The following is a 144,179-nucleotide window of genomic DNA, read 5'->3' as shown; positions in this document are numbered from 1 at the left end:
GGCCTTCTTTAGTTGAATTTTATATGGATCTGTATTCACACATTGTTGTGGCATCCTCATAATAGAGCATAGCCTGTAAACATACACGATATATGAATGCTGCGACAAGACTGGCAGCCGAAAAATATACATGCACTTCATAGAATCATTGAACGTTAAGAGTTGGAGGGACCTCCAGGGTCATTGTGTCCAAACCCCTGCTCAATGCTGGATTCACTAAACCATCTCAGACTGATATCTATCCAGTCTCTGTTAGAAGACTTCCATTGAAGGAACTCACCACCTCCCATGGCAGACTGTTACACTCATTGATCACCCTCACTGTCAAAAAGTTTTTTCTAATATCTAATCTGTATTTTCTCCCTTTCAGTTTAATTCCATTGCTTCTCGTGTTTCCATGTGTAAATGAGAATAAGGATGAACACTTCAAGCTGTGACATCCCTTCAGATATTTGTTGACAGCTATTAAGTCTCCTCTTAGCCTTTTTTTTCATTAGCTAAACATTCCTAGATCCTTTAACCGTTCCTCATAGGACATACTTTGCAGTCCACTCACCATCCTGGTTGCTCTTCTCTGAACTTGCTCCAGTTTTTCAATGTCTTTTTAAAATGTGGTGTCCGGAACTGGACACAGTATTCCAGATGCAGCCTGACCATGGAGGAATAGAGGGGGATAATAATAATAATCTTTATTTTTAAATAGTGCTAACATATTACACAGCGCTTTACAGTTTGCACACATTATCATCGCTGTCCCTGATGGAGCTCACAATCTAAATAATTACTTCATGTGATCTAGACTTTATGCTTCTCTTAATACATCCCAGAACTGTGGTTGTCATTTTGCTGCATCACACTGTTGACTCTTGTGCAGTCTGTGATCTATTAGTAAACCCATTTCTTTTTCACACGTGCTGTTGCTCAGTTCTTTTCCTCCCATTTTGTAGATTAAATTTTAGTTTTTCTTGCCCTGATGTAGAATCTTGCATTTATCTCTGTTAAATACCATTCTATTAGTCGCTGCCCATTGTTACATAGTTACATAGTTATGTGAGCTGAAAAAAAGACCTAGGTCCATCAAGTTCAACCTTTCTCCACCAAATGTATATTTTGCCACTAATTTAGCTATAACCCGCAATGTTATGTGCATCAAGGAAACCGACCAGCCCTTTTTTAAAAGCTTTTATAGGGTCTACCATTACTACTATCTTCTAAGCTAGATATGTTTTTATTTTCTGGTTTTTCATAGTTAAAAAAAAATAAAAAATCTTAGTCTTTAGCTTATATAGGTTTCTTTCATTTATGATCCATTCCTGGCTATGGCTTCAAAAACGGCATAAAAAACCCTGAATTTAGAAACCTACCATAAAGGGTTACTTGGCTCCTTTGGCCTCCACCTTGCCTTTGTCCTACATAGGTAATACGTTAGGTGGCATCAGGTGCTTGCAAACTGGAAATAAAATCCCCTGTTGATTTATAAATCTCTACATTTATAATGCGATTTTTAATATATGTTGGCAATTTTCCATGTTTAAAGTCCGTTCAGGGCACAGCAGGTTACACATCAGGCTGAGAGAGGGTAGAAATAAAGGTTAGTATTTCTTCTTTTAACACCCGAGCACCAGCATAATTTTTAGTCAACCAAATAAAGCAGCAGATGGGAAACGCTTGGGTCACTAATGATTTACAAGGTACAAACTGTCTGAAACATTTCTGTTTTTATTACATCTTATGCTTACAGCTTATTTAACACAATCTTCTGCAGGGTTATTTGGCAAGTAGAAAAGAAAAGCCGTTCCTGTACCTTATAATCTGAAAAAGTTGGCAACCACCTTAGCAGTTTTTGGACTATGGTCCTAGGGGGTATTTATGAAGTTGCAGGCACCAACATTTCTAACACTCCCGAAGAGTTTTGCAAAAATAGTAAAGTTATAAAACTTTCTTTTTATGCCACCTCCTGTCAAGGCGATACAATGGTTATATATCAAGAGGTTGGAAATTGATGGTTTTGGGAAAATGGAAAATTTACATTAGATGGAGGAACTTATAACCCTGATTGTAGAAGCTTCTATAAACACACGACAAGCCTGAATCTCATATCTGTCCTCTCATATTTTGGCTTTGTCTTGAGCTAGAAAAAAAATATAACTCATGAGTCTTCTTTATCTCCTTCATAGTTGTCCATGGTGTCAAGATGGATTGTATGAAAGCAGATCCCCTGCAGACCGTGCCTGCTGACTTATCTCACCTTAAAGGAGTTGTCTGGTCTAAAGCTACAAGTCTGCAGTTACTCTATGTGACTGCAGACTTGTGAATCCTCACATAACACGCATCACGAGGATTCTCCGGTGCCGGGTGCATGCATACTTCCGGACACATTTCAACTAGACTCTATTCACCTTGCCCAATACACTTGCATTGAGTTACGTCGCTCCCATCTAGTTGGCACCTGGTCACATGTATGCAAATCACATAATTACGGTCACGCGCTCGCTGCTCCCGAAACTGGAGAATCCTCCGCGATGTGGGAATTCACCTTTCTACAGTAACAGCTTAAGACCGGACAACCCTTTTAAACTTGTAAGATTTTGGTCTTTTTTCCCTATTCACAAAAGTATGTTCCTCTCTATGTTTTTATTTCTATAGAGTTTCAGAAAAAAACATACCGTAATTTGAAAAGCCGGCCAGTGACTATAGGGATAGGCCTCACTAGTCCCCTTACTCTTCTGGCCCATGTTCTCCATGCACCACTCCAAGTGATTGACAGTTTTTCACATGTTCATACATAGGAGAGACCTGTCAGTCACCTGGAGAAGCCAATTAGGGATGTCATCGGACCGGTCAGGTCTCTCCCTATAGCATCTGGCCTACTTTTTAAACAATGTTAGAGCATTTCAAAGATGAACAATATCAGGTTCACATTTATGGCACAAACAACATGAATCTAACGATAGGTTCCCTTAAATTCTAACTTTTTATTTTATTTTTTTTAAGAAAATGTAATAAAACTTTGTAGAGAAAAATTGGTCCTAGTTTAACAATTGGCGCCATCCTGATTATAGAAGCTTTCGGAACTGCTGTAAGAGGAACCACACATCTATAGCCAGTTTGCAAATTAAAGCTGAACTGGTTCTTTCTAATGAATTGTGTTTAAAACTTAGCTAAAAATTATTTTATGCCCCTTTAAACTGTGTTTAGTCAGACACGGGAACCTCTGAGTCATCCCAAGGCTTGGATAGTAAATTTGTGGGCCCATACAGTCAACATGGGGGCTGGAATGGGCGCAGCTTAGTGGAAGCCCCCCATGACTGCATTGCCATGGGGAGGGTTTTTCCTAACTAAATTTTAAAAGAGGCTGTGGATCCGATTGGCTAGAAAGGGGATGGGGGAGGGGTTTGGGAATCAGGGACGGGTGATAAAAGGGCTGGAAAAGTGCGGGAAAGTCACTCGCACAGGAATTTTACGTGGAAAGTCCACCCACCCTCCCTCTTTTTTGGTTCTGGGATGTTTGGTAGTTGTTTTAGTGGTTTTTACCATTCATAGGGGAAGGGTGATATTGATTTGTTCAGATTTTTATGCTATTTTCATTGTCACAGTGGCGAGTGTGGCGGGGGGCAGGGTTCTTGGAGTTGGTGACGTTTTATTGGAGGAAGGTCAATTTGATGGGGGGTTGATCTGGCTTGTGGTTACGGGCTCTGGACGGGGATTGTCCTCGGGAGCTTTGGAGGTTTTTGGTCTGCCCAAAAAAGGGTTACATGGTGCCCTCGAGCTGGTGGTTACGGCTGAGGGTAAAAAAGGTGTGGTTTTGAAATTTTGGGGGCAATTTTTGGCCTATATACATGATGCCAGATTTTTAGCTCCAAGAACCCTCCCCTCAGGTTCCTCAGATGGTTTTGTGATAATTATAATTATTATGTTTTGTTTGTTAATAAACTGGCCGCTGTGGCCAAAATAATCCAAAGAAGTTTACGTGTTATGTTTTTATTGCATAATTAGCGTTAAGTGGGGGAATTTTGGTTGGTCACAAGTGGCGGGTTTGTGGGGTGGTGTCAGGAAAGGATCCCAAATGGGCTATACGCGGTCATGTTGTAAGGACCACACGGGTCACCTCCAAATCATTAACATTTAGATTCTTTACAGAGTGCTGTAAAGTTTATTAATACTTTATATATCTTGTCGATAAATGGTGAAGGTTAGATTGTTGTATTACTGATGGTGATGTATCCACCTGGCCGTGAGAAAGTTTCATACAAGGATATTGATATCGCAGAGAGAAATTAGATCTCAGCAAGAAAAGGAAAACGGCGACAATGTAATATTTCTAATCACTTCGTAAAAAGGTTGTCAAAACGCCACATTTGTTGAATTAGTTGGTCTCCCAAGGCCCCTCTGTAGCCTAATAAGAGCACATGTTATATGGAAGTCGCATTGGGGCTCTGGAACCTCAAGTTAACAGGGTTGTCTGGTCCAAAACTACAAGTCTGCAGTCACTAGATATGACTGCAGACTTGTGTATCCTCACATCGAGCGCATTGGGTGTTGTGAAGATTCTCAGGTGTCATCATGTGGTATGGAATGTGTATACTTCCGGCCACAATCTGACCGGCCTCCCGCAATTCACTTGCATTGAGAGAGGCCGCACCCGTCTAGTCGGCAGTGGCCAGGAGCATACATATCGCATACTTGTGGTCATGTGACCTCCGTTCTTTAGAATCCTCACAGTGTTTTGGACATGGAATATGAGGATCGACAAGTCTGCAGTTGGTAGACTGACTGCAGACTTGTAGTTTAAGACTGGACAAAACCTTTAAAGATGACCTGTCACCATAAGGCCTCATTCACACGTCAGTATTTTTGCATCAGTGTTTGTATGTCAAATCCACGGGTGGAACTTACAGAGAAGAACTATAATTGAAAGATTGTATCCTGTTTTATGTTTTGAGAGAGAGAAGATATCCAAGAAGTATCGTTTCTCCTTGCGGAGATTGACATGCTAAGCATGCCGAGATGAGGAGACTTAAAGCCGCAATGCTCCTCTGGGAAATATGCTAATTATGCAAATTGTCTCTTCAGAGAGGAAGAGGACTAGAACTCTAGTGCCACCTATTGGAAGTAGAAATCCTATCAGTCAATATCGACCCTTCAACGAGCCTTGTCACATGACTTAGGATAATAAGAGAAAGGGGTATTCAAAACATGGTGATCATCAAAAAGGTTTTGTATTTATATGCAAAAAAAATTTTATTGCAACATAATGGACAACATATGGGAAAACAAACAGATTAAAAACATTTAAAAAGGAGAGGAGCCAAATATGGCCTAACAAACCAGACACAGGAACAACCTATGATATGGTTGTTAGTGAACCCAGAGATGGATTGTGGGGCATATATTTATATAAGGGACAGAGCATATTATTATTATTATTATTATTTATTTATATAGCACCATTAATTCCATGTGAGAAAGGGGTTACATACAGGGTTATAGATATCGATTACAGTAAGCAGGTTTACAGTGACAGACTGGTACAGAGGGGAGAGGACCCTGTCCTTGCGTGCGGACTTACATTCTATAGGATATAAACAGAGAAGATCAGAAAAAATAAAACTGTAGATAAAAATGGGACAAGTTTAAGTTTGACTTAAAAAAAAAAAAGCATTTGAACCACATAGAATAAAACAATAGTGCCACCTTCCGTTCAATGTGAAGAATTATCCAAGTTCTTCTCAGTGTTTTTCTGTATCTGTTCTACAATTCACAGGGAATGATACTTTGGAAGAAACATAAGGCAAAGCTGTTAGGCTACTTTCACACTTCCGTCTTTTAGAATTAGTCACAATCCGTCAAAGTGTTGAAAAGACGGATCCTGTGCAGACTGTAAAAAATGGATGCACTGGATCCTGTTTTTTGACGGATCCGTCGATGCAGCAGCTGCAGGAAAAATGGGTTAAATTAAAGGAATAGAAATCCTTCCAGGCATGCTCAGTGTAAAAAAACGGAATCTGTTGCTGGATTCCGTCATTTGACGGACAGCAACGGATCCTGCGTCCATAGGCTTCCATTCTAGCCAACGACGGACGCCGCAGGATCCGTCGCTGTCCGTTTTTTCGACGCAGACAAAAAATGTTACATTGAACGTTTTATCCAGACGACGCTCCGCCAAAACACGACGTGTGGCCATTCGTCGTGATCCGTCGCTAATACAAGACTATTGGAAAAAAACGGATACTGCGGGCACATTTGCAGGATCCGTTTTTTTTCCCAAAACGACGCATTGCAACGGATCTGAAAAGACGGAAGTGTGAAAGTAGCCTTACACAAGTGAATATCATTTTATATTTGCCTCTTAATTTTCAAATGTAAGTTTGTGCCTCTCTTTTCTTTCTAAATTGGCCTGAATCTCCAAGCCAGGGTGTGCTGAGCCCTGATTGATCCTTAAAGGGAACCTATAAAACCTACAATTAGGCTGTTGAAAACCGGCATCACCTTGTTTTTTTCCTCTTGCCCATCTGCAGCCCAGCATACGATATAAATCATGTTAATGAGCAGTGAGTGGTCTGATCCGGCCTCTCTTTGATTTTTGTGGATGACGTCCTCGACATCATATATGCAGCCTTATGTACGGTACACACGGCTGTAGAAGGTAGTCAGGGTCGAGGGTCGAGTACCAGTCTATATGTGCTGTGTGTGTTCGGCTGCAGACCTCTGCTGTCTCCATACTTCCCAATTCAGAAACAGCCGCACATAATTTGGGGGACACTTGGTTCAGATTATCCAATACAATTTTACTTAACAATCCATGCTCAGTAGATGATATCATGCAGTATTGGGCACAATATGTGGCATAGTACCTTTCCATGTTCTCTGCTGTTTCAGCCTGAACTATCCCATAGCTTCCGAGGATTTTCCCTCCAGCTCAGCAGTACCCATGAAATCCGTCTTGGTTCCCTATCGTGATTCTCCATCAGTATTCCCCTGTCTGAAAGGTTTGTTAGTGCTTTCCATAGCAGCCAACTCGAGCCTGAGGCTATGTGCACACGTAGAATGGTCCACTGCGGATTTTTACACAGCGGATTTGATAAATCTGCAGGGCAAAAACACATTGTTTTTCCTGCGGATTTATAGCGGATTTACCGGGGTTTTTGTGCAGTTTCCACTGCGGTTTTACACCTGCGGCTTTCTTTTATGGAGCAGGTGTAAAACCGCTGCGGATTCCGCACAAAGAATTGACATGCTGCAGAATGTAAACCGCTGCGTTTCCGCGCTTTTTTTCCGCAGCATGTGCACTGCAGATTGCGTTTCCCATAGGTTCACATTGTACTGTAAACGCATGGGAAACTGCTACGGACCCGCAGCTGCGGAAACGCTGTGGATCCGCAGAAAAATCCGCAGCGTGTGAACATAGCCTGAGGCTCTGGACATTCCATGAATGTCCACAGGGAGTTCCACAGGATCTCATACAGCCAGATCAATCAGTACTTCTTGTGCCTTAACACACCACACTTGAACTTCACTTTTCCTCTCACTTTCTCTACCACTGAATACTATCTAAAAACACCAGGAAATGCTTCCCCTTTTTGTCTGACAACCCTTCCCATGCTGGGCTGGTCACAAACATTAAAAGTATCTGTTCCTGCAGTCTGTGGCTGGGCCGATTTAACCTTACACCTATATTACAGCACACAGCTAGCATTACTTTCCTATATTGACACTATACCTACAATATTTACACCATGCATATCACTTATACACTAAAAGGCCCACCACTGCCTATTTGCCCTAATATTCATATCACTACCTATGTACTAAATTATGTTCTATACTGTCCCTACCCCTGAGCTGAATGTACCAGGTTACCTTAGGCTAGGGTCACATTGCGTTATGTGACTGCGTTTAACGGAGTACGTTACACCGCGGCATAGTGCGGTGTAACGTAGTCCGTTAACGCCACCATAGCCTGTAATGGGCTGCGTGCGCTAGCAATGTGCCGTCATTTGAGTGCAAGCAGCGTTCGCGGTCCGTTCCTCGCTAGCGCAGATCTGGGATCTGCGCTAGCGGGATCGGCTAACGCGATCCCTTTTGGGGCATTGCGTTAGCACAGTCCGTAGCGCTATGCGCTAGACGGACTGCCCTAACGCAATGTGACCCTAGCCTTAGGCATTATAAATACAGTACCCACACAGCAGCGTCAGTACCTATAACACTCTGCATTTTACATTTTTACATCATACCATAAAATGCACTAAAAGTCAATATTCACACTACAATTCTTGTCTTCAGGGGCAGGTATATGACAGTCCCTGTCACACCCTAACACTTACAAATCTGGTGCTTTCACCACTGATCAGAAGACCAGAACAATGGTTATTCTGCCACCAATGCACATTTATGAGATGCGTGAAGACATAAAACGAGCACAGCGAGGTCAAAAATACTCTGTTGTAAAGAAGTCACAGTAAATGAACAAGTGCTAGTCAAAAAGTAAAAAAAATACAGGGTATTTAGTTAATACTTTTTTTGCAAAAAAATGTATATTAAGCTGCTCCACCAATCGCCAAGGTATACCCATAATAGAGCAGTCCTATCTAATGTATATAATCCCTATCTGATGTATTTAAAAACCTGATCATCTGTATAGTACCTGTATAAGCAGGGTTCAGAGAAGGAATATCCATGTGGACGTGGAGGATGGAACAGCTTTAATGCAAATGGCCCACAGAGGAGTGGTGGACTCCCCAGTCTTATAGAAATAAGAGAACAATTATAGAACCAAAAAACACATGGGCTACTTGCACAGTGAACAAGTCTGTAGGAACCTGTTCACACCAGAGGCCTGATGGGACATGAGGATAAAAAGTCGCTTTCAAGCTTGGCCATGAAAAGATTTGCATACGGTGGGGCCATTTTACTTCCCATTGCTGTGACAGTCTCCTGTAGATAGATCTTCTTGTCAAATTCAAAGTAATTGTGGGTGAGGATGAATTTCATAAGTTTCACCACAGAATTTGCATCAGTCCCTGTGTTTTCCAGGAAGAATTTTCAGGCATTTATTCCATCCTGGTGTGGGATATTGGAGTACAAAGATTCCACATCCATGGTGGCCAGGATGGTTCCTTCTGGTAGAGGACCTATTGCCGATAGTTTATTCAATAGGTCAGTTGTGTCCCGAATGAAGCTAGGTGTATCCTTTACCTGGAGGTGCTAAGGGGAGCTGCACGGAAATTACAACCTTTACTGCAAAAAAGATGCCCACTTACAATCCATTTTTCCAGACCCCCCACGACTGTGTTTTAGGCAGCCCCCAAATCTAAGAAGCATCATTGTCAAGAGCCCCCTGTCCTCTCCAACAGCTGCAGATACCTTTCCTTGCAACCAGAAAAAAATGTAAAACCTGTCCATTTATAATGACCACGGACAAAAATAAGATTCCCAATTCACATCAGGAATACAAGATACCAGGTACTTTCAGCTGCGTCACTTCTAATGTGGTGTACCTAATTATTTGTACTAAATGTCCAACTGGGGGTCTGTATGTTGGGGAGACAGGGCAGAAACTGAGAACAAGGATGAACTCTTACCGCCATACAATAAGAGAAAAAAGAATGGATCTAAGTGTGAGACATTTCTGTCTCCCCGATCATAACATTATGGACATGAAATTACTTGTGTTAAAAGGTAACTTCAAATCTCAGAGAGACAGAAGAGTCTGGGAATATAAACTGATGATGACCTTTGACACTCTAGCTGCAGGAATGAATGTGTCACACGGATTTATGTCTATTTACATCAACTAAGGAACTTGCCCCTCAGACTATGAGGGGTCATCACAACAGAACCAGACCCCAATAAAACAATCCTTATCTAAGAACTGGCCCAATATTTATGGACATAACTGTTTATCACTCATGGTAATTCTGCTTCATGTCACCTGTCTTATCCATGGTTTTTCCCTTTTTTTTTACATACTATGTTGTGCATAAATATGTGATTCTTCAGAATTTGTTTTAGTCTTTGCCTGATGAAGAGACCTGCGTAGTCTCGAAAGCTTGCAATTTGTTACCATCTTTTCAGTTAGCCATTAAAAGGTATCAACCACTGAGGACTCTCAATTCTAAATAGTGTACTCTGGTTGGAATTCAACATTCAACTAACCCTAGAATGGAATGGCTGTCAGACATGTAAAGAAGCTGATGTTTATAAAACTGTGCAGTGGTCTCTTAATTTTTGCCAGAGCTGTATATAATAGCCAGTAGATGGCAGCAAAGCACAACAAGCACAGTAACCATAATATCTATATATGATAGAAAATGAAGACATTACAGAGGGCAAATGTTCCTGTGATGACTGAAAGCCCTTTCAGATGATTAGCTGGACAGCACAATGGTCTCTGGCTTGTGCAGAGTAATCAATGTTCACCTGCACATGAGCTGGTGCTCAGATTAACTGTGCCTATTAAAAAGCAAACGTATAAAAACAGAAAGGTGACAGTATTGAATTGAGCAACCTGATCACTGGTTTCATTTAAAGGGAACCTGACAGCAGGATTTTGTTAGTGAACTACAAACACTTTAAGGTTGGCGCCGTTATACTGATTAGAACGATACCTTGGGTGATCAAATTCGTCTTGTGGTTGTTGTTTTAATCTTTATTTGCAGTTTTCAATTAATGAGATTCTCGTGCTTTGGAGAGACCTGTGGGTGGGCCTGTGGGAGGGGCTGTTGGTGGGCCTGTGGGCGGGGCTTTATGTGGTACTCTGCTTACATATTTATATGTATGGCTCATGACGGGTCACTGATCCCTCAGTGACCTGCCCCCTACTTTAGATACTGCATATCATATCATGTGGTTTAAAAAAAAAAAACATTCATCAAAATGGCGCCGACGGCGCCTTATGCCACAAATCTTACTCCAGTTGCTGACGAGGTGGGCGAACACCACTTCATGCCTCGCTTGATACATTAAGAGGCTTGCACATTGTAATAAATCAAGCGCCTCACACTCCTCCGTGGGAAACCAATTCCCAGGTGATGGTGCCACTGCCCCTACGCACGTTTCGGCGTCGTGTCTTTTTTAATATCTTTATATTTTTACGCGTTATCAATAAAGTTTTTTCTACTTTTGTTCAAAATTTGCTTTTGTCTATATGTTTACATTTGGTGTCATGGCCTGTCACGACTCTGTTGTCGGGTGACCTGGGACCAGGGGCTCCTTCCCTGTCCCTAACGCTAGGGAATCTCTGTGAGCCCCCTTACCCTCGAGGCCCAATCGTGGTTGGGACCACAATCGTTACACCATTGAATACGACTCTCAGCCCTCCAGGTAATCAACTGATTGAAGGAGTCCCTGCACTTTAGCCATCGGCATGTAACCTTTATTATATACCAATTATTTCACTAATTACTGTACCTAGATTGAGGCTCAGTCCCATTCATTAGAATATTCAATGCAACCCTAGGCACAGCCACAACAAAAAGTAGAGCTGTGTGACTGGTACACAATGAAACGGAGGATGTTATCCCTCTTGATGGAGTGCTGTCACTCTTTCATTTTTTTTTTAAATCAGATAACTTTTTATTAACATTTTCCAAAATAATCATGTTACAGAAATGAAAATTCAGAACAAAACAGTTCCATTTACAGGCTCAGCATAGTTTGTAGCAAATAATTCATTAGTAACTCCTGGATTTTAGATGACTGGGTAAAAAATATTTAACCAATATGGGTGGAATCTCCAGGGTGGGGTACTGTCACGTCTTTGTGAGCCCATCTGGAGTGTTAGTTTTAGTCATTCTTTCATTTAGTTTATTAGTTGGAGTCCCGAGAGTCCAACTCCCAGTGATCTGGCATTGATGACCTATCATAAGGACAGGACATCTCTTTCGTGTACTGCGAGAACCTTTTTCCAATTGAAAACCATAAAACAGATACACGGGTCACTAATAATGAAGTTCTGGACAAGATAAATGAGTTAAGTCTACAAGGAACGTTCACATATTTTTGAAGATTTACGATGTGATTATTATATCATTTGTCACGTTTGTGTTCCCCGGCAGCAATGCACCGGTGAAAACCTCATAACTAATCTTCCATCATTGATCCCATATGAGGTACATTTCCTTGAAATAGATTTAACCCTATCAGCTATTCTTCTTAACTGTTCATGTGCTGCAATCTTCAACTGAAAAGTTTACCGAAGGCAGTCTAACGTATCTCGTGTGTTTAATCCGAGACTTTACTTATGAGGTGTGGGAGCAATAAAATAGTTATACATTATTCATGTATGTAATTCTAGATGCTGCAGCTCCTGCTTGGAAGATACCTGGGATCATATATCAAATGATTAATACAATACAATATTATTCTATTATGTATTATATGATCTGCAATATTCTAATGTAGTATTTTTAAATTCCCAAAGAAACGTTGCATGGCCTATAAGTCTCCTTACAACAAATGGGAGCTCTACACAAGCAGAAACATTCCTCCTTAGACATATTGTCAGAGGCCTCTCGCTCAGTTACCTAGTTCTCCTTTTTTGTATCTATGAGGGTTACCACTCCAAAACACGTCTACAAAAGGAGTGTCAATTTTTTTCTTTATCACAAATAATGTGAAAGGCTCATTAAAGGGTTAATATTGACGTATATAATTGCTACCCAATAGGTGGCACTAGATTTCCTGTCCTCTTCTCTGAAGAGGCTATTTGCATATTTAAATTCCCAGAGGAGCATTGAATGGCCTATAAGTCTCCGTACTCTGTCTTGGCACGCCTCACAAGGAAAAACTTTACCCCTTAAACGTTCAAAAAAAGGGCAACATGTCTATTTATATAATATGATGACTGCAGTATATTTAGGCTATGTGCACACTAGGGTTGAGCGACTTTTACTTTTATAGGATCGGGTCGGGTTTCACGAAACCCGACTTTCTCAAAAGTCGGGTCGAGTGAAATCGGCCGATCCTATAGAAAAGCCGGGGTCGGGGTCGGCCGAAACTGGAAACCCAATGCAGTGCAATGGGATACTATGGTTCCCAGGGTCTGAAGGAGCAGAAACTCTCCTTCAGGCCCTGGGATCCATATTTAAGTGTAAAATAAATAATTAAAATAAAAAATATTGCTATACTTACCCTCTGACGCGCCCTGGTACTAACCGGCAGCCTTCCTTCCTTAGAATCAGTGCGTGAAGGACCTTAGATGACGTCGCGGCTTGTGATTGGTCGCGCGACCGCCCATGTGACCGCTCACGCGACCAATCACAAGCCGCGACGTCACCGAAGGTCCTTCAAGCGCTGATTCTTAGGAAGGAAGGCTGCCGGAAAGAAGCAGGGCCTGTCCGAGGGTGAGTATATTCCTATTGCGACCATTCACAAGCCGCGATGTCATCTAAGGTTCTTCACGTGCTGATTCTAAGGAAGGAAAGCTGCCGGTTAGTACCAGGGCGCGTCAGAGGGTAAGTATAGCAATATTTTTTATTTTAATTCTTTATTTTACACTTAAATATGGATTCCGATACCGATTTCTGATATTGCAAACATATCGGAACTCGGTATCGGAATTCCGATACCAGATTCAGAAGATCGCTGACCTCATGGCTGACCCCACACAGGGGTCGGGTCGGGTTTCATGAAACCCGACTTTGCCAAAAGTCGGCGACTTCTGAAAATGGCCGACCCGTTTCGCTCAACCCTAGTGCACACGATGCGAATTTAATGTGGATCTGCAGCATTTTTTTCCACGCAGAAACGCTGCAGATCCGCAAAGTGATTTACAGTACAATGTAAATCAATAGCAAAAAAAAAAATGCTGTGCTAATGGTGTGGAAAATTCTTCACAGAATACGCTGCGGATCAAAAGAAGTAGCATGTCACTTCTTTTGTGCGGATCTGCAGCGTTTCTGCACCCTTCCATTATAGAAATCCGCAGCGGTAAAAAATGCATGAAATCCGCACAAAATCCGCATTAAATCCGCACTTGCGTTTTCTGCCAGGAGATGCAGATTTTGTGCAGAAAATTCTGCACCCCAATCTGCAACGTGTGCACATAGCCTAATAGGATAAACACTTTGATGAGAGTGCTCTTTAACAATCCATACCTAATATACACGCTTGCCTGCTTGTTGATGAACAATGTCTGATATGAATAGTTTGTGTCACAACTCGGTTGTCGGGTGACCCAGGAGCAGGGGCTCCTTCCCTGTCCCTAACGCTAGGGGGCACCCTAGCTTGCCCTATTCCATGGGTTACTTCTGAGGGAGAAGATGCCAGGGCCACGATTCTTGCCTTATCTTCTGTAACCGCCCTTTGTCTGTTCCCTTCCCCCATCCAGGGAAGACAGGAGCTGCCATGCACCACATTACACCAACCAGGCGAACAAGGCAACATGAACAAAGGTAAGGCTTCTTTCACACTTGCGTCATCTGGCGGCCGTCACAATGCGTCGGCGCAACGTACCGACGGACGTTGTGAAAATTCGGCACAACGTGGGCAGCAGATGCAGTTTTTCAACGCATCCGCTGCCCATTCTAAAGTCCCGAGGAGGAAGGGGCGGAGTTCCGGCTGCGCTTGCGTGGTAGAAAATGCAGGACACGACGTACGAAAAAACGTTCCCTTGAATGTTTTTTCATGATGGCGGTCCGCTAAAACACGACGCATCCAATGATACGTCGGCAATACAAGTCTATGGGAAAAAACACATCCTACGGACACATTTGCAGGATGTGTTTTTTTCCCAAAACGACGCATTGCAACGGAGGCCAAGCGACGTAAATGTGAAAGTAGCCTAACTGAAAATACCATACATACAAATATTCACTCACATAAAACAGGAATGCACCGGGGAGTGGAGGATGAGGAAAAACCAAAGTATGAGATAGGAAGGGAATTATCACACTTACAAAACCCAGGCAACAGTCACTGAAAAAGCCACAAAACTCCTTCTAACATAACTACCTCTGCTCCCAGCCATGCAGCATTAGCTAGCTCTGACAATGTGTTTCAGTTAGGACCCAGATTGTATAGGGGATAGGAGTGGCTAACTGAGCTCAGCTGAGGGCTTGGACTCCCAGAGCTCCAAACATGGCCGATTAACCCATGTACTACCAAAAGAAATTAACACCATTTAAAAACGAAGGTGAAGTGCTTCTTTTCAGCGCAGGAGTAGGAGCAATCAGACGCTGCTGTCTTCTGGCTCCTCTCTGTCGTGGTGACCCCGTGACAGTTTGTTTTTTTAAATTTTAGTAAAAGCCATTGAAACTCAAATGACTAAAACCCAAATGAACTCATTTAAGATACTGGAGTTAGGAAGAGAATTAATATGTGATGCTAGCATCCGTAAAAGCGATGAATCCAGTGTCAGATATAACCACCATTAAAGGGGTTGTCCAGTCTTTAGTTATAAGTCTGCAGTCATTCTGTGTGACTGCAGACTTTGGAATCCCTGAGTGTTCGGCAAGCATTTGCCAGTTTCTCAGCCGAGAATGGCGGTGATGTATGTGATATGCATACTCCCAGACAGAAGCCGTCTAGTGGGCATGTGTCTGGTGAGTGTGGCCATCCAGTGGACGCGACCATCTAGTGAGCGTGGCCTCTCTCAATACACTTGTATGGAGCAAGGTCGCGCCTACTAGATGGCTTCTGCATAGGAGAACGCATATAACATACATCACCGCCAGTCTCAGCTCAGAAACTGGCGAATCCTCACACAGTGCGTGTGGAGCGCCCCCAGACACAGGGCCACGGGGTACTCGATCCGGGGTTGTCACGGTGGCTAGACCCGGTCCGTGACCCTGCTAAGGGGCGTCCAATGAAAGGTGATGGTGCGTGGTGCAAGGTGCGAGAAATAACGAGGACACAGGGTTGTAGTCTCTTTACCTTTACTGAAGGCTTCGGGGTCCGCAATCCAGAGCACTGCTAACTGGGCTGGCTGAGTCCGGCCGGTCCGAAGGCACATCCAGAGTTCCCTTTGCAGGTGGGAATCAGTGTCTACCTTCTAGTGCCTGTGTGTTGTAGTCCTTCCCTGCTGAGCACCACGGGATCGTCCTCACAACTGTCGTATCTGTTCCTTCTCTCTCTCTCGCTACGTCCCCCAGATTATATGGCTAGGACGCACCTTTATGACAGGTAGGCCTGGAGTTATTCTGATGACACCCCTCTCCCACGATTGCCTCCTATGTCCGTTTAGGTGATTTAAGTCAGACAGCCAACCTGTAATCAATTGTCCTGCTGCTGTTTGAAGTAATGCGTGGAGTCTGTTACTTCCTCGGTGCTCCGGCCACCGGCTACGTGCCTCAGAAGGATGTTGCCAATCTCGGGGCACGACTCCTTCTGGTTCTATCTCCTTCGTACTTTGATCCCACTTCTCACTTCTCCACAATATCCTTCTCTTCGTGTCCTTCCTTGAGATACCGCCGCAAGGTAGTGCAGGTGCGGTCCCGTAACAATCTGTCCTTTCTGCTAGGCACCTGCCAGATTCCCGGTTCTGACAGGTCCTCCTTGGAGCTCTCCCAGGCTGCATTCTGTCCTACCTTCCTATCCAACCCCCAGTTTTACCAGTGTGAGGAGTGGCCTAGTACATAGTGCCTTTTGCTCCCCCTGGTGGCCGGAGTGTGAAGTGTAATGTGTGACTGTGATACCTGGTCAGGTGAACTCCTTTAGTGCAATCAGACATAACATCACTCCCCTTAGTGGCAGAGCGACATTACTGCAGGACTCTGGGGCACTGCACGTGCACTAGGGGGATTCTTAAGTCTGCAGTCAGACAGAGTAACACACAGAGTGACTGCAGACTTATCATTTTAGACTGGACAACCCCTTCAAAGATCTTGTTTGTTCAGTTTCCGGACTCTTTACACACCTCTGTGGAATCACAGAAGGACTATGAGAGGCGGTTATTTGGTTATTGTTATGTGTAGTTCTCTCATTTCCTTTCTCATTAATCCACATTTCAGCTATGGATTATTACATCCATCTATAACGAACCTATTTCTAAATATTGCTTCTGACAGTTATTTGAAATGACCATCATGTCAATATCATTAATCATCTCTGATACGTGTACTGGGGATTACACAATTTACCTGCGGATTAAGAATCTCTGCTTTGGTTTTCTGCAGCAGTCATTAATTATACTTTACGCTGTTTTTTAAAAAAAATGTTTTATTGAAACAGACATATTTACGGAAGTAATTAGCAGATAAAAGAGGACTGTGGCCGGTATGGCAGCTCCTTGCGATGCCCATGGGGTATATATATACCAGCTAATTCTGTATTTTAGTTGGGTAAGTATTTTCTATCTTACATCCAGACAAAACAACAAGCAGGTTTGTGAATTTGATATAACAATTACAAATGTCTGCATAATTTTACAGCGTGTAATTGGGTTTGTGGAACTAATGTGTATAGTATAGAGGTTCTTTGCTTAGTAATGCTGCCTTAATGGATATGGACGGCGAGGTGGGCATTTGTTTGCATGTATTTTGAACTAAAAAAATCATTTTTTTGGTTGGGTTTTGTTAAAAATTTTGCATTATTTACTTACTATAGCCTTTGTGTTACACCCTTTATCGCTGATGCATGTTCCCAAGCCCCAAGCATTATTAAACTGCACATACAGGGTTAATCTGCTGGCTAATAGCGTTATCATTCTGTCTGAGAGCACAGCTTTCAGTCATACGGTTGTCTTTCAGTCATACACGGAGCGGCTACAGTCATCACTGACAGCATTGTGCGTGGCGGCTGTAAACTCACTGGGCACAGATGTGCAGCAGAGGGGGCTGTCAATCAAAGTCCCGGGGGCGTGCTAACGGCCGCCAGTCATTGTGCATTGAGCGGTGACTGAAGACCCTCCGATTTGTCTCCGTTAGGGCAGGTGCAGACGAGCGTATTTGATGTCAGAGATCGATCTGACAAAACATCAGATTAGGCTACTTTCACACTAGCGTCGTACTCGGCCCGTCGCAGTGCGTCGGGCCGACGTACCGACGCTAGCAGTGAATGCGCCGCACAACGGGGGCAGCGGATGCATTTTTCCAGCGCATCCGCTGCCCCATTGTGAGGTGCGGGGAGGTGGGGGCGGACCGTCGGCAGCAAAAAATGTAACGTTTTTTGCTGCCGGCGGTCCGCCACAACATGGCGCAACCGTCGCATGACGGTTGCGACGTGTGTCAATGCATCACAGTGCGTCGCTAATATTAGTCTATGGGGGAAAAAAATTAGGCATTGCGACGTATAGAAAACGACGCTAGTGTGAAAGTAGCCTTACACTCGGACCAATGTTAATCTATGGGGCCGTGCACATGTCTGATTTTTTTCCTTGGACAAAGACTTACGAGGGAAAAAAAATCGCTGCATGATCCTATTTGGATCGCACTTATCCATGATTGCGTGGGAAACATCAGACTGCACTCGGATGACATCTGAGCGCAGTCCAATTTTTGCAACCACACAAAATGGAGAGGCTGGAGAAATGTTTTTCTCCATCTTTTCCTCATCTGAGAAAATTGGATCACACTATGCTGATGCTCTGATCAGAGAGTGATTACCATAACATCCCAATTCTCTCGAATGGTCGTCTGGACCTGCCCTTATTGAAAGCCGGCGACTCCTGGGAAGAATAAAGTTAATTTCTTCCTGGTAGCCGCACTTTAAGTTAGGCAGTCAGACAACATTGTGACACCATTAACCTGCAGATTAACCCCATATCTGCAGATTAATAGCGTTTGGGGACATTAGAGATTCCCCTGCACTACGAATCCATCAGTGCATCCAATCTGATAGAGAGTTTGCTAAATTATTTTAGCTTCTCTCAGATGATTTTTGATCACATGGACGTTCAGGTCCCTTTGATGTTTCATGGTCAAAATTAGCAGAGCAGCATAACAAAAAGACACATACGCCTGTATTCACACTATGCGGTCACCCTGTGTTTATTTTTGTTGTGATTGTGGCAAAAATGCAAATTGCGTAAATTTTCAAAATAATGAGAAAAAATATAATGTAATTTTACCATGATCATGTAAAAAATGTGAATTTAAAAAAAAAAAAAACTCATGGCAAAATTGCATAGTTTGAGAAAAAATAACTGCACTGCGACCACAACATGTGAATGGAGCCTAAAATGGTAACAAGCCCCATGGCAGAGCAAGCTCACTGATGTTTTCACAGATTGCAGCCATTGTGCATTGTGGATTTTTTGAAACAATCGTAGCAAATTTTTATTCGCTAAATATTCTACATGTTGACGATGTAAAAATAAGGAAATTTAAACATATCTATATTACAGATTTGTTAATGTTCCAGTGTCTGCAGGCTTATGACATCTATAATAATAATAATAATAATTTTTATTTATATAGCGCCAACATATTCCGCAGCGCTTTACAAATTATAGAGGGGACTTGTACAGACAATAGACATTACAGCATAACAGAAATGCAGTTCAAAACAGATATCAGGAGGAGTGAGGGCCCTGCTCGCAAGCTTACAAACTATGGGGAAAAGGGGAGACACGAGAGGGGGATGGTAACAATTGCTTTAGTTATTCGGACCAGCCATAGTGTAAGGCTCGGGTGTTCATGTAAAGCTGCATGAACCAGTTGCTTTACAGTACAGCTTCAGCCGCTTCTCACTTGTGGTCCTGCCAGGCAAGACCAGTATTCCTTGACTACAAAATTACTAAATAGTTTCATATATTATCCAAATAGTGCAAGGATGCTTTTCCACTCTCTTAGGACTCATGCAGATTTCCGTGGATCTCTGTTCAATCACAGACTGCAATGCATGGACTGGCCGCGGGTCTCCTAACCCAAGCATGACAGCTTCATAAATGTCTATGAGTTTACCACTCTTGGGTTGGGAGATCCACGGCCAGTCTGTGCATCACAGTACGTTATCTCTTGGGTTGGGAGACCCACGGCCAATCGGTGCATCGCGGTCCATGATCTCTTGGGTTGGGAGATGCTCAGCCAGTCCGTGCATCACGGTCCATGATCTCTTGGGTTGGGAGACCCAAAGCCAGTCTGTGCATCACGGTCCATGATCTCTTGGGTTGAGAGATTCTCGGTCAGTCCGTGCATTGCGGTCCTTGATCTCTTGTGTTGGGAGACTCGCAGCCAATCCGTGCATCACGGTACATGATCTCTTGGGTTGGGGAGACCTGCGGCCAGGGCATGCATCACTGTACATGATCTTTTGGGTTGAGAGACTCGCGGCCAGTCCGTGCATTGCGGTCCGTGATCTCTCGGGTTGGGAGACCTGCTGCCAGTTGGTGCATCACGGTACGTGATCTCTTGGGTTGGGAGACCCATGGCCAGTACGTACATCATGGTCCATGATCTCTTGGGTTGGGAGATGCTCGGCTAGTCAGTGCATTACGGTACATGGTCTCTTGGGTTGGGAGACCCACGGCCAGTCTGTGCATCACGGTCCATGATCTCTTGGGTTGAGAGATACTCGGCCAGTCCGTGCATTGCGGTCCTTGATCGCTTGGGTTGGGAGAACCACAGCCAATCTGTGCATCACGGTACATGATCTCTTGGGTTGGGAGACCTGCGGCCAGTCCATGCGTCACTGCACATGATCTCTTGGGTTGAGAGACTCGCAGCCAGTCCATGCATTGCAGTCCGTGATCTCTCAGATTGGGAGACCTGCTGCCAGTTGGTGCATCACGGTACGTGATCTCTTGGGTTGGGAGACCCATGGCCAATACGTGCATTGTGGTCCATGATCTTTTGGGTTGGGGGACCTACAGCCAGTCCTTGTATGACAGTACGTGATCTCTTGATTTGGGAGACCCGAGACCAGTCCGTGCATTGTGGTCCGTGATGTCTTGGGTTGGGAGACCCATGGCCAGTCTGTGCATTGTGGTCCGTGATCTCTTGGGTTGGGAGACCAGCTGCCAGTTGGTGCATCACGGTACGTGATCTCTTGGGTTGGGAGACCCATGGCCAGTACGTGCATCATGGTCCATGATCTCTTGGGTTGGGGGACCTGCGGTCAGTCCGTGCATGACGGTACGTGATCTCTTGATTTGGGAAACCCACGACCGGTCCATGCATTGTGGTCCGTGATGTCTTGGGTTGGGAGACCCGCGGCTAGTCCGTGCCTTTGTGTCCGTGATCTCTCGGGTTGGGAGACCTGCTGCCAGTCGGTGAATCACGGTATGTGATCTCTTGGGTTGGGAGACCTATGGCCAGTACGTGCATCACGGTCCATGATCTCTTGGGTTGGGGGACCTGCGGCCAGTCCGTGCATGACGGTATGTGATCTCTTGATTTGGGAAACACGCGACCAGTCCGTGCATTGTGGTCCGTGATGTCTTGGGTTGGGAGACCCATGGCCAGTCCGTGCATTGCGGTCCGTGACCGAACTGGAATCCACAGACATTTTCTTGAGCCTGTACACTTACAGGAGCAGAAGTGTAAGATGAAGCTCCATGGCCCCAATGCAAAATCCCCAAACATTGGTCTGCGCTCTGTGCCCATTATAATACTGGTTTCCTTTTATGTAGTGCAAATGTCATTGGACATTCTAAGCACTTGGGATTGGCTGTGTCTGCTTCTTCTGCATCCTCTTTAGCTTTACCCCTGTGTATGAGGATAAGTTCTACTGGAGGCACAGTAATTACATATATCTCCTGTACAACACTTTACAGATTAAATTGTAAAATAAGAAAAACAATAACAAGAAATGCAATGAAATGATGTTAAGTGTTGTATACATGACTGTTAATTAGTTGTTCGGCATCGCAGCCCTGCTCCACTAAAGTGAATAAGACTAAGCTTCCGTACCACAGCAGCCATATTTTAATTTTATTTTAATTCTCTACAGCCCCTTTAATCTTCACTTTCCACATACACACTAAATGGATATTTTACAGGCAGTGAGAAGATGCCACATTTACTATTCTCCTTGGTGGTGATGACAATCTTCTTTGAGTTCTCGTCTCCTTTTCCAGATGGGTAAGAAGTTCTCTGAATTCCAATTATACATATACGCATGCATCTTCTCAGGGTGATGAGTGTGCGGGACTGTTGTCCTATATTATCATTTATTGCCAAAAAAGTCCTCTGTGCAGGAAAATGTCCACTCCCGTAATTCATTGTTCATCGCCATGGTGCTCCTGAATTGATAGTGATATTGATCGGAGTCACAACAGGAAGAACTATTTTTGTGGGGTGCCCAAGATGAATTATTAGTGTTTGGGGGCAGTAGTAACTTTGCAGGGGACACAAAGGGTCTATTATTACTGTGTGGACACACAAAAGAGGGAAATATTTCTTTTGGGCTCAAAGGAGGATTGTGGGGACAATATTACTTTGTGGGACACAATAAGGGGGCAGTACTAATGTGTGGGGCGCTGAGAGGGGAACGATTAGTGTGTAGAGGGTCCTGAGGCACTGGATTTATCGGAATTCCCTTTTTCATCCCAATGAAGAGGGTGTGAAATTAGTTATGGGTGGGAGAAACAAACCCAAACAACTGTGCCTTAGGTGGCAAAGCCCCACACCATGATGGAGGCTTTGTTTAATCTTTGCTATGGTGCCCCATTTCTTCAATGTATATTATTGGAAGGTTCCCCTATACTTAATGAAATTGCCTTAATATAAAGGTAGTAGATATTTTCCACTACAGGATATAATGATATTCTATAACATATGGCTTGGTCCTGTTACAGGAGAGTCAGGAGACACGCAGACGGCCTTTTTACAAGCGAACTTAGCAAGATGAAGAATGATATAGCCATGAGGAGTTACCTGAAATCACTACTGGCTTCAAAGCCGAGGTATTTAAGAAGGTATATAAGTTATGAAGTGCAATTACTATGACTGACATCATATGGCTGTGTGTGAGATTGAGGTCATAACATCCGGGAAGAATTTTTCTATAGACGCAATCTGTCCTTCGCTAAAGCTGCATAGTCACCCAAACAATATGACCCAACAAAAGGCCTTGACTATGCTAATACCATGCATGCTCTGTTCAGCTCAGTCACGTCTGTGGGGTCCAATACTAGTCACTTAGGTCCGACACTGGTGCCAGAGACCGCCATCTTTTCCACCAGATTGGAGCTGTGCCCTACTCTGCCATTGTAGGTCTCCGAGAGATGACCCTCTAGCCTGCCCTGCCTTACACAGTATGCGGGTGTGCCATACTTCCCTAGATTGGGCCTTTATCAGACAAGGGTACCATTTCTTTAAAGCACCACTCCAGCGTTCTATTCTTATTGCAGCGCAGGAGTGGCGCTATTAATGTAAGGTCCTCGCAGTTATTCTTATACGACCTGTCGCCATCTTCATCTTTTATCTGCACAGCTCCTATCGGTCTCCAGAAATTTTTGACCTTCTGGATCACTCCTTAGGTCACTTTTCATTGCAAGTCTATGTGAATTTCATCCTGGCTCTCGTAGACTTGCACTGAAAGCTTGTGACCATTGCCTCTGACCTCCGGTAGGTCAGAAGTTGCGGTCACAAGATGGCATGGGGGTGGCGGTAAGAGATGAAGAAGGCGGTTGTTCAGTATAATACTATCTGCAGGGACCTTAAATTAGTGGCACCGCCCAAGTGCTGCCATAAAAAAATGCTGGAGTATATTTTTATGTTTAGCAACCAAAAAAAAGAATTCCGTGTGAAGCTGTACAAATCGTTTAAGGTTATGTTCACACCATTTTTTTTAAGTTTAAGGTATATAATAAAAAAAGTTTTATATGCATGCAAACAGTCCATCTGTTATTATAGGAATCAATTTAAAAAAAGAAAAGTGTGTACATTTAACGTATACATTTTTTACTGGATATACAGTAGCTGTTTCGAAAATGCAGTCAACAGCGCCATTTCAACAGCTATATCCTATTTTACACTTTTTACAATGGATTCTTATAGTTGGCGGACACCACTTGTATATGTAAAATAGCATTCTAGTAAAGTATTAATATTAATACAGATCAGAGCTGTATTTGTAATTACATATATAGTAAAAGTATTTAGAGAACCAAAAAAGTGTAAAGAATGACAATCATCGTTACATAGGTATCAAGGCAGTATGTGCACAATTGCAGTAAAAAGTGAAAATAGTATGCACGCATTGAGATTTTTGTATATTAAAGACACAGTGGTCATAGAGGCAGACATACAAACAGCAAATTACAGGTGTATGGCAAAAAAACCTCTTACCTATGATAATAGTGCAAACTGCAAAGTTACCAATGCGTGTTTCGCATATTTAGTGTTTTACTTCTTCAGGGGGTTTGGTATACTGAGGTAACCCACAAGCCCTTAAATATCTTTGATCACGTGATTGGTGTCCGAGGCAAACCAATGAGATCAGACCAAAGTGGCGCATGCAGACTTCGCCGTGCGTGCCAAACAACCAGCCCAGGGCCATCAAAGCAAGACTGTACATGACAGGGATCAGAGACGCATCACCATGGCTCCTGGACATGCTCGGACACCATAAAGATGCTGTGAAACAAGTGTAGGCACAGACCGGTGTAGCGTGCATGCGTACATCAAATCTCACTGTAAAAAAAACCAACACTATGGATGACCATAAAATACCAGACAAGGTAATACTGATCAAAAATGCATTTATTAATACATATAACAGTAAGAATAATAAATTAAAAAGTGCACACAACATAGAACATATTAAATATATACCAAAAATAAAATAAAACGAACAAATAGACCAATAGAAATTACAATATATGATTAGACCAAAATGGCCCACTGGACCCTTATAAGGTGCCTCCTACCAGACCAACAATTTGATTGTGGTTCTTCCATAATATGTATGAAAAATATATACATAAAAATATAAAAATAATGAAGGAACAGAAAAATTCCTATAATTGTGCTGAGATAAAGTGCAAGAAGTGTCATATTAGGAAAGAAAAAAACAAATAGTGGTCTCCATATAGGAGCAAAGTGCAATGTGACAAAAAACAGGTGAAAATACAAATTAGGCGTCTATACCTTGAAGGTCCGCTTGGTCTCTATGGTGTGCGCACCCCGACGCGCGTTTCAGAAATAATTTCCCTTTTCAGGTATATTGTTGGTCTGGTAGGAGGCACCTTATAAGGGTCCAGTGGGTCATTATGGTCTAATTATATATTGTAATTTCTATTGGTCTATTTGCTCGTTTTAGTTTATTTTTGGTATATATTTAATATGGTCTCTGTTGTGTGCACACTTTAATTTATTATCCCTACTGTTATATGTGTTAATAAAGGCATTTTTTTATCAGTATTACCTTGTCTGGCATTTTATGGTCATCCATAGTGTTGTTTTTTTTACATTTTATGATTATTTACTCGTTTTTTAGTACACCGAGGGTTTTATATTTTACTATTATCACATTTCCTTTTTACTGTTTAATATTTGTTGTTATCCCGTAGGTGTTACTATTGTGGTTCTAATCAAATCTCACTGGTATAAATGAAGTACAGTATATATATATCTATAAAAGGAAATTTGGAAACAAAGGCTGCAAGACAAATAAAGTGTCAATCTACAGTACATGCAAATAAAGTGGATAAGTGCCTCATATTGAAAAAATATTTGCATCGCAAAGGAATTTCATGAAAAATCAATAATAAATATAGATAAAATATACAGATATTGCACGTAATGAAGGCAATAAAAACCAAATAAATAATTAGATTAAATAATTAATTAATTATAATTATATAATAATTGTGAAACAATATAATTAAATAATACATTTAATTATTATTGAACAATAAATAATTGTATTAATTAGGAATTGCTACATGTGTAAAGGTCACTTTTCCCTTTTAATGTGCAGGTTTCCCTCTTCTTTTGTACAGATGATATCCTGCAAATGAAGATGAGAGCAATTTGATTCCGCAATAGTTAATTTCCCCCTTAATAATATTTATTTATCTGATAAATGAAGTTATACTAATATTCGAAGAACAGTATTTAACAGGAATCAATAAATCAATAAGGAATAGAATTCCTTAAAAGGGTAGTTAGAAACCAAAGTTAATTTAGTCCTAAATTTCTATCTATTTAATGTAATAATTAATAATTCCCTACCACTCCCTCTCTGCTCCATCTTCATTGCTTTTTTAAATGTTTTTGATGACATTTCATTTGAGAATCCCGTCCATGTTGGGATACTCAAACAGGACTTCATGATGGGGAAGGGATTGTGGTCGTGGCCACAGCCTCTGCCCCCTCCTTGAAGCGAAACGTCATCAGTGATGCCAGTTTCTGGGGCTGAGCTCTTCTCTCCCCCTCTGTTTGCCGTGTTCTCTCCTTTCAATCCACACTGACAGTGCACTCTCTTACCGATGCGTCACTTCTCATTAGAGGCGACGAGAGAGTGCTGTCGCTACACATTCAAAGGAAATATAGCACTGTTAGCATGCGGTTCACACTGATCATGCGTTGGAATTGACCCATGCTCAGTAGAGCATGGGCTAGACCTGTCCCTCAAACAAGCATCACTGAAGATGCTTCGATCAGGGTGGGGAGAGCAGCTGGTAGGCAGAGATGTCATGGCTAATATCACTTGGAGGCACAGAGGCTGTCCAGCCAGGGATCCTTGTGTGGCTGGAACCTGTGATACCATCCAGTTAGATAGGATGGGTATGTGCTGTCCAGGTCCCATCAATTCCTTGCTTTGGCACATGGGGCATTACCACACCCTATTTAAACTCCCAGCATAATGCTAGCAGTTACCAGTTATCACGCTTGGATTAATTCCTGTTCACTGGCACTTTTCCCAATTGTGTTTATCCTGATTTGTACCTGGCTTGTCCTTGACTGTGTCCTTGTCTGTAAACCCTCCTGACTTTGACCCCGGTTCATCCAACTTCGCCGTTTTCAGATATTTGATCCCAGCAATTCCTCAGACTACGATTTTGCTTTCTGTATCGGTCCCTTATTTTGTCTCTCCTGTATTGGCTAGCTTAGTTCTGACTTTCTTTGCCTCCGTTTCGCTCCTCTGGCCAGTAGCTACTCTGTGCATGCAACCCAGGAGGCCCTATTATAAGTCCAGATCCCTGTATTGGAGATAAAGGGTGAAGGCTGAGGGATCTGCCTGATGGAGTGGATAGCACAAAGTCTGTTGAGGTAGCTGAGCTTCTGACATCTGAGAGGCTTTCCAATTTCAGAAAAAACACAGTTTAACAAATCGTCTAGAATGGTGAGAAGATTCAAGGCGCTTCCTTAAGCTTTTACCAAAGCTTGGCTTGATTGATAGGTCTGTCCTTTGAGTATCTCTGATTTTCTGTCTTTGGGTTCTAGTGATCAAGCAGTGAATTTTCTAGATGACTCTGAAGACAATGAGACTAGACCTGAGAAAGCCTGCATCAACTGGATGTACCAGAACTTTCCAAGGGAAAGGTAACCATGACATTAATCAGGATTTGCATAATTGCAGGTGAAAATAAATGAAATAATTATAGTGAGCTTTATTTGCAAATATCATAGAAGGACACAAGCATGTAATGTATAAAAAAGTAAATTATAGCAGAAAAGGAGAAACAGAGGTGAAAATAGATGTAGCTAGAACAAATAAGCAATTGCTGGAAATGTAAGAAGTTATTCAGAAACCAAAGGTAAGTATGACCGAGTAATTAAAGGCGTGACCTGAAAAAAGAGTGACAGTTCCCCTCCATAGTTTCAACCTTGACATTGTCTCCAAGGCCAAGTTTATCCTTGACATTGTCTCCAAGGCCAAGTTTATCCTTGACATTGTCTCCAAGGCCAAGTTTATCCTTGACATTGTCTCCAAGGCCAAGTTTATCCTTGACATTGTCTCCAAGGTCAAGTTTATATTTTTGGGCGATGTTACTTATAGAACGCTGAAGTAAACACTGAAGCAGCAAACTTTGTCTCAAAACTTTTGGACACAACTGTATAGTCAGTGTCAATTTATCTGACTACTTCTAAGCTGATGTCCGGCACAAGTAGGTGGTCATTACACACGAGAAAACTGCAAAAAGCTTGCTCAGAAGATGTCTATTCCTCCTGACTCCACCATAAACATGCATGCTCAGTCTAATTGAGTTTATGCATTTTCCATTGGGATGGGAATAAACCGCTACCCGACCCTTCTAGCAGCAATTTTTCTCTGTTGGCACCAAAATCACTTGATTGATGTTTTTACACTTGTGGCACGCTTTCTTTTATGTCACTGCACACCATTTTTAAATAACACTGCACCTTTTTCTTCGTTTCAGTTATTTTGACAACGACTCCGAAGAAGCTGCTGAGGAAAGCTGCAAACTGATTTGCCAAACCAATCTCCGATTAATTGGTCAACACTATGTTGATCAGAGTCTTAAAGAATATATTTTGCAGGGAAAGCCATGAGCCTGGGGAAAAGTTATGACTGCGCAACGCTGCTTAATTTATTCATTAATGTACATTGCAGGATAATAATTTGCTTTTACAAGCTTTATAGAAGATCTAGAAGAATTAATGCAAACTTTTTCATTCCTACTTGTTATCAGTAGAATATTATTTATATTATCAGATAATAATAAATGTCATTAATTGGAACTGGTTCAAAGAACAAATTCATTATTTTACTTGTTAAACATCATATTGTGTACAGCGAAGAAACACAGTATCAATGCCATTAGCATTCTTTAGTATGCTTGATCATGTGTGTAGTAGACATGTTTTCTAGATATATCTTCTGCCATGTACTTATTTCCCAACATTATTAGGAAGTACTCCTCCTCCCATCAAAGTTTTTATCCTCTTAATATATATTGCCGTCATCATATTATATAGCACTGTGTACTTGCAATTGCTCATTTCGCCTTTCTCCCCAGCTAATTGTCCTCTTTTCCATTAGATCTATGACATTATGTGATTAAAAACTGACTAGGTGAATCCTTTTAAGCCCTATGTAGAAACAGGAGGTCACTTTTCCCTGCATGAGTCATCACTGCAGATGTCCCTGGTGTGGTGGTGGAAGTGGGGGGAGAGAGGGAGCAACTGGGTCAGGAGTTGACGAGGGGAATGACTCATGCAGGGAATAGAGACTTCCTCTTTCTACAGCAGAGAAAAGAGAATAATTAGCTGGGTAGAAATGCAAAACGAGCAATTGTAAGTACACAGTATTGTATAATATGATGACTGCGATATATATTAAGAGGATAAAAACTTGGATGGGAGGAGGAGTGCTTCTTTAAAGGAGATGTCTCATCTCAATAATATCTTTTCGTTGGCCCTATTAGAGCACATAGACTGCATAGGATTGGGGGGTTGATGTTCAGGAACTCCCTTTAGGTGGCAGAGTATGTAACTATTGGCTCTTATTGTGGTTGTTCCAGTCCATGTGGCCATTCATTTTCCTGAATCTTCTTTAAGGCAATAACATTTCATAAAATCTAGCAAAAACATCAATATTCCATTTCGTGATGAGACGATGGCTTTGGCTTTACTAAAGAACTGGTATATCTAAGCACAGGTAGTTAAATAGTATGGTTGAAAAAGTGAACGAGTCCATCCAGTGGTTAATCTCAAAACTTATGGGCCCCAATGCAAAAGATCCAACGAGGTCCACAATTATTTAGTAGTATTGGTCTTTTCATATAGGCTAGAGGGACTTTTCGGACCCCCTATTCTCCAGGGCCTGGGTGTAATTTGAACTCCTGCACCTATTGTAGCTACGTTCCTGAGACCATGGCATATGGATATGGACGAAAGGGGGTCGGATATTAGTTTCCACTTATTGTTTTGAAGATCACCAGATAACTACATTCGCCCGCATGAAAAAGCTACTTATATGTTATAATTTCCAGCAAAATATAAATGCTAAGTAAGTGAAATATAAATAAAAAATAAAAAAAATACAATTTAAACCAGACATTAATTTTTAAATGATCTTAACATTACATTGAAGACATCATATCCTATCCATGTAATGATGTTCTCCTGAAGCAATTGCAAGTCTACCTGGGACTTTACTCTGCTAATTTATACTATGCTGATTAAATTAATTTCTAATAAAATTTTCCAATGGTTAAAAATTATGCTTATCTTTTCATGAATATCCCTAATTAGAAAAACAGTCCTTTAAACCTTTGTATGAATATGGAAAATACATTCAAATCATAACCTCTCCTCGCCGCGACCAGCTTCTTAGGACTTACGCGTTTTGAACTTTGCTTTAGCTTTTGCCTTGACCAAAAATTCTTTGGATAAGGCTCTGGCAAAATATTATTTGCAAAATATGTCTACAGGGGCACAAACAGGATTTTTGTTGTAGTAATGCATTTATTTATTATTTCATTTTACAATCATGCAATACATTGTTTTTCCTGATTGTACTTGCATCAAATTGAAACACATCTGTAAATTACAGTTCATGTCTGATAATGTTTTAGTAATTCTTTCAGGTTTATGTACATACCATGTTTCTCCAAAAATAACACAGCGTCTAATATTATTTTTTGCTCTGAAAGCTGGAATAGGGCTTATTTTCGGGGGATGCGTTATTGTTTTTTTTCCATGAACAACAAACCACATTTATTCTTTAACAAAAAATCAACATCTATTCAAATGTAATTATGTCATTACACACACATTGCACATACACCTGTATATACAAATCCACACAGCACATTCATACACATGTACACACACACACACACACTGTGTTAGGGTTGGCGGATTGCGCTAAATAAATTTAATAGAGAAGTGCAATCGCAACCCAGGGTCCACCGTGCAGAGATGTTAAACTGCAGCTAGAGTGAACAATGATGGAACACGCAGCGATCGATTGCTTGCTCATACTGAGTTAAACGCCACTCAGTGAACAGCACATGAAATGAACACACAAACAAAACAGATGCTCTGCTACTGAGCTGTGTCACTCGCACACAGTAATGGAATAGATGCTCTGCAATAGAGCTGTGTCATTCGCATACAGTAACGGAAAAGGTATGATGCTAAATACGATCCCTGTTAACCTCACAGGGGAACAAAGCCCGCTCACAGGGTTAAAAGCAAACAGTGGTCACACAGTCAGCAAAAGCACTCAACCAACTCCTCTCTGGCTAAACACCAGCCCTGAATTCATTTCGACAAACTCTTCTCTGGAGAACCGAAATTCTAACGGCTTACTGCCGACCCTGAGCACATGCTGATAAAGACCACAATGATGCACTATCCCAAACACACATGTAATGAGATTTATACTAGCACACCTGCGTGCGCCTCTGAGAGCCTTTTATACACTAGACTCATATCTAGACGGACAGGACCTTGTCAGCGGACCAATCCGAAGCTGTGACATCACCAGAGCAGCTGACATCCGTCCACTAATGAGAAGACGCCACCTCACGTGCATGCTCAGTAAGGTGATTTCTGACTTAGACTCTAGAGCATCAGGTCGCCTCTGTTTATGGCTGACTGCTATAGACTTGGCTGGAGAGTCAGTAGGAACCAAGAAAACACCAAGCAAGATGCTGGGACTGACATCTATACTCAGCAGTGGCTGAACCCGAATGGGAGACCAAAGAGGTAGATAAGGCTTGGGATTTATCCTGTGCAGCGGGAGAATTCTGATGCCTAACACAAAGCACATACATATGTAACATCCCAGGGGACCAGTTGTTACAATGATGTTCGTTCCCTTCGGGGAGGGTGATATCACGCTTGGAGGCAAGGAGGATTCTCTTTACCAGGTAAGTACACACATGCACCACATTCTGAATCCAGGCCAGAAGGGGGAGCTCTGAACCCGGATTCAGGGGAGCATCCCCCAGCTATATGTTATCTGGCCTGGAGGAGGAGTTAGGCAGTTGTTGAGAGACCCTGAACAGAGAAGGAAGTCTGAGAGAGCAGACAGCGGAGCCGTGCAGCCAGGATTGAGCTGCGGCTCCAGAGAAGAGGAGAACCTGAAAGGTTGTTGCATGCAGTGGAGCACTGAGGAAAGGAGCGCAGGAGTGGAACAGGGCTCAGAGGGGAACTGTGACCAGGCACCCTCAGAGCCAGAGCACAGAAACCAGGTACTGGGAGCCTGAGGCTTTTGTGGGACTCTAAGACACAAAACAGAACTGGAAGGCACTAGACTACATGTTAACCTCCCGCACCGAGCCTGAGGTACAGCAGTACGCTAAAAGCCCGGTGATGGTAGAGACCCAAAAAAGGCTCAAACTGCCTACCGTGCAGGCAACTGTCCCAGGACAGGGGAGAGAAGATACCTTGCCAGCAAGCTACAAGCAGCAGGGACCTCACCATTTTAGCGCAAGTAGAAAAGGCTTACAAACCTCACCTGGGAGAGGGATCATCTTTGCCTCCAAGCTGGCCGGACCACATCACCACCTGTGCCTGGTACCCAGGACTGTGGCCTGCTAATGACAGTAAACCAGGTAAAGACTTTACAACTTGTGTCCTCCACTTATTCGTCGGCATACACCATCTTTGTCACACACCTTGGGAGCCCTGGGACCCCACTTCACCTGTGGGAAGCGTCACCATCATTGCTGCAACAACATCTGTGTCGCACCATGGGCTAGGGGTACTCGGTACCGGGTCCTGCGGTTCACAGGGGGATGTCACAGTGGCTGCGACCGGGTCCGTGGCCCAGGGCGCCCATGTAAAAGGGAAAAGGTCTTTAAAGAGATAGAGTTTGTGTTCGTGATGCCACCTGTGGTATTCGGTCAGTGGGGACTGATGCTGCTTTAAGGTGCCCACTGGAGTGATGTTATGGCAGCTAGATGGTATAACTTCCCACAGGTGAAGTATATCCCCAGGGCTCCCGGTGTGTAGATGGTGGTATGGTGAGAGGTGCAGATAAGAACGAGGACACAAGGTTGTAGTCTCTTTATGTGAACAAAGGTCAAGCTGTGAAAAAGATCATATTAGATCGAAACGCGTTGCTTGTTTTTCTGTATCCACTGTAACTACATCCACTTTGCACAAGGACTTTGCAGTTTTAATGGAAAATAAAGAATTGGAAATTTTAAAAGGAGCTGGAACTACTAACTTTGTTCACATATTGGATTGAAGACACGTTGGGTCAGGACGGGTTCCGTACACCTGTGAAGCGAATCGGTGAGCTGGCTGAGGCTTCGCCTCATATCTATTTATTCACTTTATATTGTAGTCTCTTTACCTTGGTTTACTGAAGGCTTCAGCATCCACAGTCCAGAGCACCAGATTACAGGGCAGTCAGAAAATTCCGGGCAGTGCAGAGACAAGCAAGTTCCCCTGGGTAAGTCAGGTGGGAGCCTACCACTCTGCGCTTTCTGTCTCTATGTCCCTGCTGCCACTAACTGTCTCAACAAGGTCTTTAATCGTTCTGCTGTTCTAGGACAGGTACATGTATGGCAGGCAGCTCGGGCCGTGTGAACTGGGGTCTGTTCTCGGTGACTCCAGGCTCCTAGGTGCTGCTGTGCCACAGGTAATTATGGGCAAAGTCCTTGTAGAACAATACCCTCCGGTTCTGCTCTATGTTTTATAATCCACAAAAGCCTCGGTCTCCCGATGCCCGGATTCCTGCGCTGATACTCTTCAGAGGCCTGCTCATGGCCTCCTGGAGCTCTCTCTTTCCTCTGTGCTCCACTTCTGTCTGTCCTCGCACACAGACTCCTTCTACAAACTGAGCTCTCTCTGCCTCCAAACCAGGATCTTTATTGAGGGAAGCTGCCCTAAAACAGGGCTTGGAGCTCCCCCTCCTGGCCTGGAAGTGGAAGGTGTTGTGTGAGTGTAAACCTACCAAAGGAAACCTCACTTGTCTCCAGACATAGCACTATCCTACCAGTGAGGAAGACAGCACTACAGTGGTACCCGAACTCCTGGGGTGCCACACATCCCCCAGAGGACCCATTTAAAGCAGCATTGGTCCCTACTGACCGAGAACCACAGGTGGCGTCTCGAACAATAGACTTTATACCATATTCCCTCTAAAGACCTTTCCCCTTTAATTGGGCACCCAGGGCCACGGACCGGGTCACAGCCACTGTGACATCCCCTTTAAGACCGGACCAGGTACCAAGTACCCCACGGCCCAGGCGGGGTGTTCCACATACACATGTATTCATACACGTACTATATATACACACACACTGCAATTACATACACATGTACAGTGGGGCAAAAAAGTATTTAGTCAGTCAGCAATAGTGCAAGTTCCACCACTTAAAAAGATGAGAGGCGTCTGTAATTTACATCATAGGTAGATCTCAACTATGGGAGACAAACTGAGAAAAAAAAATCCAGAAAATCACATTGTCTGTTTTTTTAACATTTTATTTGCATATTATGGTGGAAAATAAGTATTTGGTCAGAAACAAAATTTCATCTCAATACTTTGTAATATATCCTTTGTTGGCAATGACAGAGGTCAAACGTTTTCTGTAAGTCTTCACAAGGTTGCCACACACTGTTGTTGGTATGTTGGCCCATTCCTCCATGCAGATCTCCTCTAGAGCAGTGATGTTTTTGGCTTTTCGCTTGGCAACACGGACTTTCAACTCCCTCCAAAGGTTTTCTATAGGGTTGAGATCTGGAGACTGGCTAGGCCACTCCAGGACCTTGAAATGCTTCTTACGAAGCCACTCCTTCGTTGCCCTGGCGGTGTGCTTTGGATCATTGTCATGTTGAAAGACCCAGCCACATTTCATCTTCAATGCCCTTGCTGATGGAAGGAGGTTTGCACTCAAAATCTCACGATACATGGCCCCATTCATTCTTTCATGTACCCGGATCAGTCGTCCTGGCCCCTTTGCAGAGAAACAGCCCCAAAGCATGATGTTTCCACCACCATGCTTTACAGTAGGTATGGTGTTTGATGGATGCAACTCAGTATTCTTTTTCCTCCAAACACGACAAGTTGTGTTTCTACCAAACAGTTCCAGTTTGGTTTCATCAGACCATAGGACATTCTCCCAAAACTCCTCTGGATCATCCAAATGCTCTCTAGCAAACTTCAGACGGGCCCGGACATGTACTGGCTTAAGCAGTGGGACACGTCTGGCACTGCAGGATCTGAGTCCATGGTGGCGTAGTGTGTTACTTATGGTAGGCCTTGTTACATTGGTCCCAGCTCTCTGCAGTTCATTCACTAGGTCCCCCCGCGTGGTTCTGGGATTTTTGCTCACCGTTCTTGTGATCATTCTGACCCCACGGGGAGGGATTTTGCGTGGAGCCCCAGATCGAGGGAGATTATCAGTGGTCTTGTATGTCTTCCATTTTCTAATTATTGCTCCCACTGTTGATTTCTTCACTCCAAGCTGGTTGGCTATTGCAGATTTAGTCTTCCCAGCCTGGTGCAGGGCTACAATTTTGTTTCTGGTGTCCTTTGACAGCTCTTTGGTCTTCACCATAGTGGAGTTTGGAGTCAGACTGTTTGAGGGTGTGCACAGGTGTCTTTTTATACTGATAACAAGTTTAAACAGGTGCCATTACTACAGGTAATGAGTGGAGGAAAGAGGAGACTCTTAAAGAAGAATTTACAGGTCTGTGACATCCAGAAATCTTGATTGTTTGTTTCTGACCAAATACTTATTTTCCACCATAATATGCAAAAAAATTATAAAAAAACAGACAATGTGATTTTCTGGATTTTTTTTCTCAGTTTGTCTCCCATAGTTGAGGTCTACCTATGATGTAAATTACAGACGCCTCTCATCTTTTTAAGTGGTGGAACTTGCACTATTGCTGACTGACTAAATACTTTTTTGCCCCACTGTATATACACCTACACACACACACTACACATATATCTACACACAGTGCACATACCAGCCTGTCTCCTCTTCATTTCCTCTAGACTCCCACAGGTAAATGACCTTTTTTGACATAATGGTCATATGACTGTGATGGCACCAAAGGTCCTTAAGCAGTCTTAACCTCGGAATAGAAATGCTGGGGGCCCTCAAAGAGAGTTGGGGGTCCTGTGCGAAATGACGCCACAAGGAAGATGCAAAAATTCCAAATTATTCTATTTGCAACTTGCTTGTCATAATCAAGTCACCTTGTGGTTTGCAATGCAGCAATGGCGTAGAATGATCATTGCTTGTGTGTCTCAGCCAAAATCACTGTGTAGCCTTGGTCTAATGTCACGTGTGAATGCTGTACATGCACAGTACAATGATGGGGCAGGATGAGGGTCTGTGCCCCCAACAGTGGGCTCCGCTATCACATGCTGCTCTCAGCCTTTTAACCACTTAGAAAGTAGTATCAGTTGCTGCTGCGCCTAAGTGGCTAGAAAGAGAACGGGAGCCATCTTTGTCACGACAGGACAGCAGACTGTTGGGGGCTTCCATGGCAGCTTGGGGCCTAGCAGTTCTACAACCTTATCATACAATAATTTTTTAAATGCTACACGCCGCATTGATGCAGTAATTAATGCAAAAAGGAGCTCCGACAAGTATTGAGTGCATTTACTGAACATACATTTCAGTAGGCCAACCTTTCGGATTTTAAAATCATTTTTCAACCTGGTGTTATAAAGTATTCTAATTTATTGAGATAATGACTTTTGGGTTTTCATTGGCTGTAAGCCATGATCATCAACATTAACAGAAACAAACACTTGAAATAGATCACTCTGTTTGTAATGACTCTATATAATATGAGTTTCACTTTTTGTATTGAATAACTGAAATAAATTAACTTTTTGATGATATTCTAATTTTGTGAGAAGCACCTGTATGTCTGATGTGGACATGCTGCAGATTTACAACACCTTTTATCTTCAGCATTGCAAAGGGTGATATCCACTATTGAATTTGTAGCAAGAAAAAATGCTGTAAATTGCAGATGCATAGTGTAACACCCCAGGTTCCTGGTTGTTACCATGGCATTGCTTTTCTCACGGGGAGAGTGATGTCACGCTTGGAAGCGAGGAAGGATCTCTCTTATCAGGTAATCACAAGCATACAACATGTTCCTACTCCAGGCCAGAAGGGGGAGCTGTGATCCAGCTTATGGGTGGCTCCCCTATATTTATTCTGGTCTGGAGGGAAAGTGAGGTCAGTCAGTCTGTCAGAGGGACAGAGAAGAGAGCAGTCAGACAGTGAAAGTCAGAAAGACTGAAGGGGCCGTGCAGCCACAAGAAGTGCTGCAGCTCCTGGCAAGAGACAGAAGAGAAGGAAAGAACAGATTGTACTGAATGTGTAGGGGAAGTGGAGCACAGGAAAGTGAAGAACCGGGGAATTAGCTGCGACTGGGCTACCTCCCTACTGAGCGCAGACATCGGACATCGGTAGCTGGAAGACCGAGGTTGTGAGGGACTCCACGTCTCACAGCAGAAACCGGCAGGACAGCTGGATTACAAGTCACCTGTCTGCCTTTACACCTGAGGACACAGTAGCGCATAGAACCTGTAAAAAGCGTCAAGCTACCTGTCTTACGGATTGTGTCCTACCAACCTGGAGGACAGAGAATACGTGAGTACCTTGTGAGAGGCATAAGGCATCAAGGGACTACACCACAGCACTAGAGGGAAGGCTTCTAACCTCACCTGGTAAGGGGGTCTCCCAACTCGCTTCCACGCCGGCCAGACCATTGACACCTGTGGTCCGGTACCCTGGACTGTGGCTGCCTGAATTCAGCAGTAAACAAGGTAAAGAGACTGCAAACCTGTGTCCTCCGTTTCTTGCTACACCACCCATCATCTTCATCTATACACCGGGAGCCCTGGGGATCCAGCTTCACCTGTGGGAAGCCATACCATCTTAGCTGCCATGACATCACCCCAGTGGACCCCTTTAAGCAGCGTCGGTCATCCCTGACCGAGAACCACAGGTGGCGTCATGAACAAACTTTATTCACAAAACCTCTTTACGGACATTCCCTTTTGCTTGGGTGCCCAGGGCCACGGACCGGGTCGCCGCCACCGTAACCTCCACTTTAACAACTACTGGACCCGGTACTGAGTACCCCACGGCCATGGCGGGCGTTCCAATAGTACTGGTCAATTTTCTGCTGCGGATTTTCTTCAGTAAATCTCATCTACGATGCTGCCAATTGTGCATTTTCTCTCTGGAAAATTTGGATGAAAAATACACTGCCAATCTGACACAAATGCACATTCCCTGTTGTGAATTCTGCTTTTGGGCTCCCTCCGGTGGTTGTAGGTGGTAATGCAGTTGTCCCTGGGCTGCAGTCCTGGTCAGGTGTATCTGCTGATTGCAATTCTGACTGGGGTATTTAGGTTTGCAGGATTCATTAGTCCTTGCCAGTTGTCAATGGTTATTGGGAGGTGTTGGACCTCTGGATTTTTGATTGTATTTCTGCTCTGTGTGTAGGATTCTCTGGAGCTGCAGATATACGTTCCACGTCTTTAGTTAGATGGAGGAATTTTTTGTATGCTGTGGATATTTTTGGAAGGGTTTTATACTGACCGCACAGTATTCTGTCCTATCCTTTCCTATTTTAGCTAGAGTGGCCTCTTTTGCTAAATCTTGTTTTCTGCCTGTGTGTATCTTTCCTCTCCTACTCACAGTCAATATTCGTGGGGGGCTGCCTATCCTTTGGGGTTCTGCTCTGAGGCAAGATAATATTCCTATTTCCATCTATAGGGGTATTTAGTCCTCCGGCTGTGACAAGGTGTCTAGGGTTTGTTAGGCACACCCCACGGCTACTTCTAGTTGCGCTGTTAGATCAGGATTTGCGGTCAGTACAGTTACCACCTACTCCAGTGAAAGTTATTCATGCGGCTCCAAGGTCACCGGATCATAACAATTCCCCCCAAAATTTCAATTTTTCTGAAGGCAAAACAACAGCAAAGTTACTGCAGTTTGGGTGTTAGTCCTGCATAATATTTTCTAGGTGCTTCCTTGAATACTTTTATTTCTGTGCAATAAATTCATATAATTTTATAGCAGGTTACTGTTAATTATCTAACCAAAACAACTGGAACCCCAGCGCAAAGTACAGCAGATCACAGTAGAACTTTAACCTCCATTACTGTTGACTTTTTTTTTACATTCATTTTTTAGAGAGTTTTTATATCCACTGTAGGTAGAAAGAATGCCTCCAATCGTGGACGTCCGGGTACATCTGTGCAGTATAATGACAGCCCACCCTTAATTTCCCATGTAGTGTTCCTCAGGTGAATTGAAGCTAAAGGGAATCTGTCACCAAGTGCCTGCTGTCCCATTTGTGAGCAGCGTGATGGAGGTACAGCGTATCATTTACTGGGCTGTTTGCGGCAGTTTTTATAAAATAACTTTTATCCGCTGCAGATCCAGCAGTTCTCTGAATACTGAGCTCTGTATAACCCCGCCCACACCACTGATTGGCAGATTTCTGTGTGCACTGTGCATAGGCAGAAAGTGGTGGCTCGTGAATATGGAGGACTACATGGCAGCAGGTTTACTAGCCCTCTAGCGATAATCTGCTGATAAAACAATGATTTTATCAGACCTACAACAATCAGCCCAGTAAGTGATACATCGCTGGAATCAGGGTCTATGCCCCTAAAGGATGCTTCTCTCAGATTAGGTAGCAAAAATCTGTTCTCTTTTTAATTTAGACGGTAAATGAATGCCAGAAAGATAAGCAGCTGTCCCTTAATCTGAATGGTGCCTGCAGAAATCCATGTGCTTCCCTAATTTTAACTAATTTTCATGAGCAGAAATTTATACAACAAATCATGTGTGAAGGAAAAACTTCAGATACGTTTTAAACAGCTGGCATGTGCCCCTAACAGTCGCGAGTGGAATCGCGATCCACCCGCGGCCGTTAACCTGTTAAATACCGCTGTCAATCTCTGACATTTAATCTGCCAGCATTTAATGTGGGTGCATCACTAATCCTGCCCATTGGCACTCGTGTCACATGACCGCGAGTCGCCGATGGGTTGGCATGACAACCTGGGGTCTGCAGAAGACCCCTGTGGTTGTCAGTGCCAGATTGCTATGAGCCCCTCCCCATTCAAAATAAAAATTAATAAAAAATACACATATCTGTCATCACCACGTCCAGAATCGTCCGATCTATCAATATATAAAAACAATTAATCCGATCAGTAAATGGCTTAGCGAGAAAAAAGTCAAAACTCCAGAATAACCTTTTTTTCTGTTGCTGCAACATTGCATTAAAATGCAATAACGAGCGATTAAAAGATAGTATCCGCACCAAAATGGTATCAATAAAAACGTCAGCTTGGTGCACAAAAAACTAGCCCTCACCCAACCCGAGATCACGAAAAATGGAGACGCTACAGAAAATGATGCAATTATTTTTTTTTTAACAAACTTTGGATTATTTTTCACCACTTAAATAAAAAAGAACCTAGACATGTTTGGTGTCTACAAATTCTTAATGACCCGGGGAATCATAATGGCAGGTCAGTTTTAGCATTTGGTCAACATGATAAAAAAAAAGTTGTGGAATTGGACTTTTTCTGCAATATCACCGCACTTGGAATTTTTTTTCCTGTTTTCCATTACACGAAATGTTAAAACCAATGGTGTCGTTCAAAAGTACAACTTGTCACGCAAAAAAAAACAAGCCCTCACATGGCCGTATTGATGGAAAAATAAAAAAGTTATGGCTCTGGGAGAAGAGGAGCGAAAAACAGAAACGCAAAAACGAAAATGGGCTGCGGCGTGAAGGGGTTGATTTTTCCATGTGTGATAAAAACAATGGATTACACTGCCAAATAAATAATATGTATAACTTTGTATAAATTAATTGCAACATTCCGTAGTTTTTTCCTTCTGTGACAGTAGCAGAGGACACTGTGCTAATAGAAGGAAAGGTAGAGAAAACTGAACATCCAAATTCTTTGTATAAAAACATATAAAAGCACGTCGAATTATTGCGTAAATTCCATAGAAAACATCCGACGCGTTTCTTCCGCCCTTAGTATTACATGTGTCATTTTTTACATCCGTAGTCATAACTACAACTAGCTTCTTTTGATGGATCTCCCCTCTAAGCCTCCTGATGAACCAATACCAATAATGAGGTTGCGATGTATTGGTGGATATGGGGTCCTCGCTGTTCTTTTTAGTGATATACCTTTGTTTTTGTTCCGTCATTTCTAAAGCTTGCTGGGTTAATTTTTGACTATTGTGTATTCTGGTGTAACACAGTAATTTACGAGCAACGATAGCACTTTATACCTGTCTTGTTTGTTACATTGATATCACTTTATTGTATAGTGTTGGATCTGCCACATTGAGGGATAATCACTTTGTTGTCCATATTGTATGGATGTTGTTTCTGTCTTCCTTATATTAGGGGAGTCTATACATATAAGGATTAGTCTTTAAAAGGGTTTCCTAAGGTGAGACCACTGTGAGCAGGGGCGCCTATCTTGCGTGCTTATCTAGAGTGCCAGGTAGGGTCATCCCTAGGGTCTATCCTTTATGGAGAGTGAATAGAGAGTAATTTTCTTCCACCCCCTGTCCCTTCATCCCTACCCTTTGTAATATTACCCTATTATTTTGGGGGTATGTCCATTGTGACCACTTTGTCCAATAAGTTCTATATCATTTTGGGAATTTTACAGTTTTTATTTATTTGTTTTAATCATGATTAATAAAGTATATGTTTAATATATGGGTAATGGTATCTATTTGTTAGTTCGTTTTTCAATCCTCCGGGTTTTTTTTTTTTTTTTACTTAGTTTGAAAATTGTCATACATTAAAGGATCTGCAACATGCAGATATAAAATAAGTTTTAAAGCACTAAAAAGAGGAGATGTGCTGGTTCAAGTACCATTTCCTCTACATAACATCAGTCCAGTCGGAAAATTACTCAGAGGTTCAGAACTTTTAAGGAAAATGAGAAAGAGAAAAGGTAGTTTGTCTTTTTCATAGAATCCTAGAATGTTAGAGTTGGAGGGACCTCCATGGTCATCATGTCCAACCCCCCCTGCTCAATGCAGGATTCACTAAACCATCTCAGGCAGATGTCTGTCCAGCCTCTGTTTAAAGACTTCCATTGAAGGAGAACTCACCACCTCTCGTGGCAGCCTGTTCCCCTCATTGATCTCCCTCACTGTCAAAAAGTTTTTTCTAGCATCTAATCTGTATCTTCTCCCTTTCGGATTCATTCCATTTCTTCTCGTGTTTTCACGTGGAAATAAGAATACATTTTGACTATTTTTGTGTTTCTCTTTTTGTTAGAGAAGGGTGTTAAGAATAGTTGAGTGGATCGCAGGTTTAGGAGTTTAGGAGGAAATCTAGAGATTTTTTTCAGTTTGAAGAAGAGCTTCTACTACTTTGGCATAGGTGAACCCATTTCTGGTTGATAGACCAGGACACTTTAAGGCAAGAGTTGAAATTGAGCCATTATGTGGAGCATTTCCAACCGTATGACCAATTTGAAAGGAAGATTAGTGTAAGTAATAATATTTCCAAAAGTAAAAATGGTAATAAAATGGGCATTTTAGATAATAGGGAGCAGAGGGCTACACACGAAATTGTCTGTGTTGGAAATGTTGGCAATGTTGAAGATGATGATAAAGGTTTGGACAGGACCTGTAGTTTAGAGGCTCTGTTGAAGAGGAGGTCCATTGTAAATTAGTGTGAAAAAAAGATGTCTAGTATGAAGAATCGTAGCTCTTTCCTTCTTCACCTCCTTCTCCACTGTCATGGAAAGATTACGTTCATTTATGAATTCCAGATCTTAGGGATACTTCACTGTCATCGTTGCTTCTTATTAGTGTTGATGCTGGTTTGATGACTGCTAATTTTGGGCTTTATTAATTAGTAGTGCTGGTGTTGGCCACTAAATAGGTGCAAAGGTATTATAAGTCCTGATGGCTTTCATTACATTTTTTTCCAAGTTGGTGGAGGTGGTTCAGCCAAGGTAGGTGATTTTGTAATAAGACCGTGCCTACTGTCTAAAGTCACACTGCAAGTAACACAGGGAAATCTCAAATTTTTTTTTTAATGCCGAGATATGGGACTGATGATTCCTGAAGTGATAGTTGTTTAGATTTTCACTATTTACTGGTCTAAACTAATAGCTGGTGGGGATGCAACTTATCGAAAGGGCCAAGAAACTTAGCTAGTGACATGGCCAGGCATGATTGAATAGGCTCGTTTTGTCACATATTGTTTTCATGTTATATCATGTTCTCATGCAGTGGAATGTCACGATTCACATATTGGACAGACAACATGGGCAAAGCTGTCAATGATTACTTTCTAGAGCACAGCAACAATGTAGGAAGTGTCTCCAGCTCACTGACTGGTATCACACAAGAAATACCTGCCAATGTCTCAGGCCTTTGGAAAAGTCCAACACTCTGGCCCCGATTCATCACTGATCTTGATTAGGGGACAAGGTGGAATGTGTGGCCTAAGCCTTTTAATGAGTTAGACGAGATGCAAAAAGCAGTTCGCCTCTGTGTGCACCTCGCAAAGGACTGGAGTAAGATTTGTGTTGTAAAGACTTGTAATGAATTTCATAAGCAGAAGTCACCATGCCCTATCCTAGCTCCACCCAGTTTGTTGAAGCTGAGTGAAAATTGCGTGAAAGTGCCAAAAGTCACAGTTTTGTGAATCTTGGCATTGAATAAAAATGTTGCACTTTTCAAAGCTTTTTACACCAGATTTCTGGTGGTCATGAATTTTGACCTATGTGTTGGGTCTAGTACTGGACCTTGGATCTTGATCCCTGAACTTAAGTCTTAAGTCTTGATTCCTGCAATTCTCTACTTGGTGTTCTTTAACTCTATGTGTTACGTGCCAACCCTCTGAGATAGGCATAACGTATTGGTGGTAGTGTTCCTGTCACAGAGATTCTGCGACAAAGTAGGGCCAGGAGATGGTGGCAGCTGGTTATATGTACATCTGCACTGGTTAAAACTGCTTCACTTTCCCATTGGCAGTTCAAGTTCTCCTTGCTATACTCTTGCAAGGGTTAAACAGTTCTGTTTGTCTCCTGAAGCTCCCGTTCCTGAGTTCTCTCAGCTGATCCGAGTTTATCACTTCCCTTTTGTTTAAATACTCTCCTCTAAACTTTAGTTGTTGCCAGTAATAGCTTGAAAGTACCTGGTTTGGAGCTGGAGGAGTGAGCTGACAAAGGAGCAGGCATTTGAAGTTACTTCAGGTGATATCTGGTGTAGTTGGTTTGTGTGTGTTGTCTCACAGTCTCTATTCCGATTTGATTTGCATCACCCTCTCCTTCCCTATTTTCCACTCGATTGTTTGATTGTTTTTGTAAGATTGCAGTTTTCTTTTATCCCTGTCTGTTTCTCCTCTGCAACTTTACAGTAGAGCATGACTAGCGGTTCTACAATCCAACACACTAATCAAGGTGGTACTTGGGGTAAGACAGGGATAGGATCACCGCACAAGGTGAAAGAACCCATATAGGGACACTAGGGGCCTCAGTGTGGCGCAGGGCAAGTATCAGGGGTGCCCCATTGTATCCTTCCCTAGTGGCAGAGCTTCCTGGGTAGAAGCATGACAGCTCCTTTAGAAACGTTCCTGGAAGTGGCTAGATACCCTCACAGATTAGTTGCTACTGCCAGGAATATATAAAAACATGATAGCCTGTCTGCCCATCCAAGAAAATAATGATTTCAAGGATATGGTTATTATTATTATTACAATTGTAATACTACATTATATGCTAAGTATTTATCATTTTAGGTGATAAAGGAGTGCCGAGTCGCCAACCCTTTGGGATGGGGGTATGGCTATCACTTTTGGCACCTTTATGGAGGCACACAATGGTTGGCATTGTAGACATCTGCCAATAAGAAGAGTCACCACAGTGTCCTAATTACTGTCAACTTGCTTGGAAAGAACAATTATGCTTAGCAGAACTAAGCTAAAGAAGTATATAGAAACTAACTTTAATTGCCAGCTGTTGTGTAGGAAATTGTAGAATTAATGTGTTATTTCACATAGGTAGAGATGCAGTTAAGTGAGATTGGGCGAATAGGCAATGAAACATATCCTTATCGCCAAAGCCATAAATAAGTGAACGAATAACAGGGAAGGAACCAAAGGTTAATGATAGAGAATATATTCAGTGTTCAGTTCATCTACAGTCTTTTTCATGAGAGGAACTATCTAATTACCTACAGACCCCGGAATAGGCACGTATTTTTGGAAGATCTGGACTGCCTCGTGGAAAATGGGGCCCCTTTTGGCCCTATTTATTCTCTTTGTCTTTCCAATGGGCTGTTACTCCCAAGGTAAGGGCACATCTGATGTGCAAAATGTTTTATCTTTACAATATATATATGTTGGCACTTATAAAGTATATGTAAGTAAAGCACTGATGCCATGAAGTAAGGGCATGGAAGCGTCTTATGAAAAGACAATATACACTTACAAAAGATGACAACGTTTCTGAAGTTGCCATTGACATGATTTGCTGCGATATCCTGTGAATTTGTAGACTCAGATCAAATTTATAGACTAATCTACTGTATGTTTTACATAACTTCTTCTAAAGTATTATATCCTTAATACAAAGGCAGAAGTTATTGAAAATGTTTGATGGGTGTACTGGTTACACTGGGTATACTGGCTGTGCCGGGGAAACCCTGGTGAGGCATAATGATAGCCTTGTCACCTCTACTTACGCACTTGGTACGGTATTGGCCATCAGTCCTCATATCACTAGCAAAGACGTGAGATATGGCATCCATTATGGTTATATTTATTAATATCCCAGTATACTAGAAGACGGGCAGAGGACTAGCAGATGACAGATGTTTATCACCACCATTTCTTTTTGTATGTGTGTTCTTCCTTCTCTTATAATTCCACCCTTTAGAATATAGTATTCTATGTGTCAGTGGTTTGTCAGATATTTATTAATCTGGATGAATGATCTATTTTAGGGTTTTCTTTCCATTGGCATTGTTCACCTATGAATCACATTCCCTTTTTTTTACCTTTTTTTGGGGGGGAGTTTGTACTATAGCACAATTCTCGTAGTTAAACTATAAGGCTGCGGGTTATAAAATGATGTACTAGCACTAGCGTCTGTGAAAGAGGGAATCTACATCACCTGTATCAAGGCTTGGACTGGGCCACAGGAGAACAGGAGAATCCTCCGTTGGGCCACCACCCTCTTATATGATCAGCACTTGGCACAATATACTTGAATCGCTATGTTCAGACAAAGGCGGCATCTGATTAATTTTACAAATCAGTTCATTGTTATATAAATCGGTGATTGAGGATAATGTCACATTTGCAGGTAGCTGAGAAGTGGGACCCTAGAGTTGGTTACTGGTGGGCCCTTGGCAGCCCAGTCTGACACTACCTGTATAGGTGCTGTATTAAAGGTGTGTGAGTTGTGAGGTCACACAGAATGCAGAAATGGCTCCATACTGAGAGAAACACCGTAGAGAACTCTGTACTTTACAGAGACGGGACTGACCCGTAGAAGCGCCCATCAGGCGCGAAACGGCCGTCGTCAGGCTTGCCGCTCTCATTGTACAGCACCCCCGGCCGTGAAGATTTTAACCATGTGTGAATAAATTTACCTGTCTCGGATGATCGGTGAGTGCTGCCTTTTTCTTCTTTGCAAATGTACAAGTCTACGTGGATGTCTGGCACAGCACCCGAGATCTGCAGATCTGACTTCCAGTGCAGGTGAGCAGTTTCCACTAAGATTAGTAGGCGGTGGTGCGGTCTATTTGTTCTTTCACACTACTGGATATATAAAAGTGTATTTCAAAACATCCCTTCAGGAATATTGGGATAGAGGGTAGATCTATTCGGCTGTTTTGCCAAGTAGAGATTTTTTCACCAGTGGAAACCTACAGTTGCCAGCGGTTTCCAATTCTCTAGAAATAATAAAAATAATTAAACCAGTATAAGCTTATTACCAAAGCTATAAAATCATTAAGCCAGTGTGAGCTCGTTATCATATCACTCCCATTACCATATCACTTGACGCGTTTCCCCTTATTGCCAAGCTTCATCAGGAGTAATAGATAATGGTAGTTTAGTGTATGCATCATGTGACTTTACAATGACAACTGTTAGCTAAGTAGCTAAGTATCATTTTTCAATACTAATTAAGCATTAATATATATAAATAAGTAATGGTTCTTTGAAAAAGGCAAAACATTAAAATGCAAAAATTTAAGTGAGTTGTGTCCTTAAAAGGTTTGTCCCCCTGCTAGGGCAACCCCTTTTGAATCTGAGTGTTTGACCCATTAAAAATAAAAACACTTTTACTAAACATCCGCATTCCAAGAGTGTTGGCACTCGCATTCCCGGGGCTCACATGAGGTTGTTATGATATGTGAGCCCTGCGCCCAATCAGAGCTGGGCTCTGCACAGGGGTCTTTTCCATATATGTGTACTAGAAAAAGGATCGGTCTTCGCGTGTCAGGAATTGGTATTTTCTGTGCTTGCTATGAAGGGATTGGTATGGATATTGGACAGGTTTTTGGTTTATATGTATGAGATATTGAATAAGGATGGTAAATAAGAACGATATCTGAGATCAATAAACTGTTGCTGCTTTGAGAGCGATCACGTTGAGTCTTGCTGGTTGAGCTGAAAAGATTTTGTTTACAAATGAGCGGTCATTGGGCAGAGTTTTGGACCCATGCAAAAAAACTCAGTGTGAACCTTAGGGCATGTGGGACTATGTTTTTTCTCATTTGTCATTCACCTGCATCCTGTATTCAATTTGGTTTTCTTACAGCAGTACAGCGCTATAGCCGGCATCCCTGCATGGTGTCCCCTTCTCCCCATGCAGGGACGCCAGCTTACTCATCACCCAGGGACTGCGGCATCGTTCCCTGGCAAGCTCCTGTCTCTTGTTGGTGGGCGCGCCGCTGTTCCCGGCGGTGCACATTCCCCTGCTCCTAAAGCGGCAGCGTGCGCATATAGTAAAGACCCCCAGCTTGTAGCCGAGAGGCACTAAGTATAACGTGTTCACCTGCAAGATGGCTACCAAGCAATTGATTGGAGTCATCCTGTATAAAAACTCCCTCTCCTTTCGTGACTTGCCAAGCAACGAGTTCAGTCATTAGGTAGTTGGTGTTCTATCAGTGCAGTTGTGAGGTTCCCTGGTACCGGTTCAGCCAGAGTCCTAAACCCATATTCCTGGTCCCAGTGTGGCCAGTGCCTGAATGTTGTCCCCTGGTCATGGAGTCCAAGTCCTTATTTCGAAGTCCCTGGTCCCGATGCAGATAGTGTCCTGTTCCCAAAGTCCCCTGGTTCCAGTGTGGCTAGGGACTGAACATTTTCCCTCAGGCCGTGTGTGGCTATGGTCCTGAACCTCATCCCCTGGTCCATGTGTGGCTGATGCCTGAATCATTAGTTGAGACCTGTGTGTCTGATCCCCGTCCCCTGGTCTGTGAGTGGCCAGTGCCTGAACCTCGTACCCCAGTCAGTGTGCCACCAGTCCCTGATCCAGTATCCTAGACCGGTGTGTCTGAACATAGCCCTAGTCCGTGCCAGTGAACCTGACCCCTGCTTCAGCTGCTGAAGTAGGAGTGGTACCTGGTGGCTACCTTCAGCCCAGTCTGTTCTCACCATCAGGGGCATCAGGTAGCCACTTAGCTTCTCCCCTTCCTAGGCAGACCCGGTCCTGTGGCATAGTGGATCCGCAAATTCACATGTGCCACCATTGGGCATAACAAGCAGCATCTATTAAAAGGAATCTGTCAGCAGGTTTTTGCTATATAATCTGAAAGCGGCATAATATCAGGCAAGAAAGCCTGATTCCAGGGATGTGTCACTTACTAGGCTGCTTGATGTAGTTTTCATAGAATTCCCGTTTTGTGTTATGTTGATGCAGCAAAGCTAAGCTTTCTGAGCTGTATATAAGCCCCACCCACACCACTGATTGGCAGAATCCTGAGTAAACTGCCAATCAGTGGACAGGGCAGCGTTACACAGGTTAGCTGGACTGCTGTGCCCGTGAGATGTAGTCCGGCAGTATTAATTTCCTGATGATAAAACACTGTTTGTATTGAAGCTACAACACACTGCCTAATAAGTGATACAACCCTGGAATCAGAGTCTCAGGTCCTATATTATTCTACTCTTGAATTAAATAACAAAAACCTGCTGACAGATTCCCTTTAACCATTTACAGTTTTCTGTGTTATAGCAGGTGCCACCCATCCAGGCTTCAAACAGAAAAATGCATCCATCGTTATATATGAGATTAGTTGTAGTAAACATTAATTTTGCTCATATTCAATATATGTGTGTTTATTTTTTCAGACGCTATTTTGCTCAGTTTAGGCTATAGATTCACAGCATAGCATGGTGCAAAAAGAAAAAGTCCTAAAAATGCGGTAAAAATGCTTAAGAAAACTGCTGTCAGTCAAAAACTCCAATACAAACTTGTTAGGTTTGTCAGCCTGAAATAAAAAATAAAATTTGCGTGAATATACTCTTACAGGAAACACATCAATAAAACCGTGATTTCGGCAGCATGAATCCGAGACTGGATGTTTTCTCTGAAATGCTCCAGTGTTTCAGAGAAAGCATAGTTTAAAGAGCCAGCAAAGGCGAAGCATTTCAGAGCAATCATGCAGCCAAGCTCTGATTCAGCCTGTCCATGGTTCGGGCCCCTGTAACACCCCAGGTTCCTGGATGTCACAGTGGCATTGCTTTCCCCACTGGGCGAGTGATGTCATGCTTGGAAGCAAGGAAGGATCTCTCTCATCAGGTAATCACAAGCATGCAACATGTTCGCGCTCCAGGCCAGAAGGGGGAGCTCTGATCCAGCTTGTTGATGGCTCCCCTATATAAATATTCTGATCTGGAGGGAAAGTCAGTCAGTGAGAGGAGTCAGTGAGTGTCAGACAGCAGACTAGAGCAGTCTGAGGCCGAAAGTCTGAGAAGGGCCGTGCAGCCACGAGGGTGCTGCAGCTCCTGAAAGGAAAGAGATAACGCAGAAAGCCGGAAAAGCTGTACAGAGCATGGAGGGGAAGTGAAGCGCAGGAGAGTGAAGAAATAGAGGATTAGCTGTGACTGAGCTACCACCCTAAGGAGCGCAGATACCGGTAGCCGGAAGACCAAGGTTGTGACATACTCCAAGTGGCACAGCAGAACCCGGCAGGACAGCTGGATTATATGTCACCTGTCCACCATTGAAACCTGAGGACACAGAAGCGCATGACGATAGAGACCCTGTAAAAAGGCTCGAGCTACCTGTCATACGGGTAGTGTCCCATCAACCTGGAGGACAGAGAGAACATGTGAGGACCTTGGGAGAGGCCTAAGGCAGCAAGGGACTACAACACCACAGCGCTAGATGGAAGGCTTCTAACCCCACCCCGACTGTGGCTGCATGAAACTTTCAGTAAACCAGGTAAAGAGACTGCAAACCTGTGTCCTCCGTTTCTTGCTACACCACCCACCATCTCTATCTATACACCGAGAACTCTAGGGACCCAGCTTCACCTATGGGAAGCCATACCATCACTGCTGCCATAACATCACCCCAAAGGACCCCTTTAATCAGCGTTGGTCACCCTGACCGAAAACCACCTGTGGCATCACAAACACAAACTTTATTCACAAAACCCTCTTAAAGACTATCCATTTAACATGGGCGCCCAGGGCCACTGACCGGGTCGCTGCCGCCGTGACACATCCCTTTAATTACCACACCTGGTACCGAGTACCCTACGGCCCTGGGGGGTGTTCCCCAGCGTTAATTGAGTGAGAGGTTCCCTTTAATGACCAAACCCCATTTTTCAATTCTGATAAGTGTCACTTTGGCCTCGCTCACATCTCTGTATAAAAAATCGTTCTGATGTTCATCGTGAAAAGTTGGACGAGTCTCTACGTATGCCACTCCGTATGTCAATAGAGTGCAATGTGAGTGTGCCATCTTTTTCTCACATAACATATGTATGACATGTGTATGCTATCTGTTTTTAACATCTTTTACATACTGTAATACTCTATGTAACTTAAAGCTAGTTTACAAATCTAATGCAATCCTATATAAAGATATACTGTATATAGATTATAGAAAGATATTAGATAATAGATATTAGATAGAAAAGATGATAATAATAATAATCTTTATTTATATAGCACCAGCATATCCTGTTGATGTACAATTTTACAAACCACCTACATATAATAAACTTGCACCATAAAGTGCCTTTCACTAAAGTGCCTTTCACTAAAGGATGCTTAGACTTGTATAACCTAATAAATACATTTATAAACTACATTTGGTCCTTCTATTTTTGATAACCAGCAAAGGTAAAGTAGACAGCTGGGGGCTTTTATTATCAGACTGGGAAAGGTCCGTGGTTGGGGTTGGGGTTGATGTCAACTGTGATTTGTTAAAAATAACAGCTCGCATCAAGCCCATCAAGCTGTAGTCCTGGGAATCCACAGTAGTCCACTAAATCAAATAGAAACCTGAAAAACATAAAAAGTGAGAAATAAAGACAAGACACTGTCCATCCTTCACCAATTTATTAGAAAACAAAAAGTTCCAATGCAGGTCCGACGTAGTTCTTGGCGGTCCCACGACAAACCCGAATCTGACATCCAAATGCTATGGAGTCTCGTTTAGAGAACCAAGCACCATAGGCTGTAGCAGGAGCAACTTCGGACTACGCTGTGCTTCGCGAGACCTGGCGGCTCCAAACAGCGGTGACGTCAGTAACATTACCGCTCATCAGTCACCGGGTCACGCTGCCCTCTTTGCTCTATGCGACTCTGATTAGCAATATAGTTACTGACATCTCAGCGCTGTCACCGAGTCTTGCGGAGCACCGTGGGACTTGTGAAATTGGATATCTATCTATTGTTTATATCTATCTATTCTATATACAGTATTCATCTATTCTATCTATTCTGATGGGTCACTCTGTGAATTTACTGTACTTGGCTAATGAAATGTCAGGTTTCCTTTGTGATTGCTGTGGAAAAAGCGGACATCACACGCTTGGTTCATGTGCCGCCAGATTTTTTATCTCGCACCCATTGACTTACATTGGCGAGTCTCATCCATTTTTCTTATCCTGAATACAGCTGAAGAAAAACTCGCAGATGAGCACTGACTCATTGAATAACATCGGTGCGAGTGCAATGTGATGTTTTCTCGCATTGCACTCACCGATTTTATACACCAGCGGGAGCGAGCCCTTTATGTGATAATAACCTTTAAATTCTTCCACATATCTTAGTGATAATGAGTTTTTTTCTATCGTGACACATTGTACTTCATATCCGTGAAAAATTCAGGTCAATGTTTTTTTGTTTTTTCAAAAATATTGGAGATACATTGAAAATTTTGAAAAAAAAGCAATTTTCAAACTTTGAATTTTTATACCATTAAACTGGACAGTCATACCACACAAATATCAGATTTCTAATATTCTTTCATTATGTTAAGATGCTAAAAGGGTTAAAAATTTAGCAGCAATTTTTCATTTTTTTACGGAAATTTCTATTTAGTTTTAAAGTGACTTAGAGGGGCCTATATATTGGAACTCCCTCTCCGCCAAAAGTGAAACCATTTTAAAAACTGCACTCCTCAAAGTATTCAGAACTACTGTCTGGAAGATTGCTTCACATGAATTACGGTAACAAGGAGTGGAATGAAAAATGTGAAAAGTTAATTTTTTTCCACTAAAATATTGCTATACTTGGTCACAGGTTGTCCTGACAACCATCAGCAATCGCAAGGTGCCGATGTGGTTAAATAAGGAGCACCCTTCCTCTGTTAACCCTCTAGATGCTGCTGTCACTATTGACAGCAGCATCTAGGAGGTTAAACACCTATGATTGATGCTAATACCACTGCATTTTCACTCATCGGAGGTCACTATATACTTATATACTTCTTTCCAAGCGCCTCATAAAGGCGTATATGCGGTCATTAAGGAATTGCTAATTTTTATACATTTTCAACAAGTTTTAGGTATTTTCATAAACAAAAGCAAAACATATTGACCTAAATTTAGCACTAACATAAAGTGCAATTTGTCATGAAAAAAAAACCTTCTTCTGGAGCACGGAGATTGGTAAAGGTCTTCCAAAGTTATTAGCGAATAGCGCAACACATGTCAAATTTGAAAATTGAGCTCTGTTTGAAGTCTCCAGAGGAAACCTGCACAAACACGGGGAGAACATACAAACTCCCTGCAGATGTTGTCCTGGGTGGGATCTCAACTCAGGACCCCAGTGCTGCAAAGGAAAAGTGCTAACCACTGAGCATCATGGTTCCCCTAATGTGCAGCTGCGGGGACATATTATTCGAGCACACCGAAGACACTTTGTTAGCACCCGAGCATGCTCAGATAACAACTTATTCAAGTATGTTTGCTAATCACTGCTTGCAACCTTACGGTAACGGTTATGCACTCCATAGGGTTAAACATAGCGGATGGTAGTAGATCCGCTTTCTCCCATAACAATATTATTGTATTTTCTACAGCTTGTAGATCTGCCAATCCAGTTCCAAGTATTCGTGAAGACGCAAAGCCAGGTACAGTGGTGACAGCGTTAATTACTGAACCTGAGCATACGACAGAGGTTGAAGAAAAACAATTTCGAGTAAACGCATCAAATCTGGTTTTATTTGAAGAATTGGACTATGAGGTATGTCAATAACAGAGGGGCAGGGCTGCAGGTTTAGCTCCCCTTGGTGGATCCCTAACAAGACACTAAACATCATAGTTCGAAAATGACAGTTTGAAATTTAGTTACAATGTTTTCCAATATGGGGGTGTAATAATCAGAATGTTACAATAGAATAAAAAATCACTGTGAACCAGTCCCATGCCACCGGATAGATCTGGTATTACAATTACTTTATTATATGGCGTTTGGACGATGTATCAGTAAAATGTTGGAAGGGATTTAGGATTGCTGATCATAACGCACCTCTTGCTATGATGCTGTACAATAAAAGCATGGACTAACATACTTTTGTTTTTAAATAATGTTTTTATTAACATTTTCCAGATTCCAAAAACACATAATGTACAAAAACAAGGGAAACAGAGTAATAAATGGTTAATTTAACTAAAGAGAAACCGTTCTACTGTATATTAGAGATGAGCGAACCTGTTCTGTAATGTTCGGGGCTCATACGGGACACCTAGTGTTCAGCGCTGAACTCAGAACATGGACTTCTCCTGGAAGTCCATTTTACAGTTCGGGAGGAGAAACATAGAGAGAGAGACACCAACTCCAAAGTTCAGGTCACCATTGATTTCTGTGGGGTTTAGGTTCAAGGTTGGGTAGAGTTCTGGTACCCAAAACCAATCTTTGGATGAAAGTTCTGTCAAACTCGATGAACCCGAACTTCCACGGGTCCACTCCAATCAACATCCATTGTTGAAACTATGCGGTTGATCTGTAAGGATATGGACATGCTGACCATGTTTCCTTAAAGAAATAAGTTTGATTGTTAGGCCGGGTCACACTTGCGTGTGCAATGCAAGAAGCTCGCGCATCAATACCCGGAACTGCTGCCGGCACCTCTGGTCCCGAGTGCCGGCGGCAGTGCCGGGTATAGATGCAAGAGACTCGTACGAGTTTCTCGCATTGCCCACACAAGTGTGACCCTGGAATTATGTGTATAATGTTAATGAGTAGTGTATAATCCATAGGTTTTGTCAAACTCAATCTGACAGGTGCCCCGCCCCTATCAAAGTGTATCAAAGTGTGTAACCCCTCCCCTCTCCTTGTCTGACGGCTGGTATCCAGCTGTCCCTCCTTCTTTGATTTCCCCTTTTGATATAGTTTGATATATTTTAATTTGTTGCAGTTTGATATTATTCACGTATTTGTTTTATATATTTATACGTAGCTCGAGTTTGATTCTGTTAGCTGTGTTTTATTCACAGTGTATCCATATAGTTCAGAACTTATAACACACCAAGCTGTTTATTTGTGTCTCTACTGAACATTAACTAAATGGTGAACATTAACTAAATGTTTATTTTCACAAACAGAAGAGCCAGATTTTCTGTTTGGGTTATCTGCGGGTCAGAGGTTTATAACACCTAGGTCAATTGTTGTTGTATTCGCTTTCCCAATAAATGTTTATTTTCACAAACAGAAGAGACAGATTTTCTGTTTGTACATGTATTGTACCTGTAGGGTTATGTAGGGTTATCTGCAGGTCATTTGCCCAGGCAGTGTGTATTATTTATGTTTTTATAACGCACCATGTTTGATATTTGCTTTCTCTTTTTTGTGTCTGTAGATGTCATCTGAGAAGTTATTTGTGTCTCTACTGAGCACTAACTATGGTTATGTAGGGTTTTCTGCGGGTCATAGCAAGTGGTAATGCCAAATTCTGAAAATAGCCATTTTATATTGAATTACTAACATTTTTCTATTTTAGCGCTGCCACATCCACATATATTATTCCAGCTTTCCAACACACGCAAGTATATACGAATATAAAACCAAAGACACGATATTGTAAAAATGTAAAAAGATTTTATTTCTCACAATAAAACAACATCTCAAAGGCATTTCAATACTATAAAAATTCTTACAGAATATAAAAAGTAAAAAATTCTTACAGAATATAAAAAGTAAAAACATTAATACATCTCAAAGACATTTCAATACTATAAAAATTCTTACAGAATATAAAAAGTAAAAACATTAAATAGTACAATGAACATACATCATTACACTTCTTACAAAATAATTAATATAGCGTTACAAGGCGTGTACAGCATTTATCTAGTACATTCTTTACATCGTGACAGTAGAGACACAAATAAACAGCTTGGTGTGTTATAAGTTTTGAACTATATGGATACACTGTGAATAAAACACAGCTAACAGAATCAAACTCGAGCTACGTATAAAAATATAAAAGTAGTAGTGTATAATCGGGTCCTTTCGTCAAACTCAATCTGACAGGTGCCCCGCCCCTATCAAAGTGTATCAAAGTGTGTAACCCCTCCCCTCCTCCTGTCAGCCAGCTGTCCCTGAGGCTGGCTGATTTCCCCTTTTGATATCGTTTGATATACTTTAATTTGTTGCAGTTTGATATTATTCACGTATTTGTTTTATATTTTTATACGTAGCTCGAGTTTGATTCTGTTAGCTGTGTTTTATTCACAGTGTATCCATATAGTTCAGAACTTATAACACACCAAGCTGTTTATTTGTGTCTCTACTGAACATTAACTAAATGGTGAACATTAACTAAATGTTTATTTTCACAAACAGAAGAGACAGATTTTCTGTTTGGGTTATCTGCGGATCAGAGGTTTATAACACCTAGGTCAATTGTTGTTGTATTCGCTTTCCCAATAAATGTTTATTTTCACAAACAGAAGAGACAGATTTTCTGTTTGTACATGTATTGTACCTGTAGGGTTATGTAGGGTTATCTGCGGGTCATTTGCCCAGGCAGTGAGTATTATTTATGTTTTTATAACGCACCATGTTTGATATTTGCTTTCTCTTTTTTGTGTCTGTAGATGTCATCTGAGAAGTTATTTGTGTTTCTACTGAGCATTAACTAAATGCTTATTTTCAGTGGTTTATAACACCTAGGTCATTTGTTTTTTTGTTCTGTAAGCTGTGTTTATTCACAGTGTACCAGATTTTCTCTTTTGTGCCTATATAATATGCCCCAATGTTACAACACAAGCAAGTAAGAAGCGGTGTGTTTTATACGAATATAAATTTTATTTCTCACAATAAAACAGCATCTCAAATTTTAAGTTAGCTAACAGCATGATGCTGACAAATGCATCTTTGCGGAATCTGATAACAACGCACTGAACAAAGGGCTGAGCCTGAAAATCTTGATGTCACAAAATCTGATACGATTCGATCATTATTCTGCAAGTCAGGCGTGAAATGCTGTAAAACCTTCTTAAATGGAAAGCCTCGCGCTAAATGGTATAATACATATATGCAATAATGACCGCATACACGGCTATACAAATCTTGAATTTGTGCGCTCTGATAACAATAAGAATAACAATTCTTGTTCAGGAATGTCACAAAAGCGCGTGGAAAGATAATATTATCCGCACGGAAGCCGTAACTGTCAAAAAATATGCCCGTCTTATCGTCGCAGAGTACGATTAATATCCAGTGGCGACCAGCTTGATTCGCCGGGTCTGTATTCACAATATATGCCGCAGGTCTCTGAGTCACTCTTTCTTCCGGAAGCAAATCACACGGAAACACACCGGCGAATATGCGGCCTGTATAATTATCAGACCGCGCTACAACTGTAAGCTGCAGACTGTCCATCGTTGCTTAATTAAAATCGTACAAGATCTCTCGCCTGTTATTAATTTCCAGAATGGTGTGGTTGACTGCAAAGACAATCATATTTATCGTGTGGGGTGTCGCTATCGCAAAGCGGACTTCAGCACGCAGATTACCTGTTTTAATGAGCGAGAAATGGCCTCCAGGCTCTTGATCAGGCGATAAATCAAAAGCAAATAGCGTGAAGCCAGCCATAAATTCTTCACGATCTATCGCCATGGCACAATCAGCCTTTTGCTTGCCCGATATATGGGCAAGCGCCATATATTCTCTGATGGCTAAATCAGCATTAAAATTAGGATTATAAGGCCTCGCGGGTATCTGCTGACCATCCAGATATAATGCCGCGTGGTTGACGTGGTAGTGGTGAAAGTCCAGTGGGTTTTTTGTATAAGAACCGCTGAAGCCCTCATTATCTACAAACCCCAATATAACAGTTTTTGGTATCTGTCCTAGGAAGAGGTTCTCGTGGTTCGTGATCCGTGTCCCTGTGGCGATGCTGTACACTTTCAGGCATGTTCGGTCAACAGCGTACTTGGCTGTTGCGGCTAGGAGGGCCTGGCTGTGGCCGATTCGGACAGCCGGAGATACCTGCACTCTTTTCACATAGAGAGCCGCCTACGAGATTTGTACCTTCAGCGGCTCGGCTTCTGCGGACATGAGGCAGAAAGTATCCTTATTTCTTGACAGCTTAACCTTAAGGTCAAGGCCGTTCAATATTAACTTTGGCTGGTTAAATATATCCCCAAAAATGGGCCCCAAAAGATCGATGGGTTTTGAGCGAGAAGCGGCACTGGCTCTTTTGATAAATCCCGCATTTGCGCCATCCAGGCGCCTGTCATTATGATGCCCCGCAGTGTCTTTATAGAACAAACCGGCTGTAAATTGTGATGCCAGCGTCTGTGAACTGTAATTTAAAAGGGTCTCTATGTACGCTCTATAGCTGTAGAGATTGTCCGATTGTGAGATAAGTCGGTCTCCCAGAGTAATATCGACCTGGTTAAAAAGAGTGGCTAGAGGGTAGTTTATGAGCGCCACACGCGCACCATCGGCGATGGCCGTATTATCCTGCTTCACGATGCGACAGCTTATGTACAGCAGCGTGTTGTTCAGATCATAATAATAATCACCGCTACCAGATATGTAAAACTCCAACAGTCCATTGTCTGACAGAGCAGCAACCGGCTGTACTTCTACAAATAGAGATTTCTCGATACTTGTTTGAGTCGGTGGTACGGCAAAAATATCCAGTTCAGATTTTGCGCACTCTACAGAAGCGTCATGCAGGAAAGCCATGGTAACTGATTAGAAGATGTCGTCCGCAGAGCGTCTTACTCGTTTCTGACGGGGCCGTCTCTTGGATGTAGTTCTATTCATGAGCATCGGCGGTAAAGGAGGGCAAACGCGCCGCTTTCTTTTTTTGGCTTTTTTAGCGACATAGATTATCCCAGATCCGTCTTGCTGGGTTGGTGTATTTATCCTTTTCATAAGGGCCGTCGATGCTGATGTCACGGCATCTGCAGCGATGTTCCGGGCAGCCGTCCGAACGTGTGGTTTTACTAATTCTAAGCCTTTTCTGAAAAGCGGCACGGCGCGACGAAATAAGCCTTTAAATAGTCCTGCCAGTCCAGAGCCATACATGTACTCGCTCCCGCGGAACCCCTCTAGTCCGTCCCCCGACTGGGCAGTATAGTAGCGGGCATAAACAGCAGGATCTCCATACACCCTTTGAGACAGCATTTTATCGTGTCAATGCTGGCGAGGTCTAAAATGTAATCGCACTATACACTTGCCGTATCTGAATTTAACCGGCGTGCCCTGGTCCGACATGACTGTAATGTTTATGGAGTCAAAGTGTTGCTTGCACAGCGGTATGTAATCGGGCCGTAAGTAGCGCACCGTGACAATATCATTATCATCGCCGCTAACTTCTACGGTTCGTAGCAGTTGAACGTAACTGTCACCTACAAGTTGATGTTGAATTATATCAGTGTATACAAAAAGCGAATAAAAACCAGCCTTTGAATCGGGGTAAAAGCGGCGATTCCACGGCATTAAAGCAACGGGGGAGTCATCGACGGTCTGCAGTCCGAAAATAAATTTTAGCTTAGTACCCAGAGCAAACTGTATAGGGGATGGGTCGGGCAGGATCACCTCGCGACGTAGCTCATCATACCGTATTCTGTAGGCAGGCGTAGATAAATACAGCGCTTCTATTCGGGCATTGACTGCGCCAACTAGCTTAGGAATGGACGAGTAAAATCCTGATTTTATGTGATACTGTACTAACGGCTCGCCGTGTTTAGCCGCGTAGAAGCTCCCTTCAAAAGCATCAAACGTGTTCCACGTATGGGGGTACTGTATTTCCGTTAACGCCACCTCATAATCTGCTGAAAGATGAACGGCCCGCGCTAACTTGGTATTGTACTCCGATATTGTGTTTTCGGGGTACATTTTAATTGACGAATTACTGGGTAATGTCACGAAAAACGAGCCCGCTTCCATTGTTATATATCTGTCAACTCCGAGGCCGGGATCCAACTATTGAATTTTTCGGGGTAGCCCAGCCATTTGACAAAGCAGTGACTCACACCCCTGACACGTTTTTTTCTCAAAATCTTTTCTACTCTGTAGACACGATCCTCATCCATAGGTATTTTTTGCAGCTCTTCCTTATAAAATGACCCCTCTACAGCCTCCCCGGCTAAATCACTGATTTTATAAAGGGGTTTATGAAATTTATTGGAGACGGCGGTAATTAAAAAAAATCTCTTCACTGTACGTCTTCTCATAGCCCTTACAGAAGGGCGACTTATAGCGCGATATTCTGACATGAGAGCCAACCGTTAAAGACGGTTTAATCGGTTTATTAGTAATAGTAGAACTGTAAATATTGCGCCAGATTTGCATCACGTTTCTCTCTGACACAGACGCGGGACTACAGCGGATCGTTGAGTGGTACGTATGGTTGTAGCTATGCAGCAAATCCGGTAAAATATCAATATACCTAAAGGTATTATGATGCGTAAGATAGCGCCACATACGGGTTTTTAATGTGCGATTAAAACGCTCGACCATAGCGGCTTTTACATCATTGTTTGTAAAAAAAGTGATGAATATTGTGCGTATTACATAGTTGCTTGAGTGATGAATTTATAAATTCTTTGCCGCGATCCGTCTGCAGTTTCTTCGGTATGCGCTTATCATTTTGAAATATTAATTCGAACGATCTGGCGACACTAGCGCCTGTCTTGTTTGTCAAGGCCACGCACCATGCGTATCTCGATAGAACATCAATCACCGTCAGGATGTATTTGACATTATCATTTTCCCTTGAATAGTCAATTAAACTTACGAGATCCGCTTTGTTCAGTGCATTATCAGATTCCGCAAAGATGCATTTGTCAGCATCATGCTGTTAGCTAACTTAAAGTGTGTTTCCTTTTTTCTGATTGTGTAAAGTGAGTGCGGTTAGCTTAAAATGTGTTCTTTATTTCCAATTAGTTCTGACAATAAAACATTTTTGTACTATTTAATGTTTTTACTTTTTATATTCTGTATTGGCCTAAGCAATAATGGCTTAAAAATTTCCAATGAATTTGTAAGTTTCCAAAAGTAAACCCCAATGTATAATTAATATGATATTCTGCCATCTAGTGGCCGTGATAGGTAATTGGTTATGCCACACATTTCTCAAAATGACATACACTGTAGAATATATCTGCAATTCACTACGCTTGTAACACATATTTCATCGCCCCAACTCCTGACTGCTATACATATAGGCCAAATTTACGCCTAAAATAGCACAAATAGTTAATATTGGTGTATTTTCATACACTTATCAAAACTTTGGGTTTCTACATAATTTTCTATTTATATGGACTAATTAGCAATACTATTCAGCTGCATTCTGAGATATATATATTAATGTACACTCTGCACGCCATCATGCCTGAACAAAACAGAAATGTAGATTTTTTGCGAATTTATTAAAAAAAAAAACTGAAATATCACACGGACATAAGTATTCAGACCCTTTGCACAGTATTGAGTGCAATATTACACTCAGTCATGCCGCCTGTTACTGTATACCGGCTGTAATCCACATATAGTCTGTAAAAATGCGAATTACAGTGCCATGTAAATACACGCCTAAGGTATAAGCATAATTATAGATAGCGCAGTCAGCTGGGAAATTAATTGAGAAACGAGTCCGGTGGTAACGCTCAGCGATCTGCAGTAATTCAATATAAAATGGCAATTTTCATCATGTGATAAAATAATGCAGAATTAAAGAAAGCTGGAATAATATATCTGGATGTGGCATCGCTAAAATAGAAAAACGTGACCCGCAGATAACCCTACATAACCCTACAGGTACAATACAGGTACAAACAGAAAATCTGTGTGTTCGTGCCTGCCTGACCGAGATTTTACACAAAAAATAAGAAAAACAGTAATACATGTGCAAAAGTAACAATCATAGAGGCTTATCATCTCTATCTCTATCATCTCTATCATCTCTATCTCTTTATATGGACTAATTAGCAATACTATTCAGCTGCATTCTGAGATATATATATTAATGTACACTCTGCACTCCATCATGCCTGAACAAAACAGAAATGTAGATTTTTTTTGCGAATTTATTAAAAAGAAAAACTGAAATATCACACGGACATAAGTATTCAGACCCTTTGCACAGTATTGAGTGCAATATTACACTCACGTTGTTATCAGATTCCGCAAAGATGCATTTGTCAGCATCATGCTGTTAGCTAACTTAAAATTTGAGATGCTGTTTTATTGTGAGAAATAAAATTTATATTCGTATAAAACACACCGCTTCTTACTTGCTTGTGTTGTAACATTGGGGCATATTATATATATATATATATATATGTATATATATATATATATAGGCACAAAAGAGAAAATCTGGTACACTGTGAATAAACACAGCTTACAGAACAAAAACAAATGACCTAGGTGTTATAAACCACTGAAAATAAGCATTTAGTTAATGCTCAGTAGAAACACAAATAACTTCTCAGATGACATCTACAGACACAAAAAAGAGAAAGCAAATATCAAACATGGTGCGTTATAAAAACATAAATAATACACACTGCCTGGGCAAATGACCCGCAGATAACCCTACATAACCCTACAGGTACAATACATGTACAAACAGAAAATCTGTCTCTTCTGTTTGTGAAAATAAACATTTATTGGGAAAGCGAATACAACAACAATTGACCTAGGTGTTATAAACCACTGACCCGCAGATAACCCAAACAGAAAATCTGGCTCTTCTGTTTGTGAAAATAAACATTTAGTTAATGTTCACCATTTAGTTAATGTTCAGTAGAGACACAAATAAACAGCTTGGTGTGTTATAAGTTCTGAACTATATGGATACACTGTGAATAAAACACAGCTAACAGAATCAAACTCGAGCTACGTATAAATATATAAAACAAATACGTGAATAATATCAAACTGCAACAAATTAAAGTATATCAAATGATATCTAAAGGGGAAATCAGCCAGCCTCAGGGACAGCTGGCTGACAGAAGGAGGGGAGGGGTTACACACTTTGATATACTTTGATAGGGGCGGGGCACCTGTCAGATTGAGTTTGACGAAAGGACCCGATTATACACTACTTTAATGTCATGTGAATTATCATTTGTAAATACTGTGTAATATGATATTGTGATGTAATGTGAGTAGTGTAATGCGTTGAATAAGTTATGTGATGTATATATTTGACTATAGGGTAAATAGAGTTAATAGATGGGACAAGCCCACAGTTGGAAGGGCTAGTCTAAGGGAACGTGATGGTTTCCTTCTAGGAAGAGAGATAGGGCGTGGAGTGCTTGGTGAGAGGACTAAAAAGTCTGAAATGAACAGTTCTACGTTCGAGGGTGACCGTAAATGTGAAGAGACCAAAGAGGAGGGAAAAGGAGATCTAGAACATAAATGACAGACAGAATGGCCTTCTGGAGGCGGGTCCTAGGAGATGATGCCTAGCCATGAGACCCTGAGCTTGTAACGCTGGAAGGTAACGGGCCTAAACAGGACTGAGAGGCTGGGACTAGTGAAGAGTCCCAAGCAGGAGTTCCAGGGTGCCAGTGGTAGAAGAAATAGGATATGGAAATGCAGAACAAGTAAAGGAGACTTGTTAACACTAGGACTACTGGTATAGTCATTTTGACTACTTACTTGCAGTAGTTCTAGTCAGGGTTCACGAGTCCAGTAGTCCTTGTGTTAAATCAAGACTGTAGCATTAAAGCTGTGAAGTAGGAAGAAACAGTGGACGTAGCGTTCTTCTAAACTACCGTATATACTCGAGTATAAGTAGACCCGAGTATAAGCTGAGGCACCTAATTTTGCCACAAAAAACTGGGAAAACGTATTGACTCGAGTATAAGCCCGGTATGCATTGTTCCCTTATCCTTGTATGCATGGGTCCCCGTCCTTGTATGTATGACTCCACGTTCTTGTATGCATGGCTCCCTGTCCCTGTATGCATGGCTCCTTATCCCCGTCCTTGTATGCATGGTTCCTTATCCCCATCCTTGTAAGCATGGCTCCTTATCCCCTAATCACGTGTCCCCAGTGATCACATGTCCCCGCTCATTAAAGTAATGAATATTCACTCCACGCCTATGGGAGTGGAGAGAGGTGAATATTCATTACATTAATGACCGGGGGACACGGGATCGCTCAGCCGGAAGACTGGCACCGGAAGGAGATGCAATGAGAGCGCACAGTGAAGGTATGTAGGCTGCAGCTGTAACTGTGCGCGCTATAAGAGAAATGAATATTTACTGCCAGCATAGTGAATATTCATTTCTCTTTAGCAACGTGCACAGTTGCAGCTGCTGGCTCCTGTCTCTGTGACCCATGGCTCCCCCTCCCCCACCACCTTTCTGGGACAATGACTCGTGTATAAGCTGAGGGGGCATTTTCAGCACAAAAAAATGTGCTGAAAAACTCGGCTTATACACGAGTATATACGGTACTAAGGAAGGAAACTGTAGAAAATGCTTCTAACTGTAAAGGAAATGTCCAAAAGACTTTATACCTGCTGTCCTTTGTACATAATCCTGATCTAGTTACCGTTCTGTAAAGAGTTTATTTTTGAATGGTGGTCTTCCTCATTGAACTGTGAAACATCTGGTCCTGGCCAACCAGCAACATCGGTTACATGCAGCCTGCACTGGCACAGCACAAGTCCACACACCCAGCCAGGATCTCCACTTTCATGGAACGTGCCACGACTACCGCCCCGCTCCACGTTGCAGGTCCAAAACTACCTTGCAAGAATTTACGAATGTGGTAAAGTAAAAGTTCTATAAAACGCTCAGAAATGTTAAATAGTTTTTGAGCTCTTTGTTCCTTTTGAAGAGAAGCCTCCTCCCCAGTCCATCTTCATCCAAGAAGCAAGGTTTTTTCCAAAAACAATTTGTATGGGGGAGGGTTGCAGACTAAGCCATGTGTGAAAAATTAATCTGGATCCTGCTGCTACGATTAACATGCTCTTATCTATTTATTAAAGATCAGCAAAACTAAAAACCTGCTTACTTTTGAATTATCCTGATCATTATTAGTTAAATATTTTTATTACTAAATAATATTTTATTTCTCTTTGCATTACCAGACAGAAACGATTATAACAGTCACTCTTATCTGCAGAAAAGGCAACCAGATTGTGAGTAAGATCCTCCCAGTTTGCCTTTATGTAATGTCGCTCGGTCTCTTTCTGTGTTTGTCCTCTGCATTCTGAAGCTCTCTAGTGTAAGACCATGTTCCCACATAGCGCAAATCCTGTGGGGGTTTTTCCCGCTGCATTTTTTGTGCAGAAAATATTCTGCATTTAACAACGTTTAGCAACATGGATGTGATTTCTTTAAAAGTGATATCTACTGTGTGTTTAAGGCCGGTTTCACACGTCAGTGGCTCCAGTACGTGAGGTGACAGTTTCCTCACGTACCGGAGCCACTGACACACGTAGACACATTAAAATCAATGCATCTGTGCAGATGTCATTGATTTTTTGCGGACCGTGTCTCCGTGTGCCAAACACGGAGACATGTCAGTGTTCGTGGGAGTGCACGGATTACACGGACCCATTAAAGTCACTGGGTTCGTGTAAAACACGTACCGCACACAGACGTTGTCCTTGTGCAGTCCGTGTGCCGTGCAGGGGACAGCGCTACATTAAGCGCTGTCCCCCCCACTGGTGCTGAAGCCGCCATTCATATCTTCCCTGCAGCAGTGTTTGCTGTAGAGAAGATATGAATAATTGTGTGTAAAATCAAGATCCAGGTCATCAAAACCCCCTCCCACCCCCTGTGCGACCCCCCGCACCGCCCCCCCCCCCCCCCTGTGATTAAAATACTCACCCGGCTCCCTCGCAGCGTCCTGTCCTGGCCGCACCTTGTACTGTATGAGCGGTCACGTGGGGCCGCTCATTTACAGTAATGGGAGGTGGAGCCGCATTTTCATGACTGTAATCGGCGGCCCCACGTGACCGCTCATACAGTAGAAGGTGCGGCCAGGACAGGAAGCAGCGCCAGCCAGCGAGGGAGCCGGGTGAGTATTTTAATCACAGTGGGGGGCGCACAGGGGGTGGGAGGGGGTTGATGACCTGGATCTTGATTTTACACACAATTATTCATATCTTCTCTACAGCAAACGCTGCTGCAGGGAAGATATGAATGGGGCTTCAGCACCAGATGCAGGGGACAGCGCTAAACTTTAGCGCTGTCTCCGGCACGGTGCGTGTGGTACCCAGTGGGGACACGGGCGGCACACATGTGCCGCACATGTGCCACACTGATGTGCCACAGAAACGCACCGGCACACGGACACGGATAATTCCGGTACTGATTTTTCCGCTACCGGAATTATCTGGACGTGTGAGACTGGCCTAAAGACGACGTTTAACTGTTCACTTTCAGGCTTCTATGGGGAGACTGAAAAAAATATACGTAAATTAGACAAATGTGTTCTTAAGTGCGATTTTTCTACACTAAACTGTTTCAAATCTTCACCAAAAATGTGCATAAGACAGAAGAAACATGCAGCAAATGATGCAGTAAAAATGCAATAACCAGTGCAGAGGCATCGCTGTATATAGCACAAGCGATCAGACAATCGCAGCTTCAAGTCCCCCTAGGGAACTAAGATGAACAGTGAAAAGTAGAAAAAGTTTTAAAAAATGTGATAAAAAATAAAAAAAAGCATAAAATCACCCTCTTTTCCCCCATGAAAAATAAAAATATTGAAAAAAAAAAGAAAAAAAAAGAAAAATCATATATTGGTATCAGAAAAGTCAGATCTGTCAAAATATAAAAACAATTAACCAGATCAATAAACACCATAAATTAAATAAATCAACAACGTCAAAATTATGGTGTTTGGTCACCGAAATTCCGCAAGAAATGCTATAACAAGCGATCAAAAAGTCACATCTATCCCAAAATGGTATTGATAAATTGTCTCTTCCAGAAAAAAATATTCTTACATACAGCTCCATAAAATGAAAAATTAAAGCATTATGGATCTCGGAGAATGAAGACACAACCCAAAAAATGTTTTTTGGAAACATCTTTTTTTTTTTTCTGCCACTAAACTAATGAAAAAAAAACTGGACATGTTTTGTATCCCTGTAATCGTACTGATGAGCAGATTCATATTGCAAGGTCATTTTTACCATACAATGTACATCGTGAAAACAATTCCCCAAAACAATGTCAGAATATTGGGCATGTGATTTCTGAAATCTCATAGCTTTTGCCGGTTCTGAAAATAGGAGCTTTTAATTTGTATAAAAAAAATGCAGCAAAAAAACATTGCAAAATCACAACACGTGAACATAGTCTGATAATGATTTGGACGTGAAGAGGAAACTTACTGTTTGTTTGTTATTTTCAGGTTCTCGGAGAAACTTTTTTTGTACAAGTTATTAATGTCAATGACAATGCACCAATCTTCAAGGAAGCAAGCTATTCTTTCCCAATTCTTGAGGTTGGTAGCAATTAAAGCTTCTTCTCTATTATAACCATTGAAACAATTTAGCATAAAACTACAAAGCGGTGAAGAACTGTTCTTCATACACTACAGCTTATCAATGTGCACAATGTTATGCAAGGAGGTGTTTGTGCGGTTTTTCTATATGTTTAAAGCAGTAACTAGTTGATATTAAACAGATGAAACATGTAAAGAAGGACTTTCTAAATATTCATTTTACGCTTAAAACTTCATAGTTTTTAAAGTTGAAGGTAGACATAAGTCCACCGAGTTCATCCTATAATCTAACATGTTGATCCAGAGGAAGGCAAAACCCTCATTGGGCAGGTGCTAAAGGTTCCACATTAGAGGAAAAATTCCTTTCCGAGTGTAAAAAGACCTTTAGGGCAGTCCCACACGTCCAGATAATTCCGGTACCGGAAAAATCGGTACCGGTATTATCCGTGTCCGTGTGCCCATGCGTTTCTGTGGCACATCAGTGTGGCACACGTGCCGACACGTGTGCCGCCCGTGTGCCGACTGGGTACCACACGCACCGTGCAGGAGACAGCGCTAAGCGATAAGTGCTGTCCCCTGCATCTGGTGCTGAAGCCGCGATTCATATCTTCTCTGCAGCAGCGTTTGCTGTAGAGAAGATATGAATCGCGGCTTCAGCACCATGTGGGGGGGACAGCGCTTACTGTAGCGCTGTCTCCTGCATGGCACACGGACTGCACACGGACAACGTCCGTGTGCGGTACGTGTTTTACACGGACCCATTGACTTTAATGGGTCCGTGTAATCCGTGCACTCCCACGAACACTGACATGTCTCCGTGTTTTGCACACCAGCCTTAGAAAGATCTCTATACGGTCCCTTCATAACATGAACACAGGAGATTAGAGATGGCTGGAGACTGTACAAAATGGCATTAAAGGCACAAGCGGCCCCCAGGCTGCAGGTTGTGCACCTCCGGTGTACAGTATATTATTCTTCACCCATGCAATGCTTGCTTCATTGAGCCAATAAATATCAAAGAATGAAAAATAAATTACGGTAAAAACCTGTAAATGTCAGGATGATCATTTGCCCCTTATTTCCCACCCTGAATGTGGGAGATCCAAGATGCAAAAACAGGTCTGTCCAAGGATGAGCGTCTGTCCTTAAACATCTTCGCGAGTGAGACATTAGTTTCGAAGGGCAATGAAAAAAGTTTTTGACGTAGAGCTATTAACCACTAGGTTGTTAGAGAATGACCCGATTTGCATACTCCATGAAGCATCTATTATTTTTTATGTATCCTAAGAGTCTGCAAGTGAGCAGCACCATTGGTTTTCCAATACAAGCTGAAGATGCTGATGGGGATACCCTCTACTATGAGCTAATTGCTGAAGATAGGGTAAGTGAACAAGAAATATTTGCTATTGCTGTGCTTTGCTTCTTTTGCATTTCATTTTTAGCAGTATTCTATTTTCATGAGGTTTAAGGATTCTGTCGCACTTACATATAAAAAAAACATTGGTTCCATTCTCACCCATTAGAGTGATGTTATTTTTTTCTCATTTGTCATGTGTGTGCTGACGGCGTGCAACCTGTTTTTTTTTTACTCAGCAGCTTTTCATTTTTTACAGGACCATTTGCAATTTCCTATGCTGCAGAATTGTAATGTATCTATAAAATCGGATGCCACGCTGATGGTCCGTATGGCATCCAATTTCTTTTCTGCCTATCCTACTACAGGTCCTGAGTTTGAGTTTTGGCGGTGACAAGTTAAAAAATAGTCTGAGCATTAATTAAATACTTAGAGGCAACCAGTGAGCACAGACAGATGACCCCACCCCTGAGGAGCTGTGAGAACACGTAGGAGTGTCCTGTGTAATACAGGACTGAAAATAAATTGCAGTGTACCTTGGCAGACAATATACCGGCACAGATCAGATCTTTGTGAACACCTGCTCTCTTACCTGACTACTTCATCTGATGGGTGCTGTTTTTCGATGTGTGTGCAGGTTTCACTTGAATAAGTACCTGTGATGACGCAGCATTTTATCTTAATTAACCAGATGGCTATTTTCAGTAAGCCAGGAGGAATAGACAGTTATCTATATGTAGACTTTTGAATTTGTGTTTCTTTCTTGTTGGTCAAGAAAACACAGACTTTTGTTTGTGTAAGCCTGTAATATTGACTTGTAAGTTGTCAATTTGTTGTTCCATATTGTGCTGTTATCCTGGATGACTAGAGACACAGCATAATTGAACAATGATATTTGCTGATATGCTGATTACATATTGTCCAGGCCAGCTAGTTTGTTGACCTGCAAAACAGAGGAGGAAAAACTATGCAAATAGAGTACACAATCAAACAATGCGAGTTGATCTTGTCACCATTCTTCCCCTTTACCTGTGAATGCTGGCTTCAAGGACAGTTGTTAACTATAAAAAGGATGTATACCTCCAGACATCAAGACAACCAAGAGATCCACAGATCCAAAGAACCAGAGACACTCTACAAGACAGCAGCCAATACATCATGGCTCCATCACGAGGGACACAGATTTGACATTGTTGTTATGATCTGGTGGCCTAGGAGCAGCATGAGACGTACTCTGGAGAAGGTGGTACCTGTACTGACTGCAAAACTCTGAACTTAGCAGCGCAACTAGAAGTAGCCGTGCGGGGTACCTAACACTCCCTAGACCCCTCGACACAGCCTAAGAACTAACTACCCCTAAAGACAGAAACAGGAAACCTATCTTGCCTCAGAGAAAATCCCCAAAGGATAGACAGCCCCCCACAAATATTGACTGTGAGAGGAGAGGGAAATAACATACGCAGACATGAAATCAGGATAGGAGGCCATACTAGCTAAAAAGAAAGAATAGGACAGAGTACTATGCGGTCAGTATTAAAACACTAGAAAATATCCACCACAGAAAATACAAAACACCACATCTGACTAAAGACATGGAGGGTATATCTGCATCTCCAGAGACACCGCTTGGCTGCAAAAAATCCTTCACAGACAAAGCTGGACTAAACAAAACATGAAAATGCACAGAACAATAAGGTCCACAGCAGGTGGACAGCAAAATCAAAGCCAGAACTTATCTTTGTTGAAATCAACAGCAGAACAGAAGAGACCAGGTATGTATGTGAATCCTCCAAAAACAATGGACAACTGGCACTGACTAACGGATAAAGCAGGACTAAATAGCCCAGCCCAAATTGCAAAAAATAGAAACACCTGATAAATGCTGCGATCCAACTACCGCAGCACTACCACTCAACCACCGGAGGGAGCCCAAGAGCAGAATTCACAACACATTGTACAGGATGCCAACCCCGGCAGGAAAAATACAGATCTGCTCCATCGACCATCACGGAACCATGGATACGTTTGGGGTAGTCAGGAATTGGACCCACCGGTCACCTGAGCCCCATGGATACATTTGGGAAAGCCAGGAATGGGACCCACTGGTCACCTGGCTACATGGAGATGTTTGGAGAAGCCAGATTGTGACCCTCCGGTCACCTGGCCTTGTATTTCAATGGACTGTCATCTTCCTAAGTCTGTCATTACCTTCTTTCTGTGCTTGCCACAGGTGGGGTAGTCAGCCATGGAGGCTCTGAAATAATAGCTGCTCTTATCCTGGCAAGTCAGTGGAAGGGTGAGACTCTGTAATTTGCACCATCTTGAGTATTTTGCTGGGACTGTTGTACGTTTTATTTGCCTGTTTTTGTGGTTCAATAAAGTATTGCCACAGTGTTTTACCCTGACCTAGTATTGTTTGAATAGAATTACACCCATGGTAAAAGGAGATAATGCATTTGGTGGGATGATCTCTGGTCCAGGCAGTTTAGATTAGTGGACTAGGGCACCCGCTGATCCCCGTGTCTCCACAGTACCCTACTTGGCAAGTATGACACATGTGCCAAAGAGCATATGTGCCATACGTTGCTAATGCTAACCTGTGTTCTAGAACAACAATAAAATGATATCTAATTTTTAGTATTTGATGTGCCATCCCTTAATGGCATCATAGTCCTCCACATGTACGTCCAGCAGCATCACTATGCCTGGAAAGTCTGAAGAAGCTTTAATGCTTAAAGGGAGTCTGTCAACAGGTTTTTGCTACCTCATCTGAGAGCAGCATATTGTAAGGGTAGAGCTCCTGATTCCAGTGATGTGTCATTTACTGGGCTCCTCGCTGCAGTTTTGATAGAATGACAGTTTTATCTGCAGCAGATATACCAGTTCTCTGAATGCTGAGCTCTTTATAACCCCGCCCACACCACTGATTGTCAGCTTTCTGTGAGCACAGTGCATAGGAAGAAAGCTGCCAATCAGTGGTGTGGGCTGGACTATACAGAACTCATGGTTTTGGAGGACTTCATGGCAGCAGTTATATTTGTCCTCTAGTGATAATCCTACGCTAATAAAACTGTGAGTTTATCAAAACTACAGTAAGCAATCCAGTAAGTGAGACATCACTGGAATCAGGCTCTCTAGCTCTACATTATGCTGCTCTCAGAGTAGGTGCTAACAGCCTAGTGACCAGAATTATGGCCACCTCTTTAAATAATTAGTGGACATACCCCATAGAATTGTAAGTGAAGGAATATCCTGGCATCTATTATTTTAGTGTTAAAAAAGCCATTGAGCATAAAAATTAATATTATTACTATATTAATATTTGCCTTTTACTAAGTATGTTTTTCCCTCGATAATAGGATACTGCTGATTATTTTAGACTATCCTCTGTAACCTATCCACTGTTAGCAGTGAACAAACCTCTGGATTATGACCTCCATCCCCACATACGGCTCAATCTTACTGCTCGGGTAAGTTGATTTCTTCATGAATACAGTCAGCCACAATCTTTGTACAGTGGCCAGGTGGGATTGTTAAAGGAGCTGTCCACTACATTGGACTCTTATTGGACTTTTATTTATTAAACTAATTTTTATTTTTCTCTATTTTTGGGGGTATATTTCTAATGAACACGGCATCATCTGTTTTTTATCTAGGACACTGAATTTCCAGGAGTTAATCCCAGTTTCACAGCCACAACATCAATAATTATTGATATCATCGATGCAGATGATAAACCGCCTTTCTTCCAGCCTTGCAGAATAATTGGGAAAAAAGTTTGCATTAGTGATGGATACACAACTAGTGTGAACCGCTCAGAAGCTATAGTAAGTGTATGGATCACACAAGGAGGTTATAATTTCAGATGAACACTGCTAAACTTTCTGAAATATTTGTGCTTACATTTATGGATACAGTAGCTGAAGTACAAGCTACTGTATACAGTTAGGGCCAGAAATATTTGGACAGTGACACAATTTTCGCGAGTTGGGCTCTGCATGCCACCACATTGGATTTGAAATGAAACCTCTACAACAGAATTCAAGTGCAGATTGTAACGTTTAATTTGAAGGGTTGAACAAAAATATCTGATAGAAAATGTAGGAATTGTACACATTTCTTTACAAACACTCCACATTTTAGGAGGTCAAAAGTAATTGGACAAATAAACATAACCCAAACAAAATATTTTTATTTTCAATATTTTGTTGCAAATCCTTTGGAGGCAATCACTGCCTTAAGTCTGGAACCCATGGACATCACCAATCGCTGGGTTTCCTCCTTCTTAATGCTTTGCCAGGCCTTTACAGCCGCAGCCTTCAGGTCTTGCTTGTTTGTGGGTCTTTCCGTCTTAAGTCTGGATTTGAGCAAGTGAAATGCATGCTCAATTGGGTTTAGATCTGGAGATTGACTTGGCCATTGCAGAATGTTCCACTTTTTGGCACTCATGAACTCCTGGGTAGCTTTGGCTGTATGCTTGGGGTCATTGTCCATCTGTACTATGAAGCGCCGTCCAATCAACTTTGCAGCATTTGGCTGAATCTGGGCTGAAAGTATATCCCGGTACACTTCAGAATTCATCCGGCTACTCTTGTCTGCTCTTATGTCATCAATAAACACAAGTGACCCAGTGCCATTGAAAGCCATGCATGCCCATGCCATCACGTTGCCTCCACCATGTTTTACAGAGGATGTGGTGTGCCTTGGATCATGTGCCGTTCCCTTTCTTCTCCAAACTTTTTTCTTCCCATCATTCTGGTACAGGTTGATCTTTGTCTCATCTGTCCATAGAATACTTTTCCAGAACTGAGCTGGCTTCTTGAGGTGTTTTTCTGCAAATTTAACTCTGGCCTGTCTATTTTTGTTATTGATGAATGGTTTGCATCTAGATGTGAACCCTTTGTATTTACTGTCATGGAGTCTTCTCTTTACTGTTGACTTAGAGACAGATACACCTACTTCACTGAGAGTGTTCTGGACTTCAGTTGATGTTGTGAACGGGTTCTTCTTCACCAAATTAAGTATGCGGCGATCATCCACCACTGTTGTCATCCGTGGACGCCCAGGCCTTTTTGAGTTCCCAAGCTCACCAGTCAATTCCTTTTTTCTCAGAATGTACCCAACTGTTGATTTTGCTACTCCAAGCATGTCTGCTATCTCTCTGATGGATTTTTTCTTTTTTTTCAGCCTCAGGATGTTCTGCTTCACCTCAATTGAGAGTTCCTTTGACCGCATGTTGTCTGCTCACAGCAACAGCTTCCAAATGCAAAACCACACACCTGGAATCCACCCCTGACCTTTTAACTACTTCATTGATTACAGGTTAACGAGGGAGACGCCTTCAGAGTTAATTGCAGCCCTTAGAGTCCATTGTCCAATTACTTTTGGTCCCTTGAAAAAGAGGACGCTATGCATTACAGAGCTATGATTCCTAAACCCTTTCTCCGATTTGGATGTGAAAACTATCATATTGCAGCTGGGAGTGTGCACTTTCAGCCCATATTATATATATAATTGTATTTCTGAACATGTTTTTGTAAACAGCTAAAATAACAAAACTTGTGTCACTGTCCAAATATTTCTGGCCCTAACTGTATACTCTATTGTTTGTGAGAGTCATTTATGGCATTTCAGACATCTACACCTCTCAGGAGAATTGGAGTTTCCTGATAACTGCCTATTTTACCTGGTGAGACAAGAGTATAAATACATGGCGCAGGGGTCTACGCTCTCAAGTAGCCTCTTGGATACATGTGGCACAGGGTTTTATATCAAAAGCATGTAGTTTATGGAACATTATAAACTTTACAGCTCCAAAATTAAAAAAACAGCTTTCTTCAGTATCGATTAATAACATGAAAAGTCCTTTTCTTCAGGCAGAATAAAACATAAATATAGCAGCCTCACCGACTGTGGTATTTCCACCAGCAGCTCACACTTGTATTAAACGTGTTCACCAAACAAACACCTCTCTTTTCAGAGTACACTAACCAGCAGCTCTGCCTTTCTCCAGTCTCAACACACTTCACACTGCTACTTTCACACATCAGGCTTTTGCTGTCAGGCACAATCCGGCGAGTTTTGAAAAAAATAGATCCGCGTTTTTTTTCCGCCGGATCCGTTTTTTCTCATAGAGTTGTATTAGCGCTGGATTGCGCCTGACGGCCACAAGCTTCATCCGTTTTTTGCTGGATCCGTCTAAAGTTAGTTTTTCAGCGGCCGGAGAAAACGTTCATAGGAACGGTTCCAGCGATAAATGGATGAAACTGACATGTGAAATGATGAATCCAGCCTCCAAATCCAGTTTTCCATGCATTCTCCACACAATCATGTTCTGGAGTCTCTCTCTCCCCCTCTCTCCCCCCCCCCCCTTTCTCTCTCTCCCCCTCCTTTTTCCCCGGAACAAGAAATCCAAACTCTATCCCCGGGTTCATTATAATTAAAAAATCCATCTCCTTCTCACGTGATGTGTAAAAGTAGCCTAAGCTAGCCCAGCTGCTGTTATTAGGCCCGAAAGCCCAGGACTGGATCACAGGATAGCCTCCCCTTCCCATCCCCTTCCCCCTAGGTTCTTCAGGTTACTAAAAAAAACCTTGACACCACTTCTAACTTCCTCTTCACAATAGCACATCGCTCCATTCGTTTTGCCAGAAGCTCCAGCGTGAACCCAATTGAGGAACCAGAGTTATTTCTTCTGCATTTTGTGACCGTGAGATAAAGGCTCTAGAGGAGCAGAAACGTCACAACAAATATTGAATGCATGAATTATTTGTTGTCTTGCCAATAAAATCCTCGTCATTACCAAGAATCCAGAACTGGAGAGTGCTGTTTCACTGATGAACTTATGGCCACGTGCACACATTGAGTATTTGGTGAATTTTTTACCTCAGTCTTTGTAAGCCAAGACCAGGAGTGGGTGATAAATGCAGAAGTGGTGCATATGTTTCTATTATACTTTTCCTCTGATTGTTCCACTCTTGGTCTTGGCTTACAAATACTGAGGTAAAAAATCTCACCAAATACTCAACATGTACATGTGGCCTCATACGGACCCTTATAGACTTTAATAGCCGAGTCTGATAAGCAAAACGGATGATAATTGGACCTGCCCAGAGCCTCACGGATGGGAGACACCGATCTGTTTTTGACAACAAAAAATAATGGACAGCACTATTACATGTCACACAGATGTGTGAATGTTGTATTAATCAGATTTTTTCTATTTAGGTGTAGAATCTGCTTTGTGATACTTTCCAGGAAACTGAGGTCAAATTTAGCCCGGTAATGCTAATATCAGGAATTCCTAAATCGTCTATACTCTACATGTCACAGTAGAGTTTTCATTACTGACTCTTCTACGTTTTCAAAGTGGGTCATCTACCTCATGGCGGCAGGCCGACAATGACAGCGCTGACATGGACGTGGAGTGACAATGACAGCACTGACATGGAGGTGGAGTAGCAATGACAGCACTGACATGGAGGTGGAGTGACAATGACAGCACTGACATGGAGGTGAAAAGGCAATGACAGCGCTGACATGGATGTGGAGTGACAATGACAGCACTGACATGGAGGTGGAGTGACAATGACAGCACTGACATGGAGGTGAAAAGGCAATGACAGCACTGACATTGACGTGGAGTGACAATGACAGCACTGACATGGAGGTGGAGTAGCAATGACAGCACTGACATGGAGGTGGAGTGACAATGACAGCACTGACATGGAGGTGAAAAGGCAATGACAGCGCTGACATGGACGTGGAGTGACAATGACAGCACTGACATGGAGGTGGAGTGACAATGACAGCACTGACATGGAGGTGGAGTAGCAATGACAGCACTGACATGGAGGTGGAGTGACAATGACAGCACTGACATGGAGGTGAAAAGGCAATGACAGCACTGACTTGGATCTGGAGTGACAATGACAGCACTGACATGGAGATGGAGTAGCAATGACAGCACTGACATGGAGGTGGAGTGACAATGACAGCACTGACATGGAGGTGAAGAGGCAATGACAGCGCTGACATGGACGTGGAGTGGCAATGACAGCGCTGACATGGAGGTGGAGTGGCAATGATAGCACTGACATGGAAGTGGAGTGGCAATGACAGCGCTGACATGGACGTGGAGTGGCAATGACAGCACTGACATGGACGTGGAGTGACAATGACAGCACTGACATGGAGGTGGAGTAGCAATGACAGCACTGACATGGAGGTGGAGTGACAATGACAGCGCTGACATGGAGGTGGAGTGACAATGACAGCGCTGACATGGACATGGAGAGGCAATGACAGCACTGACATGGAGGTGAAAAGGCAATGACAGCACTGACATGGAGGTGGAGTAGCAATGACAGCACTGACATGGAGGTGGAGTAGCAATGACAGCACTGACATGGAGGTGAAAAGGCAATGACAGCGCTGACATGGATGTGGAGTGACAATGACAGCACTGACATGGAGGTGGAGTGACAATGACAGCACTGACATGGAGGTGAAAAGGCAATGACAGCACTGACATTGACGTGGAGTGACAATGACAGCACTGACATGGAGGTGGAGTAGCAATGACAGCACTGACATGGAGGTGGAGTGACAATGACAGCACTGACATGGAGGTGAAAAGGCAATGACAGCGCTGACATGGATGTGGAGTGACAATGACAGCACTGACATGGAGGTGGAGTAGCAATGTCAGCACTGACATGGAGGTGGAGTGACAATGACAGCACTGACATGGAGGTGAAGAGGCAATGACAGCGCTGACATGGACGTGGAGTGGCAATAACAGCGCTGACATGGAGGTGGAGTGGCAATGATAGCACTGACATGGACGTGGAGTGGCAATGACAGCGCTGACATGGACGTGGAGTGGCAATGACAGCACTGACATGGACGTGGAGTGACAATGACAGCACTGACATGGAGGTGGAGTAGCAATGACAGCACTGACATGGAGGTGGAGTCACAATGACAGCGCTGACATGGAGGTGAAGTGACAATGACAGCACTGACATGGAGGTGGAGTGACAATGACAGCGCTGACATGGAGGTGGAGTGACAATGACAGCTCTGACATGGACGTGGAGTGACAATGACAGCACTGACATGGAGGTGGAGTAGCAATGACAGCACTGACATGGAGGTGGAGTGACAATGACAGCGCTGACATGGAGGTGGAGTGACAATGACAGCGCTGACATGGAGGTGGAGTGACAATGACAGCGCTGACATGGAGGTGGAGTGACAATGACAGCGCTGACATGGACATGGAGAGGCAATGACAGCACTGACATGGAGGTGAAGAGGTTGCTATGCAACCGTAGTATGTGCGATAAGATAAGCCATGCAAATGGCTGTGACTTTGCTCCGTGCTTGAATCACTAGATACACTTTAGGCTGACGCCAGTGTAGTATGTGCGTCAGCTGGATGGCAATAAACCAAATAGCATCGTTTGATGTCCTGTTGTGTCAGACTGAACCTTGCACTTTATACTATTTAGTCGTATTATCATAGTCAATAGAAATGCCATCCAGGTGACATTATTATATGGTGGATGTTCTTCTTTACAACCATTAGATGGGCTCTCCGAGACTTGATAATGGGGTTCTTATCTCCAGGAATGACCCATGGCGATCAGGACAGTGCAGGGCAAGCAATGTAAGAGGCCAAGCGGCTTATTTGTATGGATCAGGGGCGGACAAATTGGTGCCATCTGCAGCTCAGGAAATAAGGGGCCCACTATCCCCTCTAAAGCTAGTGGTGCATTATGCATTATTAGACTCCAAAGGGCCCGTATATTGTTGTGGCACAGGGCCCTTCTGGCTGTGTCCGCTCCTGGTATGGATGACGGGTACTGCAGCTCAGTCCTAATCAATTGAATGGAAAATCGCTTTCACCAGGACAATACTTTAGTAGAAATAAGTAGAATGTCAGCAGATGACTATATAAAAATCTCTGTAATATGAATAATCATACAGTAATATTTTTATTTTAGACACAGCCCTTAGATATGATCCCTGGCCCTCTATATGCTATTGATGGAGATTATGGCATTAATGACCCTATTTCTTACACTATCATCAGCGGTAAGTACAAAATATTAATGCAATTAATGAGGATGTAGACCTCCGTTTCAGGTAGGAGGTGTTGATCAATGCTGAATTTCGACCTGTGCATTCCTTTGCTCGTGTAACAACTCAGCTGGCATCATGGCATAGCCTCTAATCTCTCACACTATCGTATCCACTGCTTCAGGTCATGTTGTGGTTTCTGTTTCTTGCCAGCTCCATATTCTGTGCCTCTGCTCTCTGCATGCTTCCTGGCTGTGTGCATAGGGGGGAGGCGCCTGATCTCTCTGGTTCTTATAGGAATCAGGTGCACCTGTCTAATCTGTTCCTGACCAATTACCAAGAGACCTCCAGTATTTAGTGCAGCTCCACCCAGTGGACTGGGCCTGTGCAATGTGTTAGCTCAGTTTGTGTTTAGCTTCTGAGTTCGCCAGGCCTTGCTCTGTGTTACTCCCTCTCTAGAGGCTTTTCTCCTTGCCTTGCCTTGTATCTTGTTTGTCTGCACTCCAGGAGGCACTATATCCTGGTCTCTGTGTCTTTGTTCTTGTACCTTGTCTTGCTCCTTTACCTTGTCTGAACTTAGTCCTATCTCTGTCTCCTTGTCTGTGGCTTCCTTCCCTGCTGTCTCTTTCCTTGTGTTCTCAGTCTGCTTGTGCTCCGCACTCTTGCGGCTCTGCCTGCTCTGAACCCTTGTGACTTTGCCTGGGCTCCGCTGTCTTGCAGCTTGGCCTCTGCTTCGCACTCCTGCGGTTCTGCTCTGTTCTACTCTGCTCTGCTGCTGCAGAGACCTCTTTCTGCAGCTCCTCTCTGCATTCCTTGCGGTTCCGCTCTGCTTAGCTTTTGCTGCTGCAGAAACCTCTTGCTGCAGCTCCTCTCCGCATTCCTTGCGGTTCCGCTCTGCTTAGCTTCTGTTGTTGCTCCATCTCCTGCTGCTCTACCATTCCTATCCGCAGCCTTGCAGTTCTCTTCCTGTGTGAACAAGTCCCAACCTGTTCCTTCATACTCCATTCCTTCCTGCTTGTTTCCGTACCTTCACCTCCTGTGTGAACAGGTCCCAACCTGTTCCTTCATACATCATATCCGTACCTGCACCTCCTGTGTGAACAGGTCCCGACCTGTTCCTTCATACACCACACCAACCTGCCCTGTGTCTCTGCCGTTCCTGCCAGCCCTGTGTCTCTGCCGTGCCTGCCAGCCCTGTGTCTCTGCTGTGCCTGCCAGCCCTGTTTCTCTGCCGTGCCTGCCAGCCCTGTGTCTCTGCTGTGCCTGCCAGCCCTGTGTCTCTGCCGTGCCTGCCAGCCCTGTGTCTCTGCCATGCCTTCCAGCCCTGTGTCTCTGCTGTGCCTGCCAGCCTTGTGTCTCTGCCGTGCTTGCCAGCCTTGTGTCTCTGGCATGCCCGCCAGCCCTGTGTCTCTGCCGTGCCTGCCAGCCCTGTGTCTCTGCTGTGCCTGCCAGCCCTGTTTCTCTGCCGTGCCTGCCAGCCCTGTGTCTCTGCTGTGCCTGCCAGCCCTGTGTCTCTGCCGTGCCTGCCAGCCCTGTGTCTCTGCCATGCCTTCCAGCCCTGTGTCTCTGCTGTGCCTGCCAGCCTTGTGTCTCTGCCGTGCTTGCTAGCCTTGTGTCTCTGGCATGCCCGCCAGCCCTGTGTCTCTGGCGTGCCCGACAGCCCTGTGTCTCTGGCGTTCCTGCCAGCCCTGTGTCTCTGGCGTGCCCGCCAGCCCTGTGTCTCTGGCGTGCCCGCCAGCCCTGTGTCTCTGGCGTGCCCGCCAGCCCTGTGTCTCTGGTGTGCCCGCCAGCCCTGTGTCTCTGGCGTGCCCGCCAGCCCTGTGTCTCTGGCGTGCCCACCAGTCCTGTGTCTCTGCCATGCCCACCAGTTCTGTGTCTCTGCCGTGCCTTCCTGCCAGCCCTGTGTCTCTGCCGTGCCTGCCAGCCCTGTCTCTGCTGTTCCTGTCAGTCCTGTGTCTCAGCCGTGCCAGCCTACTCGTCTGAGTTTCATCCGTGCTCATCTGCTAGTCCTGCCTGATGCCCACACCAATCCTGGTGTTCCTGTTTCCCAAGTGGGATCAGCAGCCACAGCCAGACACCACCCTGGAGTAGCACCTGGCAGCTGCCTGCCACACAAGCCTGACCTCACCATCAGAGGCTCCAGTGAAGACCAAGGCAGTTGTCATAGTCACACCCCTTCCAGGGTAGTCAGGTTTGTGGCACAGTGGGACCACAAACCCCCCAAGCTCACGCCCACCAGTCAGGGCGTGAGCGTGACAGCTCACATGAAGTTACTGCTTATGATGTACTTTCCATTTAAAAATATATGCTTGACTGAGCTGAGCATCCATGCTTTGAGTGTAGTCAGTCTGCCATATAAATCTAATCAAAATCTGACCCCAATGTACGGACTGGTCGACAGCTTTCCCAAGTCGAGGGTGACAGATGCACATATTTCTATGCAGCTATCACGCTTAGTTCAGAAGAGCCGCCGGCCAGTCCATACTTTGCAGGCAGATTTTGTTCCGGTTTACATAGCCGTGTGACTGCACCCTTTAATGTACAGTAGACAGCCGATACATCTGTAGGTTGCATTTGTCTGATAATTACTGTATCTCAAATGTCTGCCCATGATAGTATTTTCTGCATGCACTTTGACCATGTTTACAGAAAAAATAGGCAGCTTTACTTATTCTGTCTAATTCCTTTATATACTTAGGACACAATTAATTTAGGAGTTTTCACCTATTTTCTGGCTGAAAACTCCTTGAAAAATTGCAAACATTTAGTGCAAATTGAAGTTGCACAAAGACATTGCAACTTATGGTATTTTTTTTACGCCAGCCCCAGCTTGCCCCACTACACTTGGTAGAACGGAGGTGTGATGGCGCGCGTGGCAAACACTGCCCAACATATTCATTATTTATGCCAGACAAGTGGTTTAAATTATTCCAGAAATGTTCGTCAGTCCATGGCTGGTGCCAGTTTCTTGCCGTTGGGTTATCCAGTGGAAAGATGCACTAGATGCATTGAAGAGGAATTCTTAATGAATTCTTCTCATCATACGGCAGAGCTCCTTTCATATGACTGGACGGTGTCATTTAACCATAATTATTCCGGCCATTTGATTCATGGTGTGATGATCTATTAACAAAATCTTTCTTCTTTTTCCTGCTTAGGGAACGGTAACAATATATTTGATATTGGTGTTGCAAATGGAAATATAACAATGAACAAACCAGTAGAGACGTTGGGAACAATCCTGCTGCAAATTATGGTAGGTACCAAGATCACGCTGAGCTCCAGGTAGAAATAGGAAGCCATTCCAGAAAGAAATGACTTATAACAAGCGCTGTGTGACAGGGAAGAGTGAAACGGCTGTATAACTCGGATGTGGATCGCAATGCAATGCTTGGACTGGCCGGTGGCTCTCCCGAACTGAGAGTGGCGGCTGCATAGAAATACATGCTGTCTCACTTGGGTCAGGAGTGACGCCAGCCAGTCCGAGCATTGCGTTACGATCCTCGAGATATACGGCCGTCTGACTCTTTTTTTCTTTGAATGTGTTCTGGAAATCATTGAAAATTCTGCTCCAATCTTGCTCTCTATGAAACTAGCATATAAACTAAAAATGATTACTCTAGAACAGTGTTTCTCAACTCCAGTCCTCAAGACCCACCAACAGGCCAATATTTCAAGATTTCCTTAGGTGATGGAATTAATGCTGAAGCAGGTGATGAAATTATTACCTGTGAAACACTAAGAGATCCTGAAAACTTGACTTGTTGGTGGGTCTTGAGGAGCGGAGTTGAGAAACACTGCTCTAGAACATTGAAGATGCATTACTGCCATAGAAAAAAAGAAAAAAAGTGCTATATAATGTACACTGTATATGAAATATTCATCTGCAAAAAGTGCTATGAAAAATACAGTAGAAAAGAAGGTACTAGCGCATAAATTGGCCAATATATGAGTGCCAAACTGCCACATCAAGGCGTCTTTCAAACATTGGGTCCCTGTCCTGTTTTGTTACCTCTACGGGGCAAAAAAGCCTACAATTTATGGGTCAGGAGTGGACCAGCTAAGACCTTATGAAATTCCATGGGTTTAATCTAAAATTATACCATAACTGTAGCAAAAAGACCTGGACTACACATTCAAAAATCATACATTGATCTAATGCCACTACGAAAAAATGAACGAAACTGAACATGAGGTTCTTAGTTTAACATTTGATCAGACTGTATGAAGTCAACTACCACGACATTTTGAACCTCTCAGTGGGTCCCTAACCTGAAAGTATACATTTTTGGATGTACATTACATGTCTTTGTATACAGCTGTGGCATAATTCATACTCTGTACCCTGTTTTTTTGTTTTACTTGGATCAGCACTCCTCCAATGTGGCCAAAGCCTTTTCATTTAGCAGGAGACTGCAGGAGGAGTTCTGCCTATGGAACAACAGCCCGGACCGTGGGGTACTTGATACCGGGTCCGGTACTTAAAGGGATATGTCATGGCGGTGGTGACCTGGTCCGTGGCCCCGGGCGCCCATGTTAAGGAAAAAGTCTTTAAATGAGGTTTATGAAATAATAAATGTTCGTGACGCCACCTGTGGTATTCGGTCAGGGATGACCGACGCTGCTTAAAGGGGTCCACTGGGTGATGTTATGGCAGCAGGGATGGTATGGCTTCACACAGGTGAAGTTGGGTCCCCAGGGCTCCTGATGTAGTAGGTAAAGATGGTAGATGGTGTAGAAAGAAACAGAGGACACAAGTCGCAGTCTCTTTACCTCTTTACTGTAGAATTCAGGCAGCCACAGTCCAGGTTACCGGATCACTGGTGGGGTTGGAAACCTTCCTTCTAGTGCTGAGTTGTAGACCCTTGCTGCGTTAGGCCTCACACAAGGTCCTCACGTTCTCTCTGTCCCCCTTTAGGTGGGACGCTTCCCGCATGACAGGTAACTCGAGTTTTTTTACAGGATGTCTATCACGACCCAGGCTCTATGCGTTAATGTGCCTTCAGGTGTTTATGGTGGATAGATGACTTGCAATTTGCTGTCCGACAGTTTCTGCCGTGGGGCATAGAGTTACCCCCACAACCTCGGTCGTCCGGCTACCAGTATCTGCGCTTCAGCGTGGAGGTAGCTCAGTCACAGCTAACCCCCAGCTCTTCACTCTCCTTTGCTCCTTTTCCTCCTTCTTTCCTCTTTCCTCTCTCTGTCTCTCTCTGACAGACTCCCCTCACTGACTGCTCTGTGACAGACTACTCACTACTTTCCCTCCAGCCAGAATATATTTAGGGTGCCACCCACAAACTGGATCAGAGCTCCCCCTTCTGGCCTGGAGTAAGAACATGTTGCATGTTTGTAATTGCCTGCTAAAAGGTATCCTTCCTCGCTTCCAATCATTACATTACTCTGCCCGTGGGGAAAGCAATGCCACTGTAACAACCAGGAACCTGGGGTGTTCACAGTCTGAGAACATGTGGAAGGTGAATTTTCCCTACAAGGCTTTGTACTTAGCTTAAACTATCAGTTTGGGCTGAGAAACACCCAAAAACAAATATGGCTCAGAATTCACGTTGAGTGCACTGAGCAAAAAGCAAAATACAAAGTATTTCTGAAATAAAAGATAACAAAAGATATTTTCCTAATTTTTAGCCTAATAATATTCAAAAATAATGCAGCATTAAAAAGTAAGACAAGTAGATATTACACAAAAATGCATTTTGCCAAGGAGATAACTGTTCCTGCAGAGCCATGTGGTTCCTGTATAGAATTTGTGGAGTCCACCAATGTAATACGTACAGTGTATCAGTTCCTGGGTTTTTAGTTTAACCTTATATACCTGATGCAGATAGTGAACTTTGATAATTAATTTGGATAAGCAGACAGCGCAATTAGATATAGGAATGCATTTACATTGGCGTGTTGTATAAAGGCTGTTACTATTATTTTTTCCAGGCTTACCAAACTAATTATGAGTTAAAATATTCCACCACAACTGTCCAGATAGAAGTAAAGGAAAGAAATAATTTTCCACCAAGATTTCAAAAGTCCAATTACGCAGGAACCATCCCTTCAAATATGGAAATTAGAAGCTTTGTCCGGGATTCTAGTGACCAGACGAAACAACTTCACGTGTTTGCCATTGATGAAGATTTTCCAGATGTACGTATCTGCCAGTAGATAGAATAACAAAACACCTTACTGTATCTGCTATATTGTGACAACACAATGTAATGCTATACTATTTCCATGCCATCACAAATCTGCAGAACATTGCTGATGTGACTGATCTACGTTCATCATCATACATTTTATAATTTGACATTTTTATAGAGCTGTGATAAAATTGTGGTCAAAAATAGGTAAAGAGTTTTACTATTTATTCCCTGCCATTTATGTTGTGAATTCTGCTCTTGGGTTCCCTCCAGTTGTTGTAGGTGGCAATGCAATTGTCTCTGAGTCGCAGTCCTGGCCAGGTGTATCTGCTGATTACAATTCTGACTGGGATATTTAAGTGTGCAGGATTCTTTAGCCCTTGCCAGTTGTCAATGTTCCTTGTGAATTGTTGGATCACTTTCTGGCTTCTCCTGCTTAGCTGCCAAATTCAGCAAAGATAAGTGTTTGGTTTTTTGTATCTGTGGCACACTGCTATGTGCTTGTTTTTGTTTTTATTCCTGTTCTGATTGTAGGATTCACTGGAGTTGCAGATATACGCTCCTACATCTTTAGTTAGATGTAGGAAGTTTTTGTATATTCTGCTGTGGATATTTTTGAAGGGTTTTAATAATGACCGCACAGAACTCTGTCCTATCCTGTCCTATCTAGCTAGAGTGGCCTCCTGTGCTAAATCCTGTTTTTCTGCTTGTGTATGTTTTTTCCTCTCCGACTCACCGCCAATATTTGTGGGGGGCTGTCTATCCTTTGGGGATCTGCTCTGAGGCAAGATAGTATTCCTATTTCCATCTTTAGGGGTATTTAGTCCTCCGGCTGTGACGAGGTGTCTAGGTTTGTTAGGTGCACTCCACGGCTACTTCTAGTTGCGGTGTTAAGTTCAGGATTGCGGTCAGTATAGTGACCACCTTCTCCAGTGAAAGTTCTCATGCTGCTCCAAGGTCACCGGATCATAACAGTACAACTGGCCAACAAAGAGTTAAATGCATCTCAGAAGAAGGGAAGAAAAGTCTTGAGCCATTTTTTTTTCTCCAGTCTGTTTTGTGTTTTCTTCCCTCTTAATATCTGGGTGGCTGAGGAGCCTGGTGCAAGCATGAATGTTCAGGAATTAGCTTCTCGTGTAGACCAGCTTGCTGCTAGGGTGCAGGGTATTTCTGATTATATTGTTCAGACTCCTGCTTTAGAACCGAAGATTCCTACTCCTGATTTGTTTTCTGGTGACAGGTCCAAATTTTTGAGTTTTAAAAACAACTGTAAACTGTTTTTTGCTCTGAGACCTCGATCCTCTGGTGATTCCATTCAGCAGGTAAAAATTGTAATCTCCCTGCTGCGTGGCGACCCGCAGGATTGGGCGTTTTCCCTGGAATCTGGGAATCCGGCTTTGCTTAATATTGACTCCTTTTTTCAGGCTTTGGGATTATTACATGATAAACCTAATTCTGTGGATCAAGCTGAGAAGACCTTGTTGGCCCTGTCTCAGGGTCAAGAGGCGGCAGAATTGTATTGTCAGAAATTCAGAAAATGGTCTGTGTTGACTAAATGGAATAATGATGCTTTGGCGGCAATTTTCAGAAGGGGCTTTCTGAATCCGTTAAAGATGTTATGGTGGGGTTTCCCACGCCTTCTGGTCTGAGTGATTCTATGTCTCTGGCCATTCAGATTGACCGGCGCTTGCGGGAGCGCAGAGCTGTGCGCGCTGTGGCGTTATCCTCAGAGCAAATTCCTGAGCCTATGCAGTGTGATAGAATTCTGTCTAGAATGGAACGACAAGGTTTCAGACGTCAAAATAGGTTGTGTTATTATTGTGGCGATGCTTCTCATGTCATTTCTGTCTGCCCTAAGCGGACAAAGAGGATCGCCAGTTCAATTACCATCAGTACTGTACAACCTAAATTTTTATTATCTGTGTTCTTGATCTGCTCATTGTCATCATTTTCTGTCATGGCGTTTGTGGATTCAGGCGCCGCCTTGAATTTAATGGACTTTGAGTTTGCCAAGCGTTGTGGTTTTCCCTTGCAACCTTTGCAGAACCTTATTCCTTTAAGGGGCATTGATGCTACACCCTTGGCTAAAAATAAGCCCCAGTTTTGGACACAGGTGACCATGCGCATGGCGCCAGCCCATCAGGAAGATTGTCGATTTCTGGTGTTGCATAACTTGCATGATGCTGTCGTGCTGGGTTTTCCGTGGTTGCAGGTACATAATCCTGTGTTGGATTGGAATCCATGTCTGTGACTAGTTGGGGTTGTCAGGGGGTTCATAATGATGTTCCTTTGATGTCAATCTGCTCTTCTTCCTCTTCTGAAATTCCAGAGTTTTTGTCTGATTTTCAGGATGTATTCGATGAGCCCAAGTCCAGTTTCCTTCCACCGCACAGGGACTGCGATTGTGCTATTGACTTAATTCCAGGCTGTAAGTTTCCTAAGGGTCGACTTTTCAACCTGTCTGTGCCTGAACATACCGCCATGCGGAGCTATATTAAGGAGTCTTTGGAGAAAGGGCATATTCGACCATCTTCTTCACCGTTGGGAGCGGGGTTCTTTTTTGTTGCTAAAAAAGATGGTTCCTTGAGATCCTGTATAGATTATCACCTCTTGAATAAAATCACGGTCAAGTTTCAATACCCTTTACCTTTGCTTTCCGATTTGTTTGCTAGGATTAAGGGAGCTAGTTGGTTTACGAAGATTGACCTTCGAGGGGCATATAATCTTGTTCGTATTAAGCAGGGTGATGAATGGAAAACTGCGTTTAACACGCCCGAAGGCCATTTTGAATACCTTGTGATGCCATTCGGACTCTCTAATGCTCCATCTGTTTTTCAGTCCTTCATGCATGATATCTTCCGGACTTATCTTAATAAATTCTTGATTGTACATTTGGACGATATTTTGATTTTTTCCGATGATTGGGAGTCTCATGTGCAACAGGTCAGGATGGTATTTCAGATCCTTCGTGACAATGCTTTGTTTGTGAAAGGGTCTAAGTGTCTCTTTGGGGTACAGAAGGTTTCTTTTTTGGGCTTTATTTTTTCTCCCTCATCTTTAGAGATGGATCCGGTTAAGGTTCAGGCCATTCATGATTGGATTCAGCCCACATCCGTGAAGAGCCTTCAGAAATTTTTGGGTTTTGCAAATTTTTATCGCCGTTTCATTGCTAATTTTTCCAGCGTGGTTAAACCCTTGACTGATTTGACGAAGAAGGGCGCTGATGTGGCGAATTGGTCCTCTGCGGCTGTCTCTGCTTTTCAGGAACTTAAACGTCGATTTACTTCTGCTCCGGTGTTGCGCCAACCGGATGTTTCTCTTCCGTTTCAGGTTGAGGTTGACGCTTCTGAGATTGGGGCAGGGGCCGTTTTGTCTCAGAGGGATCCTGTTGGTTCCTTAATGAAACCTTCTTTTCCCGTAAGTTTTCGCCTGCTGAACGCAATTATGATGTCGGCAATCGGGAGTTGTTGGCTATGAAGTGGGCGTTTGAGGAGTGGCGACATTGGCTTGAGGGAGCTAAGCACCGTATTGTGGTCTTGACCGATCATAAGAATTTGATTTACCTCGAGTCTGCTAGACGGCTGAATCCTAGACAGGCTCGATGGTCCTTGTTTTTTTCCCGTTTTGATTTTGTGGTCTCGTACCTTCTGGGTTCTAAGAATATTAAGGCTGATGCCCTCTCTAGAAGTTTTTTGCCTGATTCTCCTGAGGTCTTAGAGCCGGTCGGTATTCTGAAAGAGGGGGTGATCCTTTCTGCCATTTCCCCTGATTTACGATGGGTTCTTCAGGAATTTCAGGCTGACAAACCTGACCGCTGTCCTGTGGGGAAACTTTTTGTTCCTGACAGATGGACTAGTAGAGTGATTTCTGAGGTTCACTGTTCCGTGTTGGCTGGTCATCCTGGCATTTTTGGTACCAGAGATTTGGTTGGTAGGTCCTTTTGGTGGCCTTCATTGTCGCGTGATGTGCGTTCTTTTGTGCAGTCCTGTGGGACTTGTGTGCGGGCCAAGCCTTGTTGTTCCCGTGCTAGTGGGTTGCTTTTGCCATTGCCAGTCCCTGAGAGACCCTGGACGCATATTTCGATGGATTTTATTTCTGATCTTCCGGTCTCCCAGAAGATGTCTGTTATCTGGGTTGTTTGTGACCGGTTCTCTAAGATGGTTCATTTGGTGCCTTTGCCTAAATTGCCTTCCTCTTCAGATTTGGTTCCGTTTTTTTTTCAGCATGTGGTTCGTTTGCATGGTATTCCGGAGAATATTGTGTCCGACAGAGGTTCCCAGTTTGTTTCTAGGTTTTGGCGGGCCTTTTGTGCTAGGCTGGGCATTGATTTGTCTTTTTCTTCTGCATTTCATCCTCAGACAAATGGCCAGACCGAGCGAACTAATCAGACTTTGGAGACTTATTTGAGATGCTTTGTGTCTGCTGATCAGGATGATTGGGTGGCTTTCTTGCCATTTGCCGAGTTTGCCCTTAATAATCGGGCTAGTTCGGCTACCTTGGTTTCGCCTTTCTTTTGTAATTTTGGTTTTCATCTTCGTTTTTCTTCTGAGCAGGTTGAGCCTCCTGACTGTCCTGGTGTGGATTCTGTGGTGGACAGGTTGCAGCGGATTTGGGCTCGTGTGGTGGACAATTTGGTGTTGTCTCAAGAGGAGGCTCAACGTTTTGCTAATCGTCGTCGGTGTGTTGGTTCCCGGCTTCAGGTTGGGGATCTGGTCTGGTTGTCTTCCCGTCATGTTCCTATGAAGGTTTCTTCTCCTAAGTTGAAGCCTCGGTTTATTGGTCCTTATAGGATTTCTGAGATTATTAATCCGGTGTCTTTTCGACTGGCGCTTCCGGCCTCTTTTGCTATCCATAATGTCTTCCATAGATCTTTGTTGCGGAAAAATGTGGAGCCCGTTGTTCCCTCTGTTGATCCTCCGGCCCCTGTGTTGGTTGATGGGGAGTTGGAATATGTTGTTGAGAAGATTTTGGATTCTCGTTTTTTGAGGCGGAAGCTTCAGTACCTGGTCAAATGGAAGGGTTATGGCCAGGAGGATAATTCTTGGGTTTTTGCCTCTGATGTCCATGCTGCTGATTTGGTCCGTGCCTTTCATCTGGCTCATCCTGATCGTCCTGGGGGCCCTGGTGAGGGTTCGGTGACCCCTCCACAAGGTGGGGGGGAATTTGGGGAATTCTGCTCTTGGGTTCCCTCCAGTGGTTGTAGGTGGGAATGCAGTTGTCTCTGAGTCGCAGTCCTGGCCAGGTGTATCTGCTGATTACAATTCTGACTGGGATATTTAAGTGTGCAGGATTCTTTAGCCCTTGCCAGTTGTCAATGTTCCTTGTGAAGTGTTGGATCACTTTCTGGCTTCTCCTGCTTAGCTGCCAAATTCAGCAAAGATAAGTGTTTGGTTTTTTGTATCTGTGGCACACTGCTGTGTGCTTGTTTTTGTTTGTATTCCTGCTCTGATTGTAGGATTCACTGGAGTTGCAGATATACGCTCCTACATCTTTAGTTAGATGTAGGAAGTTTTTGTATATTCTGCTGTGGATATTTTGGAAGGGTTTTAATACTGACTGCACAGAACTCTGTCCTATCCTGTCCTATCTAGCTAGAGTGGCCTCCTGTGCTAAATCCTGTTTTTCTGCCTGTGTATGTTTTTTCCTCTCTGACTCACCGCCAATATTTGTGGGGGGGCTGTCTATCCTTTGGGGATCTGCTCTGAGGCAAGATAGTATTCCTATTTCCATCTTTAGGGGTATTTAGTCCTTCGGCTGTGACGAGGTGTCTAGGTTTGTTAGGTACACTCCACGGCTACTTGTAGTTGCGGTGTTAAATTCAGGATTGCGGTCAGTATAGTGACCACCTTCTCCAGTGAAAGTTCTCATGCTGCTCCAAGGTCACCGGATCATAACACATTTACCAATTAACCTGTGCAATTTGTTGTTTTTCCTAAGCCCCGTTCATTTATGAAAATGGCCCCAACACAACATGTTAATCAAAAATAGCGTCTATGACCCTGTTTATCACACCCAATAATGAACACAGACCCCATAAACACAAACTGCAGACTAAATCCATTTAACAAATACAGGCCCATTTAAGAAAAACAGACCGCACATCGTTAAGAAATACAGACCACGGACCATACAACTTTAAGAAATGCACACCCCACACCAGACCCGTCTAAGAAATACAGACCCTACAACAGACGCAGATACCAGACTGACCCCTTAAGTAAAAAAATAATACTTTTTTTTTATTTCTTTGCATGGCAATACGTAATTATCAGGTATCAAATATATTACATATTATTTAAAAACATCTTTGTTTTTCAGGGATTCAATCCAGCTGTCACTTACAAGATAGAAAACAGCAATGAATTTATGATCCTTCGTGATGGATATATTCTTACTAACACTGTATTCACCTCTCCTCGCACCATTGTCTTTGTAGTAAGTTATAAGTTAATGAGATGCCGCCTTTGTCTGTACATAATGATTCAAGTATGTAGTGCCAAGTACTGCTCATATAAGAGGGTGGTGGCCCACCGGAGGATTTTCCTGTTCTCCTGTTGGCCAGTCCAAGGCTGGATCATGTTACTAGCAAATCAGATAATTTCCCTCAGTATTAGGCCGGTTTCACATGTCAGTGGCTCCGGTACGTGAGGTGACAGTTTCCTCACATACCGGAGCCACTGATACACGTAGACACAGTGAAATCAATGCATCTGTGCAGATGTCATTGATTTTTTGCGGACCGTGTCTCCGTGTGCCAAAGACGGAGACATGTCAGTGTTCGTGGGAGCGCACGGATTACACGGACACATTAAAGTCAATGGGTCCGTATAAAACACGTACCGCACATGGACGTTGTCCGTGTGCAGTCCGTGTGCCGTGCAGGAGACAGCGCTACATTAAGCGCTGTCCCCCCACTGGTGCTGAAGCTGCCATTCATATCTTCCCTGCAGCAGCGTTTGCTGTAGAGAAGATATGAATAATCGTGTGTAAAATCAAGATCCATGTCCCCACCCCCTCCCACCCCCTGTGCGCCCCCCCGCTGTTATTAAAATACTCACCTGGCTCCCTCGCTGGCTGGCGCTGCTTCCTGTCCTCGCCGCACCTTCTACTGTATGAGCGGTCACGTGGGGCCGCCGATTACAGTCATGAATATGCGGCTCCACCTCCCATAGGGGTGGAGCCACATATTCATTACTGTAAATGAGCGACCCCACGTGACCGCTCATACAGTAGAAGGTGCGGCGAGGACAGGAAGCAGCGCCAGCCAGCGAGGGAGCCGGGTGAGTATTTTAATAACAGCGGGGGGGGGGGGGGCGCACAGGGAGTGGGAGGGGGGTGGGGACATGGATCTCGATTTTACACACGATTATTCATATCTTCTCTACAGCAAACGCTGCTGCAGGGAAGATATGAATGGGGCTTCAGCACGATGCAGGGGACAGCGCTAAACTTTAGCGCTGTCTCCTGCACGGTGCGTGTGGTACACAGTGGGCACACAGGCGGCACACGTGTGCCGCACATGTGCCACACTGATGTGCCACAGAAACGCACGGGCACACGGACACGGATAATTCCGGTACCGATTTTTCCGGTACCGGAATTATCTGGACGTGTGGGACTGCCCTTACAGGGACACAGGATTTACTGGGGAGATTCTCTTTTCTGGTATGTACTCTGAATCTGAAGGGCAATGTGACCTGTTTCACCATTTGTCTATTCTTCAGTCAATAGATTAGAATGGGTGGATGGATTTAACTATGGTCCTCTTAACCTTCGTCAAGCTGCATAATTTTAGAACGTTAACTGGCTGCAGAGGTACAATTGTACCTTCATATATACCTCCATTGTGATATTTGGCCAATATATTCTGGACCAAAACTGCAGAGATGTCATGAAAATTCAGCCTTCTACGGCCTTTCGAAAAAAGTTATTGCAATTTTAAAACGGAATAGTTACAATTGTACGAGGGTTAAATTCACCGGAAGAGGTTCACAAACATGATGAATTCATTCACCAATCTATCCCATTGTGAAATGAATCAGCAAAATGCAAATCAGGTAAACTATTTCCTCACCTTCAGTCAGGAATTGGAACTTTATTTCACACTGTATTAAGATGTACTGTGGAGCTCTGATAAAGGAGGAAAACACAGCTGCTTCTAAATGTGTAATCATTAAGAGGGGCACATAGCTGCTTATAAAGGGTTAATCTGCAAGTAAAAGAATGAGCTACCTTTAAAGGGTTAATCTGAGTTTCTAAGTCTTATACTATAACTAAAGTGAACTTCTCAGCTGAATCAGGATGCCTGAACTACAGGCAGCATGATTCAGACAGTGGCCAGGTTATTGCATTAATGTATGTTTTACTTCAGTTGTTTCAGAGAAATCATACTTTTAACGGCCATCTGGGGAAAACGGCCCTGATTCAGGAAGGTGTTTCACAAAATTGTCTTGAAAATTACATAAAATTTTGAGACTTTTAGTGTTTTCACACCAGTCTCTGCCAACTATATCAATTTTGGCGTAACATAAACCAGAAATGTACTCCAGTCCTTCACTGGTGAACATTTCTACTGGAGGCACATGGCACTTGTTAGATGCAACTAATTCATTAAGTGTGAATGAATGAATGAAGCACATCTCACTCCATGCTGCCCCGTTCATTAAGACTGGTGTGCCTCAAGTAAGAGGCAGCAGTACGTCAGCAACATATATTTCCCTATTGCTTCAATGCTGAACAGTCCCAGCCATCACCAACACAGTGGTATATTACAGCTAAGAATCAGGAAGTCTCACCGCGCTGTCAAAATAGTGAGATGACCGAGAGCCTCAACTTAAGCACACTTTATTCTCAATTTTTTAAAGGGAAAATCTGTCACCAAGTTTTTTTCCAGCTAATCTGAGAGCAGCATAATATAGAGACAGAGACCCTTTTTCCAGCACTGGTTCACTTACTGGGTTGCGTTTTGACGTTTAAATAAAATCACAGTTTTATCAGCAGGAGATTATCATTATAGGACTAGTAAACCTGCTGTCAGGTAGTCAAGCATATTCATGAGCTCTCAATAATGCCTCCCCCACCACTGATTGGCAGCTTTCTGCCTATGCACAGTGTACACAGAAAGCTGCCAAACAGTGGAGTGGACGGGGTTATACACAGCTCAGATTTCAGAAAAGTGCTAGATCTGTAGCAGAGAAAACAGAAATTTTATTAAAATGACAGCAGAAAGCCAAACAAATGATACAGCACTGGACTCAGGGTCTCTGCCCCAACATAATGCTGCTGTCAGATGGTGTAGCATAAGCCTAGTGACAGGCTGACTTTAAAGGACTACTGTTATTGTCACTAAATTAGACTTTATTTTTTACATAAAAGAAAGCTTTTATATTTTGGTCTCCTTTTTTCATAAACTTCTTCCAAAAGAGCTTTCACTACAAATTGCATACATTATAACAAAGTTCTCTTCGACCTGAAGAAGCCTCGATCGACCATTACACACTGAACGGGAAACCACTGGGTAAATCTGACAGGGAGAAGGACTTGGGGATCCTAGTTAATGATAAACTTACCTGGAGCAGCCAGTGCCAGGCAGCAGCTGCCAAGGCAAACAGGATCATGGGGTGCATTAAAAGAGGTCTGGATACACATGATGAGAGCATTATACTGCCTCTGTACAAATCCCTAGTTAGACCGCACATGGAGTACTGTGTCCAGTTTTGGGCACCGGTGCTCAGGAAGGATATAATGGAACTAGAGAGAGTACAAAGGAGGGCAACAAAATTAATAAAGGGGATGGGAGAACTACAATACCCAGATAGATTAGCGAAATTAGGATTATTTAGTCTAGAAAAAAGACGACTGAGGAGCGATCTAATAACCATGTATAAGTATATAAGGGGACAATACAAATATCTCGCTGAGGATCTGTTTATACCAAGGAAGGTGACGGGCACAAGGGGGCATTCTTTGCGTCTGGAGGAGAGAAGGTTTTTCCACCAACATAGAAGAGGATTCTTTACTGTTAGGGCAGTGAGAATCTGGAATTGCTGCCTGAGGAGGTGGTGATGGCGAACTCAGTCGAGGGGTTCAAGAGAGGCCTGGATGTCTTCCTGGAGCAGAACAATATTGTATCATACAATTAGGTTCTGTAGAAGGACGTAGATCTGGGGATTTATTATGATGGAATATAGGCTGAACTGGATGGACAAATGTCTTTTTTCAGCCTTACTAACTATGTTACTATGTTACTATGTATGTTACTATGTCCATGTCCGAATGTGTATTTAATCCTAAAATAAAAATTAGAATTTTTGAGTTCTTCTACAGTTGGACTGATAAAATTCTTGTTTTATTATTAAGCAGGGAAGGTTTCAAAAATGATCGTGTAGACATTCGGACATGGCTTTTAAAAGTGAGCACACCAGCCTCATTGGGTCTAATAGATGTATTTAATAATGAGTTGTGAGATTGCACTCACTAACGGGTAGGGGATTACTCGCTTGGCACGGGATTGAAGCACACAGGCACGAATTTTCAACACAAATCAGTCCATACGATTTATTTTCAAGTCATAAACCGTGCCATAAGCCAGGCTACAAATCACCAGTCTACATATAGTCCATTACACACAGTATCATTGGCTTGCATTATCCCTTTGCAGTAACTAAACACGCTGGTCCTCTTCTGACCAGTTGCCGTGGGTTACCACACAGTTCATAGAAACAATTAGTACCAACAGACTATGGTACCTTCTGGGAGCTCCTGCCCCACCTGCTGACTCCTTGTCAGTCCTCTCTCTTGGGAAGGCTGCCTCACAGGGATCACCAACTTGCCTGGTCGGCACACATAGTCAGTCCAGACCCACCGAAGGACTGTAGCTTCCCCACACAGTAGCTGACACTGGCTCTGCAGATCCCTGTCCTCACCTCGTGCTGTTCAGGGATCCGGTCCCAACACCCAGGTTACTCAGGATCACACAGGTGGCCTGTCCGGGTACTATTCAGGACATCCATCCCCGGCTGGGACCATCCAATACCCAGGCCACCAGTAGCAAAGTCCCACCATGTGCTCTTCAGGGCTAGCACGCCCAACACAGAGGTTTCTATCAGGACCTTGCACTTGTACCATACAGGTCTACACACTCAGACCACATGTGACCCACACCCTGGTCACATTATCTAGGTGTAACCACTCCCCTGGGTGGGAGTGTGGGTGTGTGGCTAGTTTGTCCCGCCCATCTCACATAACTAGCCCTGCCAACCTCCCATTATAAACATGCAAAATACTTCTGGGACCTATAGTCCCACAACACCACATCGCTTCAGGCTGGCAGCGCAGAGTCTCCTCCTCTGCGACACACATATCGTCCATTCACCACAATGCCGGAGTTTGTCACATCATCACATCCATGTATGCAACTGTCATGCACTCTCACAGCCTCAATACACCTCCGTGCGTATACTGGGGAGACCATGCAGCGCCCCCTACCTGTTACAGGGGTCACTGCATCACAGCGTACAGTTTATATTGAGAAATTATATATAAAGAGTACCTATCACCTTCTGAAAAACTTCATGAAATAAGAGAAGACCAAAGTGTAAACCTTTTCTATTATCAAAACTAAAAAAAAATAAATTAAAGTATTATTTAGTGCTAATAACTCTGACCCTTTAAAAAATGGAGAATGAAGTTAACTGAAGTTGAGGCTCTCTGCTGCCTCACTATTAGGACAGCTCGGTGAGACTTCCTGATTCTCAGCTGTCTGGGTGACGGCTGTGACTGTGAATGGCTGACATACTGCTGCCTCTTATTTCATGCTGAATGTTTCAACTTAATATAAGATAGATTTCTGTGTATAATAATGTTACAATAATGGTTTCTGGTTTCTGCTGAAATTTGTTCTTATGTTAAAAAGCATATCTAAATGTAATCTATTTTTTTGGAAGGGGGGAGACCTATGTAGAAAAAGCACAGCATACTGTAGTCTATTTGTAAAAAAAAAAAGGTATACTGACCAGATGGATGCTAAAAGAACACTCATTTTGCCTTACATCAAGTAAATAGAATGCATACGCATTCCCTCCAGTGTAAAGTGTGAACAGATATTTAGTTTGACATAGAAGTGTACGGGATTTGTTTTGTTGCAGCACTGCATTAAATATAGTTTTGTCTTTCTAAAAGGTTAATGCCACTGATAGTGCATCATCGGAAAGTACCACAACCACAGTAACAATTGAGATCACCAACGGTAAGTGTCTAGCATTGTCTTATGTGTCTAGCATTGTCTTATGTGGGGTTGCAAAAAGCTATTGAAATATAGTATAACGTGTTCATTCAGTGGCCACATTATCAGGTACATGTGTAAAATATGGGTGCCATGCATGTCCCCTATGGGCCCTGCACAAAGTATCACACAGTGTATCAGGTCTGGCTGGGGAGTCCCTTTAAACATCTAAGATCGAGTAAATATTAATAAGTAAATTATGCGGCAGAACCTTATTATATTAAACAGGTTCTCCAGTGGATAAAAATAATTTTGCAGAACAAAAATAAAATAAGTAATACTCAACTTTACCGATCCTCTTCTGCTACCATTATGATGCCTACCTGGTCTCTATCCCCTTGCCCTTTTTCAACACACCAGAAATGGATGTAAATGCCCAACTCATCAAACAACATCTTGGTGATACTTAGTGTCAAAGTAGTGAACAACCTCTATAAAATGAAACCAAGTCAATTGACACTATTCAATTGACTGGGTTTCATTTTAAAGAGTTTGTCCAGTGTCCACTACTTTAACATTGATGACCTATCCTCAATCCTTAAAATTGAGCGAATATGTTCGGATTCGGTCGCTAAATCTGAATTTGCCATATTCGTGCCATATTGGTATGCTATTCGTGCCGAATTTATGTTTGATGATCGGTTCCTAACATATTCGGTTATTTCTACTCCCATTGTCCCCAATGACGTTTGGCTGTGTTCGGACGAATATTGCAAAAACAATTTTCGCCACCAATCGTAAAATGTTGAGGCTTTTTTACATCAGATGACTGATGTGGATGATTAATTATTTTTTGCTTTTGAAAAAGGAAGTTCTAATATGTAAGTTGAATTTAAAATTATGTTGAAGATCTAAAATACAATAATTTTAATGATATTCTGATGATAATTACATGGCAATATCTATTTTGTGTACAGCACTCCCCACTACCACCACAACTGGCACCAATACACGGACAACAACAAGCACCACTCCTGGGACAGGTACCATTACAACTAAAACTCCCTTTACTGGGACAACTGAAAGCACCACTCCTGGGACAGGTACCACTACAACTACAACTCCCAACACTCGGACAACCACAAGCACCACTCCTGGGACAGGTACAACTACAACTACAACTCCTTCTACTGGAACAACTACAAGCACCACTCCTGGGACAGGTACCACTACAACTACAACTCCCAACACTAGAACAACCACAAGCACCACTCCTGGGACAGGTACCACTACAACTATAACTCCCAGCACTCGGACAACCACAAGCACCACTCCTGGGACAGGTACCACTACAACTACAACGCCTTCTACTGGAACAACTACAAGCACCACTTCTGAGACACGTACCACCACAACTACAACTCCTTCTACTGGAACAACTACAAGCACCACTCCTGGGACAGGTACCACTACAACTACAACTCCTTCTACTGGAACAACTACAAGCACCACTCCTGGGACAGGTACCACTACAACTACAACTCCTTCTACTGGAACAACTACAAGCACCACTCCTGTGACAGGTACCACTACAACTACAACTCCCAACACTATAACAACCACAAGCACCACTCCTGGGACAGGTACCACTACAACTACAACTCCTTCTACTGGAACAACTACAAGCACCACTCCTGGGACAGGTACCACTACAACTCCCAACTCTCGGACAACCACGAGCACCACTCCTGGGACAGGTACCACTACAACTACAACTCCTTCTACTGGAACAGCTACAAGCACCACTCCTGGCACAGGTACCACTACAACTACAACTCCAAACACTCGGACAACTATAAGCACCACTCCTGGCACTGGTACCACTACAACTACAATTCCAAATACTCAGACTACAAAACGTACCATTACTGGAACTGGCATTACTAAATTGCCTGCCACAACAGGGAAAAGCACAGGTACAAGGACTTTTACCACTGGTAATGGCATCACTGCAGCATCTAGGCCAGTCAGTACAACTAAAAATCCAACGCCAGGTATTACCAGAACCACGACAACAGATTATATTACTGCAAATACCATTACACATTCTTCTATTAGCTCAAGCATCACAAATATTACGTCACACACGATATTACAGCGAACCGTATCATTCCATGTTAAATAGTAGAATAAGGCATTGTGATCAGTTAGTTTTCACTGGGGGCGTGTACCTTTTCTCCCTATATCAGTTGCCCTATCATAAGCAGGCAACAAAACACTGGAGAAAGAACACACCCCCATCATATCTTAGGCTTCTCAGTGAGTGAGATGTAATGATACAGCTCTGATTTCCTAGCCGGCATCTCTCCAGCATGGTTAGAAAGTCCTCGAAGTAGAGTGCAGATGGCTAACACCTTTGAGTGTAGTACAGGGAGAAGAAGTATGTGAACCCAGTGAAAACTATGTTATAACACTCACTAGGTCTCTGCAAAAATTAACTCATTAGGTACCAAATACGCCACTATTACATTATGTATTCAGTTCCATGTGAAACATTTGGTGAAAGGTCCTCTTTAAGTAATAGTTGACCCAGAATGGACACCCTAAACTAAGGTAGACCCTAAACAAGACCCCTTTATTAAATACAGAGTCGGACACAGATCTGGAAATAAATACAGATCCTGGGTCAGATCTATAAACTAATACAGATACCAGAACAGAACCCCTAAAAACCTCTCGTAACAAACATAAGACCAAGACCACCCAAATTAATAAAGACTTTGAACCAAACCCTCTAAATAAATATGAACCCCAGATAAGACCCTTTTAATAAATATAACCCTCTAAACTAATACAGACACCACATCAGACCCCCTTAAGCTAATACAGACCACAGGTTAGTGTTTTCAGAAAGCTTCTGAATATTTTAGTGAATATTTTTCAGTGAGTTCAGAGATTTTGAGCAGGCCCAATAACCAATGCAATAGCCAATTATCGAGGGAAGGAAGTTTCCTGTCAGTAAGGAAATTGCACATTTACGAGGTATATACTTTTAATCTCCTTTTATATACTATTGATTTAAAAGGAACATGTCAGGACCATACCATTAAGACTGTATTAGTCAAAGAACAACTATAAAAACCATACTTGTTTTCTAGCAACTCGATATGGCTGAGCGGAGAAGTCAAGCTTTGAAGCCACAAGTAAATGAACGTGGTAAATCATTGGCGGTGTGTCATTATACATGGAGTACATCGGCACCACATCCCCGATACGTGTCCTGCTAATTTGCACATAGAGATTACTCCGTCACGGCACATCTGATTACTACAACACAGCGAGCATAGTTATTGTTTCTCTACAACCTAAACAGTCCTTTCACTAGTTTGATTAGTCAAATTGTTCTGAAAGGTTCCCTTTTATCTACATTCTTGGAATCTCTTTTTTTTTTTCATTTTTCTCCTGTTATTGTTTTTCATGCACAACTTCTATTCTTCATGGACTATCACATTAAGATCAAGTTAACTTTTATAAGAAATTTTATAAGAAGTTTCCATTTCATAATTTTTTAAGCTCTTTAGATGATAATTAATGCAGAGCATTTAAAGAAGACCCGTTATCAGGTCAAAAGTGGTCAGTTTTTGTTTTTATTTTATTCCCTTTTCTATCCTTAGTAATCTATCTTTTTTTTTTTTCAATTCACAATACGTTTCCAGAAATATGGCTCTTTATTTTAAAGCTAATTTTTAGGCTCCTTACAAGGGGGTGTGGCTTACAGGGCAATTATGCAAAGCAGCCAAATGACATTCCCCGGAGGATCCTGTGTGCCACGCCCCCTCGTAAAGACCATAAAACTTAACACCAAATAAAAAGACACATATCTTTGGAACTGTAGAAAGAAAAAAAAATGGCATACACGGATGAGCTGCGGAAGTATAATACGGGCAAAATCTTGTCATTTTTAATCTGGTGAAATGTCCTCTTTACAAAATAAGAAGTGTGGAAATAAATTTTTGCGTGGATAAATGTAATGCTATATATTTAAAGGGCTTGTCTACAACTGGTCAACCACCCCTTCTGCAAATGCTAAAACAACTCGTATATAGTAAAAAAAACCCACACATATACACAGTGTATTACCCACATTCAGTTCGGCACCGTTCTCGCAGGTGCTGTGTCTCCAGTTTTGCCTAATGGAGGTGTGAAGGCTGCCGCAGATCAGCAGTCATTGTCGTAGACTGGCTGCAGCGGTCAGGTGGCATAACTAATTACTGGAGACTGAGCAATGCCATCGCTTGGATAGTGCCAATCAGGGAGGGGAGTGAATGTTTTTATTGCTATCTGGGACTTTAGCATTTAACAAGAAGTGGTTCAGAAGTGGACAACCTCTTTAAAATTATGGCGTGATATAGTAACCGTGTGTATTAAATGGAGTGGAAAATAATGAAGATGACATTGAAACATAGCATCCTGCTGTCAAGTAATACCTTGGCATAAGCAAAGGCCTTAGTAGACGTGAAAACGTAGCTTTATGTATGTTGCATATGTACGTCCTACAGATATTAAATCTTTCTACATTTTAAATAATTAAAAATGATAATTTATATAGTACAAATATGTTTAATATATGTATATACAGTACAGAACAAAAGTTTGGTCACACCTTCTCATTTAAAGATTTTTCTGTATTTTCATGACTATGGAAATTGTACATTCACACTGAAGGCATCAAAACTATGAATTAATACATGTGGAATTACGGTATATACTTAACAAAAAAGTGTGAAACAACTGAAATTATGTCTTATATTCTAGGTTTTTCAAAGTAGCCACCTTTTGCTTTGATGACTGCTTTGCACACTCTTGGCATTCTCTTGATGAGCTTCAAGAGCTTCAAGAGGTAGTCACCGGGAATGGTCTTCCAACAATCTTGAAGGAGTTCCCAGAGATGCTTAGCACTTGTTGGCCCTTTTGCCTTCACTCTGCGGTCCAACTCACCCCAAACCAACTCGATTGGGTTCAGGTCTGGTGACTGTGGAGATCTGGTCATCTGGTGTAGCACCCCATCACTCTCATTCTTGGTCAAAAAGCCCTTACACAGCCTGGAGGTGTGTTTGTGGTCATTGTCCTGTTGAAAAATAAATGATGGTCCAGCTAAACGCAAACCGGATGGAATAGCATGCCGCTGCAAGATGCTGTGGTAGCCATGCTCGTTCAGTATGTCTTCAATTTTGAATAAAACACTGTCACCAGCAAAGCACCCCCACACCATCACACCTCCTCCTCCATGCTTCATAGTGGGAACCAGGCATGTAGAGTCGATCCGTTCACCTTTTCTGTGTCGCACAAAGACACGGTGGTTGGAACCAAAGATCTCAAATTTGGACTCATCAGACCAAAGCACAGATTTCCACTGGTCTAATGTCCATTCCTTGTGCTCTTTAGCCCAAACAAGTCTCTTCTGCTTGTTGCCTGTCCTTAGCAGTGGTTTCCTAGCAGCTATTTTACCATGAAGGCCTGCTGCACAAAGTCTCCTCTTAACAGTTGTTGTAGAGATGTGTCTGCTGCTAGAACTCTGTGTAGCATTGACCTGGTCTCTAATCTGAGCTGCTGTTAACCTGCGATTTCTGAGGCTGGTGACTCGGATAAACTTATCCTCAGAAGCAGAGGTGACTCTTGGTCTTCCTTTCCTGGGGGTGTCCTCATGTGAGCCAGTTTCTTTGTAACGCTTGATGGCTTTTGCCACTGCACTTGGGGACACTTTCAAAGTTTTCCCAATTTTTTGGACTGACTGACCTTCATTTCTTAAAGTAATGATGGCCACTCGTTTTTCTTTACTTAGCTGCTGTTTTCTTGCCATAATACAAATTCTAACAGTCTATTCAGTAGGACTATCAGCTGTGTATCCACCAGACTTCTGCACAACACAACTGATGCTCCCAACACCATTTATAAGGCAAGAAATCCCACTTATTAAACCTGACAGGGCATACCTGTGAAGTGAAAACCATAGCCGGTGACTACCTCTTGGAGCTCATCAAGAGAATGCCCAGAGTGTGCAAAGCAGTTATCAAAGCCAAAGGTGGCTACTTTGAAAAACCTAGAATATAAGACATAATTTCAATTGTTTCACACTTTTTGTTAAGTATATAATTCCACGTGTTAATTCATAGTTTTGATGCCTTCAGTGTGAATGTACAATTTTCATAGTCATGAAAATGCAGAAAAATCTTTAAATGAGAAGGTGTGTCCAAACTTTTGGTCTGTACTATTAATCTATATACATATATTGATATATCTATGTATAGATATATCTTTCATTAATTATATATGCAACCTATGTATAGATATACTGTATATACCAATATCTAACTATTTATACAGCAGGTGAAATAAATATTGAACATGTCACCAATTTTCTAAATAAATATATTTTTAAAGGTGCTATTGACATATATTTCTGACCAGATGTTGGTAACAACCCATCCAATCTACACAGCCAATGAATGCAAAACATAGATGTCCGTAAATTAAGTTATGCATAATAATGAGAAATGATACATGGAAAAAGTATTGAACACGATTACTGAACTTTATTTAATACTTCATACAAAAAACTTTGTTGGTGATGACAGCTTCACGACCCATCCTGCATGGAGAAACCAGTCGCAGGCATTGCTTAGGTGTGATTTTGGCCTATTCTTCTACACAAACACTCTTCACATCCTGAAGCTTCAGTGGGCTCCTTCTATGGACTCTGAGCTTTAGTTTGTTCCATTAATTTTCTATTGGATTCAGGTCAGGTGATTGGCTCGGCCATTCTAGCAGCTTTTTTTCTTTATCTGAAACCAATTGAGAATTTCCTTGGCTGTGTGTTTGGGATCATTGTCTTGCTGAAATGTCCAACCTCGTTTCATCTGCTGCATTATCATCATAGATGGCAGCAGATTTTTATCAAGAATGTCTTGATATGTTTGGCCATTCATCCTTCCTTCAATTATTTGAGGCTTGCCAGTGCCATTTGCTGAAAATAACCCCACACCATGATGTTCCAAACTTCACTGTTGTATGGCATCCAAAGAGTTCAATTTTGGTCTCATCTGACCAGAATGTATTCTCACAGTATTTCCCAAGCTTGTCTAAATGTTGTTGAGAAAACTTTAATCACACGTCAACATGCCTTTTGTTCAGCAATGGAGTGTTACCTAGTGATCGGGCATACAGGCCATGGAAGTTGAATGCATTTCTTTGTTTTTTCTTTGTACCTGCTAATTCCAGGTCTTTCAGCAGCTCCCCACATGTGGTCCTAGGCTCTTGGACAACTCTTCTGATAATTCTTTCCACTCCTCTGTCTGAAATGTGCACCTAGTCATGGTTTTTGGTGAAAGTTTATGGTGAAATTATGTTCTTTCCACTTCCATATTATCACCTCAATAGTGCTCACTGGAACCTTCAGTAGTTTAGAAGTTCTTCTGTGAATGCCATCAGTATGTTTTGCAACAATAAGGTTGTGAAGGTATTGAGGCCAGCTCACTGGTTATACCCATCATTACATGTTTCTGGTGTGGAATCTTGGTAATGAGACATCTTTTTACAGGCCGTCAGTTTAACCAGCTGATATTATTTTCCACTAACTGGAAGGATTGCTTTCTAATTACTAATAGATTTCAATAATTTATGGACATCTACAGTTTGATTTCTTTGTCTGTGTGGATTGGATAGGTTGTTACCGACAACTTGTGAAAATTCCATATCAAAAACACCTTTTTGAAAAATATTTACTTATAAAATTGGTGACATGTTTGATACTTGTTTCACCCACTGTAGATATATGTGTATGTTTATATATATGTATATATATATATATATATATATTTATATATATATATATACATACATACATATATAGATATAGAATATATATGTACATTGTGTTCATATATGTGTGTGTATAAATATGCAGTGTATATACATGTGTATACATATATATGTAGTGGTATGTAAAATTTGGGCACCCATGGTCAAAATTACTGTTATTGTGAGCAGTTAAGCGAGTTGAAGATGAAATGATCTCTAAAAGGCTTAGTTTTAAAGATGACACATTACAGATGGTGTTATGTTTGCATCAAGAATTTGTTGACATTTCATTTAATCCATTCTTCCCTCTACCCATGAAATGTTCTTCGTGCCATTGGCTGCAACACAACCCCAAAGCATGATTGATCCATTTCCATGCTTAAAGGTTGTCGAGATGTTATTTTCCTGAAATTTTGTGCTCTTTTTTTCTCCACGAATACCTTTGATCATTGTGCCAAAAGTTCTATTTTAACCTCATTGGTCCACAGGACTTATTTACAAAATGCTTCAGGCTTGTTGATATGTTCTTTTGCATAGTTCTGATGCTGAATTTTATGGTGAGGGCGCATGAGAGGTTTTTTGCTAATGACTTTTCCATGAAGGCCATATTTATACAGGTGTCTCTGAACAGTAGAATAATTTACCACAGCTAAATCTTTCTGAAGGTCTTTTGCATTCAAGCGGGGGTTCTGATTTGCCTCTCTAGCAAACCTATGAGCAGCTCATATTGAAATTTTGCTTGGACTTCCAGACCTTATCTTGACCTCCACTGTTCCTGTTAACTGACATTTCTTAATTACATTTCAAAGTGAGGAAAGGGCAACTTGAAAACGTGTTGCTTTCTCCTTATAGCCTTCTCCTGCTTTGTGGGCTTCCACCATTTTCATTTTCAGGGTACTAGGCAACTAGTTAGAAGAACCCATGATTGCTGTTTTTTGCCACAAGGTTAGAGGAGGCTGGGTAATTTGCATCACCCACCTCTTCCTAACGATGATAGAGAAAAGACCATAAGAGGCTAATTAAGGTCTGAAACCTTGGTCAAAGTCATCTGAGCACACAAATCTCAAAGGATGCCCAAACTTTTGCATTGGCCCATTTTAATTTTTAGAATTTTTTTTAAATGTAAAAGATGAAAAACTTTTTTTGCCTAAAATACAAAGGAAATGTGTCATCTTTAACTCTAAGCCTTTTAGAGATCATTTCATCCTTGCTTAACTGTTCACAATACCAGCAATTTTGACCAGGAGTGCTTAAACTTTTACATGCCACTGTAATATATATATATTGTAATTATTAATGGCTAACACGTAAATAATTTTTTTATATTTATGTACAATTGATTGTAAATGTAATAAAAAAAGAGAGAAGTAATCTAACTTGCCGCTCTATCGCAAATCATTACCATTTTTATGTACACAAGTCAATTAATCCCAGCATCTATGATGAAGTGTTTTGAACTTATGATCTCGCCTTCCAAACTCAACCACATGAATGAAAAAATATCGATCTTTCTAAAGTGAACTTTTCAAGATGGCACCAGTGTCCTACAAAGGGGCTCTATTCTATGTAATTAAAAGACAATAAAAACACTCCATAGATTCTGCTATCAACATACACAGTAGTGGTGGCGGTCCCATTAGTGGTGCTTTAACAGTTGTCCACGTGTGGCTTTATGAGTCCTGTTTTCACGTAATTCTATATACTAATTTGTCAGATGTCCATTTGTGGTAAAGTTCTATTTGGTAAGAGTTAATTATATAGCTCTTAAAGTGAACCTGTCATCAGGATTTTGCTAAGTAAACTACAGGCATTGTCAGGTTGGCGCTGTTACACTGATAAAAATGATATCTGGGTTGAAGAAATCTGTCTTGTGGTTCTTGTTTAATCTTTGTTCACCCTGAAGCACGAGAATCTTATTAACTCAAAAACTACAAACAAAGATTAATCAAGGACCATGAGACGGATTTCTTCAACCCAGGTATTATTTTATTCATTGTAACACCTGACACTGTCTGTAGTTTACTTAGCAAAATACTGTTGACAGGTTTGCTTTAAAATATTCAATGAATTTGTCTGACATTAGAAAAGAAAGGTTGGCTTTCTAATGGATGAGGCTGTAGTCTATATATTGTATCAGAGTCAGGAGGTGAGATACAATACTTGACACAGTCCATGGGCAAAAGTAAAAGCTGTTTCCGGGAAAACAAAAGCCAACTTTTTTTTTTTAATCCTATTTGCTCATAAATCAAATTTACAATTTAATAAGTCTGAGATTTAAGTCCAGTTCCTTCCCTTCCCGCACTCATTAGATAAATGTTGGTGGATCTCACCAGTACATATGTGAGATGGGCTTTCCTTAGCGAGACCTGCTGAGAATTAGAGTTGAGGAAAAAAGATTTGCGCTACCCTAGTTGGGCTTCCAGTCCCCTCCTCCATGACAGCTGGACCAGGTCAATCTTCACCTCTGCAGTTGGCATCCTTGGTGTCTTTCTCTTGCACTTACTAAGCCTGCAACATCATGATGTCCCAGGACAATTAACTGTAGAAGACCCCCAGGATGCAGAGTCGAAGATGCCAGCAGCAAAAGGGCATAGTTCTGTGGTCCGACTGCCACTGAGGATCGTAATGGATGCCGGACTAGTACAGCGTGAACCTTTACGCTGAACTCTATTGAATCAGGGTTCTTATTTGTGTCTTATTCCCATGAAGAAGCCACAAATACCATGAAACACCCTGCAAAATAGTTTTTATCCTTCTCGAGAGAGAGAGTTGATTCGCTTGTATTTCCATTAAACATTGCCAATCAGATTATTGATAAGCTTGTTAAATTTGAATTTCTCTAATTATTTAGCTATGATATTTGGGGATTGAGGAATTCTGCGTGATTGTACTTTAAGGGAATCTGCCATTATTTAATGAAGACATTTACAAGATGGTCATAGCAGGATTGTAGCTGGTGCAAATGTAACAGTCTCGCCAGTGTCCTGGTGCTTAACGGGGCATACAGGCCCATATTAAGGGGCAAACATGCCATTGGGGCACCGTGTGCAGCCACACAGGGGCCAAAGAGGTAAAGGGGCCATTGCCGCCTACAAAGCAGGTGGAGTTGTGCATTATGATGAGTTTTTGGACTGCAAAAGGACCATATTTTGTTCTGGCACAGGGGCCTCTTCTGTCTGTGTCCGCCCATATTCCATGTAGATAGACACCTATATTGTAAATGGAAGATGGTAGACTGGGCACCTTGTTACAAATTTTGCATTGGGGCACAGTAACTTTGACCACTTCCCGACATATTTTACATAAGTGTACATACATGGGACATGTTGTGCGTGGATATGTGGAGCTGAGACCACACCATACCCATCAGACGCTGGCTGTATTACACAGCCAGCAATAACCTACAGCAGTAACTGGAGCTAGGCTATCAATCTCAAGTTAAGGTGCGAGGTCTTGGGGGCACATTGTCACAAGGTTCTGATAGGTCACCATGGCCTGCTAAACAGAAAGTCCTAAAATGTAAATTGGCTTTCAAAGGAAGGGGTTAGCCTATACCTCCCATTATTGGCATTGTGCTTTGCCGTGTTGAATTTAGATGTGTAGCCCCTGCCCTTATTGACTGGTATCATTGGGTTTGCGGCATACATCTATGTTGAGTCACGGTGGCAACAATTGGTACCTCGTGGCTAATCAGCTGGAGAGGTGCTGTCAGTGACACTATGTGTGTTCTGAACAGGAGTGGCAGCATATGGGCACCTTCTAGCACCACTTTTTTAAGACTTTTCTATAATGACAGATTCCATTAAAGGTTTAATTCTTGATTAAAATAATAATAATTATAATATAATTTTTTTGTGATTGTTCCTTATATGATTATAAATCTATGTCAATTCATTATATAAGTTTCCTACTCCAGTGTCTTGTGTTTTTCTTTTCAAGGAGGTAATGACGGAGTAAAACAGGATAAGAATTATACTACGACTGACATGGCAATACTTGGTGCCACCCTGGGCGTTGTTCTTGCTGCATGTTTGGTTGGATTGGCTTTCCTCATTTACAAGCAATATGGAAACACAATTCAGAGTAAATTGAGAAGAGTGCCAGGAAATGTAAGTACAGTAGATCATATTTTACTTTTTTGCCTAACAAACATCAAACTTTTTGAACCAATTCTACAGAGAGGAAGTGACACACAAATTTTGATTCTTTTCACAGCCCCCCCAACCCCCCTCAGTCTGTATAAATTAGTATCAGCTGTAGTAAAATAGTATATTTTATTTTACGTCAGTCTTTGCATATAATATTTCCACTGCATAAAGTTAAGGTTCACACAGTATTTGCATGGATTTTATAGCATATATTCCACCAAAATACACTTAGAAATGTAAATAAAAAGAAACAAATCTTGTAATTTTAACACTGGCCACTAGTTCTAATATTAGGCTCGCATTTCTCGTCCAATCTCATTATCATCACAGACAGTGTCGAGATAACCATTGGACAATTGTCCAAGTCCTCCATGCCGCTAAGGCCCCCAACATTTACTGCATTCACTGAATCCTGCTACAGGACCTGCGGTGACATGTGACCGGTCATGTGACCTTGATGTTATCCCTAGGGTTGAGCGACCTTCACTTTTATAGGATCGGGTCGGGTTTCACGAAACCCGACTTTTGGAAAAGTCGGGTCTAGTGAAATCGGCCGATCCTATAAAAAAGTCGGGGTCGGGGTCGGCCAAAACTCGAAACCCAATGCAGTGCATTGGGTTTCCATGGTTCCCAGGGTCTGAAGGAGCGGAAACTCTCCTTCAGGCCCTGGGATCCATATTTAAGTGTAAAATATAGAATTAAAATAAAAAATATCCTTATACTTACCCTCTGACGCGCCCTGGTACTAACCGGGAACCTTCCTTCCTTAGAATCAGCCTTCCAGGACCTTCGGTGACGTCGCGGGTGACGTCGCGGCTTGTGATTGGCCGCGCGGCCGCCCATGTGACCGCTCGCGCGGCCAATCACAAGCCGCGACGTCACCCGCGACGTCACCGAAGGTCCTGGAAGGGCTGATTCTTAGGAAGGAAGGCTGTCGGAAGGAAGCAGGGCGCTTCCGAGGGTGAGTATATTCCTATTAGGTATATACTCACCCTCGGAAGCGCCCTGCTTCCTTCCGACAGCCTTCCTTCCTAAGAATCAGCCCTTCCAGGACCTTCGGTGACGTCGCGAGTATATTCCTATTAGGTATATACTCACCCTCGGAAGCGCCCTGCTTCCTTCCGACAGCCTTCCTTCCTAAGAATCAGCCCTTCCAGGACCTTCGGTGACGTCGCGGGTGACGTCGCGGCTTGTGATTGGCCGCGCGAGCGGTCACATGGGCGGCCGCGCGGCCAATCACAAGCCGCGACGTCACCCGCGACGTCACCGAAGGTCCTGGAAGGCTGATTCTAAGGAAGGAAGGTTCCCGGTTAGTACCAGGGTGCGTCAGAGGGTAAGTATAAGGATATTTTTTATTTTAATTCTATATTAAAATAAACGCGACGTCACGGCAAGGTCCTAGAAGCGCGAATTCGAAGGAGGAAGGCTGCCGGTTAGTACCAGGGCGCGTCAGAGGGTAAGTATTGCAATATTTTTTATTTTAATTCTATATTTTACACTTTAATCTGAATTCCGATACCAATTCCCGATATCTTAAACATATCGGGAATCGGGATCGGAATTCCGATTCCAGATTCAAAAGATCGCCGACTTCATGGCCGACCCCCCACTGGGGTCGGGTTGGGTTTCATGAAACCCGACCTTGCCAAAAGTCGGCGACTTTTGAAGAATTTCGACCCGTTTCGCTCAACCCTAGTTATCACAGGTCCTGTACTCTGAGTTTAGAAAAACTGACAAAGAGGAGACAAACTGCTAAGTATCTATCTCTCAAATCTATCTCTCATATCTATTAATGTATTCTATCGTCTCTCATATCTACTATCTATCTATCCATATGTATGTGCTCTGTGTATATAGCATGTATCTGTATGTATGTATGTGCTCTGTGTATACTGTGTATGTAGCATCCATTTATAAATCCTGGAGACTCAGACAAGAGTTCATAGGTCGAACAAAAGTGTACCAAGCCAATCCAAATAAAAGAGTAAATAAATAATAATAATCACCAGGTATATATATATTAATATACTAAGATATGGCCTATACACAAGGACGAAGAGTGGCTGACCACTCGGGATAATAGGTAAAAGCACTACTAAAAAGAACCCAGAATAATATAAACCTAAACGGAAAAATATTGAGGACAAATATGTAAAAAATAAGCCTTTATTATAATAATTTTGGCAGTAGCACTAACAATGTGCCTGTATATGGAGTTATATATATAGGTTTATATTATTCTGGGTTCTTTTTAGTAGTGCTTTTACCTAAGAGTTCATAGGTGTCAACATGTCAGTAATCGTCCAATGAACAAGCAAAATGCTGCTCATTCGTCCGGCCAATGGACAGATTATCCATTAGTGAGCGTTCTACCCACATCATTCTTCTTCAATCGTTGTAGAGGCCGGTAAGCACCAAACGACTCTAATATTGTCAATTGCACTTGTTTAATGGTCTGACCTCACTGCATGTAAATGCAAACTAAATGTTTGTGTGTGATGGTGCAATATATGAGCATTTAGGGCGCCACTTTTAATCTTTTGTCGAGGGCCCCATTTGGTCTAAAACGCGGCCCTGATCACTGGCATGATTACAAAAACAGTTAGCACTTCTGTACTGCAGATAACGCAGGTTCCACGATTTACAAAAGACGATGTAACAGAGTACAGTGACTCCCCCTTCCTTCATAATGATCTTTGCCCTGATGAGAGCATGCTCATTAAATACTTCAGTGCAATTCAGTAGAGTCTATTGCTGCGATTATTCATGTACCTAATGGGAGGTAGGAGTCTAACATTTGGTGTAATGGAAAGGGTGAAAGCTGCAAAAAAAGTTTGTTTTGTAATATAATATAAAAAAAACAACTTACTTAAAAAACATTTTATTAGGTCATGTTTTGATGACACATTCCCTTATAAAAAACTGCATACATTTAAAGACACACTGCTTGTCAAGGTCTCAGTCAAAGCATAGCGGGAGTGATTACAGCGCGTGCACAGGGAGGACATACTGGGGCACAGGCCTTTAAAGGGAGGACGACATGACAGGGTTGAGGAGACATACAGGGAGTGGAACAGTGAAAATAGGGGGCGGTTCAATAAAGGCTAAGGGGATTTGAATAGCAGGATAGGGATTGGGCCGTGGAGGGGGCAAGGGGGGCATGGGGTGGAGTTGAGGGGAACATTATAAAAGAGAGTTGCCATCTTAGTGGGGCAACCATTTTAGGTGCCCCCATCATAGTTTAAACAAGCTCCCACCCACCCGCCCTTATTAATGTAATAGTTGTAGATTTAGCAAGGGACTTATATGTATGCAAGTTTTTCCCGGGTTACGATGCTGTTTTATTATGTTTAAGTATGCTTTGTCACGGCAGTGGGGGCGTAGGGGGGAGGTCCTCGAGGTTGGTGGTGCTAGTAAATGGTGGATTGGAAGGGGGGATCATCAATGATCCTGGACTCCCCCTTGGGTGGTTTAAGTGGAATGGAACTTAATGGTCTCACGGAGGAGAGAACTGGGATCCGTGAGTAATTATGGCGAAGAGTGGCCGGTCGAGTCTATTAGGGTCTCTGAGCTGGTGCCTAATGGCTAGAGGCATGACTAGACCTGGGAAGGCCAAGTTTCTGGTTTTTGAACTGAGACGGTTACAGTTTTGGGGCCTCGAGGACCGCCCTCCCTGTGGTTGATGTTAAATGAAAATAAATTGTTATGTTAAGTATTAATAAAGGCTGTTCTGGCCAATTTATCCAAAATTGAAAGTATGTTGAGTCATTATTGGGTCAAGGACAGGTATTTAGTTGGATAGGGTGGAGGGAGTCGGGTTATTTTATTTGGAATAAGTTGGGTGAAACTCAAAGGTATCATGAATACCCAATTGTCATGTATGGTGACTGATGCCTGTTAAATCCTCCAGTGCTGCCCCAATGACTGGAAGTGATTAGCTGCAGAGAAAATATAACTTAATTTTCTCCGACTAGTTGTTTTTCCAGTTCGGCCTTATTCAGATGTCTTTTTTTCACGTACGTGTTCTATCCGTAGAACATCTACCCATTACAGTTTATAGAGCTGTTCAGGTTTCTGTCTTTTTCCATGTGCTGTCCATTTTTAACATTGCATGGCTAGGAGAAGCTTTGCAATTTTCTTTTTTATTCCATCCAATAAAATCACTGATGACACCTTGATGGTAGACACTGATGAATATCAGACCATTTTCTGCATGCAAGAAAAATCTCTGAGATCTGAATGAGGCTGTCAAGGGGGTACCGCGACAGTGTTGAGCCAGAAGACTGCAGCATCTGATTGCTCCTACTCTGGCGCTTCGCCTTATTAAACGTGTTTTTCTTCTGGCAGAACAGGGGTTAATCAGCCATGTTGGAAATCCCTGTGCTCAGCTGTGCTCGGCTAGCCACTCCTTTTCCCTATAAACTCTGGGCTCTATTACTAATCTTGGTCAGAGTTAGTTCTTGCTGCATAACAAAAGGAGGGAGAGACCTTGGCATGAGAAGGAGCGCTGGAGGAGTTATAGGGGACTGCTGTTTGGTTTATACATGTGGTAATTCCTTACCCTTCCCTGTTTTGCTTATTACCTCTTCCTGCACGCCCCGATGGATTCCTCTGTTATATGTGAGTGAATATTTTGTGTGTGTGTAGTTTTCAGTTACCCCTTGTCTTTTTTGCCCTATTTGTCGGTTGGTGTACTGCATAGTAGCGCCTTGTCTTCCCTGAGTGGGGGAAGGGAACAGAAGGAAGGATATCTTAGGAGATAAGGCAAGGGTGGAGGCCCTAACATCTTCATCACCTGAAGTATCCCAGGGAATAGGGCGAGCTAGGGCTCCCATAGTGTTAGGGCCAGGAAAGGGGCCCCTGTTCACAGGTCACCCGACAGTTGGCCTTACAATACTTTTCCTCAGACATAGTGGTAATCTGCAGGTAATTACCGTTTGAAACATGTTTTGCGGTCTATTGTTTGTTCACAGGTTCCCTTTAATTACTTACAGCAGCCTCATTATTTTTACTGTTTTTCTGTAAACAGTACCCATGGTGGCTTTTTAGTGCATATTACAATAAACTTAGGCTTCATTCACACATCAGTATTTTTGCATCAGTGTTTGTATGCCAAAGCCAGGAGCGGAACATACAGAGAAAAACTGTATTCGAAATATTGACATCTGTTCTGTGTTTTGCAGACACTCCTGGTTATGGCATACGAATACTGGTGAAATACTGATCAAAAATACTGATGTGTGAATGAGGCCTAATGCTGGATAGAAGCAGCTGCTTTTCTGTCCAGTTTGTTTTTTAGTGCATGAATACAAGATACCCAAAATCCTGTTTCGAGGACTCTTGGAAATATTTACAGAAGGAACAATGGTCGTTGGTTGCGTCTTGTATTTGAAAGAAAACTTTTTGAAAAGTTGCAAAATTTTTGCGCAACCTGGAGTTGCATAAAAACTTTGCAATTTTTTGGCATTTTCATGCTTTCAAGCTTGGAGCAGCTCCTCCAGAATAGGTGGGATTCAGGAGGAGCAGGGCCTGGCGTAGCTACAACATCCGATAAATTCCTCAAATGGGCATTTTTTAATTATGGTACATAAATTGAAAAACTCCTCTCCGTAACCTAACTGGAGTAGCATTTCTGGTGAGGCTCACGGAGGCACATGTCACAGAGAAAATGTGCCAAATTTATTAAGTGATGTGCGCCTTTTCATGAATTTGGCGTATTGTACTCCAGCTAGCCCTTTTTTAATACTGGCATGCACAATGCCAGTCTTGACGAATTGGCCACCAAATTCTTTCTTCGAAAACGTTAAAGTTCTTAAAATAAAAGATATTATCATGGTTCAAGCTCTAAATCTCCTGCATATATGGGGTTACATTAAGGGTGATTGAAGCCACCACAAGGTTACAGAGTGTTGAATTACTGATATCCATTTACAAATAATATACTGTGAGCTCTTAAGCTCCTTCTGGTGGTGCCAGGAAAGAAACTAGAATGTCATTATTTAGGGGCTTTCTGGGAATTTATTAGCTATTTTTATGATAAGGTGCCATGGTGCATCGGCATGTTGTAGTTCTCTCCCATATCAATGAATGTTAGGGCTCCTGCAAACATCTGATCTCGCACCACAATGCACAGGTTTGCCATGGCTTTTCCGACCTGAGCGCCACAGCCTCCTAGAAATATATGAAGCTGTCATGCTCCGGTCGGGAAAGCCGCAGCCAGCCTGTGCATTGCCATCAAAGATCGGACCAATTTTCAAGGACATCTGAATAAGCCTTAAGAGATCTAGCACTATGATTCATAGCCACTGAACAATGTATATGGATGTGCCAACTCCAGCGCTCTACAGCTCCTTTAAAAAGCTTTTTTTGAAAAATCAAGTCATATTATTTATAGAATAGAGGATAAATTGCTGATTACTTGGACCTCCAGCCATTCTGAGATCGGAGCTGTGCATCTCCATCCTGAGTGGACCTCCTTGCCATTCATTGCTTTTTCCATTGGTCTGATAGACAAAGTACAGTTTTCAGTTTTCGACAGCAGTCCTTTGACAATTAATGGAGCAAAAGCTGAGTATGTGTACCTTTCCTCCATTCAGTACGGGGCTGCCGTGCCTAGTTCTTGAGGTTCCAGAGCCCCGATCTCAGAATCGCTGGCGATCCCAATTGTCGGATCCCCAGTGATCAGCAAGTTATTCCTTATCTAGTAGATATGGGATAACTTCATTTTTTTTTTTTTTAAATAAACCTTTAGGCTGTGTGCACACGATGCAGATTTGGTGCAGAAAAATCTGCTGCAGTTCTGCACTAAATCTGCATCTCCTGGCAGAATCTGCAGTTGCGTTGTTTATGCGTTTTTGATGCGTTCTTGATGCGTTTTTTATGCATTTTTGATGCGTTTTTTGAGCACAAATCTGCACAAAAAACGCATAAAAAACGCATCAAAAACGCACCTGCAGATTTCTATTATGGAGGGGTGCAGAAACGCTGCAGAACTGCACAAAAGAAGTGACAGGCACTTCTTTGAAATCTGCAGCGTTTCTGCGCAGATTTTTCTGCACCATGTGCACAGCTCTTTTTTTTCACATTGATTTACATTGTACTGTGATCACAGTGCAGTTCTGCAGCGTTTCTGCTGCAGAAAAATCTGCTGCAGTTCTGCACTAAATCTGCCTCGTGTGCACATACCCTTAATAAGCTGATTGGTGGGGGTGCTGGCAGATATTGACGAAATGTCCTAAGAACTTCTAAAGAAAAATATTAAAGTGCTGGAAAATACTTTTAACATTATTTCCATACTCACTTTAAGCTAATTGTAGATGATCAATGACGAGTAAAACGTAGTAAAATCTATATAAGACTCAGAAAGGATGGCTGCTGAGATAATTTCATATTACAAATACATATTCTGTGTAATATCTTCTCTCTTTCACTCTAGAATTCCGGAGGATCTCCAGATAGGACTGAGCAACTGATAAATGAAGAAGAGTATGGTGGTTCTATATCAGCGTCGAGTCCAGAATTTGGCATCGATAGTGGCATTACCGAAGTGCCCTCTGGAAATAACCTGCTCTCAGTTGCAGCAGTAAGCACAGTGCTTACAACCAGTGCCCCCACAGAGGGTCCTCCATCGGACGAAGCAGATGGAGAGTCTGATTCAGAAGACAAGAAGGTGAAGTCCATCCTAACTAAAGACTTGAAGGAAGATGGAGGTTACAAGTCAGTATGGTTTAGGGAAGACGCGGCCCCAGAAGTCATGGTTATTGAGGGAGTTGAACATGGAGAAGCAAACGATGACTATACAGAAGAAGAAGAAGAACAAGAAGACAACGATGATGAGGATGATGAAGATGAACTCAATCCAACATTCAGCACTCCAAATAATGACTCAAATAATCTCAGTATACTCTAGGAGTTTATTCGGCTACTTTACAATTGTATGACAAGTGTTTAGAAATACAACAATATTGTTGTCAAATGTCATGTTGTATATTACAGGAATGGACAATTTGAACATTAGCAATGATGATCAAACAGCTTTCAAGTTGTCACATTGACCCACAAAGCATAAATTTACGAGCATGTGTAGGTCACCAGTGGCTTGTCCCCAACCTCCTTCCACAAACATTCATGCTTCACAACCATGTTCTAGCCATGTTTTCCATGAATAGAAGAGATTCCCATTAGAGTCTATGGACATGTTCACATCAGGTTTTTTTCTTGTAGACCGATTGACTGCAATAAATAACATCTGAGACATATTCAGTTTTGATTTGATATGTGGATCAAAAGTATCCCATTAAGTCAATGGATCCATAAAAAATGGACTACAGACGGATGCCATCAGTTCTGCATCCTTCTGAGGTCCAAGGACATTTTTTTATTTTTCAAATACAAAAAGGATGCCCTGATGATGGTAAAAACTTACCACAGATAAAAAAACTGGATAAAATACTGATCAAAATTGATTTATTTTTAGCTTATTTTCCAAGGTTACCAAACTCATTTGTTGCTGAGAAGATCTTCTTAAGCAAATGTTCTAATTGTGAGATTTGCAATATTTGGATTATAGTAAAACAGAAATTTTAGGCTTTATTTTCCATTCATTCTGTCATGTCAGAGGGTTTTATATCATACTGATTTATCCCACTGGATATAAAATGGACTAACATACAGTAGCTTAAAACAAATTTTAGTTTTAGATTTCATAACTTAATTTTCATAATTTCAGTGAAAAACACTTCACAGTGCTTTTAGATTGTCAAGAACTTTTGTGGAATCTTTCCCCATTGTTGCACAGACCTCTCTCCCTCTCTCTACCTTATTTTTGTTGAAAGGTTTGGAGTACATGTGAACAGGTTACAGCAAGATGTCCTCAAACTGGCCATCCCTGATATCTTCTGCAACTCAGTCTGCGCCCTGTACCGTACCTCTGTGCTGTTAGTAACTACCCCGTTCACTCGCATCTCCTGGTCAGATGTCCATTCCCATACAATGATCAACTTTTGGCCTTCGGTGCTTGACCTGCAACATCTGGATATCAGGTCTTAACTGGTGATAACTGGGTCTTGACCGGCGTAGTGTGGACCTCGGGTCTTGACCAGCGTAATCTGGACTTCGGTGCTTGACCCACGATGTCCCACCTGTCTCAGTCCCCAGCCATTCTTTGGTCGCTCTGCCTCTGCGTTCTACTGCTCAGGTGTCCTCCTTCTTTCATTGGTTGGCGCCAACTGCCTTCCCACCTTATCACTTTGACCTTTTACATTCGATAACTGCGCCACACCTACCTCCTGACTCAGTGTCCCCTTCAAGTTCATCCCCTGAGAAATGCTTTCTCCATCTTCTAGTTCCACCTCACTCATTTTGGTCAGAAAATGGTGACATTAGGTTGCGTGTGCCACAGAACATTAATGAACCACATCTTTGGCTCCCCAACCCCTTATACAATATAATTACCAAAAAAAGTAGAAAGACCCATCCCCTCTTTCTTAATTCACAAAAAGAAAGTTATTATATTTATCTCATATTTCATATTCAGCTGTAGCCCAGTCACCAACCACTGTATAAAGTCTACAAACCTGACAGCTCAAATTAATCCTGACATTCCTTCCTGGGGTTAAGTGCTGAGGCTGCTGTGATCACAGAAATTCGATCACAAAAATTCCCTTTATTGCCATGCAATAAGCTTATGACTCCCAGTTTGGGTGACATATGTAAGTTCTTCTCTCTGCACTTGTAAATGAAAACTACATACTATGATTTTTTTCCACCTTTTTTGGCAGAATCCCCAATGCAGCCATGAAACTACTCTTACACTACCTTTCTACAGCTGAAATCGGCAGGGAGAAAGTAAAGGCTGTAGAAATTAGTGTGCAACCAGAAAGTGAATTAAGCTAGTGAACAGTATTGAGCATTGTTTTATTTTTTTAATTTTAGGTTACAATTTTAAAATTACATAATGAGATGCATGTCCGAAAATACTGTATGTTCAAATAGCTTCTAGGAGGTACACTTAAGAATGGCATATCTCTGCTTTTACCTTTTTATGACATGACAGATGTTCTATTGCTTATAGTTCAGTTTCTGTTAATATTTGTTCGCCAGGAAATGATTTTCGGGATAGTGGTCCGGGGATGGACATGTTTGCACAACTTGTCCATAGACCTAGGATATCATATAATATAGGAAAAAATAATAATAGCAGCATTGATTATGGAGGTTTTAAGAATTGCAACTTTTGACTGTTTGTGATAATTGTACGTAAAAATGTCAGTAATTTATTCTTTTCATTTAAAACTGTGTTTTTACTCACATTTTGTGGCAATATGCATAATTCATAATAAGATTCTACATATTGAGTGCGTTATATATGATCAAAAGGAAGGGATATTTTTATTGTATATGTGGTCTTGCTAAGTGCAACATTAACCTGAGCTAGAAAAGAAACTAAAATAAAACAGCAGAATGCATAAACATATCTCATGGCATTTATATATAACTGTTCCAATGTATTAACATAAAAAAATAAAATAAAACAATACAGTAAAATAAGAAAGGTGGATGAAATTGAATAAAATAATTTGTTAAAAATAACACAAAATATGCAGATGAAAAATAAAGAAACATGATTATTTAAAATTTGAAAAAAATAAATTAAAAATGCAATTTAAATTAGAAATACAAAAAACACAAACTTGACTGTACACAGCAATGTCAGCAAAAAAAAGAAGTAATAGCTTATCTACTATATAATTGTCTAAGGGTCACTTCCGTCTGTCTGTCCTTCTGTCTTTCTGTCATGGTTATTCATTCGCTGATTGGTCTCGCCAGCTGCCTGTCATGGCTGCCGCGACCAATCAGCGATGGGCACAGTCCGGAAGAAAATGGCCGCTCCTCACTCCTCGCAGTCAGTGCCTGTCGCCCGCATACTCCCCTCCGGTCACCACTAACACAGGGTTAATGCCGGCGGTAACGGACCGAGTTATGCCGCGGGTAACTCACTCCATTACCGCCGCTATTAACCCTGTGTGTCCCCAACTTTTTACTATTGACGCTGCCTATGCGGCATCAATAGTAAAAAATTTAATGTTAAAAATAATTTAAAAAAAATAAACCTGCTATACTCACCCTCCGTAATCCGCTGAGCCGCTCCCGCCGACCGCCATCTTCCGCTGCAGTTTCCGGTGGCAAAAATAGTATGGCAGAAGGACCTGCCATGACTTCACGGTCATGTGACCGCGACGTCATCACAGGTCCTGCGCTCTGATACCAATCCTGGGACCACAAGCTGCCTTGGACTACAAGGGCTCCCTCGGAAAGGTGAGTATATGTTTATTTTTTATTTTTTCACCTGTGACAAACCTGGCTGGGCAATATACTACGTGGCTCTGTGCTGTATACTACTTCGCTGTGCAATATACTACATTACTGGCCAATATACTACGTGGCCCTGTGCTGTATACTACATAACTGGGCAATATACTACGTGGCTGGGCAATATACTACGTGACTGGGCAATATACTACATGGCTGGGCAATATACTACGTAACTGGGCAATATACTACGTGGCCCTGTGCTGTATACTACATAACTGGGCAATATACTACGTGGCTGGGCAATATACTACGTGACTGGGCAATATACTACATGGCTGGGCAATATACTACGTAACTGGGCAATATACTACGTGGCTGCGCAATATACTACGTGGCTGGGAAATATACTACGTGGCTGGGAAATATACTACGTGACTGGGCAATATACTACGTAACTGGCCAATATACTACGTAGCTGTGCAATATACTACGTCACTAGGCAATATACTACGTAACTGGGCAATATACTACGTGGCTGGGCAATATACTACGTAACTGGCCAATATACTACGTGGCAGCGCAATATACCACGCCACTGGGCAATATACTACGTGGCTGGGCAATATACTACGTGGCTGGGCAATATACTACGTCACTGGGCAATATACTATGTCACTGGGCAATATACTACGTGTCTGGGCAATATACTACGTGGCTGGACAATATACTACGTGGCTGTGCAATATACTACGTGGCTGGGCAATATACTACGGAGGCTGTGCAATATACTACGTGGCTGTGCAATATACTACGTGGCTGTGCAATATACTACGTGGACATGCATATTCTAGAATACACGATGCGTTAGAATCGGGCCACCATCTAGTGAAATATAATAAGGCATAGGATATGGAAAAACGCTGCTTGTCATGGACTTTAATAATCTGCGCTGCCTTTCAAGAGCCCAAGATTGTATGGGAGCCAATGGGTAGAAAGCAATTGCCTCCAATATAGTCAGGGGATTTCCCCTTGGTGCAGGACAGGACAGAAAGACAAACAAGACTGCCTTCAGTTTTAGTGAAATATTAAAAAAATAAGTCAATTGGGTCTTTGTGTCTTTGTAGAATGCAGCATCATCGACCTGCATGTGGCTCAATACCTGGAAAACCTAGATTACGTATGGATTTCCGGGAGGTAATGCTAATAGTCAAAGGTGGTGTATCTAGGTTTTCCTTCCTGGAACCATACAGGTGGAGCCACCTGTTATTTAAACAGGATCCCCAGTACCTCCCCTTTACCTTGGACCCATGGAATCGCTTGCAGCGCGAAACAAACGTAGTCCTACGTTGTCTCCACCTCTTCTCCCGCACCACAATGTTTTTACCTGCTTGTGAATAAAGAATGCCCGGAAAGGTGAGTGCTGCTTCCTTTCTTTTTGGACATATTGCAAGGGTTAATCAGTTCTGTTTATCTCCTGGACCTCTCCCTCCTGAATTGGCTCAGGTGTTCTGTGCTGGCTGGCCACACTCCTCCGGTATATATGCTTACCATTTGCACTTGGGAGTTGTCAGTGATGGTTTACCACTACCTGGTTTTGAGTTGAAGGAGAAGTTCAGTGTTTGGAGTAGGGGGTTGCAGTGTTTTTCAGGAGATTTCTGTGTGGGGTTGGTTTGTGTGTTTATCTCCCTATCCTCTACCCATTTGGTTTGTTCCTACTATTCCTTCCTTGATTCCCACTCTGTTGTTTTGTGAGTGTATTTGTATGCTTGTAGTTTTCTTTTATCCCTGTCTGCTATCCCCTGTCTGTCTGGTTTGTGTTATCCTATACACTTGTATCCCATACCTCCCTAGGTGGGGGAGGGAACATAGAGAAGTTTATATAGGAGAATAGCAAGGTACGAGACTCAGGCGTCTCCACCATCTGAGGGGGACAGGGCTAGCCTAGGATTCCCCTAGCTTGAGGGACAGAGTAGGTGCCCATTGTCCCTTGCAATTACGTGACATTATCACTGGCCCCACCTTTTTGGATCAACTATGGATCCTCTGCAAGGAGTTTGTATGTTCTCCCCGTGTTTGCATGAGTTTCCTCCGGGTACTCCGGTTTCCTTCCACAATCCAAAGACATACTGATAGGGAATTTAGATTGTGAGCCCCATCGGGGACAGTGATGATAATGTGTGCAAACTGTAAAGTGCTGCGGAATATGCTAGCGCTATATAAAAATAAAGATTATTATTATTATCCTGTGGCTGCTTTGGCAAAGCAGTTAAAACAACTTGCTTGGAGGTGGCAGACTTACCTGCAGTTGCTTGCAGCGCCCATTGACTCCAGGCTTAGAGTCCATGGCTCCCGGGCAACCTCTGCTGGAAACCAAACTAGTTTTAAAGGATTCATTGTTTGGGGGTCAAAAGAAGTTTGCACTTTTCAGAGAGGCCTACAAACTTTATTTTAGGTTATGACTTCACTCCTCAGGTACCGAATACCCTCCCGCGTGTGGGGATTGTAATCTATTTTCTCCAGGGTGACCCCCTAAGCATGTACTTTTTCTCTCCCGTCTGATTCCCAGTCACTTCAAACAGTCGAGGAATTTTTTAAGGCTCTGGGTCTTATCTATGATGACCCCGACCGTGTTTCTCTGACTGAGCCTAAATTACGCCAGCTTCAGCAGGGAGACTGGCCAGAGGAGGAGTATTGCTCCTAGTTCCTTTGGGGGTATACGTATACTAGGTGGAATGAACCAACAATCCATAGTCAGTTTTGTCATGGGCTTTTTGAGAGAGTAAAGGATGCCTTTGTTTTGTATTAGACCCCGTTTCCGTGGATGCAGCTATGTCTCTAACTATCCGAGTGGACCACCATCTACGTGAGAGGCAATAAGAGACACCTTCATTTTCAGAGGTCAATGAAACCTAAGGTTGAGTCTACCGAGGAACCTATGCAGTTGGGGGTGATGCCTTGTTGTAAAGGCCCTCCTGCAGTTTGGCGCAAAGAATAAGTGTGTTTTTTTGTGGCAAGAAGGATAATTTTGTGGCCATCTGTACATCCATACATAGCTGCATACAGCCACCGGAGAACTAAGAAGCCCAGGTTGCAGGTAGGTTAGCCAACCGGGGTGTACATATTTCCTCTGTGGGAAAGTCACAATTCTTTTTACCCACCGAGATCTATTTTGGCGAAAGTAAGTTGGCTATTTTGGCCTTTTTGGAAGGTGGGGTTGGTTTAATCTGATTAACACCTGGTTTATCCACGACCAGGGTCTTAATCATCACACATTTTTTACACCTACACCTATCATAGTTATTGATTCTGCACCCATAAGACAGGAGTAATTTACTCATGTCATTCGAGATATATGTCTGCAGGTAGGGGCCATGTGAGTAGCCCACCAGGGCAGTGGGGTACTCAGAACCGGGTCCGGTCGCTCTTAAAGGGGATGTCATGGTGACTGCGACCCGGTCCGTGGCCCTGGGACTCAATTAAAGGGGAACTGTCTTTAAAGGGGTTTTTGTATAAAGTTTGTCGTGACGCCACCTGTGGTGTTCGGTCAGTGGGGACCGACGCCGCTTAAAGGGGTTCTCTGGGGCGATGGTATGGCAGCTGGATGGTGACACTTCCCACAGGTGAAGCGGGGTCACCAGGACTCCCAAGGTGTGTGGCAATGATGGTGTATGCCGGTGAATGAGTAAAGGACACAGCGTTGCAGTCTTTACCTGGTTTACTGAAGTTGTAGCAGGCCTCAGTCCAGGATACTAGCAACAGGTGCATAAGGAATCCAGGCAGCCCAGAACAAGTGAAATCCCTTTGGCCACTTTGCGCTCGCAATAAGTCCCTTGCTGCCTGAAGTGTCCTAATAAGATCCTAGCCCTTTTTCTGTCCTGGGACAGTGCCTGTATGATAGGCAGCTTGAGCCGTTTCCCTGCACAGTGACTCCAGGCTCCAGAATGCTGCTGTACCACAGGCTTAATGCGGGCAGTATACGTATAGTCCTATGCCCTCTGGTTCTGCTATGGGACTCCCTTAGCCCCGAATCTCACCTCTGCTCCTTTCCCTTCGCTGTCTGCTCCAGACTAAACTAGCTTCTCCTCCAGACCAGGATCTTTATTAAGGGAAGCTGCCCTAAAACCAGGTTTAGAGATCCCCCTCCTGGCCTGGATTCAGAAGGCGTTGTGTGTGTGGTTTACCTGCCAAAGGAATTCCTCCTGTTTCTAGGCATAAAACTACCCTTCCCGAGAGGAAGGCATCACTACTGTGGTACCCGAACTCCTGGGGTGCCACACATGCACTCAGAATCTATCAATTGGTATGTGCTAAAGTGCTTAGACTACCTTGGCTGACGTTGTCCAATCCCGTGGTGGACTGGCAGACTCAGAAGGTAGTAAGGTGGAGTACTGTTAAAGACACTGCATGTGCACTAATTTAGCCAGGGTTGTTACCCAGTCTCTTCCTGACTGATTTTGAGGATGTGTTCTGGGAACACTTCAACCTCATTGATTATATGATTGCTCCATTAATTTAATTCCTGGAGCCAAATTGCATAAGAGCAGGTTATATAATGTTTCCAGTCCTTAGAGGCAGGCCATGAAGGACTATGTCACATAGAGTTTAGCTAAGGGTCATATCAGACCCACCTCAACACTCCAAATCTCTTTGCAGCAGGGATCCCGAGCTCGAGGGACAGAGTAGGTGCCCATTGTCCCTTGCAATTACGTGTCTAAAACTATATACCAGGAGTGGGCAATTAATTTTCCCTGAGAGGTCACATGAAAGACCATTACCTTTGTGGGGGGCCTAACCAATGAACTAAAATTATTTCTGCTCAATATTAATATTAACATGTTTATTATAATAATTTTATATTAATATTAATGTTATCACTTAATATTGAGCAGAATTAAGTATGCTGAGATCCCCCTATATACCATATGAGCCAACCCACAGCCCCTTACATGTATATACAGTATGAGTCCTCACACAGACCTACTCTTTATTATATGTGTACCAACACAAACATCTCATATATCATATGAGCTCACACATAGCCTCTTATATACAGTATGAGGCCCTACACAGACCCCTATCTACTATATAGTTGTCTAAGGGTCACTTCCGTCTTTCTGTCCTTCTGTATGTCTGTCTTTCTGTCTGTCATGGATATTCATTGGTCGCGACCTCTGTCTGTCATGGAATCCAAGTCGCTGATTTGTTGCGGCAAAACAGCCACGACCAATCAGCGACGGGCACAGTCTGGAAGAAAATGGCCGCTCCTTCTTCCCCGCAGTCACTGCCCGGCGCCCGCATACTCCCCTCCAGTCACCGCTCACATAGGGTTAATGCCGGCGGTAACGGACCGCGTTATGCTGCGGGTAACTGACTCCGTTACCGCCGCTATTAACCCTGTGTGACCAAGTTTTTACTATTGATGCTGCCTATGCAGCGTCAATAGTAAAAACATCTAATGTTAAAAATAATAAAAAAAATAAAAAATCATTATATACTCACCTTCTGCCACATTTCCCGCTCCTCGCGACGCTCCGGTGACAGCTCCATGCAACCGGCAGGTTCCGGTGGCAATGATGGTATGCGACAAGGACCTGCCACGACGTCACGGTTATGTGACCGCGACGTCATCACACCCTGGGACCGGAAGCTGCCACGCGGTGACAGAACTACAAGGGGCCCTCGGATCGGAAGGTGAGTATGTTTATTTTTTATTTTTTAACCTGTGACATACGTGGCTGGGCAATATACTACGTAACTGGGCAATATAATACGTGACTGGGCAACATACTACGTGGGCTGTGCAATATACTACGTAGCTGGGCAATATACTATGTGGCTGGGCAATATACTATGTGGCTGGGCAATATACTACGTGGCTCTGTGCTGTATACTACGTAATTGGGCAATATACTACGTGGCTCTGTGCTGTATACTACATCGCTGTGCAATATACTACGTGGCTACGTAATATACTACGTGGCTGGGCAATATACTACGTCACTGGGCAATATACTACGTGGCTGACCAATATACTACGTAACTGGGCAATATAATACGTGACTGGGCAATATACTACGTGGGCTGTGCAATATACTACGTAGCTGGGCAATATACTATGTAGCTGGGCAATATACTACGTAGCTGGGCAATATACTACGTAGCTGGGCAATATACTACGTAACTGGGCAATATAATACGTGACTGGGCAAGATACTACGTGGGCTGTGCAATATACTACGTAGCTGGGCAATATACTATGTGGCTGGGCAATATACTATGTGGCTGGGCAATATACTATGTGGCTGGGCAATATACTATGTGGCTGGGCAATATATTACGTGGCTGGGCAATATACTACGTGGCTGGGCAATATACTGCGTGGACATGCATATTATTATTATTATTATACATTTTTATAGCGCCATTTATTCCATGGTGCTTTACATGTGAATACGGGGCAAATATAGACAAATACATTAAACATGAGCAGATAACAAGGCACACGAGTACATGAGGAGGGAGGACCCTGCCCGCGAGGGCTCACAGTCTGCAGGGGGTGGGTGAGGATACACTAGGAGAGGGAAGAGCTGGCTGTGCGGCTGTTCAGTAGGTTGAGGATCGCTGCAGGCTGTAGGCTTGTCGGAAGAGATGAGTCTTCAGATTCTTTTTGAAGGTTTCTATGGTAGGCGCAAGTCTGATGTGTTGGGGTAGAGAGTTCCAGAGTATGGGGGAAGCACGGGAGAAGTCTTGGATGCGGTTATGGGAAGAAGAGATGAGAGGGGGGTAGAGAAGGAGGTCTTGGGAGGATCGGAGGTCGCGTGTAGGTAGGTACCGGGAGACCATGTCACAGATGTATGGAGGAGACAGGTGCATATTCTCTGCATATTCTAGAATACCGATGCGTTAGAATCGGGCCACCATCTAGTATACCATAAAAGCCCATTCACAGACCCTTATACACAGTATGAGCCCCTGAAGCCCACTGTAAACAGGGTGAGCTCCCACATAGCCCCTCCGTATATGGTATAAGCCCCCACATAGCCCCTTGTATACACTGTGAACACCCAAATAGCCTTTCTATATACAGTATAGTATACAATATACATGAGACCCCACATAACGTCCTGTGTACAGCATGAGATCTCATATAGCCCCATTAATACAATATGAGCCCTCACATAGCCCACTACATACAGTATAAGCTCCACATAGCTCCCTATATACAATATGAGCCCCCACATAGTCTCTCTATATACAATAAAAGCCCTCACAAAGCCCCCAATATACAGTATGAGCCACCACATAGCCTCCTATATACAGTATAAGCCCCCACATTCCCTCTTTATATACAGTTTGAGCACTCACACAGCCGCCTATAAATAATGAGAGCCCCCACATACCTCCTATACACAGTATTAACCCCTACATATCCTATATATGGTATAAGACCCCATATCCCCTGTGTACAGTATAAACTCCCCCACATAACCTCTCTATATACAATATAAGCACTCACAGCCCCTATAAATAGTGTGAGCCTCTACATAGCATCCTATTCACGGTATGAGCCCTCACATAACCTCCTATATGCAATATAAGGCACCACATTGGCTCTCTATATAGAGTATGAGTATCCACTCTATTCGAGTATCCACACGAAACAAGCAGGAGGGCAGCGATCATAAGCAGATAGGAGGCGCTGGACCAAGAAGAGCAACACCCCTCGGACCGGACCGCCCTGCAGGTGAGTTTAATAAAAGTTATTTTTCTTCTCTTGCAGGTTTGCAGGTTGGGTTGGGGGCTTATCTGCAGCATTATATATATCAGTCCTGAAATGTGATGGCCATATCTTATATGGGCCAAAATTGCTGACAGGTTCTCTTTAATATTGATACTAGTAAAATTTATGATCCAAAAGTGCGAAGTCCAGGACAAACAGATACAGAAAATCATATATACAGTAGCGTAGCTACCGGGGGCAGAGGGGGCCATGGCCCTGTGCTCTGAGGGGGCCCACCCAGAGGTGCACTACTGTAACTGCATCGGTGTGTGCAGCGCGCTGATAAACTTATTCTGCGGCAGAGGAGGGAGAATCGATCTCCCTGCTCTACCACCCGGCCGCTACGGGGCCCCTGAGCAGGCTGGGGTGCCCGGTGCCAGCAGTAAGCCCCCAGCCTATCATCGCAGGTTCAGCTGTATCGGCTAGATGTCGATACAGCTGACCGCATTGAGAGAGGGAGCGTTACACTTCTCCCATCATCCACTTCTCAGTGTCTGACGCAGACACTGACAGCGGGCGCAATGACATCACTACCTGGCGCCCGCTGTCAGAAGATGAGCGAGAGCTTGGAGCAGAGCAGGAACCAGGAGGAAGAGAGGTGAGTATTGGATTCTTTTTATGGAGGCGCACCATACTATAGATACTATGGGGGCTGCCTTATATTAGAGTCTGCCTGGGGGGTGCATTATATTAAAGTCTGCCTATGGGGGGCTACATTATATTAGAGTTTGCCTATGGGGTGTTGCCTTATATTAAAGTTTGCCTATGGGGGGGGCTGCTGTTATGATCCGGTGACCTTGGAGCTGCATGAGAACTTTCACTGGAGAAAGTGGCCACTATACTGACCGCAATCCTGAATTTAACACCGCAACTAGAAGTAGCCGTGGAGTGTACCTAACACACCTAGACACCTCGTCACAGCCGGAGGACTAAATACCCCTAAAGATGGAAATGGAATACTATCTTGCCTCAGAGAAAATCCCCAAAGGATAGACAGCCCCCCACAAATATTGGCGGTGAGTCGGAGAGGAAAAAACATACACAGGCAGAAAGACAGGATTTAGCACAGGAGGCCACTCTAGCTAGATAGGACAGGATAGGACAGAGGTCTGTGCGGTCAGTATAAAAACCCTTCAAAATATCCACAGCAGAATATACAAAAAAACTTCCTACATCTAACTAAAAGATGTAGGAGCGTAAATCTGCAACTCCAGTGAATCCTACAATCAGAGCAGGAATAAAACTGAAACAAGCACACAGCAGTGTGCCACAGATACAAAAACCAAACACTTATCTTTGCTGAATTTGGCAGCAAGCAGGAGAAGCCAGAAAGTGATCCAACACTTCACAAGGAACATTGACAACTGGTAAGGGCTAAAGGATCCTGCACACCTAAATATCCCAGTCAGAATTGTAATCATCCGATACACCTGGCCAGGACTGCGAGTCAGACACAACTGCATTCCCACCTACAACCACTGCAGGGAACCCAAGAGCAGAATTCACAACAGGCTGCATTATATTAGAGTTTGCCTATGGTGGCTGCCTTATATTAGAGCCTGCCTGGGGGGTGCATTATATTACAGTCTGCCTATGGGGGAGTGCATTATACTATATGGAGGCCTATGGGGACTGCATTATACTATATTGAGGACTATCTGGTGTATTATAGTATATAGAGGCTATCTAGGGGGCCATCATACAATGTGGAGATTACAATCACAGGGTGGTCATCATACAGTGTTGGAGCCATCAAACAGTTTTGGGGCTACTAAGAGGTCAGTATACTGTGTGGGTGATATTATACAGTGAAGGGGGCATTATACTGTGTATAAGAGAACATCATACTGTGTATAGGGGAGCTGTACAGGGGGAGACTTGGGACATTATTAAATGTAAAGTAGGCACTTATTGTTATAGGGGAACTCAGGTTACTTGGACTGTCAAAGGAATACACACAGGACAATATTACTTTCTATGGGACAAAATGTGGGCACTGTGTTCTAGGGCACTTGCACCCGGCATTACTATATTATAGAGGGGTGCTTTAGAACATAAATAGCACAGAGAACAAACCAGCAGGGGCAGTAATAGGGACACATACGACAGCAGCGGCTCAGTATTGGGATATCAGGGGCAGTAATAGGGTCACATACGGCAGCAGCGGCTCAGTATTGGGGTATCAGGTGCAGTAATAGGGACACATACGGCAGCAGCGGCTCAGTATTGGGGTATCAGGGGCAGTAATAAGGACACATACGGCAGCAGCGGCTCAGTATTGGGGTATCAGGGGCAGTAATAGGGTCACATACGGCAGCAGCGGCTCAGTATTGGGGTATCAGGTGTAGTAATAGGGACACATACTGCAGCAGCGGCTCAGTATTGGGGTATCAGGGGCAGTAATAGGGTCACATACGGCAGCAGCGGCTCAGTATTGGGGTATCAGGTGCAGTAATAGGGACACATACGGCAGCAGCGGCTCAGTATTGGGGTATCAGGTGCAGTAATAGGGACACATACGGCAGCAGCGGCTCAGTATTGGGATATCAGGGGCAGTAATAGGGTCACATACGGCAGCAGCGGCTCAGTATTGGGGTATCAGGTGCAGTAATAGGGACAGATACGGCAGCAGCGGCTCAGTATTGGGGAATCAGGTGTAGTAATAGGGACACATACGGCAGCAGCGGCTCAGTATTGGGGTATCAGGGGCAGTAATAAGGACACATACGGCAGCAGCGGCTCAGTATTGGGGTATCAGGTGCAGTAATAGGGACACATACGGCAGCAGCGGCTCAGTATTGGGGTATCAGGGGCAATAATAAGGACACATACGGCAGCAGCGGCTCAGTATTGGGGTATCAGGGGCAGTAATAGGGTCACATACGGCAGCAGCGGCTCAGTATTGGGGTATCAGGTGCAGTAATAGGGACACATACGGCAGCAGCGGCTCAGTATTGGGGTATCAGGTGTAGTAATAGGGACACATACGGCAGCAGCGGCTCAGTATTGGGGTATCAGGGGCAGTAATAGGGACACATACGGCAGCAGCGGCTCAGTATTGGGGTATCAGGGGCAGTAATAGGGACACATACGGCAGCAGCGGCTCAGTATTGGGGTATCAGGGGCAGTAATAAGGACACATACGGCAGCAGCGGCTCAGTATTGGGGTATCAGGGGCAGTAATAGGGTCACATACGGCAGCAGCGGCTCAGTATTGGGGTATCAGGTGCAGTAATAGGGACACATACGGCAGCAGCGGCTCAGTATTGGGGTATCAGGTGCAGTAATAGGGACACATACGGCAGCAGCGGCTCAGTATTGGGGTATCAGGTGCAGTAATAGGGACACATACGGCAGCAGGGGCTCAGTATTGGGGTATCAGGGGCAGTAATAGGGACACATACGGCAGCAGGGGCTCAGTATTGGGGTATCAGGGGCAGTAATAGGGACACATATGGCAGCAGGGGCTCAGTATTGGGGTATCAGCAGGATGAGGCGTTTGTGCAGGTTGGGAGTAGATGGTGATGGGGCTGGAATATGAGAAGTGAAATGTGTCTTTCTTGTATTCTCTGCAGCAGAGTCGTGGCTGGAAGAAGTTGTCATGTCGGTCTGGGCCAGATGGAAAAGACGGGAAAAGTGAATGATTCCATCAAAAAGAACGTCAGCGGTAAGACATTATCTGTAACTGTGCAGTGATCTCTTATATGTTCGGTAGGGCTGGTATCTACCACTGACCATATGGCGGTAATATCTATGTTGGTCTTGTATAGAGATTATCTTCAGTAAAGCGCGGTCATCTGCTGAGGTTCTCCTCCACTATTAGGGAGCGTCACCGAGTTGTAATCAAGGTTACCTGGTTAGGGGCCCACTCAGAAGCTTCGCCCCCCCGAACCAAAACCCTAGCTACGCCTCTGCATATATACAGTATTTGATTCCAACAATCACGGTTTGATAATTGTATCAAGGTAATTATAAAATGTGCTACATTAATTTGAACTGCCACTCGGGACTACAGCGTTTTTGCTGCGTTTTTGCAAACTGCAGGATGTCACTTATTTCATTATTTTTGCAGCGTTTTTTCACCCATAGAAAGCAATGAGTACCTGCATTTTTGCACTTATCAGGCTTTTCTGCGTTTTTGGTGCTAAAACCGGGGGACTTTGTATCATGTTTATTTTTTGGGGTTCACTGAACTGTATAAGTATGCACAAGAGACAACAAAAACATAACAAAGGCAGCAAATGTGCAGAAAAAAAAATGTAGCAAAAACTTTTGTAAGCAGCTTCTTTACTGCCAGGAGAGCAGGTTTTACCTTCCGAAAAAAAACGCAGCAAAAACTCAACTTTTACCGTATGCATAGCCTTAAAATTCCTATCTTGTCCCGTATTAGCAATGTGCAATTATTATGCAGCAGATAGAGCAACTATTTCATCACAGGTAATGAATCTCATAAGATGAGCTTTGGTTACTATGTATTAGTAAGATAAAATAATTATATTTATAGTACATATTTTTTTTTTTTTACAAAGCATTAGAAATAATATACTAAGGCCAGAAGGGGGCGCTAAAGTTCTCTACGTCTCAGCTGTGGACATACGTTGCCATAATTCCTCTACAGGCACCAATGACGACTCTATGGATGTGCTATCAAATCATAGATATTCATAGACGAGCGAACAATGTGCTTGAGCGAGAAGGAGATGGGTGCACAGCAGCCATACAAGCCTCTTCATAGGGATCTTCACAATACGCAGATGCTCAGAGAAACTAACTTTGCCATGTTGCTGATCAGCGGGTTTTGCATATTTCCGGTCACATTCCGACTAGACTGTATTGGGCCTCCCTGAATTCACTTGCACTGAGCGAGGCTGCACCCATCTAGTCGGCAGGTGACCACATGTATGCAAATCAGATACTTGCAGCCACAATCCGAGATCCGTCATCGGAGGGTCCTCACAGTGTGCAGTGCGGCAGCGTGAGGATTCACAAGTCCGCTGTCACATAGAGTGCCTGAACAGCCCCTTTAAAAGTTTTATTTTTCACATTTTAGAAAAACTTTCAAACCGCCCATAAATACAAATAAAATAACATCAAGCTGCACTCGCCTAGGTAAACCCCGCCGGTCCAGGGCTGCGGCGCCCGTTCCTTCACCCCGGGCTGTAGTAATCTAATAAATACTTTTCTTTTTTAATTCTCAAAGTTCCAACGTTGCGTCCCCTTTTCTCCTCACCGGTCTTCTCTTTACCTTGGCTGTGTCGTCCGGTATACCCCACGTAATCGCTGCAGCCAATCACTGACCGCAGCATTACCATGAGGTGACATGAGGTATATAGGGCATCATGGCCAAAGTAACGAGAAGACCGGAGACGATGCTGGAATTGTGAGGAATGAAATACGAGAACTTATTTTTACCTTACCAGTATTTTAGAAAGTGGAAAAGCCCTTTAACCTTTACAATGTCTAGATAAAGGATTGCGGTAAGAGAAGATGAAAGAAGCAACCTCACCCTCACCCACACCCAACTCCGACGCCCGCGGGGACCTCCATTTATCCAAGTACTGGCTGAGAATGTGTGTTAATGGGTCTGACCTTATAACTAGGGTGTTTGGCTTAAACTGAACATTTTTCAGTGTGTTTCCACCAAAAAAAGCTAGTAAGGGACATAATGTAAGCTAATTGGCAAGAAGGGGTTAAAGGTGATTCACACTGGATATTAGTGTTACACTATTGGTATGATCCTATTTGGGAAAGGGGCCTTTAAATTGCAAATTAGTGCTATGCTGACTTTCAATTTATTAGAGCATGCTTTTATTAGAATGCTACATATATCAAGGCTTGGACTGGCCCACCGGGGAACAGGTGAGTTATCCGGTGGGCCCCCCCATGCAACCCCCAGACCTCTACATGAGCAATTAGTCTTTATGCATTACATACAGAGAAAAGATACAGTTACCCATTGTATTGTTAATATTATATTAAGCAAAGGGTGAGATGACATAAAGGAGTGTAGCAAATTATATTATATCCTATCTGTCTTAAAGGCCTGAGATTGTTGATAATTCGTAAATCTTTGGGGTCCGACCGCTGGGACCGACAACGATTGGCAGAACCAGGAATGTTTAGCAACCTGCACTTATGCAGCTACAGGAAAAAGAAGAGCGCGGCGCTCACTAGCCACATAGGGATGAATGGAGCCACAGTGGGGCATGAGCACTGCCGCTCCAGGATAAAAGTGGCCCATTCTGCCGATCAGTGCGCCGGGTCCCAGAGATTAGATTCCTACAATATATAAGGTATCACCTATCCATCGGAAAACCCCTTTTAGGATGAGTTCGCATGTAGTGGCCACAGGGCAACCAGTCTGAGATGCGCTCTCACCGCAAACAGCACGTTTTCCATCTGATCCTTCTTCTGAGACTTCTTCTCCAATTTGTCAGGATTCCCTGACTGCTGCCACCAATTTGTCACGATTCACACCGTGACCGTCACCCCTACGTCACGGGTCGGGGTGACTTTGGGCCAACAGACGGCTATCACAGGTGCAGCGGGGCTTATCTTAGTTATCCCTCCACTCCACAATGTGATGAAACAGCACACCCAAGGCTATTGACCTCTTAGTTTACAGCAGGGGCTTATTTTAGGTATCCCACTGCTTTTCCATATACCACGAACTGCAGGGATTTATGTATATCCCGCTTACAGTTCCACTTAACACTTGCAGCTCTCTGGCGCCCCCTTACTCTCAGGTCAGATTAGGCACTGCACCCTGGGTAATTAGTCACCAGAAAGGCTGCCTGCTATGTACTGGCTATTGGGCACGCTGCAGCGACGTGATAAACTACTCCCACTCAGGCAGGAACAATAATTATCAACGCCGCAGTCGCTACAACATAATCCAAAAGTCAGCACACTATCGCTGCCACCAGCTTCAATTAAACGGGTCCGAAGCTAACCCAACACAACAGTAGCGTATTTCCCTTCAGAAGACTTAGGGTACGGTTTTTAGAGCATGGAGAATGAACTAACATATAATAGTATATCCCATAAAAATTAGGCAGTGCTTTATCAAAAATATTTTATAAAGATGTTACAAATGAGACAATTGCAAATATGTACAAGGGTAATTATGAAATAAACAGGGATTAAATGAGAAAAGGTAACACTCACATGTTCAAAGCATGGCAGGCAACCATACGTCCCAGCTCATTGGACTTGCTGCTGGCTTCAGGAGAAGACAAGAAGTCAAGAAGAAGTCTCAGAGAGCTGTCTGATCATTTTCCTGGAGCTCCTCCAAGACTATGCTGATTTTATGAGAAGTCTAATCCCATTCCACCAAGCACATGTTTAGTCTCTACATATGAGCATGCAGATTCCACATGACACCTTCAAAAAGAACCTGAAGACCCATCTCTTCCAACAAGCCTACAACCTGCAGTAACCACCGATCGACCAAACCGCTGCATGACCAGCTCTATCCTCACCTACTGTATCCTCACCCCTCCCTTGTAGATTGTGAGCCTCCGCAGGCAGGGTCCTCACTCCTCCTGTACCAGTTATGACTTGTATTGTTTAAGATTATTGTACTCCTCACATGTAAAGCGCCATGGAATAAATGGCGCTATAACAATAAATAATAATAAAATAATAATAATAAATAATCCTTAATTTGCATGGTTAACGATGCTATTTAGCTGAATTTGCACACTGCCATTAACGATGAATCTGAACCATGCAACACCATGTGGGACAACTGCATACGGACACATCCACCGTCCTATTATACATGTATGGAGAATGTGCCAACTGGGAATTTGTGAAGTCAGGTCGTATTGCATGTGGCTAATGGGTGGGCTCCAGAATCAGTTAGGAATGAGTCAGGCGGCCGTATAACTCGGACAAGGATCGCAATGCTGGGACTGGCTGTCAGCTCTCCCGACCAGAGCGAGGCAGCATGTAATTCTATCCAGCTGTCATGCTCAGTTCGGGAGAGCTGCCGGCCAGTCCGAGCATTGCGTTGCGATCCTCGTCCGAGTTATACGGCCGTCTCACTCTTCCCTTACTGGTGGGCCCCTAACGCCCCAGTCTGACCCTGCCTATAGTTATTTATATCACTGGCATTCATTGGTTGGGTCCCTAGCGGTCATGGTAATTCATGAGCAGCACACAACTATCGATGAATTGACGGAGGTATTCCCATCCTAAAACACCTTTGGTGCTTTGTTTGCAAGTGACTGTTTCCTCTAAGGGGTTAAACAGCTGAGATCAGAGCTTTTGCTGATGCTGGGAGTTCGTTTAGGAGCTGCACCCAACAGGTAAACCAGTGGATGGCGCTCTAGTGGTCATGTGAAAGTATCGATAGTACAGACACATCCAAATGACAGAACTGATTAAAAAGACTAAACTGAACATTTTGGGCAAAATCCAGTAACAAGCTAATGAGTAAGAGGCCCGGCCCTTAGGGTAGGGGTTGACCAAGCTCTGGTATGTTAGATTTTAACAATATCGTTTGTTCCTGGAATAGCCCAGGGTCAGGACTGATATTTGACTTACAATTTGCTAAAAGGAAATGCAAAAAAACAAACAAAAATATCTAAAGAGGTGACAAAATATTGACGCTTGTTACAATATGACAGCACAAACAATAGGCACAATGTATCTGCAAGTAACTGGAGGAGGAAGCGGATAATCCTGGTAAACACCAGTGATGCAATGAAACCTAACTCTGTTTCATCAACACATCTCGGGGAAACGAAACTGAAAACGGTAAAATACTTTCACAGAATAAGTCCTCCCTCCAATTCCCTCCCATAAACTTTCCTGTGGACTAGAGTGATGCAAGGCTTTCAGGCTTCACCAGTGACTGGGGCAGTTTTTCCATCTGCATTACTTTATATTATATTACTATATATTACATATATTAAACTATATGATATATTAATTCCATATTATTATATATTACATTATTGTATTATTATATATTACATTATATTAAATATTATATTATATATTGCATTATATTGTATTATTACAATATCTATAATATAACGCTGGGAGCGTCACTCTGTCCGAAGCCTTAATAGACTGCGCAGGCGCGACGCTCCCAGCGTTACATTATAGATGCCGCCGAGAGCAGGGGGTCGAGAGCACGGGGAGATGCCGCCGAGAGCAGGGGGTCGAGAGCACGGGGAGATGCCGCCGAGAGCAGGGGGTCGGGAGTACGGGGAGATGCCGCCGAGAGCAGGGGGTCGGGAGTATGGGGAGATGCCGCCGAGAGCAGGGGGTCGGGAGCACGGGGGCGCCGTATGTGCGCCCGGCACAGAAAGTTTTTACTTACGCCAGTTCCGGCGCCATTGTCTTTCTCCTCCTGGTGCCGGAATCGGCGCCTGCGCAGTACGCGCTTTCCGGCGCCATTTTATTGAAGACACACTGCAGTGTCTTCAATAAAATGGCGCCGGAAAGCGCGTACTGTGCAGGCGCCGATTCCGGCTCCAGGAGAAGCAAGACAATGGCGCCGGAACTGGCGTAAGTAACAAATTGCTGTGCCATGAGGCTGTGGCACTTCATGCCACAGCCATTTGTTACTTACGGCATTTCCGCCGCCAATATCTTTCTCCTCCTGGTGCCGGAATCGGCGCCTGCGCAGTACGCGCTTTCCGGCAGTGTCTTCAATAAAATGGCGCCGGAAAGCGCGTACTGCGCAGGCGCCGGTTCCTGCTGCCGGAATCGGCGCCTGCGCAGTCCGCGCTTTCCTGCGCCATTTTCTTGAAGACACCTGCAGTGGGGCCGGACGATAGGTGAGTATGGTATTTTTTTTTTTTTATATGGCAGCAGCATACGGGGGCATATAATACAATAGTGGCGCAGGATGGGAGCAGCACATGACAGAACGGGCGCAGGATGGCAGCAGCACATGACAGAACGGGCGCAGGATGGCAGCAGCACATGACAGAACGGGCGCAGGATGGCAGCAGCACATGACAGAACGGGCGCAGGATGGCAGCAGCACATGACATTACGGGCGCAGGATGGCAGCAGCACATGACAGAACGGGCGCAGGATGGCAGCAGCGCATGACATAACGGGCGCAGGATGGCAGCAGGATGGGAGCAGCACATGACAGAACGGGCGCAGGATGGCAGCTGCGCATGACAGAACGGGGGCGCAGGATGGGAGCAGCACATGACAGAACGGGCGCAGGATGGCAGCAGCACATGACAAAACGGGCGCAGGATGGCAGCAGCGCATGACAGAACGGGCGCAGGATGGCAGCAGCACATGACAGAACGGGCGCAGGATGGCAGCAGCACATGACAGAACGGGCGCAGGATGGCAGCAGCACATGACAGAACGGGAGCAGGATGGCAGCAGCACATGACAGAACGGGCGCAGGATGGCAGCAGCGCATGACATAACGGGTGCAGGATGGCAGCAGGATGGGAGCAGCACATGACAGAACGGGCGCAGGATGGCAGCTGCGCATGACAGAACGGGGGCGCAGGATGGGAGCAGCACATGACAGAACGGGCGCAGGATGGCAGCAGCACATGACAAAACGGGCGCAGGATGGCAGCAGCACATGACAGAACGGGCGCAGGATGGCAGCAGCACATGACAGAACGGGCGCAGGATGGCAGCAGCACATGACAGAACGGGCGCAGGATGGCAGCAGCACATGACAGAACGGGCGCAGGATGGCAGCAGCACATGACAGAACGGGCGCAGGATGGCAGCAGCGCATGACATAAAGGGCGCAGGATGGCAGCAGGATGGGAGCAGCACATGACAGAACGGGCGCAGGATGGCAGCAGCACATGACAGAACGGGCACAGGATGGCAGCAGCGCATGACATAACGGGCGCAGGATGGCAGCAGGATGGGAGCAGCACATGACAGAACGGGCGCAGGATGGCAGCAGCGCATGACAACGGGGGCGCAGGATGGGAGCAGCACATGACAGAACGGGCGCAGGATGGCAGCAGCGCATGACAGAACGGGCGCAGGATGGCAGCAGCACATGACAGAACGGGCACAGGATGGCAGCAGCACATGACAGAACGGGCGCAGGATGGCAGCAGCACATGATGGAGACCATATACCAATATAAATGCTCGCCACCCGGGCGTAGAACGGGTTCAATAGCTAGTTATTATATACTAGATGGTAGCCCGATTCTAACGCATTGGGTATTCTAGAATATGTATCTAGTTAATTTATGAAGATTTTAGAATAATACATTGAATACACAGGATTTGGCCGGCCGCGAACAATTAGCGAAGCGTGGTTCAAATCCCACGCCAATTCGCGGGCGGACTGCGCCTGTCACTGTTCGCGGCCGGCCATGTAGTATATAGCACAGCCACATAGTATATAGCACAGCCACGTAGTATATAACAGCCCACGTAGTAAATAGCACAGCCACGTAGTATATTGCACAGCCACATACTATATAGCAGAGCCACATAGTATATAGCACAGGCACGTAATATATAGCACAGCCCACGGAGTATATAGCACAGCCCACGGAGTATATAGCACAGCCCACAGAGTATATAGCAGAGCCACGTATTATATAGCACAGCCACGTAGTATATAATACAGCCCACGGAGTACATAGCACAGCCACGTAATATAGAGCACAGCCCACGGAGTGTATAACAGCCCACATAGCATATAACACAGCTCACATAGTATATAACAGCCCACGCACATAGTGTGTAACACAGGCCACGTAGTGTATAACACCAGCCACGTAGTGTATAGCACAGCCCACGTAATATATTGCCCAGCTCACATAGTACATTGCACAGCCCACATAACATATTGCCCAGCCCGCATACTACATTGCAGAGCCCACGTTGTATATTGCCCAGCCCGCGTAGTATATTGCACAGCCCATGTAGTATATTGCCCAGCCCGCGTAGTATATTGCACAGCCACGTAGTATATTGCCCAGCCCGCGTAGTATATTGCACAGCCCATGTAGTATATTGCCCAGCCCGCGTAGTATATTGCACAGCCCACGTAATATATTGCCCAGCCCGCGTAGTACATTGCCCAGCCCGCATAGTATATTGCACAGCCCATGTAGTATATTGCCCAGCCCGCGTAGTATATTGCACAGCCCGCGTAGTATATAGCAATGTGGGCATCATATCCTTGTTAAAAAAAAGAATTAAAATAAAAAATAGTTATATACTCACCTTCCGTTGGTCCCCGGATCCAGGAAGCGTTTACCGACGCTCCTCGCGCGCTCCGGTCTCAAGAGTGCATTGCGGTCTCGCGAGATGATGACGTAGCGGTCTCGCGAGACCGATATGTCATCATGTCGCGACATTGCAATGCATGGAGCGGTCACCGGCACGTCGCGAGGAGCGGGAAAGGCTTGTTCTGGATCCGAGAGGCCGACGGACGGTGAGTATATAACGATTTTTTATTTTCTTTTATTATTTTTAGCATTAGATCTTTTTACTATTGATGCTGCATAGGCAGCATCAATAGTAAAAACTTGGTCACACAGGGTTAATAGCAGCGTTAATGGAGTGCATAGCACCGCAGCATAACGCGGTCCATTAGCGCTGCCATTAACCATGTGTGAGCGCTGACAGGAGGGGAGTATGGAGTGGGCGCTGACTGCTGGGAGGAAAGAGTGGCCATGTTGCCGCTGGACTGTGCCCGTCGCTGATTGGTCATGGGCGTTTTGCCACGACCAATCAGCGACTTGGATTTCCATGACAGATAGACGCCGCGACCAATGAATATCCGTGACAGACAGACAGAAGGACAGACAGAAAGACGGAAGTGACCCTTGGACAATTATATAGTAGATTACATTGCATTATATTATATATTATTATATGTTGTTCACTTATATTCTATGATATATTATCATATTATTTTTCATTGTAATGACCAGCAGGAAGTGCAGAACAAACCCAAAGTTTAAATGGAGCATATGATGAAAAATTGTCCAATTTTCACTCAGAGAAACATGTAACCCATATAGTCAGCCATGTGCCATCCATGTACTGGTATTTTACATCTGTGTGCCATCCATGCGGCTTTTGTGTGTCATCCATATTTATACATCAGCATTTAAAATTGTACATAACTAAATAGTTTTCTAAGCTAATATTGGCAACATGGCTGTAAAAATCCGGATGCAATTCTTTTTGAGCACCCCTAGACTTGTATAGACAAGGCTCATCCATTATATGGAATAGAATAATGCATGTTCCAATTTTCTTTACACGGACACTTGGTCCATTCCCCAAAACTGTCATCCGATAAGCCTTATTAAATGACATTGGTGTTATGATCTGGTGGCCTAGGAGCAGCATGAAACGTACTCTGGAGAAGGTGGTACCTGTACTGACCTCAGACCCTGAACTTAGCATCGCAACTAGAAGTAGCCGTGGGATGTACCTAACACTCCCTAGACACCTTGACACAGCCTAAGGACTAACTTCCCCTAAAGATAGAAACGGGAAAACTATCTTGCCTCAGAGAAAATCCCCAAAGGATAGACAGCCCCCCACAAATATTGACTGTGAGAGGAGAGGGAAATGACATACGCAGACTGAAATCAGGATTTAGCAAAGGAGGCCTTTCTAGATAAAAAGAAAGAATAGGACAGAGTACTATGCGGTCAGTATTAAAACACTAGAAAATATCCACCACAGAAAATACAAATCTCCACATCTGACTAAAGACATGGAGGGTATATCTGCATCTCCAGAGATACAGCTTGGCTGCAAAAAATCCTTACACAGACAAAGCTGGACAAGACAAAACATGAAAATGCACAGAACTATAAGGCCCACAGCATGTGGACAGCAAAAACAAAGCCAGAACTTATCTTTGTTGAAAAGAACAGCAAAACAGGAGAGACCAGTAAGGGATGTGAATCCTCCAAAAACAATGGGCAACTGGCACTGACTAAAGGATCAAGCAAGACTAAATAGCCCAGTCCAAATTGCAATAAGTGGACACACCTGATAAATGCTGCGATCCAAAGACAGCCGCACTACCACTCATAACCACCAGAGGGAGCCCAAGAGCAGAATTCACAACAGTACCCCCCCCCCCTTGAGGAGGGGTCACCGAACCCTCACCAGAGCCCTCAGGCCGATCAGGACGAGCCAAATGAAAGGCACAAACCAAATCGTGAGCATGACCATCGGAGGCAACAACCCAAGAATTATCCTCCTGGCCATAACCCTTCCATTTGACAAGATACTGAAGCTTCCGCCTCGAAAAACGAGAATACAAAATCTTCTCAACCACATACTCCAACTCCCCATCAATCAACACCGGGGCCGGTGGATCAACAGAGGGAACAACGGGCACCACATACTTCCGCAACAAAGATCTATGGAAAACATTATAGATGGAAAAAGAGGCTGGAAGGGCCAAACGAAAAGACACTGGATTGATAATCTCAGAAATCCCATAAGGACCAATAAACCGAGGCTTGAACTTAGGGGAAGAAACCTTCATAGGAACATAACGGGAAGACAACCAGACCAAATCCCCAACCCGAAGCCGGGAACCAACACACCGACGACGGTTAGCAAAACGCTGAGCCTCCTCCTGAGACAACACCAAATTGTCCACCACATGAGCCCAAATTTGCTGCAGCCTGTCAACCACAGAATCCACACCAGGACAATCAGAAGGCTCAACCTGCCCTGAAGAAAAACGAGGATGAAAACCAAAATTACAAAAAAAAGGCGAAACCAAGGTAACAGAACTAGCCAGATTATTAAGGGCAAACTCGGCCAATGGCAAGAAACCCACCCAATCATCCTGATCAGCAGACACAAAGCATCTCAAATAAGTCTCCAAAGTCTGATTAGTTCGCTCAGTTTGGCCATTTGTCTGAGGATGAAATGCGGAAGAAAAAGACAAATCAATGCCCAGCCTAGCACAAAAGGCCCGCCAAAACCTAGAAACAAACTGGGAACCTCTATCGGACACAATATTCTCCGGAATGCCATGCAAACGAACCACATGCTGAAAAAACAACGGAACCAAATCAGAAGAGGAAAGCAATTTAGGCAAAGGTACCAAATGAACCATCTTAGAAAACCGATCACAAACCACCCAGATAACCGACATCCTCTGGGAAACCGGAAGATCTGAAATAAAATCCATAGAAATATGCGTCCAAGGCCTCTCAGGGACCGGCAAAGGCAGAAGCAACCCACTAGCACGGGAACAACAAGGCTTGGCCCGCGCACAAGTCCCACAGGACTGCACAAAAGAACGCACATCCCGTGACAAAGAAGGCCACCAAAAGGACCTACCAACCAAATCTCTGGTACCAAAAATCCCAGGATGGCCAGCCAACACAGAACAATGAACCTCAGAAATCACTTTACTAGTCCATCTATAAGGAACAAACAGTTCCCCACTGGACAACGGTCAGGTTTATCAGCCTGAAACTACTGAAGAACCCGTCGTAAATCAGGGGAGATGGCAGAAAGAATCACCCCTTCCTTCAGAATGCCGACCGGCTCAAGAACCCCAGGGGAATCTGGAAAAAAAACTCCTAGAGAGGGAATCAGCCTTAACATTCTTAGAACCCGGAAGATACGAGACCACAAAATCAAAACGGGAGGAAAACAGGGACCATCGAGCCTGTCTAGGGTTCAGTCGTTTGGCAGACTCGAGGTAAATCAGATTTTTATGATCGGTCAGGACCACAATACGGTGCTTGGCCCCCTCAAGCCAATGTCGCCACTCCTCAAATGTCCACTACATAGCCAACAACTCCCGATTGCCGACATCATAATTGCGTTCCGCAGGCGAAAACTTCCGAGAAAAGAAGGCACACGGTTTCATCAAGGAACCATCAGAATTCCTCTGAGACAAAACGGCCCCTGCCCCAATCTCAGACGCGTCAACCTCAACCTGAAATGGAAGAGAAACATCCGGCTGACGCAACACAGGGGCAGAAGTAAATCGGAGTTTAAGCTCCTGAAAGGCAGAAACAGCCGCTGAGGACCAAATCGTCACATCAGCGCCTTTCTTCGTTAAATCGGTCAGAGGTTTAACCACACTGGAGAAGTTGGCAATGAAACGACAATAAA

The 144,179-nt window shown here is 43.3% G+C and overlaps 1 protein-coding gene and 1 long non-coding RNA gene across 7 annotated transcripts; both read left to right on the top strand.

Moving 5' to 3' along the window:
• Positions 1-17,285: 17,285 nt before the first annotated feature.
• LOC138649796 (uncharacterized) lies at positions 17,286-22,777 on the top strand. Its single transcript, XR_011315363.1, has 3 exons — positions 17,286-17,321; positions 21,878-21,959; positions 22,676-22,777. It is a non-coding gene; the product is annotated as an uncharacterized lncRNA (long non-coding RNA).
• Positions 22,778-44,922: 22,145 nt separating this feature from the next.
• Positions 44,923-119,465, top strand: CDHR5 (cadherin related family member 5). Of its 6 annotated transcripts, none has more exons than XM_069739696.1 (15): positions 44,923-45,109; positions 53,314-53,477; positions 64,810-64,860; positions 67,089-67,181; positions 68,470-68,562; positions 71,895-72,005; positions 72,192-72,362; positions 78,546-78,636; positions 81,780-81,877; positions 84,568-84,774; positions 91,086-91,202; positions 96,948-97,014; positions 97,968-98,966; positions 108,787-108,956; positions 116,431-119,465. In XM_069739696.1, the coding sequence occupies exons 1-15, from the start codon at positions 45,049-45,051 to the stop codon at positions 116,902-116,904; spliced, it is 2,967 nt and encodes a 988-aa protein (XP_069595797.1). In that variant the 5' UTR covers positions 44,923-45,048; the 3' UTR covers positions 116,905-119,465. The 6 variants fall into 6 exon arrangements, with proteins under 6 accessions (XP_069595797.1, XP_069595799.1, XP_069595801.1 ...); XM_069739698.1 differs by having other exon boundaries at positions 44,927-45,109; positions 97,968-98,693; XM_069739700.1 differs by having other exon boundaries at positions 44,952-45,109; positions 97,968-98,033.
• The last annotated feature ends 24,714 nt before the right edge of the window (positions 119,466-144,179 follow it).

The sequence above is a fragment of the Ranitomeya imitator genome, chromosome 9, assembly GCF_032444005.1.
Source record: "Ranitomeya imitator isolate aRanImi1 chromosome 9, aRanImi1.pri, whole genome shotgun sequence".
NCBI lineage: Eukaryota > Metazoa > Chordata > Amphibia > Anura > Dendrobatidae > Ranitomeya > Ranitomeya imitator.
The sequence above is the reverse complement of the archived record's forward strand: the minus strand, read 5'-3'. Positions and strand labels throughout refer to the sequence as shown.

Bases quoted from the DNA above. Each gene is read 5' to 3' on its own strand.
- CDHR5 (XM_069739695.1), top strand. From the start codon at position 45,049: ATGGGGCCCCTTTTGGCCCTATTTATTCTCTTTGTCTTTCCAATGGGC. The intron at 72,006-72,191 runs GTAAGTTGATTT...TTTTTTATCTAG, and splicing joins GGCTCAATCTTACTGCTCGG to GACACTGAATTTCCAGGAGT. The intron at 91,203-96,947 runs GTAAGTTATAAG...TCTTTCTAAAAG, and splicing joins CTCGCACCATTGTCTTTGTA to GTTAATGCCACTGATAGTGC.